The sequence below is a fragment of the Sminthopsis crassicaudata genome, chromosome 2 (assembly GCF_048593235.1).
Source record: "Sminthopsis crassicaudata isolate SCR6 chromosome 2, ASM4859323v1, whole genome shotgun sequence".
In the NCBI taxonomy this organism is placed as follows: Eukaryota; Metazoa; Chordata; class Mammalia; order Dasyuromorphia; family Dasyuridae; genus Sminthopsis; species Sminthopsis crassicaudata.
The window spans coordinates 253,829,481-253,973,659 of NC_133618.1; the positions used below are offsets into that span (position 1 = coordinate 253,829,481).

The window sequence follows — 144,179 nt, forward strand, 5'->3', positions numbered from 1 at the left end:
GAATTAATTATTTACAGCAAAGTTATTAATTTTGTTTTTGTTTCATAAATCCCTTGGACAGTCTGGTGAAGCCTACGGGCCTCATTTCAAAATGAGGGTTTGATCCCTATATTCATAATCAAAAGAAATACCAAATTCCAGGTCAAAAGTTAATGAAAATGCAGGTATATTTTCCTATTTATGTTCACAGACTCATTGAAATCTTTCCATGGAATTCCTTGGTAGGTTTTTGATGTAAACTTTGATGTAAAAATCCAAGAATTTGCCTTTTCCCTAATCTTGGCCTTATTTCTTCATTTATCAGTCTGAGTTTTCTTGTATCAGGTTTACTTAAGAGAGATTCATCTACAGGGTTGTACTTATAAAAAGTATTCATAATAGTATTGATTTGGATTCCTTTCTGTCTGTCATGTGTGCTTGAATGGAAGAATTCCAAGAAAAAGAACCCTTTGCTCAAAGTCAACAAATATTCCATTTTCCCTTCCTTTTGTGACACTACCACCATCTGAACCCAACTACCTTATCCACTTTCTCCTATGCCATAAATGCTTCCACAGTATTTTCTCCTCCTACCACTAGATAAGTCAGTCCCTCCCAAGATAAATATTAGCTAATCTGATCAGCTAAAATGCTAATGGAAGAGTGCTTCAACCAAGGCAATATCTGAAGATAATTCTCTTGCCCTCCTCTTCTAATGATGGGACCATGTCAGGTCATTTGGAAGGGATATACGGTAAGGATGATTTTTGTGCCCTTTAACTTGCCAGGAAATGGGGCTGCTGAGAAATCTTGGAGTACGTTCCATTCATATTCTTAGCAAGTTCCTGTTAGAAAAAATAGGACGGCTATCCCTGGAATCAGTGTGGATAAATTTTCATATTAAGTATTTGAGGACTGACTTCCAGAGGTAGGAAGGACTCTGGATATTTTCCCTTCTTCCTAATGATTTCAATCTCATTGTCTATCCCAAGAAAGACAAGACACAGGGAAATTGCAGATGCTTTATTTCATTCTCTTTAAGAATAGTTATCACTTAGGGGCAGCTAGATGGCTCAGTGGATAGAGCACCAGCCCTGAAGTCAGGAGGACCTGAGTTCAAATCTGGTCTCAGACACTTAACACTTCCTAGCTGTGTGACCCTAGGCAAGTCACTTAACCCCAATTGCCTCAGGGGAAAAAAAGTTATCACTTGCTTCCTATACTAGGAAGATTTGGATTAAAGTCCTCTGGACTTTATCAGGTTCACCTAAAAGTCATGATCTCTCTTAACACTTTCCCACCCAGTTCCTATCTATATTTTTTTTCCTCAGTCATATATTCCTTTCCCCCCATAACTCTAGGATCACTGGAAATAAAAGGGAATAAGAATTATAAAAACAGTTATCAGAAATTTAATGATAAACATTCCAGAATCCTCCAAAACCGTCCAGTAATTCTTCCACTGTTGTCACTGTTTTTGTTACTATTGTCATTTTTTAGTTGTGTCCATGACATCATTTAGGTTTTTCTTTAGCAAGGATACTGGGGTGGTTTGTCATTTTCTTCTCCAGCTCATTTTTCAGATGAAGAAACCGAGGCAAACAGGTTAATTATTTGCTCAGGGTCACACAGCTATTAAGTGTCTGAGGCCAGATTTGAGCTCAGAAAGATGTTCTATCTATTATATAACCTAGCTTCCCCTTCCACAGCACCATCCCATCATTCTCTCCTAGATCATCTGTGGTGTCCCAATTACAAAATCCTATGTTTTATGGTTTTTTTTTTTTGTTTTTTTTTTTTTAACAATTATTATCTTTGGCCTTTCACCTTTTAAACACTTTTGTCTTTTATGCTATACTTTCTTTGTCTCTGTTTCACTTTCATTTCTCTGTCTATCCTACCACATTCTGCCTTGTATCTTATTTGCATCCTTTACCTTTTATTAAATTATAGGTTCTTTGGGGCAGCTAGGTGGCGCAGTGGATAGAGCACCAGCCCTGAATTCAGGAGGACCAGAGTTCAAATCTGGTCTCAGACACTTAACACTTTCTAGCTGTGTGACCCTGGGCAAGTCACTTAACCCCAGTCTCAGGGGGGAAGAAAAAAATAAAAAAATTATAGGTTCCTTGAAGGCAAGAATTGTATAGTGCAGTTTTTATTCTTTTTATCTTTAGCACTCATTGAAAATAGGTCCTTGAATTTACTATGTGCTTAATAGATGTTTATTTGGTTATAACTTTAATCTATTCTGATCTCAATCTCCTTCCTGTCTCTCAAATTATTATTGCTATAAAAAAGTCATAGAAGCACATAATCTCAGTTGGAAGGGGCCTTAGAGATTATCTGGTATAACCCATAATTGATCAAGAATCCTTTCTTAGGTATCCCCATAAGGGGCAAAGCATCCAGCCTCTATGTGAAGACCTCCAGTGATGGAGAACTTGCTACCTCCCAAGATAGCCCATTCTAATTATTAATGAACTTTATATTGAGCTAAAATCTATTTGTCTGTAAATTAGGTCCCATTGTTCATAGTTCTGCTCTCTGGAACCAAACAAAGTAATTCTACTCCCTGCTTCTTATTACAAGTCTTTAAATACTGAAGCTAGCTTTGATTCCACACACACACACACACACACACACACACACACACACACACACACACACCCCTGACAACTTTTTCCTTCTTCAGAATAAGACTAATTTGTCAGTTTCTCCAGGATAAAAACTGTTTTTTGCCTTTCTTAGTGTTTCTTAGGTACATAGTAAATGTTTATCAGATAAATATAAAATACTACAAGATTCTTTGACCTTTCTCATGTGGCATAGTTTCCAGTTTTCCAGGATTTTTTGTGTGGATTTCATCTTTCATCTTTGGGTGGTATTTTCATCATACTCAGAACCGAGTACAGGATTTAAGATGTAGTCTGGCTAGGGCAGAGGACAATAGGGATATATCTTGTTATATACTAAACTTTTATTAATGAAGCTTATTGCTATTATACAGTTTTTTTATTGTGTCTGACTCTTTCTGACCACAGTTTGGGTTTTCTTGCCAAAGATGATGGAATAGTTTGTCATTTCTTTCTCTAATTTATTTTACAGATGAGAAAACTGAGACAGACAGGTTTAAGTGACTTTCCCAGAATCACACAAAAGTGTCTAGGGCTGGATTTGAACATGGGAAGATGAGTCTTCCTGATGCCAGATCCAGCCCTCTATATACTCTCACTTGGTTGCCCTATTAATGAAGCTTAGAGATCATTTTTATTTTGTGACTAATTATCAGATATGTTGTAGGGATGATTCTTGTTCTGGTATGGGTCAGATCTTTCCAAATCTGACATTTTATGAGGTCAGAGAATAGACATAGGAAAAATGTAAATTTACATAGTGGGCAGGTTAGGATTAACCTAATCTTAAACCCTCAGATGATAGGGATTTTCATAAACTTCTTGCTATTTTCATGGCAGTTTTTTTGTAACCCAGTAGTTAGAATGACAAAACTGACTTATATAGAACCAAGACCAAGGTCTCTATCCACCTCTCAAGAGACCAGTTTAGATTTTTTTCCCATGAAATGTGTCAAGAACATTTTGGCTGACCTATTCAGAAAATGGGTAGACTTTACTGAGTAACCAAGAAAAGTTATACCAATAGTGTTGACGTTACTCAAATGGTACTTTGAAGAACAGTGCCAGAGGGTATGTCATTGATAAGTAGCTGAAATTTATTCTAGATGAAGTGTGAAGTCTCTGCTTCAGATCTTTCCTTTATTGGATTAGCTTCTGTTATCTAATATATGCCAGATCCTCAATAGTTTCTATAAAGGTGAAGCAATATTTAATTTATTATTCATAGAGGACAGAACATTGTCCATCCTTTAGGATCTATAATTTGGGAAAGCCAATTTTTAAACAAACCTTTATTAAGAGCCTATTGTAGATGTAGCAGGTGTAGCAGGTAAAAGGTAGAACTTGGAGTAAACCTGGACTCAAATCTCTTCTTTGTAAACCTGAGGCAGGTCATTTAATGTCTGTGTGCTTCAGGCAAAATCCTAGAATTCATCATAACATGGGTCACAATCTGTTTCCTTACGGTGAGGAAATTACAGATTATATTTGCATCTATGAAGAACTATGCACAGCAATGTTGGAGAAGATTAAAAAAGTAGATAACATGCCTTCTGCCTTTTTGGAGGCTGGGTCCTTTCAAGACGTAAAAGAAACAGATATAAGCTCTAGCCCAAGGTGATGGAGGAAAAGGGGTGTCTTAATTTGATAGTTTAGATATAGCATCTACCTCACCTTTCAAGACCTCCTATACCCAACAAGTACCAGATTTAAACAAGAAATAGGTGAAACCGCTAACATTTTTTTTTTCAGATTTAGGTTAGGTTTACACAATACTTCCCTTTCATCAGACAGATCAGACACTTATATGCTAAGGGATAAATCCTTGATTTATTGGACCTGGGACACCTGACTCACTTCAGCAGCTTCTTATCAGAAGCTACACATATTAAAATTTAGTCTATGCCACTGAAGAGCCCTAAGTCAGGCTGAAGTTTTTCTACTCTCCTTCACTTCACAGTTAGCCCCATACCACACCCCAAAAGACCAGTAGAGAGTTTATTTACTGGCAGAATGACTTAGATAAAGACATACAACCAAATCATCTGGTCACCATTCTTCAATGGGGTCTTCAATGTACATTGAGTTTCAGTGTCATGGGTTGAACGCCATAATATTTCTGTTCTATTTAAGGGTCATGTCTTTGCCCACAACTTGCAACAATATCTATTCATATACTGGGATATTGATGATGACCATCATGCTGAAGATGATCTTTAATAAGATTTTTTTCCATTAAAATAGTCTTGCAAATAAAGATAAAAGCATCCACACTCCATATACTTTTGACTAGCCAAGGAGGTAAGATTACTTTGGGGGGATAAATAGAATCAGTACAAACCAAAATCTTCTCCTCCAGACAAATAGGCTAGTCATTGACTATATCCAAGACTGCTTCAAAATGGATACAGAAAATGGGGATAACTTGGGAGATGATGTGATCTCTGAAGATTCCCAGAGCTCTCAGTAATGAGTCATGCGCAGATATGTGATGAATAATTCATAGAGCTTCCATCTCACTCTCTCCCTCCAGGTAGATGAAAATTCCACATGTATTCTAAATGTTTTCTCATTCTATTAGATCATTCCAGCCAGCCAGGGTGGGAGGAAGAGTCCCACGGTTCCCAGCAAGCAGACAATGACAAACATCCACAGAAAGATCCTGTCTATGACCATGGCCACGTACTTCCAGTCTTCTTTCACCTAGAAATGGGACAGAACATTGAGTTACTAACCATGCCCTCCAACATCAGAAGCATTTCCTGTATAATTCTGCTTGTGCAGAGAGAAGTTATTTTAGGACTCAATGAGAGATGAAAGGGATATATAGGAAGCCGTAGATATTCTTGACTTGTGTTAACTCCAGATAACCACAAACCCATTATTGTAGGAGAATGTTCAGGCTGAGAGCCAGGGTAGCTTCTGCCTAGCCTGCACATATCACAAAATCCTGGGAACATGCCCAGTACTTGAACAAGTGGGGAATGGAGAACAAGTGGGGTAGACCTTGATTTGAAAGCCTTTGTACATAACCTTGGTCTAGAGTCTCTAAGGGTTTTTTGTTTGTTTGCTTGTTAAACCATCATTACCTACAAGAGGAATCTTTTTTCTCTAATGGGATCCCTAACCTGTTTGGAATGAACTCTCTAGCATTTAAAGCATTTCAGATCCAGGGGAAGTAAACAGAAGATCCATGGCTGCTCAAGGTCATCTTGAGACAAATAATTTCACACTAACTGTGTGTATCCTTAAATAAAGCCTATGCAAGCAAGTCAATCGTGAATATGTTCAGTTTGTCAACTTACAGGAAGTCCCACAAAGACACATGTATATGTATATACATATACATGCACACACATATACACACATTCCTTGAGCTCCACTGCTATGCAATGTACTGATCAATTGCTTAGTTAAACCTTATGTGGCCTTGACTAATGAAGCATCTGGAACATATATCATCAACTTCCATCCTTGACTTTCTGTTCAGTAGCAAAAGAGTCTCTCTGAAAAAGTTTGGCAAAATTTTCCACAAAGAAGAAAAAAGCCTAACAGATCATCTCACTTAATCCTTTCATTTTACAGGTGAGTAAATCTAGTTATAGAGAAGAGCTACTCATGTAATGGCTGAAAAATCACAGTATCCGGCGGGGGCCCCTTAGTTTTCTCATCTATAAAATAAGTGATTGAAAAAGATGATCTTTAATGTCTCTTCTAGCTTTAAATCTGACTCCCAGTTCAAGCACTTTCCACTGCACCATAAGGGCTCCCATTCTTTAATTTAAATTCACTGAGATAAGAATAGGTCTAGAGATTTCTGATTAACAGAGATGTGTATATAAACCTTAAAGGAATGAGAGTATGGGGAAATGTGGTGGGTTCACATTTCTCGGCCAATTTTCTCTCTTCTGTTTGCATCTTTCCCTGACTGAGGAAGCATCTGGAAAGGAAGGAGAGAATGTGAATTTATTAAATGCCTTCTGTGAATCAGGCTTTATGCTAAGTGTTTTATAAATATTATTTCATTTTGATCCTTACAACAAGGGGTAAGGTACCATTATGATCTACATTTTATAGTTGAGGAAACTGAGGCAGATAGTATTGAAGTGACTTGCTCAAAGTCACACAGCCAGGGTCTGAGGCTGTTTTTGAATTCAGGTCTTCCTGACTCAAGGCCCAGTGCTTTATCCACAGTATCACCAAACTGCCTCCAAATCTGGGTTTTAAGTGGCCACAGTTACTTTTTGAGCTATATGAGACAAACTGAAAGCATTTTTGGAGAGGGGTAAAGATAATAATGAACCACTGCTCTGAAGTGATACTGCTTTGAATCTTAATGTGTCAAAAGTTTTTCCTTGGTCTTCATCTTACCATTTAAAGTCCCATATCTCTTTGTCCCTAGGCATAGGAGAGAATAAGCTATTGCTCTGATAAGACCCAGACAGATTTGCCTGACATTCCAACTCCAAAACTGTTGTGTTGGGATTTGGCTATAACAGGTATTGATCCACTGGATAACAATAGATGGGGAGAAGAAGGGTTAGTAAACTTCACATGATCTTATTTATAGAAAGGTAACAGGATCTTGTTAGTCTGTATGTAGATGAATGAACGTTTGCATGAATGGGCTACATGTTAGCTGATACTCTTACATAGATTCTGAGGGTATATGTATCTATGTTTATTTTGTATTTGAGAGAGAAACCAAAAAAAATCATAGGGCTATTCAAAGCTATCAGGCCTATTAGCTCTGAGTTGACATAGAGAAAACAAGTCCCTGTCAGCTGAAGAAACTGAATGTCTCATAAATAAGTACCTTCTTGAGATTTATTGTTTTGCCATCTCTTCTTGGTAACTTTCCTCTTCCATTGTTAGTTTTTCTCTTTCAGAGTGCTTACATCTCAATTGGCTTTAGACGGTCATGAGTGATTCTCCAAATTAAAGCAGGGCCTATTTCAGGGGAGGCAGCTAATCTATAAATGAACAAGTTTTCACCTATCTCTACCTGTGTGTTTACAAATCCAGAGATTATATAGGAGATAGAGGTTTTAGCTACTTTCAAAATAGCCTATTCTAATGTTTAATCTCTGCTCCTATAAAAGTATTTAAAATTTAAAAAGCCCTTTAAAATTGATGGGAAAAAGAGGGAAAAGTAAAACCAAATTTTAATTTGGGGGCTTTGTAAGTATACTGATGTATGAGAGAGCCCTTCAATAGACTTTTCTGCTCCACTTTTTTATGTAATTGCTGGAATCCCAATAGTATTGAGCCAAATCGAAACAAATGTGTTTATTTAATCAGGGCCAGAGAAGCAACAAGGTAATTTATTAGTAAAGATGCTGTTTATTATCTTTCTATTCCCAGGGAAGGCCAAAAAAGCCTGGTTCCCCAGGGTATTATTTTTCCAATTTTCTTCTAATTGCCTTTTCCTTTTGTCCTCCCAACACCCTGTTTCTCTCTTGAAGATGAAACATAGGAGCCGACCAAAGTGTTCCCGCAACTCATTCCTGAATGTTGATCTGTGTGAAGTCTGCTGTACTCCCCAGGGACTTGTAACTGATCACAGATGAAAAGCGGGTCACCTCAGCCCTGTGAAAGGGATCCAGAGATAAAGGGCTGTTTGAATGGCAGTGACATAGAGAGCTAAAGGAGGGAAAAAATGAGGGTTTTATGGGTGTTTTTTGTTTGTTTGTTTCCAGTCTCATTCCAGAGCACTTGTTCTGACAGTATTTTCTGTACTGATAAATGCCACATTTATCTCTTGGTTTTCATTAAGATTTTGATTAAACTACTAGAGAAATGTGTTGTCCCCGAAGGGGCACATTTTCTCAGATATGTGTAATGCCAAGAGATAGGAAATCTCTCTTCTGTTTCGAGAACTCACAGGGAAATCTCTCTAATGATTACATAATGGCATCTTTGGGCTTCCACCCTTGACATTTATTGACATGAGACATATTCTGGGGATCCTCAAGGCAAACTTTGTTCCTGAGTCTTCTCTCCTCATTATTCTCTACTTCATTATCCTGTAGTTGGATTGTCTTAGGATTTACTTACTTATTTCCCCACCCTTCACTTAAAGGGTTTGTTTTAGGATCAATTTCCAGCTAATGGTGGATAAAAGCTCCCAGTTTACTTACCATAATTCCCCAGCCTGACATTCAAAATCCTCTTCAGAATGCATTGTCTCCACCATCTTCCCTCAGTTCTTATTCCTTTCCAGTGTACAACCTCTATTCAAATCAAGCTCTCCTCATTATCCTCTGGAAATGTCCTTTTAGTTTCTCTGATCATGCCTTTGGGAATATTGATCTACTCTACTAGAAATGTGCTTCCCATATCCCTCCATCTATTTCAATCCTACCCATCCTTTAGAACCTAGCATATTTCCCCATCTAATTCGTGAAGTCTTTTTTTTGTTGGCTCCAGCCCTCATTGATGTTTCTACTCTGCTGACTCACAAGGCCCTTACAGTCTGAATTAAACAATCAAGCACATCATTATATTATCTACTAGTGTTTCATGTGTGACAAACCCTTTATCAAATTCCAGCCTTTGATCATTCCTACCACCTGTCCTATTCAGGTGATACTGAATGAAACTGCAGGAAGTAAAGAAACCATCTGATAGAGCTGATAGGATCTACTACCTAAGTTATGTAATCTTAATTGGATCCTCACTACAGCAAGGCAATCTTTTTATCTTTCTAACAGTTCTTTATCCTACTTACAGCTATCCCAAACTTTTCATTCTTCTTCAAGCCTCCCAAAGAACCTTCGTCCCATAATCTAAAGTAGAGACCTCAATTCATACTTTAAAAAAGCCATTCCATGATAATTCCTTCTTTCTTCATCTCATATCACACATACACTTGCCAAGATCTCTTCCTTCACTCCCTTCTCATGTGAAAAGGCATGTATCTTTTCCTTAGCAAGTCAGACCTCTTTTACATGCATCCTTAAACCCTTTTCCTTCCCATCTTCTCCAGGAGATTGTCTCCCCACCCCATCATCCTAACTTAATCTTCAGTTTCTCCTTATCTACCAGTTCCTTCCCTAATATCAATAAACACTTTCATTTCTCTCCCCTTACAAAATCTCTACTTGATCCATTCATCTCACTAGTTATCATCCTATATCTCTCCACTCCTTCATAGCAAAACTCTTGGAAAAAACAGTCTATATGTGGTACATTTATTTCTTTTACTCTAAGTTGATTCTAAAGTCTTTGGCTTCTGAGCTTATGATTTGATTGAAACTTCTCTTTCCAAAATCACCAATGATCTCTTAATTGCCAGATTAAGAATCTTTTATCAATTTTCCTCCTTCTAGATCACTTGCCAGCCTTTGACACTGTCATTTTTTTTCCCTCTAAGATAGTTTCTTTTCTTCAGAATTTTGTGACACTGATTTTTAGTTTTCCTCATACTCATCTGAGCACTTCTTCTCTAATCTAACTCTAATTCTTTCTTACCCTTCTTTCCTTATCTAAGTCATACCACCAATTGTGGATGTTATCCTAGATGCTAAGCTGGCTGCTCTTCTGTTTTCACCCCATACTAACTCCTTTGGTGATTTAATCAGCTGCCAAGGGTACAATTTCATATCTTTTCAGAAAATTCCTAGATCTATATATCCAATCCTAACTTTTCTCCTAAGTCTTCCATCACCGAACACTCTCTTGGACATCTTGAACTGGCTGTACACAACTCATCTCAAGTTTAACATATCAAAACCAGAACTTATTATACCCCCACTACAAAGCACTCTACTCTTCTAAACTTCCCTGCTACTATCAAGAGTATCACCTCTTAGGTTTCAAACTCAGGGTTATCTTCAATTCCTCTCTCAAATGTACTCTACATACTCACTATGTTGCCAATTCTTGTTATTTCTATATTCATATACTCTCTTCTCTTTGACACTGCCACTAACCATCATCTCATGTTTAAACTACTGCTGATTCATCTTCCTGACTTTTTCCCACCTCAGTTCATCTCTCACTCAGCTGCCAAAATAATTCTTCCTTGAGTCACCTTATGTCACCTGTCTATTCAGTAGTTCCCTATTATCTCCAGGATTACCTATAAAATTCTCTGTTTGACTTTTAAAGCCTTATATAACTAGTCCCTTCTTACAAATATTTTATTCCCCTCCATGTACTCTCTGTTCCAAAGATATTGGCTAAACTGTTCCTCAAACAAAAGATTCGATCTTCTGAATTTATGAATTTTCCCTAACTAAAATGCTTTCTCCCTTCATCTCTTCCTCCTGACTTCCCTTGCTTCCTTCAAGTCCCACTTCAAATCTCAACTTGTGGAGGCATCCTCTCTCCTGTCTTCCACCCACCTCTCCACTTATACGCTATATATCTTTGAAATACATAATCATTTGCATGTGTTCTCTCTAACTAAAATGCAAGCTCTTTAAGGGCAAAGGTTACATTTTTGCCATTCTATGTATTTCCAGGATATAGCATAGTGCCTGACTACCTAGAGCATAATAGGTGTTTAATAAATATTTGTCATTGATTAACTCCAGCTGCTGCTTAAAATGCCTGCTTTCTTTCCTCCAGTTCTATTCACCACTTCCAGCTGTCAAGGGATAGGGTCTGGATCTTTGATTTCATTGGTATAAAGAATTTCTTAGTGAACAAACTCTTGACACCAATATAGGTCAGTAGCTGCTCTTCAATTTATATAGAGTATTGTGTGTTAGTTTAAGAAGATAAGGGTCAAACAACCAGCATGTGTCAGAGACAGGATTGGAACCTATCTTCCTGACTTCAAGACCATCTATGACACCAGCTGTGTTGACAAATAGAAATGCTCAACCCCAGATAAGGATCCTCATGGGCTGCATGTTCCCTTAGTTTTAAAATGTAACATTTTCTCTGGGGACAGAATGAATGTTCTTGCTGTTTGTCTCCATATGTCAAGTTGGGCAAGACAAAGGATTCATTGAAACTATTAGATTTCCCTATCAGAATTAAGTCTAATGTATTTTCTAGGTCTATAAAGTTTTATAGATGAGAAAAAAATGTAACATTATCTGTTTTATTGTATTGTTTTTATTTTGTCAAATATTTCCGGTTATAGTTTAATTGGATTCAGGATGCATTCAGGAATGTTGGAGGACAGATGCAACCCAAGGATATTCTGTGCTCTTTCTCACAGCTACTTCTATGTAAGTTTAATCAGGAACAGTAGGAATTAAACAATCAGACACCTCATTTTTTCCTGGGCTTTCCCTGGGCTCTTCCATATAGGATTATTGCAAAGATTTTCATAAGAAGACAAGTACCTTGCCTCAATAGGATCATTTCACATACTGTGCTGCAGATTACCCAGGGCCATCTCTATACCTAGTAACATGCTTAGGGCTGGCTCTGTAAATATCCTAACTTAATTTGTTCCATTAGGTCCTTGGAATCCAAGGTTAAAATCCCAGTGGAAGGAACTATTTTTTCCTGGTGTCCCCATCATCTGCCCTACTCTTGAAAATAGCACTGTTGATGGGTCTTGAAATAATCCTCACAGATCAAATTCTATGTTTGTCCTTGACTCCAAGGGCCATAGGAAGTTCTGAATGGAAAGAAGACCAGAATATCAATATTGTTCAGCTTCAGCAGTAATATGAATGTGAGAAAGTTCCTTGACCTCTAAGGACCCCAGTTTCTCCATCTGTAAAGTGGTAATGTAAGTAGTCTTACATTATTTACTTCGCAGAGTGGTTATAACAAAAGTTTTTAGTAAAACTAAAAGTACCTTATAAATATTGTTTTTCTCTTCCCATGCCACCATTATTATCATCCTTCATGGTTTTCAAAATTCACACAGCCCTAGTCATATTTGACTCTTCAGTTATTACAATCAATTAATCAGCATTTATTAAATGCCTACTGTGGGCCAGCCATGGTGTTAAATGCTGGAGATACAAGAGTAGACAAAAGTCAATTCCTGCCCCCAAGGAGTTTACAGACTAATGGGGGAGGCAACTTGCAAACAATTATACACAAAGCTAAGTGGTGCAATGGATAGAGTACTGAGTCTGGGATCAAGAAGACTCATCTTCCTGAATTCAAATCTGGTCTCAGACACTTACTGTGTGATCCTGGGCAAGTCACCTAATTCTGTTTGCCTCAGTTTACACATCTGTAAAATAAACTGGAAAAAGAAATGGCAGACCACTACAGTATCTTTGCCAAGAAAACTCCAAATGGAATTCATGAAGAGTCACAATTGAGCAATAACAAACTATGTACAAGATAAATAGGAAGGAACACTAAATGTCAGTTTCCACTCTCTTTCCTAAGTCAAGCTTCTTTCTATTCTTTGCCCATCATCCATACTGCGCAAGACTTTGATTTTCAGACAGTTAGGCAGTACAATAGATAAAGAACTGAGCCTGAAATTAAGAAAACCCGAGTTCACATTGGATTTCAGATGCTAACTTCAGATACTAAAACTTGAGCAGGCCATTTAATCTTTGTCTGCCTTAGTTACTTCAACTATACAATGGAGTTCAGAATAGTGCCTACCTCCCAATGTTATTGTGAGGATCAAATGAGATAATATTTGCAAAGTATTAAGCATAATATCTGGCACATAGAAGGCCCTTTATAAATGCTAGTTTCTTTCTTTCTTTCTTTCCTTTCTTCCTTTGATCTGGAAAAAAAGTTATCTGTCCTGGAGGTTTTATTTTTTTTTTCCTGAGGCAATTGGGGTTAAGTGACTTGCCCAGAGTCACACAGCCAGGAGGTGTAGCAAGTGTTAAATATCTGAGATCATATTTGAACTCAGGTCCTCCTGACTTTAGGCACCACCTAGCTGCCCCTCAGGAGATTTTTCTTAGGAATTTGTAAACCCAGATTGGATAACTGAGTAACTATTTTTTTTTTTCTTGTGCAATGTTGCATAAGTAACATGTTTCACATCCAAGGTCAGCCCCATTTTTCAATCATTTCCCTGTCCCACTCTGAGTATTGTTCTGAGATTGATATTATCCACAAAATGAAGAGCAGCTACATACAATTGGTTTTCAGTTATATGGGGGTTTATTTTGGCTTTTTTCTGACCTCCAACACAAGTGCATAAGTTCTACCCTGAAGAATCCTACTTTGCAGTGTTCCCCCCATCAAGTAAACTGAAGAAAATCAGGCTTCTTTAAAATTAATTAGGCATACATAGAGAGGGAGTGGGGAAGAAATTAAATCTGCAGCAAATAGACACATAGATCATTCAATATATTTCAAAAGTTTGTGTACATAATTTGGGGACTAGGAACTGTTTTTGACTCATCCTTCCCTGTCATTATAGAAGAAAATAAAAAGCAGACTGTCTATCATATTTATTTAGGAACGTATCCCAGTAGGCCCTATAATTTCTAACAGCTGCTATGGATTGGACTTAATAAATTCTTTTGGAGAGCAGTTAGATGGCACAGTGGATAGAGCACCAGCCCTGAAGTCAGGAGGACTGAGTTCAAATCCAGATCTCAGACATTTAATACTTCCTAGCTGTGTGATCCTGGGCAAGTCACTTAACCTCGATTACCTCAGCAAAAATAAATAAATCCTTTTTGGGTGATTGATTGAATGACTTACCGAAAAATCTGTGTCTTCTGCCTTCAAATGGTCTGCGATATATTGGACTCCCTCTACTGCAAGTTTCAAGGCTGGTGACATGGGCAGGGCATGCTGTTCTTTGGTACTACGTGGTTTGGTTACTGGATCTGAGACAGGTACAGCTTTGACTTTCTTGCATTGACACTTGCATGGGGAGGGCTTCTCCTGGGGCTGGACTTCATCTTTGTTGCTCCTCAAAGAGGCAGGGGAGCTGGCAGACTGTCCATTGTTTGCCTGGGAAGAATCCTCTTGGAGAGAACAATATTGAATGCTCCTTGACCTGCAACGGATACTTCCTTCCTCCACTTTGCTGGAGCTGTACATTTGTTGTACGCTTAGAGATCTGACTTTGGAGAAGCCAGAGGGATGGGTATTATTTGGAGGAAGTTGGGGTGTGGGTGAAGAGCAGGGACTGGGCTTCCCAGGTTCGGGATGCTGCAGCACAGTATACTGACCTGAGGGAGACTTGCAAACAGGTTGAGATTTGACTGGATCCTCCAGATGGACACAGAATGAAGCTGAAGGTGATCGGTCTGGGCTCTGGGGGCTGATGGAAGATGAGGTAATAAAATTGGGCTCCGGCTGTGGCCAGAACCTTGGACCTCCAGCAAGTTTGTGCATGGACTCAACCAGCTTCCTGCAGTTGTCCTTCACCACACCAGGACGTTTCATGAAGAGCAAGCGGGGGATGATATCCAGGAATACCCTTCGGACCCATGCAGGCATGGTGTGTGTGCGAGGTGAGCGATGGTGGACATTGAGCACAAAGACTGTAATGATGATGGACAATGTCACAAAGATCATAGTGAAGAGCAAGTACTCCCCAATCAGGGGAATGACCAGTGATGTGGATGGAATGATCTCAGTGATAAGAAGTAGAAACACTGTCAAGGATAACAGCACGGAAATGCACAATGTGATCTTCTCCCCACAGTCTGAGGGTAGGTAGAAAACCAAGACGGTCAAACAGGAAATAAGAAGGCAGGGGATGATGAGGTTGATGGTGTAAAACAGGGGGAGTCTACGAATGATGAAGGAGTAGGTGATGTCTGGGTAAATTTCGGTACAACACTCATACTTCTTAATGTTATAGTTTCCCACAGCATTGATGATGACCCACTCGCCACTCTCCCAGTAATCCAATTGGTCCACATGGCTGTGCATGCTCACCAAGTCAATTTTTGCTTTGTCATAAGTCCAGGAACCAAACTTCATGGTACAATTTTGCTGGTCAAAAGGGAAAAAGGTGACATCAATGCTGCAGGAGCTCTTATAGATGGCAGGGGGTGTCCATTTGATTCTTCCATCGTAGAAGAGATGAGCTTTGGTCAGGTGGGTAACAGCAAAATCACCATCAGCACTGTAGTAGTAAAGAGGAGAAGCCAATAAGAACATTACATTTATTAGTGTCACTGTGAGCACTAGCACTCTCTGGCCAACCACACTGTAATTTCTTTCTTAGTTGTGGGGTAGAGAGAACACGTGTGGACATGGGTATAAATATAGGTATAATTACCAAATGTAATTTTTATAATAATAATAAAAATAAAAATACCAGCAATACCTGCCTCACAGGATTTTGAGGCTCAAATGTCATAATGTATATAAAGCACTTTTAAAATCTTAAATACTTCATAAATATCAGCTTGCTATTATTATAGAAAAATTATTCTCACCTTGTTCAATGGAGTTCTGGGGAAAGTCAATAACCTGTTATTGTTCTTTCATATTTAATGGTCTGTGGACAGCTGCACAGAATGATAAAATAATTGTTTTTTGTAATTGAATAAAAGAATTATGATATAAGTTCACTTTCTGTAGCCTCGCCAAAAGTATTCATAGTACAACTTCTGTAATAGACAGGATGATGAGAAGACTATGGACTTCATCCTATTCTCAGGTTATTTTGATTTTATATACTGGATCTAATTTGAAAACTACTTAGTCCATTTTAGTTGAAGATCCGGAATTGTTGTTTCTGTTATTGTTTTGTAGTGCTGCATAGCTTTTTGCTTTTCAAAGCACTTTAATTATTTGAGCTTCAGGTTATCTATCCCTATGGAAGAGGTAAGGCAGTCACTATCTTGATTTTATAGATTGGAAGGCTGACTCAAGAGAGGTTAAGTTACCTGCCCCAGACCATATAATCAGCCTGTAGAAAAATTAGGAAGTGGCACCTAGATCTCCTGCCTCCAGTCTTCTTTTTAGTGGAACACTCTATCTTCCCAGGTTACAATTAACTCTCTGAATAGATTATATCTCAGTTACTCTAACAATAATATGATACTGAATGTTATATACATAGATGCAGGATTTAAAAGTTTAAAAAAATCATTCTTCTTATATCAACCCAGCAAGCTTACTACTACACAAGTGTTATAAACGTTATTACAAACGAGGAAGCCGCAACTCCAGAGCTTAAGTAACTTGCTTAAACCCATAAAGCCAGTTACAAAAAGGATTTTTCTCCTAACAGATCTTCTAACACCAAGCTCCTTCTATCCAACATGCCAGACAACCTCTTGTGGATAATTTAATTTTAAAACTGAAGCACCAGGAAGGATAATATTCAATAGCCATTTAACAACCAGCCATGAGTCATAGGGAAGATGTTGTTATTCTGTAATGAGGGAAGCTACATGATGTAGTGTAGTGGAGTCAGATTCCAATAGAATAGGAGCTATTAATTCATCATACATACATAAAGATCTCTATGGGTGGCATATTGACTCCGTTTGAAAACATAATGTTATCTATGTTTGTTTATTTTGTTAAGTATTTCACAATTATATTTTAATCTGTTTCTGGTAGCACTAGAGAGGGTTCCTAGATACCTCTTTTTATACTGTGGTAGATAGAGAGATGGCTTTAAGCCAGGAAGACCTGCTCCATCTCATACACACCGTGATTATGACACAGGGCAAGTCAATTAAGCTCTCTCAGCGTTTTAGGTCAGTGGTTTTTGTTCAGGCATACCCAACTCACTGGGATCCCATGGACCTCTGTCCATAAGGTTTTCTTGGCAAAGATACTGGAGTGGTTTGCCATTTTTCTCTCTGGTGGAGCAATGATCCAGATGAATGGTGTCAAAGTCAAGTAGAAATGAATCATTGTTGACCCATTTTGACTTAGAAGCTACAAATTAACATTGTGTTGTAGTTATAGCCAACATCTTGGCCTATGATACAGCCACAGCCCAAAACTTAGCACCAAAAAGAATCTCAGCTTTAGGCTTGCCATCTCCTCAGCAGGAACTCAGATCCAAGTTCTGAGATTTTAGCTCATTTTGCCAATATACTCTACATTCACTAGACAATAAATATAAAGTAGGAGGTGCTACTACCATTAAATAAGACATATTTCTGCATAATGGAACTAGAGCTTCCAATATTTCCAGATCTACCCTTAGCCTCCCACTCAACCTTAATGAGTATGGTCTGTATGTAAAGCATAGAGAATGAATTAGATACATTCCCCTTCCAGGGGAGTCCCACTGCAGATGAGCACAGAAGTAAAGACCAACTCAAGAAGTAGCCAAATTTTGACAGACAGGTAGCCTAACAATAAATAGATAATTTACAACACACCAGTGAAATTTGGTAATAGTTGTGTGAGAGTTAGTTCAAACTAAGCTGAGAGTTAAATTTTCATTGTGGACATCTTAGAAGTCAGTAAATGCTAAAAATCAAGTCTTTATTTATATGAGTTGATCTATTGTTTTGTTGACTGCTTAGATTTAAGAATAATGGATGAAATACAAATAATGAGATAAAATCAGAAAGCCTATTATTTTTTCAGGGCCCCCCATAAGAGATCGTTGTTAAACATTTACCAGCATACTACTCAATCTAGTTTATTGTTACCACCTCATTTTCTTGCTTGACTGTAAACAAAACAAAACAAAACAAAACAAAAAAACAACAAAAAAACTAGATGAGCTTAATTCTATTCAGTCACCAAATGAAACAAACAAACCAAACTTAAACTAAATTGTTTCTTTGGCAGTCATTTAATAGACTTTAATGAAGGATTGAGGAAAAATGTCTGGGTTTTTTAAAATAGTGTTAAGTGTAGTGCAAATTGATCCAGGACAATATGATTCACTGTAATGTATCTAATGTAGTGTCACCCAATGTAATCTTGTCCTGTGTATAATCTAGTATGGTGTCATCTAATAGAGGATAATTTAATGTATTTTATTCCAGCATAGCTTAATCCACACTGGGGTGATCCAGTGGGCCATAAATCTAATGAGGCAGAATAAGACTTGGTAGAGAAGAGAAACCATTCAAAGTTCTTGTGTCTTATTTATGGCATCATTTATATATTATCTATAGATTTTGTGTCATGTTCAAATACACAGTAGTCTGTTTGAGTCAACTGATTCCTCCTAAGAATTCTTTTTTTAAATGAACAAAAGTATGCAAAATATCTATACAGGGTTACAAAGAAAACAAATTAAATTGAAATAGAGTTCTCAAAATTTTTTTTTTCCAGTTTATGGACTTTAGGTTAAGAGTAGACTGCTGGACAGCACAAATTGAACCCATCAACAATACTATAATTTGATAAAATTATTATGTGACAATAGATTGCCTCGTTTCCACTGACACCTGCTTTATACCTATCTTTTTAAACTCTGTAATTCTCAGAAGGATGAGATACTAGTAATGATGTAATGGAAAGAGGCACAGTTAGTAGCACATGCTGACATAGGGGTTTTCTAGGTAACATCCTGCAGCCCAGATACTCTGAGGCTCTGAGTCACAGAGCCCAATAATGTATCACACAGCATTTTGTGTTATTTTTTTATTTCAGGTATGTTTCATCTTCTTAAGGAAGACTGTGTGATTCTTGTGGGAAGGGACTAGACTGTAAACTTTTTTTGTGTTTTCTTAGAGGATTTAACATAGCACTCAATCAATATTTGTTCATAGTTTAAACCAGCCTCTCTGACGATCCAGTCCATTTGAATCTAGCAAGCTACTGGTCTCTGCCTTAAATATAATAAAATACTTTTTTTTGGCAAACAGACCATATCCCAGTTGTCTGAACTGCCAAAGTGTGAAGTGTCTAACAGCTGGGTTTTTCATGTTGAGATACAGAATGGGCTGGAAGCCTGGAAAGGTTTACATAGGCATATGAAAGACCACAAATTCGGTTAGTCTGGGAAAGACTAACCTTGTCTCTTGGGTCTAGTTTTGTTTCAAGGTCTCTTTTCCTCCTCCCAATCATATAAATGAGAGTAAAAGAGTTTTGGAATAAAGAAATTGAGGGATTTCCAACCCAGAGAACTAGTGAAAGTTTGTGAGGGTAGGGGAAAATCTCTAAAGTTGACTAAAAAACATTTATCTTGTATTTGCCATATGGAAACTGAACAAAGAGTTGCAAAGACTGACCTTATGACAAAGAGGCAGCTCTTGGTGACTAAATGGTACAGTTCAAAGTACCATAGATTTAGAAATTGAATTGTCTTAAAGGTCATCTTAAACTGAATCCCTAGAAACCTAGAGAATTCAAATTACTTTCTTAAGGTCAGACAGTAAAGGGCAGAGTAGAGATTTGAACTCAGAAGCTATCATTCCAAATACTTTCTACTACACAAAGCTAATGAAAAGATAGATGGAAGTCTGAGGAGGCAGTATTTAGCTTGAATAGCTAGAATCACCTTTGCTCTGTCAAAGAAATCATTATCACCTCACACTTAGATTACTGTAACATTCTCTTAATTATCCACTTTGTTTCTTCTCTACCAACTTCACTGCCCCCTACACACTGCTGCCAAATTTTTTTTCCTAAAATTCAGATAGCCATGAGACTCCCTCATTGAACCAACTCTTTTATCAGCTTTCTATTGTCTCTAAGATAAAAGAAATTGTTATACTATAAAATATAAGCTCTTAGCTTTTAAAACCCTATACACCCTGGTTCCAACCTATCCTAGCAGCCTAACTGGATATTGCATTTTATCCTGACCTCTGTTATCATTTTTTCTGTTCCTTACATGTTACTCCATACCCTCCCTCTTTCTTTACACTGGCCATCTCAGGAATGTACTCCTTCCTTACATACCTCATGGAATTCTTCTCTCTCTTTAAGAGACCTTTCCTCATCTGTTCAACTGCTAATGCCTCTCAAATTACCTTGCATTTAAATAGTTTGTATTTAATCAATTGGTATTTAGACCATTGAAGTGACATAATCAATAGATTTCAGATCTAGAATCAGGAATGCATATCTTCCTGAATTCAAATCTGACCTCAAGACACTTGAGTAGCTATGTGACCCTGCACAAGTCACTTTAAAAAAAGAAAGAAACATATTTCCATATTTATTATGCTGCTTTAAAAAGTCAGATTAAAAGGGGAAAAATGAGAGAGGAAAAGACAAAAAAAACAAGCAAATAAACAACAGCATTGAAAAAGGTGAAATACTATGCTATGATCCACATTCAGTCCCCATAGTGCTCTCTCTGGATGTAAATAATTCTCTCCATCTTAAGTTTATTGGAAATACCTGGAAAAGTCACTTAACCCCGTTTACCTTAGTTTTCTTATCTGTAAAATAAGCTGGAGAAGGAAATGGAAAACCAATCTAGATTCTTGCCCAGGATTGCACTATTTGACAGAGTCTGAGCCGAGATTCAAATTCCAATCTCTCTAACTCAAAATTCTTCATTTGATACTGCTGAAAGCTCTACAGAAAATATATTCACAGAGAGCCTTAAGACTGAAAAGTCTTGCAGATGTACTTCATTCTCTACTTTCCCTTTTGTGCCTTTTCAGTAACCCACTCCCTCCCTCCACTCCTAGTTTCTAGTTCTGGATTCACTGATGAAGGAAAAGGGAGACTTGGGGAGATCAAGGAAGAAATACAATCTCTACTCGGTAAGAGTCTGAGGGCTGAGACCATGTCTGATACAGTGGAAAAAGCACTGGTTCTGGAAGCAGGGACCTGGATTTTAGTCTTGCCTTTACTATTTAACCAACTGCATAATCTTGAGGAAATGATTTTTAATTCTCTGACTCATATTTTCCTCTTCTCTAAGACAAGGGGATTTGAAAAGATGACTTCGTGTCCTTTTTCGATCTAAATTTATGACCTTCTAATGAGAAAATGATAACATGCTACAAAAAGGATTTATTATACTCTTCCTTTCTGTTTTCTCTTTCTCTTTACAAGAATGATCACTGGATTGGGAAGGGAAGAACAAAAATGACTAACAAAGAACTAAATAACAAAGTAAAATAGAAGATGGTAAGAGAGTAAGTATGTAAGTATTTCCTCAAAGACTAAAAGCCAAGAAGTTCTGAAGAAATATATCCAGGATTCTGAAAGAATTAGAAGAGGAACTGCTATCATTGATTTCTGAAAAATTTTGGAGGGGGAAAATGGTGCCAAGGAAAAAGATGCCACAGAATTGGAGAGAAGGCAACTATATTCTCTGAAAGAGAAAGGTAGATTTTTTCCAAACTATAAGTTCCCAAACTTAATATTTATTAATGTTAAAATTCTGGAATGAATTATTTAAGGTATGGTTTGTGAACTCTCCTTATGGGAAGTAAAAAAAAGTGATCACTAAGAACCAGGATAGGTTCATCAATATAATTTAGAGAAAATGATTTGCAATCAGAGAATTCATATTAAATTCTAACTCCATTGCTATGTGAAACAATCTCTCTGGGCTTCAGTTTCATCATCTGTAAAATGAGGTAGTTGAACCTCCCCCTCATCCCCAGGTATATTCTATCCCCAAATCTATAATTTTTTTTATCATACCAGATAAATGGCATTTCCTTTCTTGGATGAGGTTATTAAAATGATAAGTCAAAGGAATGCCTGGGACATCATGTATCAGAAGCTAAAAAACTGATTGAGATCTCTTAACTCAAAGTATCACAAGCATTATATGTAGAATGTACTGTGTGGGCAGGGACTATTTACTTTTCTTTGTATCATCAGCATCTAGCATAGTGCCTTACACAGAATAGAGGATGAGTAAATGTTTATTCAGATTGGATAATGAAAGAAAAGCACAAAGGGAGATGGGGAGGCAAAAAGAAATTAAAAGAGAAAACAGAATGATATTATAAGCAAATTAAAAGAACAAAGGATAGTTTACCTCTCAGATGGAGAAGGAAGAAATTTGTGGCCAAAGAAGAACTGGAGTACATTACTGAACACAAAATAGATACTTTTGATTATATTAAGTTAAAAAGTTTTTTTTTTTTTTAAACAAACAAAACCAATGCAGACAAGATTAGAAAGGAAGCAATAAACTGGAAAATTTTTTGCATTCAGGGATTCTGATAAAGTCCTCATTTCTAAAATATATAGAGAATTGACTCAAATTTATAAGAATTCAAGCCATTCTCCAAATAATAAATGATCAAAGGATATGAACAATTTTCAGATAAAGAAATTGAAGCCATTTCTAGTCAAATGAAAAGGTGCTCTAAATCACTATTGATTAGAAAAGTTAAAATTAAGACAACTTTGAGGTACCATTACATATCTCTCATGACAGGAAAAGATAATGACGAATGTTGGAGGGGATGTGGGAAAACTGGGACACTAATGCATTGTTGGTGGAGTTGTGAAAGAATCCCGCCATTTTGGAGAGCAATTTGGAACTATGCCCAAAGGGCTATCAAACTATGTATTCTCTTTGATCCATCAGTGTTTCTACTGGACTTATATCCCAAAGAGATCATAAAGAAGAGAAAGGATCCCACATTTGCAAAAATGTTTGTGGCAGCCCTTTTTGTAGTGGCAAGAAACTGGAAACTGAGTGAATGCTCATCAATTGGAGAATGGCTGAATAAGTTAGGGTATATTAGTGTTATGGAGTATTATTGTTCTATAAGAAACAATCAGTAGGATGATTTCAGAGAGGCCTGGAGAAATTTACATGAACTGATGCTGAGTGAAATGAGCACAACCAGGAGATCATTGTACATGGCAACAAGATGATTATATGAAGATCAAATCTGATGAATGTGTCTCTTTTCAACAATGAGATGATTCAGGCCACTTCCAAAGATCTTGGGATGAAGAGAGCCATCAAAGAGAGCACTTGGGAACTGAGTGTGGATAACAACATAGCATTTTCACTCTTTTTCCCATTTGTTTGTATTGTTTTCTTTCTCATTTCCCTTTTTTGATCGAATTTTTCTTGTGCAACACGATAATTGTATAAATATGCATATATATGTAGTGAGGGGAAGGGAGAGAAAATTCAGAGCACAAGGTTTTGTAAGAGTCAATGTTGAAAAATTATCCATGCATATGTTTTGAAAATAAAAAGCTATAATAAAAAAAGAATTAAAAAAGAGAAAACACAAATATAGAGAATAGGACTCTGAAGTAGATTGTTAAAGGAATAGTTTATAACCATTTAGAGAAGTAACAATCACTATGAAAACAGTCATGCCAGACTAACTTCATTTTTCTTTTTGTACAGGGACTTTTTCCCCTTGCTATTTGATCAAGATAATTCCACAGACATAGTATACCTAGGTTTCTATAAGACATTTGATGAAGTTTCTCATAATGTCTTTGTGAATAAAGTGAAGATATATAAACTATACCCAATTGTACAATTAAGTGATTCTGAATTCTGAATGAGCAAACAAATGAAAAGAATGGTAGTTAATGGATCTATATCACCCAGAAGGGAAATTTCTAGTGCAGAGCTATGAACCTCTGAATTTAGATTTATTCTGTCAAACATTTTGCTAAATTAGATGAAAAAAATAGATGATATAATATTAATTTTAAATTGATGGATAATGCAAACATGGATAGGATAGTGAATATGTTAGATGAAAGAATTGAGATTCAAAAGGTTCTTGAAAGGTTGAATGAAGCTAATAAGATCAAATGTAACATATTTCATTTGGGCTCAAAAACTCTACAAATACAGAATATAGAGTGACATGATAAGAAGCAGTTTTTGAAAAGAACCAAGGTTGTTTACCTTTGAAATAGTTGCATTCTGATACATGAATGTAATATGATGAAATATTATAGTTCAATAAAAAATTACAAAAGATAGTTTCTGAGAAACCTGGGAAGACTTGTATAAAATGATCTAAAGTAAAGAGAATAGTACCAGGATAATAATAATAATAATAATAATAATAATAATAATAAGAAGAAGAAGAAGAAGAAGAACAAGAACAAGAAGAACAAGAAGAAGAAGAAGAAGAAGAAAAAGAAGAAGAAGAAAAAGAAGAAGAAGAAAAAGAAGAAGAAGAAGAAAAAGAAGAAGAAGAAGAAGAAAGAGGAGGAGGAAGAATAGAAGAAGAGAAAAAGAATAACTTTTTTTATCAATCAAACAGCAAGTATTTATTAAATACCTTCTATGTGCTATGTAACAACTGCTAGGAATGCAAAGAGGAAAGAATGCAGTTCCCACATTGAAGAAACTTGCATGAATTGATATCCCTTTCATCAAGTCAACAGACAATATATTAGTTCAAAGTAAAAGATATTTAGTTAACCAACAAAAGCAAAGTAAATGATATAGAAAATCACCCCAAATACAAAGGAATATGCCCTCCCATATGTGGGAGTAGGAACATGTGTGATCAGGTAATATGCATGAGAGAGGATATGTGAGCTGGGGACAAAAATAACTATTACAACTCACTATCCTAGGGCTATATCCTAGATGCCACCTTTTTAAAAGCTTTTTATTTTCAAATATATATACATGGATAATTTTCTACATTCATCCTTACAAAACCTTGTGCTCTTAATTTCCTCCTCCCTTTCCCTCATCCCCTCCCTGAGACAGCAAGCAATATGATATATCAAACATGGGCAATTCTTCTATACATATTTCCACAAATATCATGTTGCACAGAAGAAAAACTTGAAAGACTTTAGAACTCTGATCAATGCATGGACATTTGCTTCACCTGACTAAGTGTTTTTATTACAACGATTTTGTTTTTCCATTTTTTTCCTTTCTCAACAGGAAGGAAATTAAAAGAGAAAAAACTCAAATGCTTGCTAATTGAAAAAAAAAAAAGTAAAGATCTAAGAATTCTAGTGGATTGGAAGCTCAATATTAATTAATGATTACACATATTTATTTGTCACTAGTTAAAAGGACCAATGAAATATTTGACTACATTAACAAAAATATAGTTTCCAAAGCAATATAGGTGATGGTCCTGATATGATGTCCAAGTCTAGACTCTGGAAGGATAGACTTAGAAGGGATACAGAAAAACAAGAAGGTGACTTAGATGTAAGATGACAAAGCCATACCATGTTCAAATTATTTGAAAAAAAAACAGGGCTATTTAGGCTGGAGAACTAAAGGGAAATTTGTTGGTGAGTGTAGGGAGAAACTAAATCATCTTCTTCAAATAGGTGAAGGATTGTCATGTGGAAGGAGATAGTTATATTTATCTTCCCTGGTCCCAAAAAGAAGAATTAGTAGGTGAACTTCATAGGGCAGCAGATTTTAGCTTACCAGAAGGATTCTAATCTCTGAATCTGTAGATTTCATTAAACCAGAAGCCAGAAGAAAAGACTTCAGTGAATGAGTGCATGATTACTCAAGTTAGCAAACTAGAGTTCCTTCCCCTACCTCCAGAAGTCAGTTTAATGCAGAAATTAAAATACTCTCTAGTGACAAATTAAAGAAGTTTCTATTGAGCAACTATTTTATATGGAAAGCATCCAAGTTACACATTGATAAACTATGTGAAAAATGGAAAATGCAGAGACTGTCCATCCAATATATCTGCTTTTTTTTTTTTTTTTTTAGAGAAGTACTCTGGTATTTGTTTAACGTTACAACACCCTTATTTTCAAGTTCTTCTGGAATTGACTAGAGATAGGATATATCATAATGAATTACTGCATTGGAAGTTGAGGCAAGAGTTTTAGTCCCTGCTCTGGCATGCATTTCCCATTTTAACATTAGGAAAAGTCATTTCTTCTTTCTCTTTTTCCTGATCTTTCTTTATAGTAGTATCTTCCTTCTGCAGTTATCCTCAATTTTTTTTGTATAATTGTTTGCATGCTGTATCCCCATTAAACTGTTGAGTTTCCAGAGCTAAGACTGTTTTTTGCCTTTCTTTTTAAATTCAACACTTAGTATGTGTTTCATAAATATTTGATGACTTGAATTGACCTTATCCATCTGTTAAATGAGGAACTAAATGATTTCCAACATCAGTTTCAGCAATGAGTCCATGAAACAAAGATTTTGTCTCAGTTAATAATCTGTGTCAGACCATTATAGAGTCCAATTCTATTGCCCTCGACTCCGAACCAAGCTATAGTTTATTTGTCCCTTGGGCTTTCAGGGAGTTAATAATGTTCATCAACTTACACATACTTATCAGATATAGTGAGAATTAAAATAATAATGCTAATAATAAAAGAATGTAGATCAATATAGTGCTTTGACCTTTGCAAATAACTTTCCTGTATATAAGGAAGGATGTTTCCCTGGGATTTGCTTTTAGCTTTTTTCTTCTGTCTTTCTATACTTCCTTGGTAATCTCACTCCCACTTCTATACAGATGACTTTCAAATCTATATGACTAGTCTTGATCTCACTTCTGAGCTCCAGACTCAACTTCCTATTAGGTACAGCTATAGGAAACCTACACTAGGATATCCTCCAATTCTATCATGATTCCTTCTAAGCCTGCTCTACTTCTACCATCACTGTTTCTATCAATGATGCCATTTCCACCCAATCTTCCAGGATGACCCTGGATTTATCAGTGAGTCATCCCTCTTCATCACCTTCACATCTAATCAGTACTAAATTCTGTCCATTTTATCTCCACATATTTTGTATTCATCACCACCTCTGTATTACCACTGCCATCACTGCTAGCCTTCATTATTAGCCAACTGAACTGTTGCAGTCAGTCATCTTCTAATAGGTCTTCTCACCTCTACTATCTTCCTTATAGTCAAGGGTGTGCTGGAGCCAGCTCAAATAGGCTAGAGAGAGAGAGACAGAGCTATTTGTTAACTTTCCAAAGTAAGCAATTATACTTTATAAATTAGGGCTTGATTTATTATTTTGTTGATTGTCTAGACCAGGGCTTCTTAAACTTTTTCTGCTCACAGTCTTTTTTACCCAAGAAATTTTTACATGACATTGGGTATATAAAATAAGTATACAAATAAAAAATTTACTGATCATAAATCATAATTTCATAACCCCCACATTTAGTTACAAGATCCATATGGAGCTACAACCCACAGTTAAAGAAGTTGGGCTCTAGATTTAAGCACATAATGGGGAGATGTTAATAATGTAGGTTGAAATTGATAATTATGTCAGGTGTGTGTATTGTATGTATGTATGAGCCAGTGATTATATATCATCAGCACACCACTGCTATGTTCATCCTTTGTACCAATGCTATTATACTTTATTCTTTCTTAAATGTAGATATGGGAATATTACTTGCTTCTCTGATAGAAATCTGCAGTACTCTTTATTATTTCCCATGTGAAGTCTAAACTCTTTCAAGCCTCCTTACAAACTAGCATGACTCTCTTTCCAGATTTATTTCATATTAATACCTTTCACACATTCTATACATTAGCCAAAATAGACATCTCTCTTCCCTCTAATTATACACTGAGTTCTCACTTTTCCTTGTCTGTTCAGGCAACTCTCAACTCCTGTAGACTCTTCCTCTCCATCTTTGTTGTTGAAATCATTTTTAAAAGTCCAAATCAAAACAAATCTCTTTCAGGAAACCTTTACTGATTCCCATTCCACTCCTCCCACTTCCCCCTCTCCCACTTTCCACCTCAAACCTCATATAACAGTTTGTTCTGTAGCTTTTAAAGTACTTAACATGTACTATTGTGTATTATAGAAATCTGTGTGAGATGCTTATCATCCTGCTAGACTGTGGGTTTCACAAGGGAGCTTATGCAAACATTGTATCTTCCTCAGCACTTAATTCTATGCTTTACACACAGTAGTTAGTTATTTAAAATTTTTTTTAGTGATTTGCTCTGTTGGCCTAATTATCTCACTTGACTGGCATAAAACTTCTCTGAAGTTGGTAAATCAGTAATTATAATTCCCACTTGACAAATAAGAAAACTAAGACTGATGCCAGTTTAGGTTTACTTTGACTCTGGGCTCCAAAAACAATCCAATACTGTCTAAGAGAAGCAATACTGTCTAAGTTTTCATCAAGAAATGCTGTACTATGATTTCTAGTGCCTTCACCCTTCCTAATTGTCCTAATTCATCTTCCCCCAATATTGATTTCAATTATTCCTATTCTCAGCAATTATACTCCATTATCTGCCATTGTAATTATTCACTAGCTTGATCCTAGATTCTTTTGCTCACCCCATTCCCAACATTCAACAATTTCCTATCTCCTAATCCTCAACCTACCCTCCAAGTTCTTTGCTCTTGTTTCTGGATTGTTGAGCATCATGAGAAAAAAAATCTCAGAATGAAGTTATCATATATTATAAATTAAAGGTATAGTTCATTAGTGAAACCTTTATTGTTATTCTTATTGAAAATCATTTTTCTTCTCTCATCTGACTTCTAAAAATACCACCAACTTCCATTGCAATTGAAAGTTTGAGGCTTTTCAACAGATTTTCCCTCACTTCTCTTCCCCTACTTCTCAAGACTTCTCAAGGGCATAACTTGTTCTCCCCTCCTTCCTTCCAATCTAAGAGCAAAGAGGGATGCCTAAGTTGTCAAAGTTGGAAAGGACCTCATAGATCATTTGTTTAATGGTTCTCAAACTTTTATTCTCAGTATCTTTATACTTTTAAAAATTATTGAGGATCTGTCCAAAGAGTTTTTTTTGTATATTTGGATTACATTTATAGATATTTACCATATTAGAAATAAAACCAATTTTGAATTTGTAGACCCTCTGAAAGGGTTTCAGAAACACCCAGAATTCTCTGATTTTTGAATCACTGATCTATTTTATACACAAAGAGAAATTCTCTCTAAACAAACTGATGAGAAATCATCCTTCAATCTCTTCTTGAAGACAGACAGGGATGATAGGATCAGGGAAAGGATTAGGAATGTACTATTTCTGCAAGCATCCCATTCAACTTTGAGACATCTCTAAGAGTCTTCTTATTTAAAGTCAAAATCTGTTTCCCTGTAGCTTTTGCTGGTTGCTCCCAATTATGGCTTCTAAGACTCAGTAAAATGGAGTTTCTTGTGACAAATCTTCAGATTCTTTGGATGAATTCATTCAATCATGAATGAAAGAAAAAAGGATTTTTGAAGAAGTTATCTTATGTCAGACACTGATATACTGGGATATATCAAATTAAAAACCAGGATAATAATTGCCCTTAAGGAGCTTTCATTTTAAAAAGGAGAATATTGCACATATAGATGAGTGGTAGCCAGGAGAGGTGCTTTGTTCTGGAAAATCATGGAGATTGTGAAGGGAATCATGGGGAAATTGATTGGCTTAACCTTTCCAGGTTGTAGATTTGATGACTATTTCCAGAGGAAAAGGTAGAAAGTAGAAGAAAGAGTTCTGGGATCAATTAAATATGATAAATTCCTCCATCAGAAGAGCAGAGCCCTAATATGGGAGTTGGTCTCTGACCCAGTCAGAGGTGAAAGGCAAAGCAAGATAGAATGGTTAGAGAACAGCCTGTATGCAGGATGGTAATTCCATAGAAACATTAAACAAGAGACTCCAAAGAAATATTAAAGATCATCTCTTTTAATTCCCTCATTTTATAGATGAGGAAATTGAAACCCAGAAAGGGCAACTGAATTATTAAAGGCCATACAGGGAGTGAGCTGAGAGCAGGGGTTCAAATCCAAACCTTCAGATTTCAAATCCAACATTCTTTTACTATATCATGATGTGAACATAACTGTCATGTGTCCCCTGTCCCTCAGCCCACCTTGTACTGTCAGAATAGCACAGGGTTTTCTTTGTACATGATTATCCCTTAATACATGATAGTTGTTATTCTTTTCTCCCTAGAGAAACATTCTCTAAATATTCCCAATTCTTTCAACTAATGCTTGTATGAAATTCTCTATGGTTCCCTCACCACTTTCCTCTGAATTTTCTCCATTATTTCAATGTCGATTTTGAAATGCAGCTTCTGAAACTAAGCACATATTCCAGGCATGATATGACCAGGGCAAAGCACAATATGATTATTACTTGCTCATTTTGGACACCATTTAAGAAGAGCATTCAGGCTATTTACTTCATTTCCCACCCAGCTGCTCTCCAGATTTCATTATCATCAAAAACTCATCATTCTGCAAGAGAAAAACAGTTTTGTAATTCACAGCCCCCCTCAGATCATTTCCCATCTACAGAACTTTCTCATAGCTTCTTATTTCTTTTCATATAATTATCTCTTCTATTAGTCTTTAAGAACCTTCAGGGCTAAGATTGTCTTATCTCCATCACTTAATCTACTAATATTTATAGGGAAGTTATGTGGCTCAGCGGATAAAGCACTGGATCTGAGTCAGGAGGACCGCAATACAAATCTGGTCTCAGACACTTAGTAGCTGGGTGACACTGGACAAGTCACTTGACCCTCTCTGCCTCAGTTTCTTCTCTGTAAAATGAACAGAAGAAGAAAATGGAAAACCCCCTCCAATATCTTTGCCAAGAAAGACCCAAAAAGGGTCATGAAGAGTCAAAGCTGAACAACAACAAAAAATGTTTACTGACTCTGACACTATATCTCTCTTAATGATGTCTTAGAGAGCAATTATTTTGTGTTGCCAATTAAATTCATTGACTACTATTGAGTTTATGATTTATTAGACCTCAGATTTGTTATTAATAAAAATCATTGTCTAGGTGCAACCTTGCCTATCTTGAACAGTTGCTTGTGTGTGTGTGTGTTTTAAATCTAAATCTAAATATAGATTATATGCACATGCCTAATATATTTCATTTTATGATCCATAGAAGATTTTTTGAATCCCATTTGTTACTTAACATGCTAGCTCTCCATTTCAGTTTCATGTCACTTTCATAATTAATAAAAATGCCACCTTCATGTCATTGCTCAAAAATATTGAGCATTATACATTTTTGAATACAAGACTATAGGCAGATACTAGGAACACAATTTAAACTGATGTCAACTTATGATCCTTGCCAAATATATTTACTCTATGTATCTAATTCCATCTTTCCTGCCTTCCCTACAGCCTTAATCTACCAATTAAACCACCTTTTTCATATATTTGGAATCTTATTTCTCCAAGAGCTACTGTCTCTCTGCTTTCAAAATACCTTCCAGTTTTCCCAGCCTGAGTTTGCTAGAATAAATGATTAGGGGCAGCTAGGTGGTGCAGTGGATAGAGCACCAGCCCTGAATTCAGGAGGACCAGAATTCAAATCTGGTCTCAGATACTTAACACTTTCTAGCTGTGTGACCCTGGGCAAGTCACTTAACCCCTTCTCAGCAAAAATAAATAAATAAATGATGTTTAATATAGACCTAGCATTGTGTAAAGTACTACAGATAAAAAGGCATGTAAGCAATTCAGTTTTTGTCTTCAAGGAGCTTCTATTCAAACAACATATAAAAGGGAGCAAGAAATGGCTGCAAGTCCTTTGAACATCTGGTTCTGAGAAAAATATAGCAAGAGTTCTCCTCTCAGGGAGAGTCCAAGGCGATTCTGAGGGTAAGGTCCAATGTTCTTATGGGGATGAGATAGGGATGTTGACTATCTGTCTGCCTGTCTGTCTCTGTCTCTTCTCTTACCCTTCTCTTTCTTTCTCTCTCTTCTCTTTCTCTATGCTGTTTTTCTTTGTTTTAGATAAAATACATAAATTTTTTTTGTTTTAGATAAAATACATAATTTTTTTTTGTTTTAGATAAAATACATAGATTCTCTTCTAAACAAATTTATATGTTGACTTTTTCTGACAATCTAGTACTTGAAGGGGAGGAAATGCTTCTACCTATATCATCTAGGGGGAATCTTGGCTCTGCTACTGTGACTTTGTGGTGTGTGACTTTTAGTAAGACCTTTCTCCTTTATCGACTTCAGTTTTTTTTCATCTATAAAATAAGGGACTATAGATACTCTCAAAGGTGCCTTCCAATTCAGATACCATATCTTATTTCCTATATCTCTTCTTTGAGCTAAGGGGCCCGTTTTACATAAACCTTTCACAGCATATATTTCCAAAGCCAACTTTGTTGTTTTTTAGTATTGCACTCTACCATTGGCTGAACTAAACAACTGCTTTCCCATCTCAAGGTCCTTGAGATACTGGTCCTCTCTGAGTACAAAAGATAAACAACAACCTCTATGATTAGTGGTAAGAGCTAGCCAACTGAGGATCTACCTGGAATTGGACAATTGGGCAATTTAGCTCTCTTCTTTTCTTCTCTCCTTTTTTTTCTTTCTTTTTCTCCTCTTTTCTTTTCCTTTTCTCTTCTTTTCTTTCTTTTTTCCTTTCTACATAGGGCATATCATGCCCTTATCTGTAGGTGCTCTGCCCAAATGAATATAAATTTTCATCACTGAAGCCTCACAAGAAATCTTAAGGTTTATGGGCTAGGACCATGCCTTAAACCCAAATCAATCTGACTTTCATTGATTGGCTAACAATAGGTTCCAGGCCACTTGGTCATTACTTGGGCCCTGATTAACTTATAGTGAGTGTAAATAGCAATAATTGTTTCTGTTTTGATCAGAACTCTTGAGGTCCTCCCCTCCCAGACTGTTTTTTTTTTTGACTAGGTAAAAGAGGCCCTTTTCTGCCTGATTTCTTATGTAGTCTTAAATATTGGGCATTGCCTCAGTCAAACTGAGGCCTGTTAAAGATCTTAATTTTAAAAGGCTAAGGTCTCCTTAGCCTTATCATCCAGAGCCACCTCTAGTATATATGGCCACTGGACCCAGATGGTTCCAGAGGAGAGATTGAGGCAGGTGATTTTGTATACCCCTCTCTCACTTAAATCCAATATAATTGCATCACCTCCTTGATGCCATGGTCTCATCGAGAATGAAGTACAAGCAACAACAGATTCTCTAATCCAGGAATCCTTAACCTTTTTTGTGTCATGGGCCCTTTTGTGAATCTGAATCAACTCTTACTCTGAATAATGCTTTTAAATTCATAAAATGCAAGTATTGAAAAATAAACACATTAAATTACAATAACAATTAAAAACAAGTTCCTAGATTACAGATTAAGAATAACTTCTCTGGTTCACATCAGGAACAAGATGGATCACTAGACATTTTCTCTGATCTTCATAATCTCTCAGGTCTCTGTGAAATAGAAATTATGCACCAAGGATATAACAACTTCAGCTTTCTCTATGGTGTCCTGGACCAGAATACAGAAAATTTCAGAATTCAAAAAATGTTTTTAAAAAATGAAGAACTGATACTTATTCTAAGCCCTTGCAACACTCCTTCCCTACTACCAATGCTGCTAGCAGTGAGGTTGTACTAGTTAGTAGACCCACACACAGGCTTACAGTGAAATCCAAACCTACAACCTAGTCCCCTTGCCTCTGTCCAGTGGCAGGCTCCAGAATGCAAAAGTTTTCTTGAGCAGTAACAGATAACCAGCAATGCCAGGCAGCAACTCTTCTGGAGCAAAAGATTGCAGAGGCCTATAGCATCAGAATGCAAAGTTCTGAATTGCTGGTTCAAGACCAAATAACTGAGGAACAAAAAGAGAAGGATAAGACATCAGGACAGGACACTGTGTGTGTGTGTGTGTGTGTGTGTGTGTGTGTGTGTGTGTGTGTGTGTGAAAGAACCATATAACCAGATAAAAGCAAGAGAGAAAAAAAAGAACAAAAACAAAACTCCAAAGAGAAAGGGTAACAGACAAGCAGAAGAGATCAGGGATCAGAAGAAGAATGCCAATAGGAACAGGACCACCTTTTAAAAAAAAAAGATTAAAGTAACTGAAGGAACATAATGCTATGTTTGCATCAGAAGAGGAGGAAAATAGTCACTTGGAGAAAAATATAGCATTCAAGAAATCATTCATTTTGACCAAATAAAATTTTCACCAGGCAAACAGGAAAGGTTCAACATTAGGAAAACAATCAACATAATTTGTTGTTTAGTCATTTTTCAGTCATGCCTAACTCTTCTAATTTTTTAGCTTTTTATTTTCAAAATATATGCAAAGATAGTTTTCAACATTCACCCTTGCAAAATTTTGTGTTCCAATTTTTTTTTCTTTCTCCCTTTCCCCTACTCCCTCCCTTAGACAGCAAGTAATCCAATATATGTTAAACCTATGCATTCTTTCATTATTATTTTCATAATTATCATGCTGCACAAGAAAAATCAGATCAAAAAGGAAAAAAAATGAGAAAGGAAACAAAAAGCAAACAAATAACAACAAAAAGGTGAAAATACTATGTTGTGATCCACATTCAGTTCCCACAGTCCTCTCTCTGGATAAAGATGGCTTTTTCTCATTGAATCACCTCATTGTTGAAAAGAGCTATGGTTCATCAGAATTATCATCACATAATTTTGTTGCTGCCATGTATAATGTTCTCTTGGTTCTATTAATTTCACTTAGCATCAGTGTCTCCAGGTCTTTCTGAAATTATCCTGCTGATCATTTCCTATAGGACAATAGTATTCTATAACATTCATATACCATAACTTATTCAGCCATTCTCCAACTGATGGGCACCCACTTAGTTTCCAGTTCCTTATATCCCAGAGATCTTGAAGAAGGGAACGGGACCTGTATGTGCAAGAATGTTTGTGGCAGCCCTCTTTGTAGTGGCCAGAAACTGGAAACTGAGTGAATGTCCATCAATTGGAGAATGGTTGAATAAATTGTGACATATGAATGTTATGGAATATTATTGTTCTGTAAGAAATGACCAGCAGGAGGATTTTCAGAAAGTCCTGGAGAGACTTACATGAACTGATGCTGAGTGAAATGAGCAGGATCAAGGAGATCATTATGTACTTCAAAAACAATTCTGTATGATGATCAATTCTGATGGATGTGGCTCTCTTTGACAATGAGATGAATCAAATCAGTTCCATTTGTTCAATAATGAATAGAACCAGCTACACCTAGGGGAAAAACTCTGGGAAATGAGTGTGAACCACTACATAGCATTTCCAATCCCTCTATTTTTGTCTGCCTGCATTTTTTATTTCCTTCACAGGTTAACTGTACATTATTTCAAAGTCCGATTCTTCTTGTGTAGCAAAATAAATGAATGGATATATGTGTATATATATATTGTATTTCACATATACTTTAACATATTTAACATGTATTGGTCTACCTGCCATCTTGGGGAGAGAATGGGGGGAAGAAGGGAAAAAATTGAAACAAAAGGTTTTGCAGTTGTCAATGCTGAAAAAAATACCCATGCATATATCTTGTAAATAAAAAGCTATGTATATAAAAAGAATGCAAGTCCAGTAAAAACACTGTTGGCTCAAAGGGTATATACAGTTTGATAGCCCTTTGGGCATCATTCCATGTTGCTTTCCAAATGGTTGGATTAGTTCACAATTTCCCCAACAATATATTAGTATCCCAGTTTTCCCACATCTCCTCCAACATTTATCATTATTTTTTTCTATCATCTTAGCCAATCTGAGAGGTATTTAGTGGTATCTCAGAATTGTGTTAATTTGCATTTCTTTAATCAATAGTGATTTCAAGCATTTTTTCATATGACTAGACATGGTTTTAATTTCTTCATCTGAAAATTTTCTGTTCATATCCTTTGACCATTTTCAGTTAGAAAATAGCTTGTATTCTTATAAATTTGAGTCAATTCTCTATATATTTTAGAAATAAGGCCTTTATTAGAACCCTTGGATATTAATTTTCCCCCACTTTTCTGTTTCCCTTCTAATCTTGTCTGCACTGGTTTTGTTTGTATAAAAACTTTTTAACTTAATATAATCAAAATTATCTATTTTTAAAATAATGTACTCTAGTTCTTCTGCATAAATTCCTTTTTTCCTCCACATACCTGAGAGGCAGACTATCCCTTGTTCTTTCAATTTGCCTATAGTATCAATCTTTATGTCTAAAGCATGTACCCATTTCAACCTTATCTTGGTATAGAGTGTTAGATATAGGTCAATAGGTTTCTGCCATACTATTTTCCAATTTTCTCAGCAATTTTTGTCAAATAGTGAGTTCTTATTCCAGAAGCTGGGGCCTTTGGGTTTATCAAACATTAGATTACTATAATCATTGATCATTGTGTCTTGTGAATCTAATCTATTCTACTTATCGACGACTCTATTTCTTAGTCAATACCAAGTGGTTTTGATGACCACTGCTTTATAATATAGTTTTATGTCTGGTACAGCTAAACCATCTTCATATGTATTTTTTCCATTAATTCCCTTGAAATTCTTGATCTTTTATTCTTCCAGATGAACTTTGTTATTATTCTTTCTAGGTCTATAATTTCTTATGCCTAACTCTTCTTGACCCCTTTTGGGGTTTTCTTGGCAAAGATACTGTAATGGTTAGCCATTTCTTTCACCAGATCATTTTATAAATAAGGAAACAGTGTTAAGTGACTTGCTCAGGATAATAAAAGTTAGTGAGTGTCTGAGGCCAAGTTTGAGTTAGAAGAAGAATCTTGATTCCAAATCTAGCACTCTAAGACTGAATTTGAACTCAGATCCTCTGGACATCAGTACCAGTACTCTCTCCATAGTATCAGCTAGTAAATTAACATAATTAGTCATATTAAAATTCAAAACATCTAAAAACAACATGATTATGCAGAAAAAGTCTTTGACAAAGTACAACTCTTTATGCTAAAAACCCTATAAAGCATAGATAAATAGGGACCTTTAAAAATATCATAAGCAGTATTTATCTAAAACTCAAAGCAAGCATGTTATGCAATGGGGATAAGCTAGAACATTTTCCAATATATATGAGACTGAAGCAAGGATGTACAGTTTTCCTACTATTATTTGATTTAGTCTGGAAATATTAGCTGCAGCAATAAGAAAAGAAAAATAAGTTCAATAAAAAAGATTGGTAAGGAGGAGATAAACTAACCTGCTTTGTTGATATGATGGTATATCTGGAAAATTCAAGTGAATCAATATAGAAAGTAATTGAGACAATTGAAAGTTTCAGCTAAGTTGCAAGCTGAGAAATAAATCCATAAAGATCAATAGCATCTTTATATGATAATAACAAAACACCAGAAGCAATAATAGAAGAATTGCATTCCAAAAAAAAATCCTACCAAATGCATAAAATATCTGAAGATCAACCTACCAAAGCACACAAAACACTTATACAGATTTAATTACAAAGTGCTCCTTAAACAAAAAAAGAATAATTTAAATAGCTGGATAGTCAATATTCATAGTTAACCTATACCAATATAATAAAAATGACCATAATACCAAAATTGATATAAACTTTTAATGCTATGCCAATCAAATAACCAATGGGATATTTTGTAGAACTTGATAAAATAAAAACAAAATTCATCTGGAAAACAAAATATCTATAATATCAAGGAAAATTATGAAAAGAGATAGGGACAGAGAAAATAATACCTTCTGGCCTTAAATTATAAAGTAGCAGTCATCAAAACAATCTGGTATTTATTTTTAAAATAGAGAGATAGGTCAATACAATGGAATAGACAAGGGGGCATCAGACACAACAGAACTCAGCAATCCAATATTTTATAAGTGGAAAATAAAAATAAAAAAGACACCTTATTTGATTAAAAACCTGCTGGAACAACTGGAAATAAGGCTAGCAGAAATTAGGCTTAGACTTAAAATACCACATTCAACAATACATATTAAGTGGATATAGGATCTTACATTTAAAGATTTAAAAAAATTAGAAGAGAAATAGATCATATACTTGTCACATCTATAGGCAGGAGTTTTATTCACAACCAAATGAGAGATGGAGACAATTACAAAATAGGTAATTAATTACTTGAAATTGAAAAGCTTCTGAACTGACAAAATTAATGTATCTATATAAAGAAATGATGTGGTTTAATATAAAAAGCCTTTGAATCACATTTCTCTGATAAAGGTTGGATACTGAAGATATATAAACTATATATATATATAAACTATATATATATATATATATATATATATATATATATATATATATATATACTATATACACACACATAAACATACATACATATATATGTGTGTATGTTTATATGTGTGTATATAGTACTATATCTATATGTATACATATCTATCTGGGAAAGCTATTATAGTGTATATACACAATTATATAACATAACATTACATATAAATTATGTATAAACATAATTGTGTACATGCACATAATAGCTTTCCCAAATAGATATGTAGTTAAAGGATTTGAACAAAGAATGCTCTAAGGAATAATTCCAAAATATTCACAATCACATGGAAAATGTTCCAAATCACTAAAAATAATAGGAATGTAAATCAAAACAATCTTGGGCTGGCATATTTTCACCATTGGTACCATTACTTTTCCTTGACTTATATTAACTGTTCCTTAAACTCCACATTCTATATCCTATCTCTTCTGCCTCCTTGAATACTAGCTTTCTTTAAGGATATGCTCAGATGTTACCTTCTATGGAAGTCTTTCCTAATTTCCCCCAATTATCAGTGCTTCCTTCCTTTCTCAAATTATGCTTTATTTACTTATATGTATATATTTTGCAAGCCAAGGCAGAATAAAAGCTCTTTAAAGTTGGAGACTGTTTCATTTTCAGCTCCTAGCATACTATACATAGTAGGCACTCAATAAATATTCATCTAATGGAATTGAATTTCATTATATTTCCTTTCCAATACTCTGAGAGTCAGTCAAACTAGATTATTTATATTTTTCACTTTCTCAACTCCATGCTTTTTTTATTTCCTATGTCTGGAATTTCATCCCAGCCTTTCCCAGTCCTTTAAAGCCCAGTTCAAAAGCTACCTTCTCTATGAAAGCTCCTGAAATCTCACCCCAACCCTTTAGCAACAACTTTCATCCTCCCAAGCCTTACCCAGCACTGTTATACCTCTTCTGTGTTCTTGTCATACATTGTTTTGTATTATGCTATTGGTGTTTTGGTTTTATCCTCCTCCTAGAGCATAAGAAGATCACAGTATATTATGGAAAGTTTGATTCCTGTTTATTTAAAGAGACAGAGAAACTGGGAAGAAAAACAATTTATTTTAAAAATCATTTAAAATTCATTTAAAAAAGGAAATTTGCTTGCTTGTTTGTTTCATATTTGAAATGTTATGGGGCAGCTAGATGACATAATGGATAGAGTACAAGCCATGAAGTCAGGAGGACCTGACTGCAAATTTGGCCTCAGCCATTAAATAATACTAGCTGTGTGACTTTGGGAAAGTCACTTAACTCCAATCACCTTGCAATTTTTTTTTTTTAATTAAGAAAGAAATGTTATAGCCATATAGCTTTCAAAACTATGCCCCACCTTCTCTTCCTGGCTCCATTCCCCACATAGCCCATATTCCTATTTACCAGAGTAGTTTCCTCATTCTCCCCTTCATATGCATTGCAAATTTCCACTGCCAGGACTTACTTAGTTTGCCTGCCAGGAACATCTTCCCCGTTTTTTGGTACTGTTACAAGTTCTATCATCTTGGTGAAGCTTTTGCTACAGCTCTAGCTATAATAATCCTTTCCATCTTGAAATTATTGTCACATTTATTGTATCTCTTTACATTGTATCTAATGTTCCAAATAATATATTTTCTTTTCTTGATGGAACATATTACCTTTTATTGTCGTTACATGCCAGCCTATTTAGCTTCCCTGTTAGACTTGTTAAGGACAGAAACCGAGTCTTTGTCATCTTTTGCAGTTAAGTAACACAGTAGGATAGAGAACTGAAAGATTTGATTTCAAATATAGCTTCAGATACTCATTAACTGTATGATTCTGGTCAAGCAAATTGGCTTTTGTGTGTCTCAATTTCCTCAACTATGAAATGGGGATATAATAGAATCTATCTCTCAGGGCTGTTGTGAAGATCAAATGAGACATTTGTAAAGTACTAAACATAGTACCTAGTATATAGAAAGTTCTTAATAAATACTTATTCTTTTGTGTCTTCCTCAGCAATTATTGTCTTGAATGAATTTTCTGTCACTATATGAATATATATATGAATATATATATATAATGATATATACAGTCATTTTTTTAAAACAAAGGGAAAAAGATGCCATGGATGATCAAAAAGTTATTTCTATTTGTCTTTGAAATGACTTTTTTGATTATCCATGACATCTCTCTCCCTTTATTAAAAAAAAAAATAACTGTGAGTTGAATGCTCAGTTTTATGGTTGAAGGCACACAAGCCCACACAAATCACCTGCTATTTTTTTGGAAATTAGTGTCCAGAACCACAAGCTGCCATTTCCCCCTCAAGCCTCAGCTTGCCTCGGTTTGGCTAGATTCCAGTCTTTGTTGCCAATTCCAAAGGATTCATTCTAACTGGCAAGATGCCTGCTGAGCTGCTTGTGTTCTATCTAGGCTGCAGAATGAGAATTTAGAGAATGGTCACTTTGGTGTAGATACCAATCTCTATAAAAAGTAGCTTTACAGAGGAGCCAGGAGGATAGAAGCCCACAGCTAAACACCTCTGGTTCCCCTAGTGACAAGGGAGGTTTGGGAAAAGCCCAGGATTTTCACATACTTCCTTGTTCTCTCAGATCTGTTAGAGACTATTTACAGATTCCCAAAGCTGCTTATCTCTCTAGCTCAGCCAAACCCAGTAAAATCCTAATTCCTCCCCCAGAATATTAATTTACTCTTGATCTCCAACTGAATATTGACAATCACACATATTATCCAAATCCAACTTGCCATCCCTCTGGAATGGATCTGTCCCTGGTAGGAAATGGTAGATTTGGAAAGTCAAAATCTAGGTAATCTAAAATCCAAATCAATTGGAGGTCATTGGTTGCACATAATATATAAGGGGGTGAAAACATCAACAATAATATCTTCCATATCCTTTAATGACCAGAGCTATTCCTTAACACATCCCAATTAAAATAATATTAAAATAACACAACATTCAGCATTAATAAGGTTTCTTCCTCAGATGGCAATATAAAAATACATTAAATCTAGAGATAAACCCAATCAAATAGAATCATTTTTAGGGAAAGCATATTCCCTTAGGATACTTTTCAGAGACCAGGCCTGGAATGTGACTGAACACTATGGGTCTTTTGTGGACAGATGGTTAGAAACAAGAAGGGAAGGAATAAACCCATTTATTTTATTAGATATACTGCGGGAAAACTTCTGCTAGGCCCAGACAGCTGGGTCTGGGTCTTGGAATCTGAGTATTAACATCTGGGTGGTGAATGCATTACATTTGATTTAGCTGGCACTAAGGAGTGACTAATTGGTGCCTTCCATATGGAGAAGAAAAATTGAAAATAACCATTCCAGATTTTCCCTTAAGAACTATTTCCCATTTTCACACATATTAGGAAATGACCACTGAGGGTAAAGGTAAAAAGAAAAGTAGATAGAGAGAAATTGGCTGATGTTTATAAGTCAAACCTCAGTTGCCTGAAGGGAAGCGGAAGGAGGAGAGAAGAGACTTGGAATAGCTAATCTCTTGAGAATTTAGGCAGATTTCAACTGAAAGGGAAGAAAAAAAAAAAGATGTCTAAATTATCAGATTTTTTTCCTCAACTTCTCAGGAGCCCTGAACAAACTGGGCAGAAAGGAGGCAACTTCTTTATTTTCTTGGGACCCTGGTTAGCTAGGAGTTTGCTGAGCTGTGTCTTTCTTTTGCCCCAGAGGAGAGACTTCAAAATCAACCAGAAGGAGGCAAGAAGTGCTGCTAAGGAAAGCAATAGCTCCATCCCGGGAGTTCCTTATCACCTTTACTTATGCATATTTCTGTGTGGTTTTGGGGTTACCTTTTACTTTCCCAACAAAAGACCAACATAATTGGTATGTTGAAATGAAAATGGGACTCACTGCATGGTCAGAATATGATACCCATGCTGATTATTGAAGTGATCACAAATTAAAAAAAAAAAAACTAGAAAGAGCGAATAAAGTAAATAAATAAAGATGTAATACAATTTGCTAGTTAGCCTGAAATGATATCTTCTAATCATTCAGGCAGTCATTCATTAGTGTTTTATTAAGTGCCTGCTGTATGTAAGAGAAAGGTAGGGGCTGGGAATAAGGCAAGAAACTAGTAGCTTCGAGGATCTTCCATTTTGTTCTGGGGACAGGCAATCTTAAATACAGTTAAATCAATGTAGAATACAAACAAAGAAAAATATACATCATAGGTACAGGGCACTAAAAACTGTGAGGATGAGGAAAACCTATTTTAAGATATGGCATTTGAGCAGATCCTATGAGGGAGTTAAGAATTCTAAAATACTTTCACGTTTGAGATTTGCCTTTCACATCCAACTTGTCAGAAGGGGCTTCAGACCAAACTGAAGTCATTTGGATTTGTCTGTGGAGAACTGAAATATCTAAACACGTTCTCCAAATAGGTCTCAATTTACATATATTTTCATATTTGAAGAATTATCTATAAATTAAATTCTATTTTAAATTCATTAGGGAAATCTCCACTTGATTTTGCCTAAAAATGAAACCTTAAATAAAATGAAGTAGTTAATGATAGCAGCTCATTTATCTCTGACATAAATTTGGATTTTCATGTTTGCTTTACACAAGAAAAGATCCATTTCTAATAAACAATAAACTTGACTGGGATAGGATAGACCAGTCACTCTTTATATGAGAGGGACAAAATGTTGCACATAACCAGATTCTGAAGTTGTGTCTTCTGGGAAAGTCCCTGCAAAAGTCTTTTGGATTCAAGATCATTCTAAATAATTTCTTAGAAGCATAGATTTAGAGCTTGAAGGGACTTTGGACTCATCTTGTCATTTTATGAGGCATAAATGGCACAATGGATAGAGTACTGGTACTGGAATTAGAAAGACCACAGTTCAAATATGATCATAGACACTTACTTGTTGTGTGACTCTGGCAAGTCACTTAATCTCTGCCTGCATAAAACTGGCAAAGCACTCTGCAGTATCTGCCAAGAAAACCTCATGGATAGTTGGTCCACAGGGTCACAAAAAAATCAAACACAATTGAATAACAAAGTCGTTTTATGGGTGAAAAAAACAGATCTAGAGAAATTAAGTGATTCAGTTGCGCAGATAGCAAGTGTTTATACTGCAATAGATTGAATACTAGATCTATAGACATGAAGAAACAATATTACCTAGTGGATAGAGAATTAACCTTGAAACTAGGAAGATTTGTATTCAAGTCCTGCCCCTGATATATCTTGACTATTTAACTTATTTATTTGACTTCTCAAAGCTGTAAATAACTCTTACAATTATAAATTGCAGAGAGGGTGTCAATTTATATTTGTTGAGAAAAATTTTTCACTCAAGATTTCCCTATACCAATGGAATCACAAAATTATTCTCTGTTCCCTATAGAATCAAAGAATGGTTTAGTTGAAAAGGATAACAGAGCTCATTCAGGAGAAAACTGAGACCCAAATACTTGCCCAAGATCCCACCTAGAGACACAACAGGGCACCATGCAGCACCCTAGAACAAATATAGAAGCTGCAAAAATACCTTCTCTGGCATTGGGAGGAGGGGTAGAAGAAGTCATTATAGGGAAGAAACTCACTTATTGTAGAGAACAATGTCAGGTCTCCAAATGAGCTCTGAGGGGATACGGATTGAGGTTACATTTTCATAGTCCATTGGGTCCCAGCGAAGCTTGTAGTCTTGCCATTCCTAAAAGCACCCATGTACCCAGAATCAAACACAATAAAAGAAAAAAATTGATTAGAAGTGGAGAAGAAAGGAAGGAGGAAAAGAGAACAATGCATGGAGGAAAAAGGACTCAGCCCTTTTAACACACTCACCTGCTTCACCCACACATTAGTAGTCATCATTTGATTCTTTTCATCCTATTAAAGGCAAGGGGATAGAAGAAAGAAACTCATTATTTTTCTACAGAACAGTGGAGGATCCTTATTAAATCATTTGATTCCCCACATCTTCCTCTACTATAAACTCAGCAACAAAAATGCCAGAAGCCTATTAAGGGATAGATGTAAAGTGAGGCTATCTGATCATACAACAGGCACCTATGGCACCCTCAGCAAGCATTCATTTGGTGGTATCAGGGTCTCAGAGAAGAGAGAGCGAGTGCGGGTGTATTGCCCTGAGGAAATTCTATAAATCCTTTAAATAAGACCTCTGAGAAAGGCTTTAGCAAGCCCACACAGAACTTGGATTTTGCTCTTTTATTTGTTCATCATATTGGAAATCCGATGTTTGGTGAAGAAATCTTTGTATTAAACTTAAATGCCTTTCCCATTGTCAAGCAAGATCTATCCTTCTGGACTTTCCCTCTCAGACCAGTAGAAAAAGGATTTTTTTCAACCTTGCAGAACGAGGGATAGCTTTACTATTCTTGGTTTAGTACCTTAGGAAGTAAAAGTAAAATTGTTCTTATTCTTACTCAGAATTTTTTTAATAATAATAATGATAATAATAATAATAATAATAATCTTTTTATTTTTCAAAATACATGCAAAGATAGTTTTCAACATTCACCCTTACAAAACCTTGTGTTTTAAATTTTTCTCCCTCTCTCCCTACAACTCTTCCTTTCTTAAACAGCAAGTAATCCAATATAGGTTAAAAGTGCACAGTTCTTTTAAACATTCCCACATTTATCATGCTGCACAAGAAAAATAAGATCAAAAGGGCAAAAATGACAAAGAAAAACACAAGTATACAACAACAATAGAAAAAAAAAGGTGAAAATACTATGTTGTGATACACATTCAGTCCCCACAGTCCTCTCTCTGGATGCAGATGGTCCTCTCCATTACATGTCTATTGGAATTGGCCTGAATAATCTCATTGTTGAAAAAAGCCAAGTCCAAAGTTGATCATCACATAATCTTGTTATTGCTGTATACAATGTTTTCTTGGTTCTAATCACTTCACTTAGTATCCGTTCATGAAAGTCTTTTCAGGATTTTCTGAAATCATTCTGCGAATCGGTTCTTATATAACAATAATATTCTACTATGTTCATACTGAGTAACTTATTCAGCCATTCCCCAACCAATGGGCGCCCATCCAGTTTCTGGTTTCTTGCTACTACAAACATTTTTGCACAATTCGGTTCTTTTCCCTTTTTCATGATCTCTTTGGGATGTAGACTAAATAGAGAAACTTCAGCTAGAATTTCTTGACTGATAATTTGTATGTCCAGTTCTGCACTTTTTGCATGATTACTCTGTAACTTCTCACTTCATGCTCTTAAATAACCATCTGTCCTCTCTCCACCCCTGCCCCTTGCCTCTAATTGTTATTTCTTCAAGAAATCCTCATTTTTTATATCAACTTCATTTCTAAATATATTTCTTCCCTGTTATCCTATCTAGCTAGTTATCCCTTATAAGGAAACTTAAAAGGCTAATGCACATTTAATTGAACAAAACTATCCAACACATTCAATTGAGTCTGACACTGTATGCAATTTTCTCTACCCATTGTAGTTCATATATATAAAGAAGAGAGGGAAATATATTTTCTTATTTGACCTTTCCTATCAAGACCAGAACTGAGAGATGGACACACAAAGAATGTCCCTGAGAAGGGGCAAGAAATGAAACTTGGGAATCCAGCAGTGCCCAGGAAAACCTTCTTCATGGCTGAAATCTCTGAGGCTGAGAGCTCTTGCCACTGACCATTCATGGATGTTTTCCATGAAGAAGCAGAAATAGGAATTCTTAGCCCCAGAGATTTCAGCCATGAAAAGGTAGTGGCAGAGTGCTGAAAGAGTTCCCTGAAGGGAAAATCACATACTCAAACCACAGTGATTGAGAAATAGTAGCTGCCAGATGTAATGCGAGGGTGTCAAACGTTCCTGGACAAATCCTCCAGGAGAGAGAAATGGGAATTTCCTGGATAAAACTGAGTTTCTGGACAGTCTCTACAAAGGAAAAGAAATGAGCAAATATGTAGTAGGAGGAGCAACAAGGGCCTAAGCCAGAATGAAGAGGATTAAATATGGACCTAGCCTTCTACTACTACAGTCATTTAGGGCCAACCTTGTGATTCTAATAAATCACTCTAGCTCATGCTTCTATCCTAGGTTCCTAGAAATCTAATCATTTGATTAATCTCTTCTACATAACCTACAGTGAGGATGAATGACTCTAGCAACTGCAAGAACAAATTCCTTTTGGGGAAATCCCCAAATATTAAAGCCTGGTAGAATTCATAGTTACCTAAAGGACATGGCAGAAATGGAGGCTGGAACACCAAAAAATGAGAGGCTATTTGGACATTTATTATCTACAGATAATGTTGACTAAAGGGTAGTGATTAGTTTGGAGAACTATATCAGTCCCTAGAGGGAGGAAGAATTGTCTTGGTGGTTATGGGCTTCTGTGAGTCCTTTGAGTATTTTACATTTTCTATGGACTAAAGAAAATTGATTGACTGTCCTGTATCATGCAAAATTAACTTGAGTGCTTATAAATGACTTGAGAACTCTGTATTTTCACAACTGTAGAATACTATACATATTTTGATGTCTTGAGGGGGAATCTTAGGGATGGGAGACCAATCAAATTATTATGTTTCCAAGGCAAACATGGATAGGAACATGTGCCAGAGTGATTCATTAGAATCACAAGTTTGAACCTAGTTTGTATAAAGTCAAGTCTTTACTTAGCTCAAAGCTGAGAACCTTAACAACTTCCATTGACTAACACTGCCTTCTTTCAGTGCTAAGTGCCATTACATATAATTGTGGTTGTTTGTCCTTTTCTTTTTTTAAAGGGGGCCAATAACATCACAAGGGTGACTTATGAGTGAATTGGATTAAAGAGAGGCAAAACTGAGCAAAGTCAGTCTGATTCTCTCCTCTAGAGTTATTGAAAGCCAATAGCCAAAAGCCAAGATGAGTGGCAAAGACCCAGGATGCAGTGGGTGACCTTGGTCTTCCTAAACTAATGTTTTCCCCAGGCCTCAGTTTATCTAAGTTGGGATGATTGGATTGATGTATTCAATCATCCTCACAATTACATTAGATTAAAAGGAGAGCAGAAAAAGATCTCTGTTTTAGAACAGTGGAAGATCTTATTTTCTCATAACCTAAAGGCCTTCCCCTATCTGAGGAGAAAGGATGAGTCAACATTCCTAGGACCTTATGGTAAAGAAACACTTAAACAACAACAACAACAACAACATACACTTAATTTCTGCTAGTAAAAGAAATCTTTATCCACATCTTCATTGGGAAATTTGGGATATTTGTTGAAAATCTGATTTGCTTTTCCTTTTGTTTCATCTGTAATAAAAATACTCTCCCATTTGAAAGTCATGATTTCTTTTCTCCTTCTTTGTCCTGTTTCCTGTCATTCCTCCAAGTGACTTTTCAACACTTCTAGTTAAATTTTCTGAAATTACTTCGGGAAACAGGAGATAGATAGGAGAGCGATGAAGGACTAGAATGGTGCTGCTCCTCTGGAAGCCACACTTGAGGAATGAACAATAGGGATAAAATATCTATGGAACATTGCTTGGGAGAATGTACAGAGTCCATTTCTTGTATTGCAAGATCCTTTCACATTCCGGACCTTACTCTCCAGCTGCTCATTCCTGGAGATTTCCTTTGCTCTAGTAAAAATGCATTCCCTGGCACAGATGGCAAAAACTAAGATTCATTCTAGTGCTTAAAAACACATTGTAGCATAAACCTGGAATCTATGACATGTACAGAGATATTCACAGACTCAGATACACACATTTATACAGTCACTAAAACTCCTAAACTACATATTCTGACATGCACATATTCACATACACCAAATTAACATTCATATGCTAGATTATGCTAGTTACTTTACACTCATAGTTACATACACATAGAACCATAATTAGTCCATCCCCCTCACTTTATAAATAAGGAAAATGAGGAAAAGAAAGGTTTATTGAACTGCCAATGATCATACAGTAAATCCCTGAGGTGGGATTTAAACTAGATCTTTCCTACTTTAGGCTCAGCATTTCAGCCATTTACTTTTTGGCTTCTCATTCATAATTAAATGCTCACTCACACTCATGTAATGTTCACATGCTAATCCAAACCCAAAATTACATGTTGACACATGCTAAGACATGTACTCATCCATCAACACACATTTTCATTCCCATATGAACCCATGTTCACATATAAGCTGATCCATTTATGCAATATTAGACAAATTCACAAGAGAGATACTGTTTGGAAATAGGTTTTTTTTTTTTTTTTTCCCAGTGTAACATCAAAGGGTGCTTAAATACACTAAATAGCTGTTCATACATAAATAAAATGAAGTCAGACTGGGGCATTGTTAATGCAACTTAATTAAATTATTTACTGTCTGCAGGCTATTTTCTGTCATAACAGCCATAGGTGTGACTGACAGAAAGTGCTGTGGACACAATGTAGTTTCTACTAACTGAAAATCCTGCACCAAATCTGAGGGCTGGTGGGTAGAGCATAGATCCCTGAAGACTATGATGTCAGGGATTCCAGATAGAGGAGAATGCTTATTTTCATAATTTCTCTTCTTCACAAATTATATTCCATTAAAGTGCCTGAAATTGTTCATAATCGACAATGAGCTTTTCTCTCAGTCCTCTTGGTGCCCTTTCTGCCTCTATCTCATCAGAGACCTGAGTTAATCTAACCTCAAAGGTTCTACAAAATAATAAATCATCTAGTAGATTTACAATGAAGAACTTGAAGTCTTGCTTTGTGACTCAATAGAGGTGATATATTAAGTGAATCACAACCTCTCCAGGCTTCAATTTCCATATCATATTGTAAAATGGATATGATAACATTTATGTTCCCTACTTAGTGCTCCATTAAAGTCCTTCTCCAATGCCTCATCACAACACAGAAATGACCTAATGTCCTGAAAGTCCATGACAGTGAAACTTAAACTCTGGAAATTCCTACCAAGATGCATCATTGACATCTGAGGACCAGCCTGACTAAGTTTGGAACTCCTCACTGGAAAGATGGTCACTGAGTGATAAATTTTGTGGGCCATGACAATTCACAGGGATAATTTACTGAAGGAGCTGTGATCTGCTTCAGTGGAGAGAATATTGCATAGCAGAGAAACCACAGATTCTAAAAGTGCTGAAATAAAATGCCATCCTGGAAATGATATAAAAATTAGATGAGAAAGTTCTTTGGAAAGTGCAAAGTGCATCTGCATAAAGTGTTAGTATGTTAGAATCCTTGGATAGAAAGAATGAGGCAGCTGCCTCTTACCAGAAGTCACTTTTTAGTCTAAGATGGAGTATACACATATAAAAATCAGGCTTTATGATTAGGACACCAAGTTCACAGTTCCACTGATGCAGTGAAAAGAGATTAAATTCTGGACTCAAAAGATTTGTGCTCAAATGTTGCCTAAAAATTGTAAGTTATGTTGAGTCTGTACACTCCCTGGGCCCCAGATTTATCACCTATAAAATGAAGAGTTAGATTAGTTGGCCTCTGAACTCCCTTCAAGGTCAGATCTGCAATCTAATGGTCCTTCTTCTAGCTGGACAATACAAGCAGAGGAATATTTTGCAGAAACAATTCATGGAGACTTTGAACTCCATGCTACTCTGATAGTACTGATAGTAGTGGATAGCTAGCTCTCCATTTCTGCCAGTGCAAAGTGACCATATGATATCTCATATTTGCATATCATTTTATACTTTCTATAGCATATTCACATACATTATCCTATTTGACCCTGGCAATAGCCCAGTGGGGAGACAGTCTAATAGTATAAGGAACAGAGAGCTGGCCTGAGATAGGAAGACTCACCTCTGATGTGTATTAACAGTTTGACCCTAAGTAATTTACTTAACCTCTTAATGCCCAAGGTGGCTGCTATCTATACTGGTCAAGTGAGTCTTTGTACCCAGAGTTCTTGACACCAATGAAATCACAAATCTGATTTCCCTCAAACTTCCCCTCCCCTCCCCCACTAAAAATAACCCAGTATTGTAGGCAGGGCAGATAATAATATTTCCACTTGAGGGAAATAATTGGGACTCAGAGAAATGAAATTATTTGACAAAAGATTCATAGGTAAGAGGAGATAATAAAATCAGAAAACAGCTCCCTTACTACAGCTTTCCCTAAGGCTCTTCTAAGGGCAATAGATTTAGCAAGAAGGAAAGGGAGCCTAGCTACACATTTTCCATCAAAGGTCAATTTTGTACCATTTTTCATAACAGGCCAAACCTGACTTGTCCCAGCTGCCAGGGTTGGCCTACTTTGTCAGATGATGACAAACATGGGAAGCCATGACAATAAGGATTGCCACTCTGTGGTGCCTGAATATTAAACAAACAATTTTATCTATTTAAAACAATACTTTTGTCATCATAAATCTGACTTAGAGAATTTTATGAAGATCTCCTTTAGTTTGATCCCTTTATTTTTACAGATGAAAAAACTAAAGAATCTAGATCCCATGTTCTTAGGTGGTCTGAGATGGGAGAAATGGGGAAAGAGAAATGGTGAAAAGGAATTATGGGTCCTCTTCCAATTACAAATTCCAGTGGAGGGGCCAGACAACCAAAGGGGGAAGGAAGAAATAGAGAAGGAGAAGATACAAAGACAAAGACAGGAGAGAGAAGGAAAAGGGAGGAGAAATGGAGGGATAAGGAAAAGAAAGGAAAGGTTAAAAAAAAAAGGAAGGCAGAAGGAAAGTGGTCATAGAACCCCGAGATAAGAATACTGCTAGCAACCAGCCTAGTTTCCCTGCAATCTTCTGTTTTGCAGAATGGTACTGGAAAAGATAAAGACTTCAAGCAAGCCTGTCCAAGCCACTAGAGGCATCTAGCTGGCCTAGAGATTCTGTGCTTGATCCTGCTTCTTTGAACATCCCGTGGGAAGACAGCAGGAAGAGGGTCTAAGTGACCTTGGCCGAATGGAGGGGATTGATGCTAATACTAAGCTGGAATTCATTTTACTGTCCTATGTCTTCCAGTATCATCTTTCTGACTGGGTAGTGAGAAAATGAGAGAGCATATTACATACTTTCTGCTTGCCTATCTGCTCTCTGTGTATGTTTCTCTCTCTTTATGTTTCTGTCTCTGTCTCTCTGGCTATCTTAGTCTCTCTCTCACATAATACACATACATATTCATGTACATGTACACACATTCATATACCAAGTTCAATCCTGCCCTCATTACTCTGTTCATGCAATACCTGTGTGACCTCTGCCCTAGACCTTCTTCATCTGTAAATGCTCAGTAACTGATTCTAAAAGGTGATTAGCGATATCCCCCAACAACCTTTGACTCATTGACTAATATTTAGGTTTGCTCTTCAGCCCCATGATAATCACATGATATGAATAACATCCTTGCAATGGTTTTCTTTTAGAGCACTTTCTAGGTCTTAACCCAGCCTGAGCTGGGCTGAAATGAAAAACTCTAGCCTCTACAATAAGATGATCTTTTTGGAAAAGCCAAATACATCAAAACACTATTATTGATCTTTCCATACTGCTAATAGACAAAATTCTAATAGCAGAGCTGCCCTTAGGGCCAGCATTCTGAATTATTCAGATTCATCACAATGGGAACTAATTTGAAAGCTAGATACAGGTAGACCAGAGAGCCTGGCCCCAATTTATATGATTGTGGACTAGAGAAAGTCAGAATTGGTAGGGGCCTTAAAACGTAGTTGAAAAAAACTTAGAATATAGAATGTCAAAGCTAGCAAAAGAACTTTAGATAAGAGCTAGTCATAAAGATCATAGGTTTTGCCATTGTAAAGGACTTTAGAAATCATCTAGTACAAATTTCTAACTTTATAGATTAAAAAAAAACAAAGTCCAAAGGTTCCTATTCAAAAACATGTTAAGCACTATTCTAAGTGCTGTGAGCTCAGGGTTACAGGTAATAAGGAAAGCCAAAACCAAAAACCAGGTGCCTGACTCCCAGTCCAGTAGTAGAGGTAGCTGTTGGTGGCACACTGCATTTCAGAAATCAGAGATTTCCATGATCTGGAATACAGTCACCATCCACTAAGATTGTCAATGCTAAAAGTGGGCCCACAAAAATGGAGCTGATTAAACCTACCTTGAGAAATGGAAACTTCTCAGTGTCTGTGATCTGATCCATGAAATTTTATCCCTTTGGTGTTCCATAAGGAACACAGCTGCTGCCCATGACAGTAACAACTCTTAGTCATCTCACCATGTCCTACAAATAGTTTTTCTTGTCTTTGGTCCATTCCATTAGCATGGATAATTGAGAACCAACTACAATATTCAGAGAGCTTAGGTTACCATTCAGTCACAATTTGGCACAGGATTTGCTGAGGGTTGTGTGTTCTCAGAGCAATGGCTGAGCAAAATGTAGTCTCTGCAAGCCTTGAAAGAAACAACCTACAACAGGCCAGTTACACATGCTAGTCACAGGCTTGTACTAATTTATCACAAACCTAGACTTCTATTCATACTATCAGAAGGAACTATTCAGGGGAGTCCTTCACTACTAGCACCCCCAATTTCCCCCTCTCAAGAACTCTCCCTTGATGTCTCCTATGACCAGTAGCATGGATTTTTGAGGTGACTGGAGGTTAGTAGCAAGTTTGTGACTGAATTAAAAGAAACAACTTTTAAGTGGCCCAGGAAAACATTGACATTACGGTGTCATAGGTGACATCAGTGTGGCATTTCCCTGACATGTTATTTTAGATTAGCTTTCTCCTGCATTGTGAGGAACACTGTACAGTGGGAACTTCACTATAGTTGGAATTATTCAAAATCTGGATTTGAATCTCACCTATGATACTTAGTAACTCTGTGGTAATGGACCTCCTAATTAAAGGATAGGGACTGGATCAGTGATTTCAGCACCATGGACAGCTTCTAAATGAGCCATTTCTATGATTTAGAATCTTAAGAGTTTCCTAGAACACTGAGGGGGCCAAGATAATATAGTCAGTATATACCATAGGAGGAATTACAAGGCAGCTCTCTATCCTCTCTATCCTCAATGCTGCCTCTCATCTGTGAATTGGGGATATTGATACCTACACCATCTATCTCCCATGGTTGTTGTGATGATCAAATGAGAGGATATGTCTCAAGTGCTTTATAGATATTACTCATTATTGTTCCAAGATTTCTTCTTCTCCTGTCTTAAGGTGGCTAGTGACTAGTTCTAGAATTAAATAACTATGAAACTGAGCAGAACCTCAAATTTAAAATAGCATCTTAATAAATGTTTCCACTCTGTTTTCCTAATACAAAGTTCCAATGAATTGGGCCCCATTTTGAAAAGCTTATCTGTGATGGATGAAATGGCCCTATGATAAAAAGCTGTTAAAGGATTTTTCAGTTTCATGGGCCCAACACTGCCAAATGCTTGCTGTACAAGTCCCAATCTTTCTTTGAAGCAGCAGAACCTACCACATCAATGAGCTGAGCAATGGACAATCCAAACCGGACAATGACCACATCAGAGATGTTGGCCACAGGCCGTGACCACTTGTTGTAGCCAGAGAATAATTTCTTCAGCAGTCTTTCCTCAGCATGGGCTCGAGTCTCCACATGGCCAGATGCTGCAGAGACATATAAAATAAGGCAAATATAAGGTGAGCAGGAATCAAGAGGATTGCCTGTGGAAAATAGCTTCAGGTAAAGACAACTATTCTGCTTTGAGAAGAAGGGGTATGTACCAACTTCCCAGCTGTGTTATCAAAAGCAAGTGATTTTACTGCTATAAAATGGGAATAACTACATCAGTACAACCTATTTTATATGGTTTTTGTTCAGTTTGTAAATTACAAAATACTAAACATATTCTATTATATATTTTTCCTCTGAGTGTGTGTGTGTGTGTGTGTGTGTGTGTGTGTGTGTGTGTGTTCACACGCTCAACTAGACACTTATACGCTTAAATGCCAGAACCTGTGTCTTCTGACCACAGGAGTTGACATGAAGTGGTGGACTTGCTACTGCACAAGCTGATGGAGATAAGTAAAGTGTTTGAAATTAATTGAAGCCCCTGGGCCTCTTTTTAGGGTTAACATTTCTTTTCTACCCCTTGAAAAGAGAAAAAACATACAGAGATTTTCTTTGCTTATATCAGGTTAGTTGGGGAAGACAATGAGAGCTAGAGGGGGAAACTCAGGATCCCTGATATGACAAAAGGTGTAAATTGGGAAAGGAGCTTCCAACTTCATTATCTTCTCTTGTATTTGTATTTTCACGTAACTTACTTTATCTTCACAATATTCTCACTCACCCACCTCACCAGATCACATATAGTTATTCCCATTTCACAGAGACATTAAGTGTCTTGTCCAAGGTCACCAAGGCAATGATGGAGCAATGAATCTCCAAGTCCCTCATGTCCACTTCAGCACTTATCTTCCCCATCATATCACTACTGAGACTACTCAGCACTTTAATAGAGCCCCTCCACCGTGAAGAAAAATGGGAGAGTCTCTACACTCCATTCACATTTCACAGGACATGAAGAAGAAAAGATACTCTTGGCAGTGCTGAATGATCCCTTCTCCTTATAGTTCAAAGCCTGTACAAGACATGGGGGAAAGGAAAGACATTAAAGGCTGGAGAACAGGGATGAAAGGAAGGGATCGACCTGGAGCAAGGAATAAAGTCCACGAGCAAAAGGCATGCCTAAGGAAGCTAGGGATGGGGGTGGAAAGAAGACAGAAAGGAGGGGAACTAAGAGGAACTCCGTGACTGCAAGGGCAAGATGGTGACAGACTACGTGGAAAAGGGAGAGAAGGGTTTGAGTAGTCATTGACAGTCATTCCTTCTTTCTGAGAAGAATGGGGGAGTATTGAGAAGAGGTTATTAGGAATTCAAGGTGGGGCAACAGATTGGGGATCAGGCGTAGGAGGCTTGGGAGGAGCTTATGTTAAATAGCCAACAAAGACAGAGCTAGTATTTAAAAAAACAAAACAAAACAAAAACAAAAACCAAAAAAACATTTTCCTCCTCTCTTCCTCTCCCCCGGTCTCCGTCCGTCTCTCCTCTCCCCTTCCACCCCCCGAGCAACATCTCTTCCGAATAGCTTCTATCCCCCTACTTTAATAAACGTGTTAACCTCTTTCCTTCCCCCTCCCCTAAGTGCAAAACCAAAGGTCCAAAAGCACGTCCTTCTCTCCTCCCCGCCGCCCAAAAAGGTAGAGGAGGGAGAGGGAGGGGCAAGGTTCCCTCTCTGCTTTAACCTAGGTGGGATGGAACCTGAGATCGCAGGAGCGCGGTGGTCCCGCTTTGCTCCCAGAGTGCAGACCCACTGACTATTTCTTGGGGTCAGGAGCCTGTCTTGGGAATGGGTGCACATCTAAGCGCCCCAAAACTTACCGGGCAGCAGAAAAACTCCCAGGAGCATCAGTCTCCTCAGCAGCAGCAGCAGCGTCGACCCTCGGGGCCCCTGGAACCGCATGGCGCACTGAACTGAGGAGTCTCTAGACCTAGGCGTCTCTGGGTTCCCCCGCACCTCCCGTTGTCTGGCTCTCCCCAGCGAATAACTTCATGCCCCTTCGGCGCGATCCTAGGGCGCCCTCCGCGGGGCAGTCTCCGAACACCCAGCCCAACTCCCCTCCGCCCTGCAAAGCTCCGCCAGGAGCCAGCTGCCAGTCCCGCCGGCCAGCCGCCTCTTCCAGGAGCTGGCGGGCTCCCGTCGGGTGGCTGGAGCTCAGGAAGGAGGGAGGGGAGAGAAAGAGGAAGGCGGAGGCTGACAGAGAGAGGGACCAAGGAAGAGGGAATGGCCCGCCAAGACAGGGCGGAGAGAGGTGGCCGGGACTGTGGCTCTGTGTGTTTAATCCGCCTGGACCTGCCCGCCTCCTGCAGGAAAGGAGGGGGGGACTGCGGGGGAGTACGGAGGAGGGGGAGAGAGGCGGCCGCAGGGGAAGCAAGAGTAGGGTAGAGTAGCGGGCCTAGCTTTGCTAGCTGGCCACGGGAGAAAAGTTTCCCTCTCTTCCTCTTGTAGGATTGGGAGTTTCCGAGTATAGCTTGGCTTTTCAGACCCCCAATCCTCAAGACACTAGAGAATTTGGGGAATCCTAGCTAAAAGTGTCGTTCCCTGAAGACACTCCCTACCCGGTTCCTGACGCCACAGTATGATTGGAGAATTGACAATGCTGTTTAAAGGCAGGGGGATGGTCTGGTTGACCTCTGGGAAAAACACTGGAGCCCTCTTAGTTTTCCAAAAAAAAAAAAGGGAAAAAAAAAAAAGGCAGTCAGAGAGGATTCTCCCTAATTATTATATTGGGGGAGGAGAATGCTGTCGGACCTTTGGTTTTCTGCTGAAGGGAAAGAATGGGTTAATTCATTTTTCTAAAGAAGGGAGATTGAAGGCATTTGGCTGGGAAGGAGGAACTGGAACAAGGGTGGGGTTTGGGGATTTATCTGTTATATTTTCAGCAAATATCTCAGGTTTGGTGTGGTCACTGCAAGTAACCTCTGTCATTTCTGATACAGATTTAGCAAATCTTTGACGGTCCAATGGTAGAAATAGTAAAGAGCCTATCTGGGCGGGAGTCCATTCACTGACAACTTCTTAGAAGGAATAGTGAAAGTGGAAACATCCAGCGAACAAAGAAGAGACCCATTCCCCTTGTTTTAAGATAGAAGATTTGCAGGGTTTTTTTTTTTTTTGTTTTTTTTTTTTTTTTTGTTTTGTTTTGTTTTACCCCCACAATCATCCCGTCTACCGCAGGACCTGGTTTGTTGGCCTTTTCGATCAGCATCTCCGCCTAGCTAGGGAGATGGATCTGTGGGAGAAGCCTTTGCTAATGGCCAAGTGAACTCCAGTCCAAAATCTGAGTTCTCTAGTCACCCCCCCTCCAAACTCGAGATCCAAAGGGAGAACACCAAGCCATGGGGTACAAATGCAGTTGTGGGCATCTGATACTACAAGTCCCTTCCTATTTATATTGAGTTCTGAAAATTTGGAGTTCTCCCAACTTCTTCTGCATACCTATGGGTATATCTGTATATAAACAAAGACATATGTATATATATATATATATATATATATATATATATATATATATACACAGATACATATATATACATATACATATCTATACACACACATATATAATATATATACATACATGCATATGCATGCAAATCAAGGTCCTTTTTGAAGACATTATCTTGAGAAAAAGTTGCCTTATAAGATTTTTTTGGGGGGCCTTCTGGAATACTCATTAAAATATATCCATTTTCAATTGTCATATATCCAGAATGTTGAAAGCCAATGAATGAAGGGATAAGGTCACGGATCTAGTATAGAAATTTTGTTGTTGAGTTTTGGTTCTTATTGTTATTATTTGTTTGTTTTTAGGAAATGATGTTTAAAAGTGAATTTACCTGTTACTGTTAAATCTATCAAGCTATAGTGGGAGAAGGAAGAAAAGAAGAAAGAGAGGGAAGAAGGAACAGAGGGAGGGAAAGATTTATTGTGCACTTTGTAAGCACTATACAAATATTATTTCATTTGATCCTCACAACAATCCTGAGAAGTAGGGTTTTATATATGTATACATAGCAGAGTTATTTCAAGAGACTCCAAAAGAGGAAAGGTTAGATGTTGCTTATACAGAAAGCAGGGAGGCAAACAGTTTGTGTTTCTCCTGCACATCTTTTATTGACCTTAAAATAAAATTAGTGTCTCCTGTAGAGGGAGAAGTCTATACCAGAAGGATTCTTCATGGAGCTGGGAGAAAAGAATGATTGGAATAGTGATAAACATTTTATTTCAGTCTTTGATACCTTCTGTCATTGATCTCAGCAAATTTTCCAATACACTGTGTTTTATGAATAATTTGAATCAGACCTAGATAAGTGGTAGGTTTGGGGTGTTTTTTTTTTTAAGTGGTAGTTTTGGATCAAAGTTTCTGGTTTGTTTGATTATCTTTAAGCTCAACTTTTTGCATGCCTGGTGCAAATTAGTCATCTTGAGATCCTATTTCCATTATATCACATCCTTGTCCAAAATATTACTTATAGGATACTGTCCATACTCTTTACCCAAGCATCCAAGGCCTTCCAAAATTTAGTTCCAACTCTGACTCTCATTATTCCATAACAAAATTTTTTACTCCATCTAATCCTTCAAACATGGCATTGTTCATCATCACCTTCAAGTTTTTGCTTACCTTGTTATGCCCACTCTTTACTTCTCCGTGTCCTAACTATCCTTTAGTACCTTTTAAGAGATAGCTGCCAAGTTCTATCTCCTCTGAGAAATATCTTCTGCCTGCCTTATTAAGAGAAACATAGGGTCCAAAATAACCTAGGTTGTGCAGTGGATAGAGTGCCAGGTCTGAAGTCAGAAAGATTTATCTTCAAATCCAGCCTCAGACACTTACTAGCTCTATGACTGTCACTTAACACTATTGCCCCAGTTTCCTCATTTTTAAAATAAATTGGAAAAGGAAATGGCAAACCACTTTAGGATCTTTGCCAAGAAGACCCCAAAGAGTTGTTGTGACTAACAACAAAGGCTATGGCCATGCAGTAAAACCTGCTCTGATCAGACCCCACCAGTAGTTCATTTCTTTTTAGAAAGGCTGTTGGGAAACTAGATAGCTCTCAGATAAGGGCAACGAAGATGAAGAATATCTAAAGACCATACCATATAAGAGTTAGGTGAAAGAACTTGAAATATTTAGTCAGAAGAAGCAAAATCTGAGAGATAAACTTGTCTTCAAGAATTCAAAGGTATGTCATGTGGAAAAGAGATTAGATTTGTTCCTCTTGGCTCTCAAGAATAATGGATGGAAGCTACAGACAGATGAATTTAGGTTCTTTGTAAGGAAAGACGTCTAACAGCAAAAGTCATCTAAAACTTGCATAGGTTGCCTCAGAAAATTTTCAAGATAATTAGATGTTTTGCTGTGGTTTCCCCTTACTGAAAATTTTCAATCAGAGATTGGATAAACTATTTGTCAGAGATATTATAGAGTGGATTTTCAGTTTGATATGAGTTAAACTATAGCTATGAGGTTTCTTTCAAATTTGATCTGATGATTTTATGAATAAATGTATGTATGGCAGAGGGGTCTTCACCCTCTAAACCATAGCCAGCTATTTCCTCTTCCTCTGCCCGGCTTTCTTTCTCTCAGAACTGTGAATCTCATGTGAAATCCTGATGATAGAGTAGCCCTTTTCCATTTCACTATCTTATCTCCATCTCTTTTACTTTTAGCCTTCCCATAACTTGACCTACTCCAGGTCTATTGCCCCACAGAGACACACAGTTCCTTTTGAACACTCTTCCCTACCAAAAAACCCTCTTTCCACTGAGTCGCAGATGACAACAAAGTCAAGGACAAAGATGATGTAAAGGTCCATACATTCACAACACAAAGGAAGAAGGAACCAGGTGTCCTCAGAGATTTGTTCATTAAACCAGTGCTTAGTCACTTCCCTAAGAAAAGAGATAGGAGCATGTTGATGCTAAAGGACATTAAAATCCATTAGAAATCCTGAACTTCAGGAAACCAAAGTTGTGTGAATGTTTGTGCTCTCAAGGACTCAAAAGATGAAGAGACAAGTACTTACTTCACAAATGGTATGTCTCTTGGGTGTGTCTATTATTTTACCATCTTGACTTTGATGGGAATTCCCAAATCAATGTGTTCACAGATCTATTTGTATATTGTTACCAATGCCTTGCACTCAGTAGATGCCTTTTTTTTTTTTTTTTGGAATTGTATCAAAAACTAAAACCCTTTCTGTGGCACTGAAATATGGTTAGGGCCAAACCAATCAAAATTGCTTATTATCTACATTCCTCTGTCTTTAAGTACTTTGATCCTTACCTTTCACTATTCATGACCTGCTAATTCTCAAGACTGGGATATTCTTACAATATCTCTAATGCTGAATATATGCAACTATGTCAGTTGGATCCACCACATTCATGTTATCTAATCTCAACTCTGTTTTCACTGCTGCTGGCAATTCTCTTTACCACCTCCTCTACCATTGACTCTATCATACTCTTTTCATTATCTGTTCTGAACAATATCCTCTCTTCTCATATACCCTATACCTTTCCATGTCCCATTTTGCAGATGATACAACCTCCTATTTTTACTGAAAGTCAAAATCATCATGAATTCTCTATAAAGTACATATAACTCCTGCATTCTCTGAAGTCAACATTCTTCTCATCAAAAGCAAACTCTGCTGCTCGTGGCCTTCATCCAATTCCTTCTTTGATCTCATCTCCTTGATCCCATTGCCTTAGTGATCTTTCTTTTCCTTTCTCTTATATTCATTTTACCCTTTTAAATGGCCTCTCTGCTGCCTACACACATGCCCAGGTCTCTCCACCTTAAAAATACTTTGGTTTGACCTTATCTCCTTTTGTCCTAAATTTCTCTTCCCTTTCACTGCCAAGTTCCTAGGTGGAAAGTGTCTATTTGCTATTCCTATAATTCCTCACAGCCCACTCGGTTTTCAAACCCTTATAATCAGTTTTCTAGCCTTACCACTATTCTGAAATTTCTTTGTCCAAGGCTGCCTTCTCTTAAGTGTTATACCCACTACCTTTTTCTCAGTCTGTATAATTTCTGGTCTCTCTATATTTTGACACTATCAATCACCCTCTCTTCTTGGATATTATTTCCTACTTTGTGATACTACTCTATCCTCAGTTTTGTCCTATGTGTCTGATCAACCTTTTTCAGTTTCCTTTGTCAATTTACTCTCCATCCCTCCTTTCCTCTCTTTAAGTATGATTAAACTTCAAGACTTTGTATATTGGTGGCAGTTGGTCATTGATTGTTGGTTATAATGGCAAAGATAGTGGGTCCTTTTTTCATAAGTGTTGTTCCTCTTAATGATAGCAAGGAGGGTTAGGATGAAAGGAGAACTATTCTCTTGAGTATTATCTTGGGTAAACCTGGGCTATTTCCATCAGGATCTAAGAGGAGGTAGTGGTCTAGTTAGTTTTATGGCTAGGTGGCATGATATATAGAGTACTATGCTTGGTGTCCAAATGACAAGCTATGTGGTGCTGGGTAAATTAAATTTAATGTCTGTTTCTCCATCTGCAAATTGGAAATAATAACAGCACTAAATCTCCAGATCATCTCTTGCATAATCCCCCCTTTTCTCTCCAACTACAGGACCACCATCATGGCATAGGCCCTTATCATCTGAACTATTATAATGCTTCTGAATTTTTCTCCTTGCTTTTTGACTTTAAGTTCTCCAGTCCATTCTTTTTACAAATGCAAAAATAACCATTCCAAAACACTGATCTAACTATGTCACTCCTTTACTTTAAAGAAAAAAAATTTAAGTGTCCCACTTTATAGTGAATAGAATACAGATTCCTCAGCATGTTGTTTAAGAACTTCATCACATTGGTCCAATATTTCTTTCAGTTTTATTTTATTTTCCATTCCCTTATGTGCCAGTCAAAGTAGACAATTAGCTCCTATTTAAATTTGAAATTCCATATCCTTTGTCTTTTTATTTGCCCATATTGTCTTATATTTTTGGAATATATTCCCAATTTGATAATTAATTTATGAAATTATGACATGGGGGCAAGCATATCCAGTTTTTGAATACTCATTGGGAAAAAATTTGGTGGCAACAAAAAATTAGGCAGAAATCACACTGTAATGAGGCTCAGAGGGCATGAGGGAAATGGCATAGAAAATATAAAGCTGGGCTACAGACACAGGGGGTGTGTGGGGATACAGGAATAGAGTGATAAAGGATATAAGAAGGTATGATGAAGAGGATGGGGAGTGGAGAGGCACAGATAATTATTCATTTATCCATGGATTAGGATTCGAAGTAGTCAGCTGGATGGATCCAGGTGGAGATAGAAAAGTGGGATAGGGCAAGATTTTGAGATCTCATTTTTATAGGACTTTTTAGGGATACAGACTAACTTTAATCTGTGCCTCTCTGGAGTAAGTTCATTAACATGTCCAGATCATCTCAAAGTTATCAGCACCTTTTATGTTCTGGAAGTGATCTAAAATTTATATATCATAGGACTAAGAATGTCCTGACAGTAAAGCCTAAATGGCTTCCCCTGATTCAGCATTTATTTCTAATATAGGATTTTGGGTTAATATATGTTATAAATTGTAAATTATGCTTCTTTGATTTTTGGGACAGTTTGTAGCAACTATATTTCTCTTTGCAATCTTACTTCCTGATATAGCTACTTTATATTGGCTACTTTTAAACTTAGTTACTATATTGACTAGAGGGTCAGCTAGATGATAAAAGTGTGTGAAAGTGCCAAGCCAAGTATCAGGAAGATTCAACTTTGCAAGTTGAAATCTGGCCTCAGACACCTATTAGTTTTGTGAACCTTGGCAAGTTGCTTAATTCTGTTTAGTTCAGTTTTCTTATCTGTAAAATGATCGAGAAGAATGGCCAACATTTCAAATATCTTTACCCCAAAAACCCAAGAAGGGTCATGCAAAGTTAGCACAAGTAAATGATAACAACAAAGGGCTTTTTAAAAATTTTTATACCAAAAGAGAATATTTAGTAGGGTCTTTACCTTATGATCTGCGTTTATAACACTATTAAATTGGCCACAATTACTAGAGTGAAGTGAGTTTGAGCACTCGTGTGTGTGTGTGTGTGTGTGTGTGTGTGTGTGTGTGTGTTTGTAGGGGTGGGTGGGGTCAAAATTCCTACACTGAAAAGCAGCAGAAGATAGCAAAAAGAATGCTTGATTTGGAACCAAAGGAGATGACTTCAATTCCCAATTTTCCATTTACTACTTATGTGACATTGATCAAGTTACTTTTATCAGTTTCAACCTTAGTTTCCTTCATCTGTAAAATTCCAAGATCCCTTATCAGTGGGGCTGAATCCAGATGGGCTAGTAGATGCAAGAGCAAATCTCATCTCCATTAAAGACTCCAGTGGCTGGGTCAGAGAGAAAACAAAAACTAGGTAAATGTAAAGCTCACAAAGGAAAGATTAGACTTGAGTGTATGCTAGGGAAATAAAGGAAAAAGAAAGTAGGTGTAATAAAAACAATATTTTTTTAGAGGGTAGAAAAGATTAGGCATTATACTCTTAAATGAAATGGGAAAGGAAAGGGAAAAATAAAAACATAAAAGACTGATGGTGATAATGACATCCAAGCAACTTAGAATTGAGCAGGATTATGGGTTTGAGAAACTGGTGGGAGTATACTGTTATTACATTAGAGTAGGCAAAGCACATTCCAGAGATTAAATACAAATTTAAGAGGGGTAAAATTATCAAATAATTTAATGGAAAAAACCTTGGACCTAACAATTATAACCCTAAATGTAAATGTTCTTAGCTTTTCCTTATCTTGCTGTTGAATATATCTAGGTCTTAGAAAGTAAAATACCTCAGAGCTAGATAAATCCAATAGGAAAAATAAATAAGATAGCTCAACAGATTTTTTTGAGGTAGAGGATAGATTTGACTCACTTGTGGTAATTTCTAAATGGAAATATTAGAAAAAAATTTTTTTAGCACTTTTTAAAAAGTGATCATGAATTAAGACATTTAAAAAAAACATAAAAAGTTTGAAAAGGGGGCAACTAAAGTGGTGCCATGGATAGAAAACCAGCCCTGAATTCAGAAGGGCCTGATTTCAAATCTGGTCTCAGACACTTAGCACTTCCAAGCTATGTGACCCTGGGCAAGTCACTTAACCCCAGCTGCCTTAGCAAAAAAAAAAAAAAAAAAAAGTTTGGAAAGTTAGAAATAACAACTTTTATAGACTGAAATTTAGTAAAAAATGGAAATTAATAAAAGAAATGCACTAAAATATCATAGGATTAAATGGAGGTTAATTAGTGGTATCTTGAATAATGAATGGATCAAGAACAAATTATAGAAACAGTATTTGAGTATATTGAAAAGATATTGCTAAGGATAAGATAACATGCTAAAACATATCAATTACAACTGTAGAAATCCTCAAAGAAACACACATACATAAATACACATTCACACATAGCAAAAGAGTACTGACCATGTAAGTCAAGGGATTAGAAAGTAAATTAACAAGTCAAAAGCAAATTTTTAAAATCTTCAAAGTTAGAGGATGAAGAAACTAGAAAGCAAAAAAAAAAAAAAAAACAAACCCCTGTAAAATCTTTCAAACAAAAATAAGAGCTGTTATTTTTTTAAAAAGACTAACAAAATCAATAAACCATTAGCTGACTTGATGAGGAAAAGAGAGAGAAAAATACAGTTACCAAAATAAGAAAAAAAATCAAGAAATAAATTCATAATAGAAATGAAAAAATAGTTTTTATCAGAACACACAATATTGTGATTATGAAGTTGGATTGAACCTCTAATTTTATTAGTATAGAAATTCCCTCTATCAATTAGATCAGATCCTTTTATGCAACTTAAAGATTTGAAGAGTTTTCTTAGAGACTGAGAAGTCAAATAATTTGCCCAAGGGCCCGGGACAAGGTTTGAACATAGATCTTCTTTGAAGCCAGCTTTTTATCTATGATGCCAGAATACTTCCTATATACAACTAAATGTCAATAAAATGGAAAATTCAAAGAAAATTAATGTTTATCTTTAAAATTAATAAAATCCAATAAAAAACAAGAAAGTAACACAATCTCAGAGAAAAGAATGACCACATCACAAATGAATTTTCCAAGGAACAAAATCCCTGGATGAGATGAATTTCTGAGTGAATCCTAGCAAACGTTTCGTTTTTAATGTCTTTACAGAATTACATAATTACCACTTGAAGACATAACTTTTTATACTTGATAAGATTTTAGAGATCATCTAGTTCAATTTTCTTATTTGACTAATGAGAAAATGGAGGTTCAATAAAGTTAAGTGTACAAGGTAGTTAGGGATAAACTTAGGAATCAAATCCAAGTCCTGTGATTTTTACTTCAATGTTCATTTCACTAAGCTATATTATTTTTCGTATTTTTTGTAGGTTTATTCAACTGTCTCATATTTGTTCTTCCATAGAACTTATCTCTACATATGAAGAAAATGAGATTTGACCAGGGTTCTATAGCTAGAGTCAGAATCAGGACTTGAAACCAGCTTTTCAGACTTTAAGATTAATATTCATTCTACTAGACACAACATTGCCTCTCCTCAGACTCCTCACTCCATCAATTTACAACTAGTTGTAAAGGGCTGAAACTGAGTTGATGAACTGAGGTCAGACAACTGAGCACTTAATACTAATTACTGATTGGATAATACTCTACTAGAATATGCTTGGAAAATGGCTCTTCCCACTATTCTGTGCTGGCCCAATCATTTGGTGTATACAGAGAATTATAGGAGGGACTAGAGGTGGAGTAAGACTAACCAGAGTCACCTTTGGGTGGGAGATGAAGAGGAGAGGTTGCAGAGATCCTGTGCGTCCATTCCCTTTACTTCTACCCCTAAAGACCAAGAATAAAGACCAAGGACTTTTGCTTATCCTGACTTCAGCTGATTCTAAGGTATCCAGGGTGCTAACTTGGTCTTTACAAATAGTCTTTGAGTTCTACTGTCTAAAAGTCCCTGGTATTTTTTTATTTAAGGTAAATAAAGAGAAATTTTAAATTTTAGCTATTGTTTTTGAAGATTTTATTTGTGATAAACAGGTGGTGCAATGGATAGAGCTCCAGCCCTGCAGTCAAGAGAACCTGAGTTCAATCTGGCTTCAACTCTTACCAGCTATATGATCCTGACCAAGTCACTTAATCCTGATAATCATCCTAAATAAATAAATGGTTTTTAAAAAATAAAAAATTTCAAACCAGTTGATGGTCAGAGAGAACACAATCACACAGACACAGACAGACAGACAGACACACAAACACCACTTAATTTCTCATCCTAAATCCCTCACTAATAAGCTTTGTGACCTTAGGATCATAGATCTAGAATTCTGAAACATTTTAAAGGCCATTTAATCAAATCCCCCCACTTTGTAGTTTAAGATCTCAGGTTAATTGATATTAAGTCACATAGCTACTAAGTTGCAGAATTGGGAAATAAACTGAGATCTCATAAATACAAATCCTCTTCCCATTAAATCAAACTGCCTCTCCTAGATGTTGTTGCTGTTATTTCAGTTCTTGTCCAATATTTCATGACCCTTTTGGGAATTTTTTTTGACATTTTACAGATGAGAAAACTGAGGCAAGTAAGCTTAAGTGTCTTGCTCAGGATACCTAAAAAGAGGAGTCAATTTTGCAAGCATGCGCAGTTAATTGTATTGAAATACATTGTATAAACAATACTATATGATGATCAATTCTGATGGATATGTCCCTCTTCAACAATAAGATGAACCAAATCAGTTCCAATAGAGCAGTAATGAATTGAACCAGCTATATCCAGTGAAAAAACTCTGGGAGATGACTATAAACCACTACATAGAATTCCCAGTCCCTCTATTTTTGTCCGCCTGCATTTTTTATTTCCTTTATAGGCTAATTGTACACTATTTCAAAGTCTGCTTCTTTTTGTACAGCAAAATAACTGTTTGGACATGCATACATATATTGTATTTAACTCATACTTTGACATATTTAACATGTATTGGTCACCTTGCCATCTGGGGGAAGGGGTGGGGGGAAAGAAGGGAAAAGTTGGAACAAAAGGTTTTGCAATTGTCAATGCTGAAAAATTACCCATGCATATATCTTATAAATAAAAAGCTATAATAAAAAAGAAAATAAAAAAGCTTCAATAAAAACAAAGAAGAAAAAAAGATTTTAAATAAAGAAATACATTGTATAATCATAAATTTATATGTTTGATTCTTCAGGGTTCAGAGAGATCTGAAGGTAGGAGATTGGATTGGAAGATGCCAAAGGATTCTTTAAAAAGTACAATTTTACCACAGATACTGATGATAAAAAATACTTCAGGAGTCAGTCTTCAGTATTTTCTCTTTCATTTGTCTGAACAACAAAAATAACCTTGCTCCAAGATTTCTCTCATTTTGAGCAAAATTGGAGTGGAGCTGCCTGTGTTATTAACTAATTTTCAGCATGTGAATTCTGCCCCAGACGTATGGGGAAGGTGTGCTCTTTGCCAACAGGCCTATTTCTCTTTTATTTAAAATCCCAGCTTGGTGTTGGTCCAATCTGCATGAGCCCCAGAACTAAAGATTGCTACAGTGCAGACACACCTGACCCAACTATGCTTGGTTTTCTTTTGGATTCTTCCAAGATAAATTTGGTACGATTCATTAATTTATTAAAAACTGGGTTATTTACCAGGCAAATCTCCTCCCTCTCCACCTGTTCCCTGCCTGGAAAGTGCCAGTCATAGGAACATAATATTTATAAGCCTGAATTAGACTATGTATTACTCCATTTTATCCGGTACCCTCCCCAGCAGCTCTCAATAACTGATGCTTCAAAGGAATGCAAAATGCATGCCCACGATTCACCAAAATAATTAAACTAGGCTGTGGGCAGGGAGGAAGACACTTTCATGCTGCTTTAGTAATGCTTGCTCTGTCTGCCAGCAAATATGTTGATGACTCTAGGCTTATAATTTCCATTCATTTTTTCTCCCTCCCATTCTCTCTCTCTCTCCTCTCTCTCTCTCTCCTCTCTCTCTCTCTCTCTCTCTCTCTCTCTCTCTCTCTCTCTCTCTCTCTCTCTCTCTCTCTCTCTCTCTCTCTCTCTCTCTCTCTCTCCTCTTCCTCTCTCTCTCACTTTCATTTTTAACTTCCCTCTCCAATACCCAACACTGAGGACATACTCCCAACAATGATTATTAGTGTAAACAAAGGGTTCTATTAAAGGTATAAAATGAGCAGCAACTAGAGTGGAAAACTCAAGTAAAACTAAAATGGGGTAATTTTTGCAGCAAGGAGGCTCAGGAAGGAGCCTGGGAGCAGAAAGCAGAGAAAGCTGGGTTGGGGACAATGAATCTTTTGCTTAGAGGACAGCTATGAACCAAATAGTCTGGCAATGAAAGAATATGTTTACAAGTAATGTACTCCTTGGAGGAAGGCAAGAGAATGGGAATGAAGGGTGATACAAACAAGTATAAAATGTAATATAAAAAATGGGGTGACCTCTCCTGATTTAATCAATGACCCGAATCAATGAGCTAAAGCAGACAGATCATCAAACTACATGCCCTGCCTCTGGGATTGATCTTGTGGAATTAGTGTAATTGTGTAAAATACAAATCCCTATAGATTACCCTGTTCCTAGCTTTGACTCTGGACCCCTATTTCTCTTCTTTTCTGCCACATAAAACCCATGATCTCCACTGGAGATCCTGTCCATGTTAGATCTGTCTCTATTGTGGCTCTACCTTCCAGACCACAGGTCCAGACTTATGGCACCACAAAGAGTAGATTAATATACCCTGTGCCCTTCCAGCTTTCATCATTCACCTGCCCTTAGGGATGGCTGCATACACACACACACACACACACACACACACACACACACACACACACAATATCTATATGTTAAGCTTTCTTTAAGAGATGGGTCAGACTGGCAGAAGTGTTGAGACTGGGACTAAGATTAAAGGGTAAACTAAAGGAGGATTTCAAATAATCTCTTTTCACCACATTGGTTTTCCTCTGCTCATTTGTTGGATGATGCAAAAGTGAATTTAGTGATTTTCACCTTGTTGGTTTGGGGCAGGTCAATACTATATAGCATTGCTGATATTTGGTCTTGTTGAATGTGAAATACTTGTCATGGATATATTCCATTACATGATGGAGTTATGAAGATGTAGTGCATCTTAAGGATTGCAGTCTATGACAGCTGCATAGAATTCCTGCCTCTAGGGTTAAAAACAAAAATACACCCAATATGTTTCTTGTGCACATCATTCCATGAATAATCCCATTGGGTCAAGTGAATTATGTGAAATTCTTCTCTTCCTGTTTAATGATAGTGTGTCACTACAACTATGTATGATGACAGCCAAAACAACAAAAGAAACTACTATGTCAATAGAATGAACAAGAAGGTTGGTCTTAAAGATTTGAGATAACTCACCTGCTTCCCTTCTTTGCAAATGTGGAGGATTAAGCATAGACTGTCACAGTTAGTTAATGTATTTGTTAGCTTGACCAAGTCATCTTTTTTTCTTTCTAGGTTTTTCTTATGAGGGATGACTAGATAAGAAAAGCAATTCAGAAATATAGGTGATGTAAAAATGAAAAATATAAATAATATTTTAGAAATAAGGAAAAGCTAGTATGTGAGAATAGCAGTCTTTCCACATGAATGGACCAAATGCAGATTGTAGAATTTAACAGTAATGTTACACCAGCCAATCAGGGCACCTCTGCTTTTAGCCAATCAGTGACACTTATCAGAAGTACAGCTTCCTTGGATGAATGAGGGAATTGGAAAGCTAAATCTGGTTCCTGATTAAGATGTAGAGCTTTAGTAACTTCTGTTATGAAGAAACCTGGGTCATTTATAAGGAAAGGAATATTGGTCCCCACCTGCCTGTCAGGCAGGGCAGGGTTCTTAGGGCAGGGCTTCTTAATCTTTTCTATCCTAGAATTTTTTTTTTTTTGCCTAGATATTTTTATGTGACCCCAAGCATATAGGTATATAAAATAGGTGTACAAATCAAACATTTACTGATAATAAAACATAATTTTGCTACATTCAGTTACAAGCATAATTTTCCCACATTAAGTTACAAGACTCCATATTTAATTGTGATTCCCAATTCAAGAGCCTTTGAGATACGTCATATGCACAGAGACATAGCCCTAAATTCTTCAGAAAAAGATTTAGAAAATCTAGGGCAGTTTTATGTCAATGATGTTGATCAAAACTGTTGAGCTTGTATTCTATTTAGTATTGATAATCAATTGAGATATTTTTGTATTCATCATCTTAGGATACTAACATTTCATGTTATTCTTTCAGAACCTGCAAGACAGCTCTCCATCTTGGCTCACCTTCCTCTTTTCCCAAAGAAGATCATTTAGGATCCAAAGCAGAAATACCCACCCTCCCCTCACTCCAGCCCCCAGTAGAAAATAATAACCTCTTTTTAAAAAAACCTCTAAAAACTAGGAAAGTTAAATTTCATTTGATATCACACTACCCAAGAAAAACATGACATAATAGATTTAGAGTTAGAGCTCATCTAATAATCCAACCCTCTCATTTCACAGATCCTCAAAACTGAGGAATAGAGAGGTTAAGGGACCTGCCAGAGGTGTTACAGATAATTAGTGAGAGATGCCAGAATCACTTTCCTTAATGCTGATCCTGTCCTAGGAAAGTTTTGATTTGACAGGAACACTCATAGCCACTCTCAATTAGCAGGTGTTTTTCTTTTTTTTTTCTTTTTTGAAACTGAGTCTCCCTACCCCTTGCCCAGGCTATCAGGACAGCAGCCACTTGTGACCTGCTCCCAATACTGATTGGTAGGGAAGCTTTAACCTGTTTCACATTTCTGACCCAGACCTTTAAATAGCTCAGTAGCCATCTGCTCCCCAGGATTCACCACATTGGTACCAGTTTAGTGCAGAGATCCAATTCACATTAAGCCTATGACAAGTTCAGAAATTCAGATTTAAACAATTCACCCACCACCACTACTACTTTTACTGAAATATATATTCAGCTCCCTTGTCTTCTTTTCCTTCCTCCTCCTTTACTTTATCAACAACCCTGAGTAAAAGCATTGCCAGGGGTCACTCTGAAAGGGTCTCCCCAGCCCTATCAATCAATCAAAATGGATTTTATAATAGATTGCTCTGTGCTAAGTACTATTCTAAGTGCTTGGTACACAAACAAAAAGCAGCCCTTTAATATACTCTTTAGAAGGCCTCTCCCTAAGAAATACCCAAGGGTATTCTACCTGAAGAAAGTTTTTATTCCAGTTACTCCATGTCTTAAGTCAATAAGCCATCCTTCTCTGTCACATTCTCTATCCCCATTCCACCCCCAACTTCCAGTAACTTGGACAGCTGAGATCACTAATTTCCAGCCTTACCAAAAAGGATGTTAGCTTGGAGTCCTTCCTTCAAACTCATCCTTAGTAGGCTCATTTGTGTTGCCACCTAAACTGTTCCTGGTGACTTCCATGGCCCTGCATGTACCATTACTTGCATATGAGGACCCCTTAACATCTCTCTGTATTTACATGTCAGGGGGCTGCCCAATACCCTTATCTGCAGTTTGCACATGAGATTGGGGGATATTGTTCTTCTGCCTGCTGCCCTTTCTGGGCTGAGTCATTGTACCACACCAGGCTTGACTCCAGCAATTAGTCTAGGAGGAATTCTTCCTGATCTGCATGAATGGAGCATAGTATTTGCATCAGGTAATTGCTTTTACTGTCTGTACACATTAAACATGGCTTCCCACACGCTCAACAATCCAGAGTGAAAACAGCTCAAAGACTAGAGGTTTCATTTCTTTGTATTTGGCTATTCTTTAGAGTATATCTCCTTGTGAAATATCAGAAGGTGCCTGAGGTTTAGATCAGTCCATCTGTGCAAGGTTCTTCTAGGTTGACAGGGTATTATAAACTGATTCAGGCCAGCCTGGTGTTTCAGGTTTGGAATAATAATGAAACAAGAAACCCATGGGCCATTTAACAGTTAACAAAATGAGGATTTCTTAGCCATACCACAAAAGGATATCCATCAATGATACAGCATTGATGCAGTTAAGCCCAGCATCCTTGCTTCTGACTTGGCCATGCTAGTGTGTTGGTCATGCCTGATGAAGAAAATCCCGCCTCCTAATGCACTGGCTTTTTTCAGTCACTAAGAAGGCACATGAAACCTCCCCTGCATTCCCAGCCGCAGTTTCTTAAGCCAATTAATCATGAGGATACTTTCAATACCTTCTTAGGAAAACTAGGCTCGCCTAGCTGGCGGATATTGCTTTTACCTCACTAATGTCAAGTTGATCACATCATCCTGCCATGTCAAAAAGACTTCAGGGAGACTACATTTCAATAGTACCAGAAAGAAGTAATTTAATAACAACTGACATTTATATAGTGTTTTAAGATTTGCAAAACACTTTACATGATTGTATTTGATTCACCACAACCCTGTGAAACAAGTGCTATTATTACTCCTCATTTACAGAAAAGGCTGCTGAGGTAGAGAGTGATTAAGTGATTTGCTCGGGGTCACATAGCTCACAAATATTGAAATGAGCTTTAAACCTGGATATTCTTGACTTCAAGAATATCTTAGCTTCAAATGCTCTTGGAAAGAGCCACAGAACTTATGCATCAATTCAATTTAATAAATTTTAAAATTCCTCCCCAAAGCTGTATACTGTTCTTGGGGCAAAGGAAGATCTCCAATTTGGATTAGACATGGCCTCTGTCCTACTGAAGTATATAATGGAATAAGAGCATAGATTTGGAGTTTAAAAGGGCCTTATATATTGACTCTAGTTCATCCTTTTTATTGAGGACATGTGATATCACTACTTCAATAGTTCCTATATTCAAATAACCATAATAAAAAAAACAACTGCACAAGTGAAATACAAATAGTGTTATATTAGGTCTAGGGTCAGGGAGAGAAAGGTCATTACTGACAGGGACATCTGGAGAAGGATTTTTTCTCTTTTTTTAAAAGAGTATATGATGTTTGTTTGAATTGAGCTTTAAAGGGCTTTGCAGACCTTAAAGCCTGTATAAATTTCAGCTGCTTACTTATTGAAAGTATGAGGTGTTTAAAAGCCAGGGGAAATATTGCATTTCAAAAATGAGCAATAGCTTAAGCAAAGGCATTTAGGTGGGAAACCATGGGACTTCTGCAGGGCATGGCTGGATGGAAATCTCTTGCCTTCTAGGCTAGTAATAATTCCATTTCATTATGCTCCCTCCTGGAAATTCACTGAAGATTCTCAGTTGATATATGCCTATTTTGTTTCCACTTTTTTTCTGCCAAAACATACAAAAATGCTGTTGTAAATATTTTGGTTACATGGGATCTTTCTGTCTTTGATCTCCTCAGACACTTAATATCCATATGACTGGTCAAGTCATTTCAGTTTTCTCGGCTGTGAAATGGGGCTAGTATTAGCTCCTACATTTCAAGGTTATTGTAAGGATAAAATGAAATATTATTTGTAAAGCACTCTGCAGACCTTAAAATGCTATGCAAGTTCTAGTTATTCAGGACATAGCCAGTAGTGGGATTTCTGAATTAAAGGGACTAAAAGATTTGATGTTTTATTTCTCCAGCCATCTTTCCCAGCATTCTTCAGGCCTATCTTTTCCTATTCTGGAGTATTTGAATCCTTGGCATTGTCTTCCTTCCTCATCCTTTCATCCTTTCCCAGCTTGTTTATTCTCTTGTTCACTGAGCAGAGATACCAGCATTCAAACAATAAGTGTTGAAAATAGTGTCTTTTGCACATTCAGGTTTATGAAAATATTGCTGGATAAAGTGATATGATTTCTGGAAATGTAAAAACATGGCAAATTAAATTATGATTTCAGTAAACTGATACTACTTCAGGCAGGAAGCTCACCCCTCTCCAGGATAAAATGAAACCCTATTGAATTTTTAAGTATGGTTCAGAAACAAAAAGATAAAGTAGCAAAAACATGTGTTCGAAGTCAAGAGATCTGAATTTGAGTCCCAACTCTGGAACTTATTAACTAGGTTACCCTGGACAAGTCATTTAATATCAATGTGCCATTCATCAAAATGAGAGTAATAATATCTATTTTCTCAAAAGTTAGTCATGAACAAAGTACTTGGTAAGTGATATTTTATATTAAGTATGGATAATTATCATCATCATTAATTTTCTTCACTAAGAAAAGCACTAAATAAGCAAGATAGCAGGTTTGGGAAAGTTAACTAGAGGATGCCCATAGATTTAAATACATTTTCAGCAGCATGCTTTCTCCGCAGTCTCCCGTTTAAGGTATCCCCTGGCCAGCCTGCTGAGTTAGGACAAAGAGAAACATTTCTATTCAAAGATGCCAAAAAGCAGTTTCCTAATCTCTAGGGTTTGAGAGAGAAAGTGTCAACAAATGAATAGCCCTGTCAACCCTAGTCCTGTCCAAAATATAGAATTTTGGACAGGTTTCCTGCTGCATGCAGAGATTTGTTCTCTGGGACAAACACTTTTATTTCCAAACTTTTTTATAGCAAGCATTGTGGAAAAAATGAGAAGGGGGGGAGTTCAGGGGAGGGTGGCTTAAAAAAAAAAAAAAAAAACTTTTTAAGTTGCTTCACTGCTTTCACTAACACCACCTCTTGGCCTCAGGGCATAGACTCCAGGCAGGTTCTATTCTGTTTTATCACAAGACAAAATGGCCCTGCTGAGCTGGAGCAGCAGCCAGATGTAAACACTGCCTGATCCTCCCTATTTCTTTTGCTGACATGGTCCGCAGAAGCTGATGCCATGGGCTCTCTCCTCCTAGGTGCCCACGGAGAGGGAGCTGAGTGAGTGTCAGGGAAGAAAAGTGAGTCCCCAGAGACCTTGGTGAAGAATCACATGCCAACAAGCCAGAAGTACAGAAGAGACCATTGTCCCCAGCGTGCTTTATCTGACTTCTAATGGTTTTTCATGTAAGGCTGGTGGGAATGACAGGATATCCTTCTTGCCAGGAACTCAGGAATGATGGTTCCCAGAACAATGGGTATTTCTCGATTCTCTTTTTATTTTTTTATTTCTTGATTATCTCAAAGGCTTCAACACATAGCTCAGACCCAGTTTGCCCTAGTGTGGGAATCACCATCTCCTGGTAATTATTGGGGCCTGAAGGGGGAAATTCTCTGCTGCTGAGAATCCTCCTTGAAGGACACCTTCCCGGTTTTATTTTAATCCTTTTCTCTATATTCACACACTGAGCCAAGCTCAGACTATGGCTCTTGCTTGTCCCTCAGAGAAGAATATTGTGGATTTAGTGCTTTTCTTTTGGGCAGTGTTAAATCCCACTCCAGGGCAAAGACTTATTTTATAGAATTTTCCCTCCATGCTCTGATCACAATTTCTCTTCTTCTCTCCCAATTATTCTAGTCACAAAAGAAATCCCTTGGAACCCTGGAGTTAGTCTGGAATGAGGAAACACAACAGCAAGTAATCTGAGCCAATGGGTCATCAATAATATTCTGTAGAGCCCCATGCCCTATTCAATAAACTGGCTGTTCTTCAGTTCAATAATTCAATTAAAAAAAGCTGAATATTCATTCAGTGGATCTATCTCTGCGACTCAGATCAGTGTCTTGTGCATTGTAGATGCTTAGAATCCTTTCAATGCTCAGATCAAGCATATATCATCTCCTACACGAAGACTTCCCTGATTTATCTTTATGCTATGGCTTTCCTTTCCCAATTAACTTACACATTTCCTTTTTTATTCCCCCCCCCTCTATATATGTATATTCCTTCTAGCTATATCCATTGGTAATACAATTATCAAAAATTACAAGTATTGTTTCTCTATATGGGGATATAAACAATTAAGCACTGTTGAATCTCTTATATTTCTTTTTTCCTTTTTACCCATTTATGCGTCTCTTGGGTTTTGTTATTGGAGGTCATTTTTTTGGTTTTGTCTTCTCCTTACCAAAGTCTGAAATCCTTTGTTTCATTGAATGATCATATTTTCCCTTGAAATATGTTGCTTAATTTCTCTAGGCATGTGATTCTTTATTGTAGTCCTATCTCCTTACTTTCTGGAATATCATGACCCATCACCTTTAGTCCTTTAATATTGCAGTTTCCAAGTCCTTTGTAATCTTGATTGTGACCCTCCTTCCCCCCAATATCTGAACTGTTTGTTTCCTGCCACTTGTACTATTTTTTTCATTGTTTTCATTTGGCTATAATGCTTCTTGATGTTTTTATTTGGGGATCTCTTTCTTGAGTTGATTGGTGGATTCTTTCAATTCTCATTTTGCCCTCTGGTTCCAGGACCATTTCCATTTTATACAGTTATACTGATAAATATTTTCCTCCCCTTCAGAATAAGAACTATTCAAGGACAAGAACTCTTACATTTTTGTCTTTGTTATTCCCAGTACATAGTATGGTTTCTGGCATATAAGAGGAGCTCAATAAAATTTTGTTACTTGATCATTGAAGAGATGTTTATGAAAATAAAACTACGCTGAATGTACAATCAAAGTACTTAAGTTCACATTTCACTTCTGATGCCATCTATAGATGGGCAAGTTTCTCAAACTTCTTGAGCCTCAGTTTCTTCATCTGTAAGATGAAAAATGTAGAACTAGATAATCTCTGAAGTCCCTTCCAGCTCTAAGTCTTTTAACAGAAGATGCTGACCAGATTGGCTTGACTTGCATGGATAAATGGTTTGAGCCACAAGGAAAATTAGGAAATTTTTGTTATTCGAACTAATGCTAAGAACCAGAAATACAGTGTACACAGTAATAGCAAGATTGCGTGATGATCAACCTGAAAGACTTGATTCTTCTTAGTGATTCAGTGATCCAAGGTAATCCCAATAAACTTTGGATAGAAAATGCCACTGGCATTCAGAGAGAGAGAACTATGGAAAAAATGAATGTAAATCAACATATGCTATGTTTATTTTTTTTTTCTTTTTCTTCTGTTTTTTCCTCTCTCATGGTTTTTCCCTTTTATTGTGATTTTTTTCTCTCCCAATGTGATTCACAAACAAATGGGTAGTTTTAAAAGAAATTAATACACATGTATAATCAGAAAAAAAAACAATAAAGGACATTGGGAATGGACAATTATTTTTTAAAAAAAGAAGATTTTGTTGTTCAAGGGACTTTTTTAAAGGATCTTTCTCCACTGCCCACTTTTCTTCAATTCACACAATAGGAGAAGCTCTATCCTGGAGCTGGGATTTTTTGCTATATTTTACTTGATCTGGAAGCTAAATGTAGAAAAAAGTGAGGAAAACGCAGCCTCCAGGGAGGGATATGGTTTGCAAAGTGAGAGCCATCCAATTCCCTGGCTGTTTTTTGGAGAATGCTACAAGGAAAAATTACTTAAGATTTTGGATCCTTGGTTTTGGTGAGGCTATAGAGAGGGGAAGGACCAAATGCTTTGTTGGCTACCCATGAGCACATTCTCATATTCAAATTCTCTTGCAAACTGATTCATCAAGCAAGACAGAGGGCGGGGGGAAAAAGGAGGAGGAAGGCAAAAGGCAAGTAAGTTAGTTAAGATCTTATTAACTAGCTTATATGTGGTGAGTAAAGAAAACCAGAAAGAAGCCCTTACCACAAGAAAAAAAAATCATGCAAAGGAATCTTACCAAGCTTCTTACATTCTCAGAAGATACCTTGAAAGAACTTCAGAACAGGTCTGTTTCGATTGGGCAGGGGGACAGTCTGCAGAGCCCAGACCATAGCACATGGAGATCACGCAAGGAGTTGGGGTAGGGAGTCAGAGCATTGCAACTTCCATGGAATCTTTTGTGAGCTTCTTAGGCTACTCTGTCCTGGGTGCAGGGTGGTTTGGCAAGTTTGCTATAAAAGACAAATTGTAAACCACTGAGCCCTGGAAGAATGCCAGAGCCATTACCCAGCACTGGAAATCAATCAGTAGAATTGTCCCAGGGCAAATTAAAGCAGCTGTCATTTCTTTGAATTGAACAGACTTCATGCCTTTAAAAAATGAATAAAAAAAAAAAAAAAAAAAAAAAGAACTCTCACCATAAATAGCTTTTATGGAGAGAAGAACAGGCCTCAAATCCTGAAGTTCCTAAAGGCAGCTCCAGATGAAGCCCAAAATGGAGAGATGAACTAGTCCCCATTTCACAAGGCTTTCTTGGAAGATTGCACAAATGATTTTAAAAAAGAGTTAGAAGAAAAATGGGGAAATATAATGAAAGCATTGCAAGAATGAATGGAAAAAGCATATAATGTCCTACAAAAGATATATGAGAAAGACACCAAATTCATGGAAAAACAAAATTTGTGAAATAGAAAAAGAATGCAATGAACAAAAAATTTCAACTAAGGCCAGTTACAAAAGGAGCTAAAAAGAGTAAGTGAAGAAAATAATATGCTAAAATTTAGCATTGAACAAATGGGAGTGAATGACTCAATAAGACTTCAAGAATCAATCAAAAACAAAAAAAATGAAAAAAACAGAAGAAAATATGAAATATCTCCTAGGAAAAACAATTGACCTGGAAAATAGATCTAGGAGAGAAAATCTAAGAATTACTGGACTTCCTGAAAGCCATGATGAAAAAAAAAACAACAACTAGATATTATCTTACAGGAAATCATAAAAGAAAACTGATTTTAGAATCAGAAGATAAAATAGCCATTGAAAGAATTCACCAATCATCATCTCCTGAGACCCCAAAATTAAATACTCAAGGAATATCATGGCTAAATTTCAGAATATTGCACCAAAGAAAAATATTGTAAGCCTCCAGAAAGAAACAATTTAAATACCAAATATATTTAAATTTTATTTAGGATTTTAAATACCTAATAAATTAGGATTACCCAGGACCTAGCAGCTTCCACCTTAAAGGATTGAAGGGCCTGGAATCTGATATTCTAAAAGGCAAAGGAATTTGGATTACAGCCAAAAATAAACTATCCAGCTAAAATGAGCATTATCTTTCAGGGAAGAAGATGGACATTCAATGATATAGGTGAATTTCACCTATTTCTAATGAAAAGATCAGAACTGAACAAAAAATTTGATATCCAAAATGCAGAACTCAAGAGAAGCATAAAAAGGTAAAAAGGAAAGAACTCTTGAGAACTATTCTTCTGTTTTGGATATATTTAGAGAATGTGGGTATAATTTAAGTGGTATACCAAGTAGTATAGCATCCAAATTCCTAGAGGAAAAGCTAAGAGAGATGCAAGAAGAAATACACAGCAAAACTATACTAGTGGGGGATCTCAACCTTGCTCTCTCAGTACTAGATCAATCAAACCACAAAAATAAAAAAGAAGTTAAGGATATAAACAAAAAGTTAGAAAAGTTAGGTATGATAGATCTTTGGAAAAAATTGAATGGAGAATGAAAGGCATTTACTTTTTTCTCAGCAGTTCATGGAGCTTATACAAAAACTGACCATGTATTAGGGCATAAAAACCTCAAAATCAAATGCAGAAAGGCAGAAATAGTAAATGCATTTTTTCAGATCATGATGCAATAAAAATCACATGCAATATAAGGCCAAAAATTAATTGGAAATTAAACAATCTAATTCTAAAGAATATTCATTCTTTATAAATTTATGAATTCTTTATTAAACAGCAAGTCATAGACATAATCAATGATTTCATCCAATAGAATGACAATAATGAGACAATGTATCAAAATTTGTGGGATATAGCCAAAGCAATTATATAAGGGGAAATTTTATATCTTTAGATGCTTACTTGCATAAAACAAAGAAAGAGAAAATCAATGAATTGGGCTTACAACTAAAAAAAGCTAGAAAAAGAACAACTTAAAAACCCTCAATTAAATACCAGATCTGAAATTCTGAAAACAAAAGGGGAGATTAACAAAATTGAAAATAAGAAAACTATTGAATTAATAAAGAAAACTAAGAGATAGTTTTATGGGAAAAAACAAAACAAAACTGATAAACCTTTAGTAAGGAAAGAAGAAAATCAATTGTTAATCTCAAAAATGAAAAGAGAACTTTCTACCAAATGAAGAGGAAAGTAGAGCAATAATTAGGAGCTGTTTTGCCCAACTATATGCCAATAAATTTGATAATCTAAATGAAATGTAGGAATATCTACAAAAATATAGATTGCCTAGGTTAATAGAAGAGGAAATAAATTAAATAGTCTTAGTTTAGAAAAAGAAATAGTACAAGCTATTAATCAACTCCCTAAGAAAAAAATCTCCAGGGCTAGATGGATTTATATGTGAATTCTACTAAACATTCAAAGAACGACTAATTCCAATACTATATAAACTATTTGAAAAAATAAGGAAAAAAAGGATCCCTACCAAATTCCTTTTATGACACAGATAGGGTGCTGATATGTAAACCAGGTAGGGTTACAAACAAAGAAAGAAAATTATAGCCAAATTTCCCTAAGAAATATTGATGCAAAAATCTTAAATAAAATATTAGCAAAGAGACTACAGAAAGTCATCCCCAGGATAATATATTATGACCAAGTAGGATTTATATCAGGAATGCAGGACTGGTTCAATATTAGGAAAACTATTAGCATAATCAATTCTATCAATAACTAAACTAACAAAAATCACATGATTATCTCAATAGATGCAGAAAAAGGATTTGATAAAATCCAACACCATTCTTAGTAAAAACACTAGAGAGTATAGGAATAAATGGACTTTTCCTATGATCAGTAGCATCTATTTAAAACCATCAGCAAGCATTATATGTAATGGAGACAAACTAGAACAAGTCCAAATAAAATCAAGAATGAAAAAAGGCTGTCCACTATCACCATTAGTACTCAATATTGTATTAGAAATGTTAGCTTTGGCAATAAGAGAAGAAAAAGAGATTAAAGGAATTAGAGTAGGTCATGAGGAAACCAAATTATCACTTTCTGCAGATGATATAATGGTATACTTAGAGAAACCTAGAGAATCAACTAAAAAATTACTAGAAACAATTCACAATTTTAGCAAAGTTACAGGATACAAGATAAATCCACATAAATCATTAGCATTTTTATATATTACTAACAAAGTCCACCAGCAAGAAATACAAAAAAATTTCATTCAAAAGATAGTATAAAATATTTGGGAATCTGCTAAGGGAAAGTCAGGAACTACATGAACACAACTCCAGAACACTTTCCACACAAATAAAGTCAGACCTAGTCAGTTGGAAAAATAGCAAGTGCTTGTGGATAGGTCAAGCAAATATAATAAAAATGACAATGCTATCTAAATTAATCTACTTATTTAGTGCCATACCAATCAAACTCCCAAGAAATTATTTTACAGATCTAGAAAAAATAGTAACAAAGTTCATCTAGAAGAACAAAAGGTTAAGAATTTCATGGGAATTAATGAAAAAAATGCTAATGAAGGTAGTCTAGCTGTGTTAGACTTAAAACTATATTATAAAGCAAAGGTCATCAAAACCATTGGTACTGGGTAAGAAATAGAATAGTTAATCAGTGGAATAGGTTAGGATCACAGGACAAAAGAGGCAATAATTATAGTAATCTAGTGTTTGACAAACCCAAAGACCCCAGCTTTTGTGATAAGTACTCACTATTTGATAAAACTACTGGGAAAATTGGAAATTAGTATGGAAAAAATTAGGGCTCGATCCACACCTAACACCACATACCAAGATAAGATCTAAATGGGTTCGTGATTTAAAGATAAAGAGTGATATTATAATCAAATTAGAAGAACATAGGATATTTTACTTCTCAGATCTGTGGAGAAGGAACTCATAATTGAACACTAGTTAGATAATTTTGATTATATCAAGTTAAAAACTTTTTGTACAAACAAAACTAATGCAGACAAGATCAGAAGGAAAGCAATAAATTGGGATATTATTTTTACATTTAAGGGCTTCTTATAAAGGCCTCATTTCTAAAATATATAAAGAATTGACTCAAACTTATAAGAATCCAAGCCATTCTCCATTTGATAAATGGTCAAAAGATATGAACAGACAATTTTCAGATGAAGAAATCATAATTTCTAATCATATGAGAAGATGCTTTAAATCACTATTGGTCAGAAAAATGCAAATTAAGACAATTTTGTGATACCACTACATACCTCTCAGATTGGCTAAGATGACAGGAAAAGACCAGGATGACTGTTGGAGATGATGTGGAAAAACTGGGACACTAATAGATTGTTGGTGGAGTTGTGAATTGATCCAGCCTTTCTGGAGAGTGATTGGAACCACTTTCAAAAAGTCATCAAACTGTGCATACCCTTTGTTCAACAGTGTTTCTACTGGCCTTATTTGCCAAAGAGATCTTAAAAGAAGGAAAGGGACCCACATGTGCAAAAAATGTTTGTGGCAGCCCTTTTTGTAGTGACAAGAAACTGAAAACTGAGAGAATGTTCATCAGTTGGAGAATGGCTGAATAAATTGTGGTATATAAATGTTATGGAATATTATTGTTCTATAAGAAATGATCAGGAGGATGATTTAGAAAGGGCTGGAGAGACTTACTGATGCTAAGTGAAATGAGCAAAACAAGGAGATCATTTGTACACAGCAATATCAATATCATATTGTAATGTGCTGTAGTCTCCAGAAACTGCCAATCGCTTTCTGTCTAGAGGAGAGACTTCTTCCTCTGGAGAGCCACCTCAAGTCTGGCCCAGACACTTAGTAAGAACCTAACATCATATGATGATCAATTCTGATGAACTTGACTCTTTCCAACAATGAGATGGTTGATCCCAGTTCCAATGATCTTGTGATGAAGAGAGCCATCTATACCCAGAGAGAGGACTGTAGGAACTGAATGTGTATCACAACATAACATTCTCACTCTTTTTGTTGTTGTTGTTCACTTGCATTTTGTTTTCTTATTCATTTACTTTCTTTTTTTATCTGATTTCTCTTGTGCAGGAAGAGAATTGTATAAATATGTTTATACATATTGGATTTAACAAATATTTTAATGCTTAGCATATATTGAATTGCTTGCCATCTAGGGGAGGGGATGGGGGGAAGGAAGAGAAAAATCCAAAACACAAGGCTCTGCAAGGGTCAATGTCAAATCATTTGTGCATATGTTTTGAAAATAAGAAGCTTAAAAAAAAAGTAGAGCTAGAGTTTGGACGCTTGTCTTCTGGCTCCACATCATAGAATTTTATCTGAAGATCATCTCAAAGTGATTATCCAAAAATTATTTTAATATCTTCAGTGATGGGGAACTCACTACTTCCTCTAATAGTACATTCCATTTTGGTTTCTTTGCAACTTTAAACTAATGTGGTCCTTTATTATTATTATTATTTTTAATTTTTTTATAATATTATCCCTTGTATTCATTTTTCCAAATTATCCCCTCCCTCCCTCCACTCCCTCCCCCCAATGACAGGTAATCCCATACATTTTACAAGTGTTACAATATAACCTAGATACAATATATGTGTGTAAATACCATTTTCTTGTTGCACATTAAGTATTAGATTCCGAAGGTATAAGTAACCTGGGCAGACAGACATTAGTGCTAACAATTTACATTCACTTCCCAGTGTTCCTTCTCTTGGTGTAGTTATTTCTGTCCATCATTGATCAACTGGAAGTGAGTTGGATCTTCTTTATGTTGAAGATATCCACTTCCATCAGAATACATCTTCATACAACATTGAAGTGTACAGCGATCTTCTGGTTCTGTTCATTTCACTCAGCATCAGTTGATGTAAGTCTCTCCAGGCCTCTCTATATTCCTCCTGCTGGTCTTTTCTTACAGAGCAATAATATTCCATAACCTTCATATACCATAGTTTACCCAACCATTCTCTAATTGATGGGCATCCATTCAACTTCCAGTTTCTAGCTACAACAAAAAGAGCTGCCACAAACATTTTGGCACATACAGGTCCCTTTCTGCTCTTTAGTATTTCTTTGGGATATAATCCCAATAACACCAATGCTGGGTCAAAGGGTATGCACAGTTTGATAACTTTTTGGGCATAATTCCAGATTGCTCTCCAGAATGGTTGGATTCTTTCACAACTCCACCAACAATGTATCAGTGCCCCAGTTTTCCCACATCCCCTCCAACATTCATCAGTATTTGTTCCTGTCATCTTAGCTAATCTGACAGGTGTGTAGTGGTATCTCAGAGTTGTCTTAATTTGTATTTCTCTGATCAATAGTGATTTGGAACACTCTTTCATATGAGTGGAAATAGTTTCAATTTCATCATCTGAGAATTGTCTGTTCATATCCTTTGACCATTTATCAATTGGAGAATGGCTTGATTTCTTATAAATTAGAGTAAATTCTCTATATATTTTGGAAATGAGACCTTTGTCAGAACCTTTACTTTTAAAAATATTTTCCCAATTTGTTACTTCCCTTCTAATCTTGTTTGCATTAGTATTGTTTGTACAGAAACTTTTAAAAAACTAATATGGTTCTTATACCAAGCAGAACAAGGTCTATTCCTCTTTTGTGTTTGTTGTTCACTCATTTTACAGTTGTATCCTGTTCTTCCTGAATCCTTTTGAGGTTTTTTTTTGACAAAGATATGGGAGTGGTTTGCCATTTTCTTACCATCTTGGTAACCCTTCTCTGGATAGGTTCTTGATTGCCATTGATGCTTCTATTGCATAACACTGTCTTCCAGCCTAATCCAATAAATATGTATTAAGCAACTACAATGTGCCAGGTACTGTGCTAAGTACTGGGAATAAAATTAACAAAAAGAAAGTTTTTAATCTTCAAGGAGTTTATAATTTAATTAAAAAGAGAAGACACAAAAGAAGGTAGGATGGAGGTAGAGAGAGATACCAAAAGGTATCTTGTTCCATGGAATTGGGCCCAGGCAGGGAAACAGATTTAAAGCAAAGTTGATAGTTCTTTCTGTACTTCCTAAAGGAAGGCATAGGAAGGAATTTGATATGCCAGTCCTCCGATCAGAGGAAGGATAATGCTGAAGGAGGTTGTGGCAGTCAAGGTTTGAGTTAAAAACCTAGTGAAGAGTTTAGAAGTTAGTTAATTCCCATCCATTAGTGGGAATTAATTTTTCACAACTAACTGAGGTGGAAAACTCAAGAAAAAGGCTATTTTATTTGTCTTCAGAGGATAGAACTAGGCTCAGTGGGTGGAAATTGCAAAAACATAGTAGCATAAGACCATAAAATTACTACCAACATCCTAGAAAAAGCTGTCTATCTCCATTGCTTCCACTTCCTCTGCTCTCACTCCTCAACACTTCACTACCTAGATTCTGACCTGTGTTAAAACTGTTCTTTCCAAAGTTGCCAATGATTTTTTAATAGCCAAATATGGTGCTTTTGTCTCAGTTTCCATCCTTCCTGATTTCTCCTCAATGTTTAATACCACTGATCTCTCTTTTTTCCTGGATTTATTTTCTTCTCTGGGTTTTCAGGACACTGCTCTCTTTTGGTCCTCTGCCTCTCCATAGGTCTACTTCTTAGTTTCTTGTGCTGATTTATCATTGCTATTATTCTCTCAAATTGTGGGTATTCCCCATTCTAAAAACACTTTCTTTTTTTTTTTTCTTTCTCTACTCTATCTCACTTAGTGATTTCAACAGGCAACATGATTCTTATGCAGATGCTTTCCTGGTCTAAATCTTAACCTTAGCCTATCTCACAAGCTTTAGTTGCAATCTCTAATGGTCTATTAAATATTTCAAATAATATATCATAAGCATTTTGAACTCAATATGTGCAAAACTGTACTAGTTACTTCTCTCCCAAACTTCCCTATACCTGAGGATGCATCATCTCCTTCCAGCTATCCATGTCTGCAATTTTAGCATTATCCTTAATTCTACATTCCCCTTTATAACAACACATTGTCAATAAGTTAACAAATCTTGTCATTTTGCATCTTTAACATCTTGCCCATGTGTCCCTTTCTCTATCCTCGAATAGCTGCTATCCTAGATCACCTTTAGCCTATTTCAAATGCCTCCTAAATGATTTCCATGCTTCAAGTTTATATTCTCTCCAGTTCATCTCACACTCAACCGCTCAAGTGATTTTTTAAAAATACAAGTCTGACCATGTCACTCCCTACTCAATAAATTCCAATGGCTCTATATAACCTCCAATAATAAATGTAATCTTCACTATTAGGCATCTATAGTCCTTTTCAACCTGATCTCAATCCACCTTTTCAATCTTTTAATCTTATTACCTTTTATTCACTCTACAATTCAGTCAACATAGACTTTTAGTTTTTCTACACATATGATACTTCATCCCCTATCTTCATAACTTTACAGTCTATTCCCTGTGTCTGGAAGTCATCTCCTCCTCTTTGTTACCTCTTAATGTGCCTTGTTTCCTATAAAATTCTGCACAAATATTTCCTTCTACAGGAAAGCTTTCCTGATCAGTCCCGCATCCCCGCCCCAGCTATTAGTGCCTTCCCTTCCAAAAATTAACCTTTTAGAAATTTTTATATATTTATTTCTGTGCATGTTGTGTCTTCCAATACAATATACACTTCTTGAGGACAGAGACAGTTTTATTTTTGTCTTTGTTTTGTCAATACTTAACACTGTGTTTGGCACAGAGTAGGTGATTAAAAATGCTTGTTAAATGATTGCTTGCCTTGTGGGTTGATTTAGAACTGGGAAGACATTCAGGTCATTTACCTCAATACCTTCAATTTAGAAATAAAGAAATTGGGGCACAAAGAGGTTATTTTCCTCAGGCTACACAAACAAGTGAGTCAGGATTTAAAACCAGATTGTTTGCCTTCAAATCCAATATGCTTTTCATAGGTTTAATATAAAGAATTTCCTGAGATGTCTATGGAATAGGTGGATCACCATTTATCTGGGATGTTATTGGGAAGATATCTATTTAGATGGACCAGATCTCTGAGAACTTTGACATTTTATAATGATTCCATGATGTGGAAAAAATAATATTTGGGGGCCATAAGATTGCCCAAGAAGGTCATCTGGTTGAGGCTCTCCAATAGAAAATTTTGGATATGCTAGGGATTTACTAGAAGGTAAACTGTTGGGAGCATGAAAAAAGAGAGTGTTCTAAAGGCTTTGTATCAACATTATTCAAAATAATTATATTAATAGCATTATCAAGACCTTATATTTATATAGGCTTTAAGGTTTTATGGTATGCATCATATATCCAGAGAATCATCTTTGCCTTCCAGAATTCAACCAGTTTCAGCCTTTTTTTCAGATCTCTGATCTTTCTGCACCCTTTGGATCAGGGAGTCTAGAGGCATTTAGTATAATACAAGTCAAGAAATGAAGGAAATACCAAACTGTTATAGGGTGAAAGTCTGGTTCACAGATATTCGACATTGACTTGGGATAGAATCCAAGGTAAGGTTTCAGTATTTTTTCTCCTTCAGATTATTGTCCACTCTAAGACTTTACTATAGCACAAAGAATCATATAAAATTGGAGGACTCTGATATTAGTAGAGATTTTTAGAACATATAGTCTATCCACTTTCATCCTGTCCCCATTTTGAACTTGAAGAGATTAATGTTTCAGAAAGGTTGACATAAGACTTAACTCTTAAAACAAATTATATGAACCATAGAGAGTAGAATTTTTAGATATTGAAATGTGTAATTATGAAAAAATATATTAAAAAGTGTGGGGGGTTATCCTCTCCTCTAGCACCATCCATATCCCAAAAGCATTGTCTCTCTACTCTGACCTTAGCATGAGAGGAATGAGGGCTGGCAGTTCTGTCTCTTCTTCCTATAAATAACTGATTCCAGAACTCAGAGCTTTAAGGTCTAGTGGCTAAACACTAGCTATAAGAGGTGCTCTATTTTCATTTAGGATTGTGGTGAGTAAATGTCATTATATAGAACTAAATATGAAGTTCCCAGAACAAGGATGATTTTCTTTCCCATCTTGTGATCTAGACTAGACATTAGCCCTGTTTTTGGAGAAGAATATCCCTGAGCTATGGGAGCTCTTTCCAGGAGTCCAAGCCCCAACACTGAGGCAAAAGTTTTAGGTTCCTGCTACTTTCTCCTTTTTCTCAGAGGGAAAGGTCCAGCAGGTACCTAAGATATTTTGTAGGTTCTTTGGTGAACTAGAGTTGCCAGAGTCCCAGAATGTCTAAAATAATTTATAAGCATTTGTTGGATAGTTACTGTTTGCCCAAACTTATGTAAGAAATATAAGAATACCAAATCTTATCTCTGGGAACTCACAAAAAGGGGGAGAGGGAGGAGAAAGGGGGAGAGAGAGACAGACAGAGAGAGAGACAGACAGACAGAGAGAGACACACACACAGAGACAGAGAGACAAAGAGAGAGAAAGTGAGAGAGAGAGAGAGAGACAGAGAGAACATTTCCAGTGAAGAAGGGTAGTGAGAGGGAAAGGGGGAAAGGCCTTAGGAGAGGGAGATGGACATATGGATATATATAGACACACACACACACACACACACACACACACACACACACACTTTACCCTTATCACATTCTACTCATATTGTATAGTTACATCATCACCTTTGTAAGATTTTAAGGTTCTTGAAAGCAGGAATTCTCTTATTTTATTTTTGTACCCCCAATTCTTAGCACATGTCACTCAAGAAATAGACCAAACATATGTTGAATTGATCATGGAAATAATTAACAAACAACAAAACAAGATAGGGTGCAATCAAGGAGAAATACATGGTATAAACAATAAACAATATAAAAACTCAGGAAAGGAGGCAATCCATGAGAAGAGGAACAATGATAGAAAACTTCTTGGAGAAAATGGAGCTGAATCTGACATATTTAGGGTCAAGGAGAGTAATTTGACTGGATTCAAACAAATATGATACAATGGATGGATAATAGATAACAAATGGTCTAGGGGTCAAGAAGGATTAAAGAAGGTCCGAATTCAAATCCCACCCAACAGACACTATCTATGTGACCATGGATATATTACTTAATCTCTCTTTGCCTCAGTTTTTAATTTGCAAAATGAAAGACAGGGGACTTTATGACTCCTACGGTCCCTTTCAATTCAACCTCTAAGGTCCTATGTTGGGGAGGGACAAAACTGCAAGGGGTGAGATGACCAGGCTGCAGAGAAGCTTAAAAAGCAGACATAGGATTAGAGTTTAACATGGTAAGTAATGAGAGGCTGTTGTAGAAATCCAAGCAAGGAGTGCTTACCCAAACTCCCAAAGGCTCTTGCTATGGGTGAGTGCTGATGTACTGCCAAAGGCCCTAGACTGCTCACTCACTCTCAGGGAAGGCCAGGGCTGAGGACCTTGATTAAAAAAACAAATCAGACCAGATGCCAGGAAAACGTTATTTTAATTTCTCAATCATTTTACCAATGCAAGTTGCTCATTTCCATGAAACAATGATCCCTGAGGCATGCTGTCATCTGACAAGAACAGGAAGGAGGTGGGGGTGGGATGGGAGGCGGGTTGCAAAGTGAAGCCTGAGAAGGGAGAGGGCTAAGAGTCCAGACAAAAGAAAAAGAGTCCAGAAAAGACACAGCATCCAGAAATGATGCTGTGAGCATACCCCAGAGCTACAATCTGAGTTAGCATCCAGAAGTGATTAAAAAACTACACCATCAGTGGGCAGAGCCCCAAATTCTAAGCCCTGGTTCTCTGTGGCTGAAAATTACCCCAGAGCTGGTGCCTTTGTAAACCTTCTCCCTAAAGCTAGAAAGCCCACGTGATTGGGCTTGTTTCTGAAGCTGCAGGCTCCAGCTGGATTGGGGGGGGATTTGGTGGGGAGGATGGTGGGGAAAGAAGGAGAATGAATCTTCCAACAGAATTTCAGAGCATTTCCAATGAAGAGGGAGATGGACAACTACAATTGCTACAAGCAATTTCTATAATATGTCTGCACAGCTTGTGATGGTGGAAGCTTGAGTTTGTGTGCCATAGTGTTTGCAGACAGGTCAACCTGCAGTGCTTAGAGAGAGATGTGTTTTTACATCTTGATCAATAATTTGGAGGCTGAGTTAAGGGTGAGTGCTGCTCTGCTGAGTTCCTTTACAGTTATAGTATATCCAAGGGTCCTGAAAATGTCCCTAGCACCAGCTCTCAGCCTCTTTTCAGAAGGCACTTAGATATATAAAGTATGATTTCTACTTCTTATACTTAACCTATCTGTAAATCTTCCTGATATTAATGTGGAGGGGATAAGTTGCACTTCGTTTTATGGAGATTCAGTTTTCCCATCAGATAAAGTATAATGTGTGTAAAGTATGTACACCCTGTGTAAAGTATAAGCTTGCTGGATGCCCTTTTTCTCTGGGCACTCTTACACTACAATATGCACCAAGGTTGGTAGGTTGGGTCATAGGACTGCCATAACTTCTTTCAGGATTCAAAGAGTATATTTTGCAAATACTTCTATAGCTCCAGAATCCCTACTGGTGTGCTTCCCATTCAGTGCAATTAAGATAATTCTGGAACAATGAACTTAAATGTTCTCTCATTCTTGGGGATCATAGGTTCATACATATAAAGCTAGAAGGGAGCCATATATCCAACCTTTCATTTTATAAATGAAGAAAAAATTGTCCTTACTAAGTTCATTGATAGGAGTAGGGTCTTTTAAATGAACTATTCCTGCTGCTAAGTTGAGGATCTTTACAACTAAGCTATATAGTTCCTCTACAAATCTACCTCACAATTGGGTCAGGTAATCATTCTGCTTCTAGCCTTTGCTATTTCACAAGGGACAGAAACCTTTGCCTTGGGATTTTCAGAAATTTTTTTCCAGGTCTACTTTTTTGGATGGGCTCTGAAGTGACATTTGGTTGGTGGCAGTGCAATGAGTTAATTGTCTTTCTTTTACCAACCACATCTTCCAGATAGAATATAGTAGTGAAGAACAGTATCTGACTTTTCTCTCAACTTGCTTTGCTTTAGACTTTCCTTAGTTTCTTGAGCAGAGGCCTTTGATCACAGAGTCACAGAAATACTTATTCACCTTCATTTCTCATGCATTTCAGGTTCCCTAAAGGTTCCAAGGCTCTAGAATCTCCAAATAATTTTATTTACTTAAATTTCTTATAAAAATCAGCCCTTACCTAGTAAAGAAACAAGTCCTCTATATACTTGCCCATGGTGAAGAGAAATAAGAGGGGAATTCCACTTCAACTAAAACCATTGTACCTTTTGCCTTAGGCTCCAAAATGATTTCTAGAACATGTCCCTATTATGACAATTTCATCACTAGTTGAATTTCCAGAATTAGGGATGGGGTAGACATAATAGAAAAGGGAAGGAGAGCACAAGGAGAAGGCAAACATTTCCTAAGGAAAGAGTCTAAATTCTCAGGATCTGGGATGGCTAATTCTCTCTTTTTAAAATCAGATCTAGCATATACTTCCCAAAAATATCATCCAAGAGATCAACGTAGGATATTATTGGAAAAAACAGGCCAGAACTAGGGTCATAATGAAAGAATCTGGGTGACTACAGGCAAGTAGGAATTTCCTTATGAGCCATATCAAATAAACCACATCTTCCAGAGCAATATCTGACTTTTCTTTCAAAATGTCCTTAGCTTTACCCTTTACTTAGTTTCTTGAACAGAGACCCTTTGACCACAGAGTCACAGAAATAATTTGTTCATGTCCTCAAACTTGTTCACCTTCATTTCTCATGCATTCAAGTTTTAGCACTAAGAATTTTTAGCATTTAGCATTAAGAATAACAGAATTTTCTGAGGAATCATAGAAGGAACCTTAAGATATGGGAGTCTTCCCATTAAAGAACAGGTATATCCAAATCCTTCTTAGCAAACTAAAAAGATATAAAACGAAAATGTCCTATTTTTGAATGAGAATTTCTTCACTTTTAGAATCTCTCCTAAAAAAAATTTTCCCTATCTTCCCCAACCCATATATAGAGCAGCAATCCCTCCACTGCCTGGAGAGCAGCATTCTTCTGCATTCAGCACTAATTGAACTTCCCTTCCCCTGTGTCCCATGGAGTAGTCAGTGTGGCACAGGGGAAGATAGTGCTGGATTTGCAATCAGAAGAACCAAGTTCATGTCACACCTCTACTAGAGACTACCTGTATGGCCTTTGGGGAAAAAAAAATCTCTCAGTTTCATCATGATGAAAATGAAGGGGGTTGGATTGAACAACCTCTGAGTCCCCTTCCAGATCTAAATCAACTAATGAGACTATGAATGCAAAAAGGCACAAACCTTGTCTTCAGCATTGGCTCTATCTCATTTTATTCCCATACCATTTCTCTGCCCTGAAGCAGTCAGGGAGAGAGAGAGAGATGGCAAGCTGCCCAATATACCAGGCACCCTTTGTGTGTCAATTAATTGAAAGAATACTGTCTCTAGAATGAAAGGGCCTGTGTTTAAAACCCTCCTCTGAAATTTATTGTCCATGTGACCCTAGATAAGTCAGTTGGCTTCAGTTATGCAAAATGATAGGGGTTAAATTAGATGGCTTCTGAGCTCTCTTCCAATCCTAGATGTGTGATTTTGTGATCCTGTGAAATAATCAGTAAGCTGATTATTTCAGCAATGACTCTTTGGTTCCTGCCACCACCACCTATCATTCAGACCAGAAGAGAAGCACCAATTTGTTGCTATTGCTCTAATCATTTTTCAGTCATATCCTATTTTTATGACTGTTTATGTTTTTTTTTTTTTTTTTTTTTTTTTTTGGCAAAGAACCGGAGTGATTTTCTATGACTTCTCTGGCTCATTTTACAAATGAGGAAACCAAGGCAAATAGGGTTAAATGATTTAGCCCAGTTTACACAGCTAATAAGTGTCTAAGGTCAGATTTGAACTCAGGAAGATGAGTATTCTGACTCCAACCTGGAACTCTATCCACTGAGCCACCTAGCTGGGCTAGATTTTTCTAGTAGGTATGTTTGGGAAGTCAGTGGAGTTTGTCTTGGAATCTATCATTCCCTCTTTAGTCAAGCATCCTGGGTGGGTCATATTTTCTGACTAATAAGAGTGCCTCCCATCCTCCATTCATATTTGGCCTACATACACAGCCTCAAAGTCCTTTGGTGCTTATTGTGTATATGGATTGCATATTTGTCCTATGTCCTTACTATATTGATTATAAACTCATAAACAGAGACTGTATCTTCTCTTTTATCTCCATGGGAGTGCATACATTATACTTGCTCAATAAGCACCAACTTAACGGCATTGAAACTCTAGCCTGTAAAATGTCCCATTCTCTGACTCAGAGATTCAACTGCAAAGCATATTCCTCAAGGGTATCAATATTAGGGGAAAAAAGCCATCACACAACGTTATTTATAAGAGCATTTATTAAAAATATATATCTATAAAATAGGGAATGGCTAAACAAACTCTGCTACATGAATATAGTAGAATGTTACTATGCCATAAGAAATTGTAACCATAAAGAATAAGGGGAAGCATGGGACAATTTATATGAAGTAAAGCAAAATGAAGTGATCAAAATCAGAGTCATATGTACAATGACTACAACAATGTAAAAGTGAAAATAAAAAGATATATAACTGACATTGTATAATTATAGAAACTAAGCTCAGTCCCATAAAACAGATAGGAAAAGGGACTTTCCTCCCTTCTTTTATGGAAGCAGTAGATTATGAATGTGTCAAATTTGCTTAATGTATTGAATAATCTTAAGGAACTGCATTTTCCCTCTTTCTCTTTAATTCTGTGTTATAAGTAGTGGCTCTCTGAATAAGGAGAAGAAATGGACTACTATAAATTAACATATAATCAATAAATCATTTAAAAATAATATTAAGGACCTACTATGTTCTATGTGCTATGCTATGCAAAAGGATCTGAAGAAAGATTAAAGATATTTTCTGCTCACAGTCTAATGGGGGAGACCACATATAAACAACTATGTGCAAATAAGCTATGTACTGGATAATATTTGGGAAAGGGGAAACAACAGAAGCAAAGTAATAGAGTAAAGGAAAAGACTTCCTATAGAAGATAAGATTTTACCTGGGACTTAAAGGAAGCCAGGAAGCCTAGATGAAGAAAGAGAGTGGTCCAGGCAGGGGGAATAGTCAGAGAAAATGCTAAGGATAGGTGGAATTGTGTTTAAGAAGCAGCAAGGAGGTAGATATTGTTGGATCCAAGAGTATGGGCTGGGAAATAAATTATAAGAGTACAAGAAAGGTAGGAGGGGGCAGGTGATGAAGGATTTAGAATGCCATTCAGAGGATCTTATTTTTAATATTCTAGGTTACAGGGAGTCATATGCGTTTATACCTCAGGTATTGACCCATGCTTTAAGAACATTACTTTTTTTTTTTTTTTTTGGCATTTTTTCCCCCCTGAGGCTGGGATTAAGTGACTTGCCCAGGGTCACACAGTTAGGAGGTGTTAAGTGTCTAAGATCAGATTTGAACTCTGGTCCTTCTGAATTCAAGGCTGGTGCTCTATCCACTGTGCCACCTAGCTGCCCTCTAAGAACATTATTTTGATAGCACTGCAGAGAATAGACTGGAGTAGGAAATCTTATGATAGGTAAACTAACAAGTAGGCTATTACAATATTCCAGACTTGAGGTAATGAGGGCCTGTACCAAAGTAATGACAATGGCAGAGAAGAGAAGGGGGTATATTTGGGAGATGCTATAAAGCAAAATTAATAGGCCTTGAAAAGACTGGATATAGGGGATAAGAGGAATTAGAAAGTCAAGAATAACAAGTAGGTAGTCAGCCTGGAGGATTGGGAAAATGGTGGTACCCTTGACAAAAGAAAACTCTAATCTGTACCACATCATTTGGCACATAATCATATTGCCTTAAATGTTGTTTTCCAATTGTTTTCTCAATTAGACTATCAAATCCTTATTGCCTGCCTTTATCTCCTGTCTTCCTATTGCCCTGAGTCTAACACGGGACTGACCAGGCATATGATGATAGTCCCTCAATAAATAGGATCAAAGGATTTATAAAGCAAGAGGATTTTAGAGGGAATCTAGTCTGCCCTTTCATTTCATTTATTTATTCGTATTTTATTAATACTTTCTGTTTATATCAGAGCCACTTCCCAATACTTTCTACCTTATAGCACTCTTCCTCTAACAAAATAATTTCAAGGAAGACACTAAAAATAGAGATCGTTACAGGAGACCAGTCATAGGAGGTGGCTCTTGAGCTGAGGTGGAAAGGAAGAGATTCTAAGAAGCAGAAGTAAGAATGGAGGGCTTTCCAGGAATGGAGCACAGTCTAAACAAAGATTTGGGTGTAGAATATAAGTTATTGTGTACTGAACACTAAGTAGATCAGTTTGACTAAAATATTGAGTGTATGAGGGGAAGTACCTCAAGAACAATTTGGATAGGTTGAAATCATATTATGAAGGACTTTAAAAGACAAACAAACATTTGTATTTTATATTAGTTAATAGTGAGTAACTGAAGCTCCTTGAGTAAGGGAGTAAAATAATCATATTTATGTTTCAATATTACATTGGCAAGTGTGTGGGAAGAAATTGGAAATAGACCAATTAGAAAACATTTATGGTAGTACAGATTAAATGTGCTGAGGACCTGAAAGAGGGGCTGGTCATGAGAACCTAAGGAAGGGAATCTATGAGAGAGGCATTGTAGAGGTAGAATTGATAAGATCAGGTAGCTATTTGGTATATAGCCAGTATATACTAAAGTAGTATAGTAAAGAAAACAGCAGAAGATAAGCCAGGGGTTTAGAACCAGAGTAGCCAGAAAGATGATGGTGCCCTCCATGAAAGATAACTTAGGAAGATAGATAAGTTTGAGGAGAGATAATATGATTCAAAATTATGCAGAGCAATATGGACTTTAGTTCTCTTGGAGCATACAGAAAGATAACTACAACTAAGCAAACCACTGAAGCTGTGATATCTCTACTGTTAGTGAGGTCACTGGTTCAAGTTAGTGGCTCCAGTCTTAAGGCTCCTTTTTCAGATGAGTGTGTTCTGACTCCCTCACCATGCAATGTGAATAATAGGTCACAGTCCATCAAGCATCTCTGGTCACTTCTTTACCATGAACTAAATAACTGAAGCCAAATGACTAGCTTTGTTTCTCCTGCTTTCACAGCAATTCCGGTGAATACATTAACAACTACTGCTTTTAGCATAAAGAATGACCCCTCATTCTCTTGAGGTATGAAAGGAAAATGTCCTTGGTTCTTCAGGCATTAAGCCTTTTGAACAAATTTCTCATTTAATATCAATTATGGACATGCATGTGAAGATTCGATATATTCAGTTCAGTTCAATCAATTCAGCTGTATGGCTGCCTGGATCACAAATACAAGCATAGGTACAAAGCAGGAACCAAGAGCAGCTAACTAGCCATTGGAGAGTCAACGGCTGGATGTATCATTCATTGTTCAATATTCTGAAATCATCTTTTCCCTCCCTGACTCTTCTTTCTTTTCTTCTTATATCTTCCTCTGCTCTTCTTTCTCCTCTCTCTTTCTCCATTTTCTGCTTTTTTCTCTTTTCCCCTAGTCTTATCTTCTGTCCTTTATCTATTCTTCTTTCTGCTCCCATTCTTTTTTTCTTTCTTTTCCTATCTCCCTTAATTACTTCATCTTTTTACCTTCCCCTCCTTCTTTATCTCTTTTCTCCAAATTTCTTCCTTATTTCTCATTTTCCTTCTTCCTTTCCTTTCCTTTCCCTTCCTCCATTTTTCTTTTTCTTTCCAAGTCATCACCTCTGTCACAAAACATTGAAATGTACAAGAAAACTATTTCATAGAAGATTTTAAAAAGCTTCAGTTAATAGGCTCATGGTTTCCTTGAATTTTTCCAAGTATGTCTTTCTTTGCCTTCTAAAGGCAAATAGGAATAAGATATATTTTTTGATTCATTTATCCTTTTGGCATTACCTGAAATTCTTCTTCCTCTCTACTCCAAGCCCTCATAAGCATAGAAAATAGAGAATTTTAACTAGAATTCTGAGACTGAATATTCAAATCTCAATGTATTTCATAGAAACATAGGGAATAGAGAGAAGCATAGAGAACCTTAGAGTTCATCTTATTCATCTGTAATAATGAGCTCAGAGAACTGTTTTTTTCTGTTATTAACACAAGGAGTTTTTTTCCAGTGAAACAATCAATAGGGCAGTGACCCCTTTTCCTCCAAGATGGATGAATTCTCAATAGCAGATACTCTATTCAGAGGAATGAGAATATAGCTTAAACAAAGAAACATTCAAGAAACAACCTGTAAGTAAATGATTATAAAAAGGGGTTTATCAATGGGATTTCCACAGACATGTAGCTCACTTATTTCATAAACATCATCTCATGTTAGCCTTGTTACAGCTCTGTGAGGTAGATCAGATAGGTAGAAGTTTCAAGATCCAGTGGAAAGAGTGCTGTTTTTGGAATGTCTTTGGAATGTTTGAGTTCTGGTTATATAATATCAAGCAAGTCATAAAACTATGGACTTCACTATCCTCTTCTATTTAAAAAGAAGTTAGACTATGATTTCCACAGTTCCAAGCAACTTCCAATCTTAACATCTTATTATTATTTCTGTTTCATGAATGAGAAAATTGGGAATCAGAGAAATTAAATTACTTGTCCAAGATCACATAAATTATAATAATAACAATAACTAATATTTCTAGAGTACTTTAACATACTTGTGTAGTAGTTTGCAGGTCCAGTATTAACCAGGTATTTGAATTACTAATTTTATGCTATCTTCACTCTACTATGGTAAACATTGTAAATTATTGATTTTAGGCTAGAAGGGACATTGGAAACCATTCAATCCAACTCCTTTTTTATTTTTGAAATTATTTAAAAATTTACTTTTTATTCTGAACTTAAACATTAAAAAAGGACCATTTCCAAAGCATGGAAAAGGAAGGAAATAAGCATTTGTATAACATGTATTATGTGCCAGGGACTGTGCTAAGCACTGGACAAATACTATTTGCTCCTCATAACAACCTTGGGAAACAGATACCATTATTATCCCATTTAAAAATTATGGAAACTTTAAAAAAGACACAAAATTTCAATTACATGCCTAGGGTCTCACAGCTAAAAACATCTGAGGGCATATTTGAACTTAGGTCTTCCTGACTCCAGGTCCATTGTTCTATCCACTGCACTACCTAGATGCCATTAAAATATAATTCAGTATGAAAATACAAAGCTCCATCCCACTTGTTTTAAATATATATAGTAAAATTTATACTTTATTTTCAAAACTGTTCTGCTTGTCTTCTTCCTTCTTAACTTCTTATTATTCTCTTCTATGCATTAAAAATGTCACACTAGGTCCCTTTTGAGGACATCCCTTCTACTAAATCTCCTTCCTCTCTTGACTTTCTTCCTCTAAATAACCAAGATTAAAAGGGTAAAACCCTGAGGAAAATAAGCATATTCTTTGCAATTTTGTTGTCCTTGTATAAATTGTTTTTCTACTTCTCTTTATTTCCTACTACCTAGGACTTACTGAAATCATGTCTTTCAACATTTCTTACAGAGTAATAATATTCTATTATATTTACATTCAATAATCTGTTCATTCATTCCTCAATTTTCTAAAGTAATCTAAGGTACCCCCTTAAATGCTTAGACTTTGTTTCTTTTCTTTTCTTCACTTTCCCCTTTTCCCCCCACCACACACACTCAAGTTCATGAAGTTTGCTTTATTTGTTACTTTCCTATCTTGGTAATATCATTCATCTTAACCTTCCACTCAAATCTCTGCCTTTTTCCCTATTGAGAATGATATATTTCTTCACTAAACTACTAATATGTGTGTTAAGCACTCCTTTGTTCATTTCAGATAAGAGTAATAAACTATGACCCAGAGAAATGAATGGATTGTCCCAAGATGACACAGAGAGTGACAAAGCCAAGATTCAAATGCTTGTCCTCTGATCCAAATCTAGACAGCACTATCTTGCATTCTTTCCATTGCACCATATTGCCTCCTGTCTTACAGTTATCATTGAATTAGGAAAAAAGCAAATGTCTCTAATAATCTCTTTTGTTGCTTCACAGATTTAGATATATATTGAGTTCCAGGGAGACTATTCCACTATCAGTTTCTCTCCTTTTTGCTGCAGGAAGACTGAAATTAACCCTACTTTTCATGAAAAGAGACTGAGAAATACAAGATGAGAGAAGGTTTTCTTAGTATAGAAGATTGTTTGAAAATACAATTCTCTTTCCTTGTTGACAAAGACATCTCCACAATTAGCCCATCATGTTTCTAGTTCAAAAGAAGTAAAGTCAGTTTTAAAAGAAGTGGGAGCCAATAAAAGATCATGCCAAGCCCATTCCTCTCAGAGGCTACCTGGGAATGGGCCCAGGAAGCTTTATGAATATTCAGTGTGGCTTTGATGGATTGCCTTTGAGTATTTCTAATTATTTCTAATTAGACTAACAAAGCTTCCTTTGCAGACTTCAATAATTCATCCTTTCTGAGTCTCTCTCTCTCTCTCTCTCTCTCTCTCTCTCTCTCTCTCTCTCTCTCTCTCTCTCTCTCTCTCTCTCCCTTTCTCTCTCTTTGTCTGTCTCTGTTTGTCTGTCTCTTTCTGTCTCTGTTTCTCTCAACCCTCCCCAATTTTCTATTTCTTTTCCTAAACTATTCCTATCTCATTAAAAAAAACTTGATTAAAGAATATCTAAACATCTTCCATTCTTCATAGGCAGGTGTAAAGATTAATTCCTGTTTAAATGCAAGGATATATCTTAGATTACATTGCAGTATGACTGATAATTAGCCTTCTCAGAAGCACATGACACATCTCTGTCTTTCGACCAATTCCAGGGTAGCCCTGGATTTTCTCCCAGTTCTAATGTATAGACAATTACTGTGACACCAGTTTTCAAAGCTTAAATACATTTCCTGGGCATTAATAGCAGAAACCGGTATTCTATCAGTTATGAAATCCATGTTGGAAAAATTCATTTTTCTTCAATCCCCTCTATTGTCAGGATTAATGTTTTTTTTTAATTATTTTCATTACTTCTTATTTCAAAGTAGTCTTTTTTATTTTAAAAAAATCCCAGATTCTCTTGAGAAACACCCCCATCCTCAGATCATCATGCACAGCTCATTAGTTCCAACTAGTCTGGCTGCAATTATGCAACTGTGACTTGAGGAACACTCAGCAGATTTTCCCAATTTAAGACAGGAGATGGGCCTTACAGTTGTGAAAGTCTTTTCTGCATAGAAATTTAGTGACAACTGCAAGCCTGGACAAAAGGAGATGAAGAAGAAGTTTCCACAAGATAGAGGAAGCTGCATTCTTTATTGTGTGAGAGTTGGATCAGAGAGCCTCCATTGTTTTGATGGTGGGCATGGAGGCTTGAATTCTCTTTACTTTTCTTTGCTATCAGTACTAGTAATACAGTAATCAGTAAAACATGAGCTCACTTATTCCAACATTCAATCTGATGAATTTAAGCAGCTTCATTGAGAGTATCTTGGATTGGAGTTGCCTGGTCAGTTTCTCATATGTTAAATGCCCATGATCTCTTGGGTTCCCTTACAGCTTTGATATTCTTTAATCACTTGGTTCTCAGCCACAGAAGATTTGTCTCCATTCTCAAGTCACTGATCTTTGGGTCTAAGAAGTTAAACTGTGTTTGCAAAAACTTAAAGGAACATTTGGACTCTGGGTTGATGTTGTCTGGCATGCAGTTCTATGCATTCCTAGGCATGTCTGGCTTTACTAATGAGTGGATAAAAGTTGATCTAATAATGAGATCCATTTCTAGGCTGAGCAGTGATCCACTGTGACAGGTGAGAATCAGTCTATTTGCAGACCCTGCCTACTGAAATCAGCAGTGAATGTGTGTTTGTGTGTGTGTGTGTGTGTGTGTGTGTGTGTGAGAGAGAGAGAGAGAGAGAGAGAGAGAGAGAGAGAGAGAGAGAGAGAGAGAGAGAGAGAGAGAGAGAGAGAGAGAGAGAGAGAGAAGTCAGAGCAAAAGTTGTAGAGAAATGAACGTAGCAATCCACAAAACTACCATCTTTGTATTTCTCAGTTCATTTTCATTTCAAGATCAAACACAGAATGGCTGACCTAGAAGGAATCTCAGATATCATCATCTGCATTTTAAAAAATGAAAAAATTGAGGCCTTTGGTCATATCTCAAGATAGTTGAAGAAATGAGACTATTAGGAGCCCAAACCTCCTAACTTCCAATACCTCTGTCCAAGGTGCTGCACTAAATTCTTTGGACAGCAGAACTTCTCTGGTAATTCTTTGTTCTGTGACTTAAGTTACATGTCTTAAAGGACACAAGGACCAAGGATATTTCTTTGGTTTCTGCTATAATATGTGTGTGTGTGTGTGTGTGTGTGTTAGGAGAGGTGTAGTCAAAGACTTGATTTAAATGCATAACTTTGATTTAGAGATCTTGCAAAAGGAAAACAATTGACTTTATTTTGCAGAGAAGCAATGATCAGACAAGAAAATAAATCCTGAATCATAGGAAAACAAAAAAGTTTATGGTCTAAGAGGGAGTGATCCACATCATTCTTTTTTATTTTATTTTACTTTGTAAATAATATTTTATATTTCCAATTATATTGTAGAGATAATTTATGACATGCATCTTAATAAGATTTTGAATTTATATTTTTTTAAATCCCCTCCAACAAAGCAAGCAATATGATATAGGTTATACAAGTACAATCATCTAAAGATATTTCCACATTAGTCATGTTATAAAAGAGGAAATAAAACAAAATAGGAAAACCACAAAAGACAAAACAAAAAATGAAAATGCATGTTTCAATCTGCATTCAGACTCCATATTTCTTTCTCTGGATGTGAATAGTATTTTCCATCATGAGTCTTTTGGAATTGTCTTGGATCACTGTATTGCTGAAAAGAGTTAAGTCAATTAAAGCTAAGCATCATAAAAAGTTGTCATTGTGTACAATGTTCTCCTGGTTCTGTTCACTTCACTCAGGATCAGTTCATGTAAGTCTTTTCAGGTTTTCCTGAAATCTGCCTGCTCATCACTTCCTATAGCATAATATTTTACCATTACATTTATACATCATAACTTTTTCAATTGATGATCATTCCTTCAATTTCCAATTCTCTGCCACCATAAAAGAGCTGCTGTAAATATTTTTGCACATATAGGTCTTTTGCCCTTTGTTATGATCTCTTTGGGATACAGCCTTAGTAGCAGTATTGCTGGATCAAAGAGTTTGCACAGTTTGATTACCCTTTGGACATAGTTCCAAATTGCTCTCCAGAATGGTTGGATCAGTTCACAACTCCACCCACAACTCCAATTTTCTCATAGTTTTCTAACATTTATAATTTTTCTTTTATGTAATATTAGCCAATCTGATATGTATGAGATGTTATCTTAGAGCTATTTTAATTTGCATTTCTCTAATCAATAGTGATTTAGAACATTTTATGTGACTCTAGGTAGCTTTAATTTCTTCAAATTTACTCCATTCTAAAGCATTAAGAGCACATGTGACCTTCCAACTAAGTAATTCCATGTGTATGGAAGGTTGGGAGTTGGAAGAGATAGATAGACAGACAGACATAGAAATATAGATAGTGCTTCCAGTGAAGAACTTTCCCTATCAAAACAGCTCGATAGTTTCCCTGAAACTAAGACATTTGTCCAAGGCAGTCAGAAAGAAAGTGATAGTCTATATATGCCAAAGATAGGATTTTTGTCCAGGCCTCCCTTATTACTTAACCAGGTCTCTATAAAATAATCCATGGTGCTGCTGGGTTCAAAAATTGTATATACCAATCTGTATTGGTATAAACTTGCTATACTGAAATAGGATGGGTAGTGAGATAAAGGAGAGAAAGGAGAAATGAAGGAAGCATGGAATATCTTGGAATTACTTATTTAAAGTTACTCAAATATTAGGTAGATGAATAGAGATAGAATTGCTTAAGGATAAATTTAGCCACTAAGCACTTCACTATCTACCATTATCTTGTTTTCTTCAAAGAATATACTGAAAATATACAAGTTCAGAGATAAATGTATGTAGAATACATACATAGAATGTAAATAGAATGCCAGGTCTGAAGTCAGGAAAATCAGAGTTCAAATCTATCCTCAGATACTTAGCTAACTGTGTGATTCTGGATAGGTTACTTAAGTCTGTTTTCCTCAATTAAAAAATGGTGATAATAATAACCCTTATCTACTAGAATTATGAGAATATGAAGAGATGATATTTATAAAGCATTTTCCAAACTTTAAAGCACTATGTAAATGTCACTTACTATTATTATTATTAAAGGAACCTGAGACTCACTAGAAGAAAAGTGATTTGTTCAAAGGCACATATCTGAAAGAAAACCCCTAGTCATTCATGTATATCTAAGTTCCCTACCAAACTCTGTATTTTTAAGTTCAAGAGGATATTGTTTTTCTTTTCCTTTTATCAATCTTGATTTTTAACTTCCTCATTACTGATTTCATTTGGTTAGAAAAAGCTGAAATAGAAAACAATCCTTCTAATATAGCATTTTGGACTTAATGAAAAGTACGTGTGTGTGTGTGTGTGTGTGTGTGTGTGTGTGTGTTGGTTCTCTATTACCTAGCCTGTGAAGTTCAAATTCCTTTATCTGATATTCAGTGTTTTCCACAATTTACTACCCTACATTTCTAGGCTTATCTTATGATACTCTCCTTCCATACAACCCATAATTCAGCCCAATTTTACTCTCTCCTTTTCAATACATGTTCATCTTCCTGCTTCAACTTTTGCCCATACTATGATCTATCTCTAGAATTGCCTTTTCCCCTTTCCTAGTGAAGTTCTTTTTTCTTTTATTTTTTTGCTGAGGCAATTAGGGTTGATTTGCCCAGGGTCACAAAGCTAGGAAGTGTTAAATGTCTGAGACGTGCTTTGAACTCAAGTCCTCTTGACTTCACTACACCAACTAATTGATCCTTGTGAAATTCTTACCCTAACTCAAATGCCACTTTTTTGGGAAAACCTTTCTGGATTCTAAACATTATATAATAACTTTCCCCTTAGACCTCTTGACACACTTCTATACCTCTCTCTAATGTAATTATTTCAATATATGAGTAATAGAGGTGTGCTGGTAAATATTTACTGAGTCATTCTCTAGAAAAAATGTATGCAAGACACACTTTCAAGTTTAATCGACATCATTAACATTTTCTCCATCATTTTCTTAAGTTTAGTCAATCAACAAAACAAAAAATCAAGCTTTGATTTTTAGGATTTGCCAGATCCCTAGTGGTTCTTTGCTCTATGACCTCAGTTACAATACCTAGGGGACACAAGGGTCAAGGACATGTCCTAAGTTTCTTTTGTATGAGGGGAAGGGGAGTGAAGTCAAGGACTTGATTTAAATACTTTTAAAATTTAACAATTAGCTCTTTTGAACTGATTAAAACTGATGCCAGCCCAGCCCTAGATAGCTGTTTTTACTAATTTCCTTTTTTTATTAAAGCTTTTTATTTATGCATATGCATGGGTAATTTTTCCAACATTGACCCTTGCATAACCTTTTGTTGCAAATTTTCCCCTTCTTCCCCCCATCCCCTCCCCCATCTGGCAGGTAGCTCAATACATGTTAAATATGTTGAAATATATGTTAGATCCGATATGTGTATACATATTTATACAGTTATCTGATTTTTGCTGACTTCTCAAGTAAATTGTAAATTATATAAGGATTGAGAGTATAATTTATCTAAGCTTTATATGTTCCCCCAATACCTAGAATAGTGTACTATTCATTCAAATAAATGAATGATTAAAACAAATGATTGAATATTAGTAGTTAGAAAAGATCAGATGAAGAAGAGACAGTGTAATCACAGAATCATAGGTTTAGAAGCAGAAACATCATAGCAGTCTTCTAGGTCAATCTTCTCATTTTACAGGTGAGAAACTGAGGTTAAGAGAGGAAAAATGACTTGTCCAGGTAATAGGATTCAAATCTAAGTCTTCTAATTCCAAAAAAGTGCTCTCAACACTGTACTATTCTCTAAATACCCTGTTTTCTCGCTGCAAAATTTAAACACTTTCAGAAAACTATGAGATGTATGAAATGAGGCAGATTAAGGAAAAGAGAACTGATAGAACAATATAAACAATGTAAATGATAATAACACTAAAAGACAGCCAAACTCTGATGAATTGTATTAAGAAATCCCAGTCCCAGGGACATCACAATCAAAGACCTCTTCCTAATCACAGTGGAGAGGAGGGAGACGATAAATGTGGAATGCCAGCAGATGCAGTTGCTATGTCCATTAGTTTTACTTAGTAAGGTTACAAAATAGGGCTCAATGGAGGAGAGATAATGGGAAATCACTATGGTGTAAAAATAAAAAGTAGTAATAACATTTAGAGGGGATCAGATTTTCATCAAAAACAGTAAGCTGTAGCCCAATTGCCTGCAGACCTTGTCTTCCAAAGCTCCTCTGCACAAGGCTTTTTTTAAAAAAAAATTGACCCACCATAGTCAGGTCTCTGCTTGTTTCCCTGGAGATAATGGGCTATTCCTTTCTTTAATCCCTCCTTTTAAAAATCCTAGGCTGAAAGAAGATTCTATAGGATCAAACTGGCATATTGCAACTGATTTTTAAAAATATCTTTTATGGCTCCTGCTTCCCTGATGCTGTTTCTTCAATCGACTCAAATCTTTTCATTCTAAAATTGAATGATTATCTCATCCAATTTTAAGATTTAATGAAATAAGTAGGTTTAAGTTTAGTAATGAACATGAATCTTAGGGGGAGATTTTTCAGAAAGAATGAAAAATCTTATGTACCATAAATCAGGCACTGGCCACATTTCTCCATCTTGACCCAGCTAAGCACATAGTCCTGGAGCCATTAATGTGCACAGTGATCAGAATTCACCACACAGATAAATGTGTTCTGAGCCATGGATAGCTATGAAAATGACACTAGTAGTGGTAATAGAAAGAAAATTTGGACTGGAAGTATACAGATCTGGTTTCTAGTCAATCCAGTTCAACAAATATCTATCAAATGCCTGATGGATATAATATCCTGTGCTAAATGTGATGCCTACAAAGACAAAAATGAAACACTTTCTGCCCTCACAGTAGTTATTGCCTAGTAACACTATAATATGTACTCAGAGAAGTAAAGACAATATATTTTGAGCATGGGGAGAACACCAAGTGTTGGGAAGATCAGGGAAGGCTTCATGAGAAAGCTGAATTGAGGATAAATATATATTCTAAGCATGGGGAATGATTTCTGCAAGTTAATACATTGCTTGGATTGAAAACTTATCTCTAACACTGACTTTCTTTGTGCCCTTGAGAATCCATCTAACTTCAAGGATCTCAAGCTCCTGATTTTTAAAAGGAGTGGACTACATAGTCTCTAAATTCCCCCTTTAGAGCTGTGATCCTATAATTTTATGATCCTGTGTTGAATTTAAAGAACACATAGTAACCCAGATTTTCTGGAGCATCGAGAACATGAAGAGGAAATAATGAGAGAAGTCTGAAAAGGAAAGATGGAACCATATTGTACAAACACTTCAATACCATGTTAAGGAGTTTGCATTTTATCTCACAGGCAATAGCAAACTATTAAGATATTTTTTTAGCCAAGGTCAGACAGACAAGTGCATTTATTTGGTATTTGTTAAACATTTACTATATGCCAGACATTTAGCACTGGAAATAGAGGAAGAAGAAAAAACAATTCCTGCTCTCAAGGAGTTTAAGGTGTAATGGGAAAGATAGCATGAAACCAACTATACATGAACAAGATATAAATGAAACAAGATATAGACATTTGGGGAAAAATAAATAAAGTGAAGACACTAACATTAAGGGGAGTACTGGAAAAAGGTGGGACTGTAGCTGAGATCTGAAGAAAGCCATGAAAGCCATGAAATAGGCACAAGGAAGGAAAAAATTCCAAGATGGGGAAGTCATTGAAAATTCACAGAAAAGGGATAAGAGTTTTGTGTTCAAGGAACAGGAGAGAGGCCAGTGGCACTAGATAATAGACTACATGAAGGGAGGGGAATGAGGAATAACTTGTAATTCTCCCCCGATGAGATACCTGAGGACCCATGTCAAGGAAACTGTATGCTATGCATCCCTGAAACCAAATAGGATTGGAAAAAGGGTCTTATCAAGCATCCTTTCATCTCCCATTTGTATGTCATTCTCATACTCCTCCCTGATTTTTTCCTTAGTCTTTTTCCCAAAATAAGTAAAGGATAACTAACTTAAAAAGTCACAGACTAATGTTATTTAAAAAAATTAAAAAAAAATAAAAGCAAAAAAAAAAAGTCACAGACTCCAGTTTAAAAAATCCTACTTAAAATGAAACTATTTTCTTTTTCATCATGCTTACTCATGTGAACTGATCCTGATATTGGATACTATCCTAGCCAATGGCTTGAAGTGGAATTGTTCAGACAACACAGACCCAACTGCTCCTGGGCACCATTAGAATTCCTGGTCCCTAGTGTCTTTTGCACAATCTGGTTTCATTGCTTAGTAATTCCCAAGCCTCCAGCACCATTCTGGGAACTATCCTAAACACACTTAGTCAGGTGCCTGCTGCTCTGACAAGTTACCACCTGCCACTTGCATCCCACTCACTGGATTTGTATCAATGAACAAACAAATCTGTCATTTTCTGTAGCGCAAATTAAAAATTTTACCTTTCCAGTCTAATCTAATGATTTTCTCTTCTGTGCTCTATACTACAGCCAATTCTATTTATTTGCTTTTCTTCACACACAATACTCCATCTTTTTCTCTGTGCCTTTCCCTAGTTTGTCCCTCATATTTGGAATGTTCACCTTCCTTACCTAATCTTCTTAGAATCCCTTGTTTTTTTATGATTCAGCTTAAGTACCACCTTCTACATAAAACCTTCCTTGATCTCCCCAGTTGTTAATTACTGCCCTCCCAAAGCTATCTTGTATTTATTTTGTATGTATTCTATATATTTATATATGTGTCTGTATACATCGTATGACAGGATACATATGTATGTATATGAAAAAATATGTTTGTATAGATATAAAGATACATAGAGAATATATATGGATATAAATACAAATATAGATATGGATATATTGATACAATATAGATACAGACACAAACATAGACAAGACATGCATAGATATATATATACCCTTTCCATCATAAGAATTTAAGCTCCTCAAGAGCAAGAATTGTTTCAATTTTATGTTTGTGAGAATCTCCACTACCTAGTATAGTGCCTGGCACAGAGATTTTTGATAAATGTTTGTTGATAGATCTATTTCATATTGTTTTCTTTCTTCATCTGTAAATGGATATATTAAGTTGCTACTAAAGTACCTTTGAGTTGTTTAGCGAAATATTCCAATAAGACATCTCTGACATCAAAGAGGTATACTTTAGCAAAACAAGTAAAGTTGTATCAGTAAATTTCACATTAAAGTTTCAGGTTTAAAAAACAAAGAAAAACTAACCAGTCCAAATTCACAACTTTTGGTAGAAGTAAACTGAGGTGTACATGTCTCGTAGAAGCAATAAAGTTCATAAAAGAAAGGAAAGAAGAGGATCACTTGGCTTGGAGCTAAAAGACCTTATAAGCAATATAATATACTGCCCCTCACAAACACACGGTTTTTTGATCAGAGTTGGGGCCAAGTAACTTAGCTAAGATTATGAAGATAAGTAGTAGACAGGAGATTTGAACTAAGATCCTCTACCTCCATTGTAACACTGGCTATAAGAAGGAGGGAGAGTAAAAAAAAGGATACAGCGAGTAAGATGAGAATAATAATAATAATACAAGGTGTCCCAAAGGTCTTTAATTACTTAAAACTTTTAAGATTTTTGGGATATGCTGTATACTATAATTCTGTTAGGTCTTATCTGATTCTTAAAATAGTCTTGTAAAGTAAGTACTAGAACTATTTTTATTTCTACTTTACAAATGAGAACATCAGGGCTCAGAAACATTGTTGTGTCTATAATCTCCAAACAAGAAACTGAGCTTCAGTAACTTGTAACAGTTCATACAACTAGTGTTGGGCAATATCATAAGGGGAATTTTGATTTGATTTGAGTGTTTCCTGACTCCTTTTTCTATAAGGCAGGGGTGGGGTAGGGAGGAAGGAGACAAAAGTCCAATATGTCTGGATGGTTTGACCTTTGCTTGAATGGACTTGTCCTTTCTCTAAAGTAGTGACAAGTTGGTCAGCTTATCAAAGGCCTTCATACTCAAATTCACATCTAAATCACACTTGCTTCTAAATGAAACACCTCGGCAAAGAGCCATGAGAAAAGGCAGAGACAGAGGGGACACCAGTTAATTAAAGCTTCATCACTTCCCCTTCCCAGAGCTTCATTAGCTAAAATGCTCCCTCTTCTTATGTTTATCTCTTATCCACCTCCTATAGAGGTGTTTGCAAAAGCTGAACTACATTCAGATATAATTATGAGTGTGTAAAATAATTTTTCTCCTCTAAGGCCTTGAAAATATAGTTATGAGGAAAGATTGCATCTGGCAAACAGACTGGTATTTTTTCAAAGTGTCCAGATTTTTAACTTGATGGAGTTCACTGACTTATTTGGAATTCTTATGCCTATGTTGCTAGTTCCTACACACTCCAGGAAGAATATTGGGTGCCAAACCCCCAGTGTATGGGAACATTCTAATTTTTAAGTCCTAAGCAAAGGAATTGGTGTAGCGCCATGCATTGGGGTATCTCATTAAACATTAGTTCTTGGCAATATTCAGGACTTGGCAATAGGCACCATCACCTGTTTCTGTGTTTCCTTCCTGCCTGGAGGTTTTCCAAATGGTAAAACATCTTGCAGTTCCCTGGGGTTTTAAGAGATGAGTGGAAAGTCCAAGTGCCAAACTGTCCTTCTCAACCTCAATGCTGTTCTCTCCTTCCTCTATGATAATATCCCAGGAGCCAAACTAACACCTGAAATCAGACTCAAAAATCTCTAAGCTGGAGTTAACCTTAAAAGCTAATTAGTCCAACCCATTTTTGAACAAGAATCTCCAGCAATTGAGACTATCTTCTCCTGAAGGACTTCCAATGAAGAACTCACTGCCTCCTCAGCAATTCCATCTACTTTAGGAGAGTTCTAATTGTTAGTTAGCTTTTCCTTGCATTAAACTGATATCTGTCTCTTATTTCTGTTTTCTAAGTCAAGTAGAACAAGTCTAGTCCTTCTTCCATATGTAAATTCTTCAAAACTATCATGTTATTTCTAAGTCTCTTCTTTAGACTATGTCTAATGCTCAGTCCTTCAACTCATTTTTACTAGAACATGATCACTGACTTCAGCATCATCATCACACACCTTTAGATGTCTATTCAACTGTCAATGTTCTTACCAAAATGTGGCACTGAGAACTTGGCACAACATTCCAGGCTCCATGTTCAGTATGCTACACTTCTCAATGAAGCTATAAGACAAATTAGCTTTTTTTGGCTGTTATAATGAGTTTATGTTGACATCACAATCCCATTAAAAATCCTATATTCTTTCACATGACCTTTGTCTGGACACGCCTCTATGATTCTATATTTGTAAAACTGTTTTTTTTTTTTAAGTTAAATATAGCACTCTATCTTCTTGACTCAAATAAAACTAGACTAATTTCTCTCCAATCCTGTTTTTCAGAATGATGGGGTGTAATTCATTTGAGCACATAGAACATGCCTCATGAGAGCAGCTAGATGGGTCAGTAAATAAATAGAGCATTGGCCCTGGAATCAGGAAGATCTGAGTTCAAATTCAATCTCAGATACTTACTAACTTATATAATCCTGGACAGGTCATTTAACTTTTGGTTACCCTAATACATTAGAAAGGGAAATGGCAAATCATTCCAGTATCTTTGCCAAGAAAATCTTAATATCAGTGTGCTATGATTCATGAACTCACAAAGAGTTGGGCATGACTAAACAAGGTGCCTTCTTATCACTTTCTCACTTTATTTTGAGTGCTAGCTCCATGTTTACTATTTTGGATCTCTTTTCCCAAACAATCTGATTTTTTTCTCCTTGACTTAGAAAAACAGAAGCAAAATAAGAGTGGAATAGTTCTGTTTTTTCCCCTATTATCTTTTGTCATAATTTAATCCACCTTAGGGTGGCCTTTTCCTTCTGTGAGCATAAAAATCTAGTGATACTTTTTTATTGTTTCTTTTTCTACTGATGGTGATTCTGGACATTTTCCAAATTCAAAACATTTTGCTAACAATTTATCCCTCCCACTAAGCTCTACGTTCTACTATACGGAATCACCAATTGGTCCTAGTCTTATAAGTAACTTATTGGAGGTAGGAAAGGAAGGAGAAAATATGTTAGTATGTTAGTATTTTGATATGTCTATAAATGCTTATTTATAATTATAATAATGGTATGTAGATTCAAGGATTCAGTTCTAAGAAAGGATTTGAAAAAGCTCAAATGGAGCCGATGACTCATAACCCTAAATGAAGAAATTATTATATTTCTAGCTAGCAACTAGAGAAAATTATATTTCTATTGGACTGCAGAGGTATTCATCAGTGTAGTTCATCCAAAAGTAAAGAGTTGAAATTAGGCCTATTTGAAAATTTCTGTTAAAAGCCAGAGAACAAGCTAGTCTGGGAAAAGGAGCCATGGAGTCAGGATGTATGGGAATAGGTCTAACCTGTTGATCTGAGTTTTATGACCTGAACTACATCTAATATAGCTAGAAGAACATCTTGTTTCACCATTAACTGCTGAATTAACTGAGGAAAATAGCTTTGGAGCCCAGATGTGAAAGTCATTTTTACTAATTGTTTGTGGGAGAACAGAGACTTTCCCAAATCATGGTCAATGTGTTAAGACCAATAGATGCCAACATGAATATGTAAGGGGATCTAGAAGAATGAAGATTTTACTTAGACTTCTAAATTCTATATGCCATATTAAGAGTTCAACTAGTAAAGAAAAACAGTAGGCATTTAACCAAGATTAGTTTATAAGAAAAGGAAAGGAAAGGAAAAGAAAAGAAGCTATGTTGCCTAACTGGACAGTTCCAATTGGATCCCCAGTGGAAGGGCTCCTACTCTTACTCACAGAGATTGTGGTTTTTCCTTCCTTCTCAAAGAGGACCGAGACATTAGGAGGTGATGCCTTGACATGCAATTGAAAGATCCCAGGCCAAGCTCAATCTGGTCTTTGTTTGGGCTCTGATGGGCTCAGAGTGAATGTCAATAACTAATGCTTCTGTTTTGTCCAGAAATCCTGAGTGTCTTCCTCCCCCCTCTCTCTTTCTCTTTCTCTTTTTTTCTGGGTTAAAGAGACCATTCTTTGCCTCATTTCTTACCTAGTCTTAATTACTTTTTGGGCATTGTCTCAAACTGAGACCTGTTCTGTAGCTCAAATCATTATACGCTTCAACAACAATATTATATGATGATCAATTCTGATGGATGTGGCTCTCTTCAACAATGAGATGAACCAAATCAGTTCCATATGTTCAATAATGAAGCTACACCCAACGAAAGAACTATGGGAAATGAGTGTGAACCACAACATAGCATTTTCATTCCTTCTGTTTTTGTCCACTTGCATTTTTTATTTCCTCCTCAAGTTATTTTTACCTTATTTCTAAGTCTGATTTTTCTTGTGCAGCAAAATAACTATATGGATATATATATATATGTATATATATATATATACATATATATACATATATTGTGTTTAACATATACTTCAACATATTTAACATGTATTGGTCTACTTGCCATCTAGGAGAGGGGATGGGGATAAGGAGGGGAAAAGTTAGAACAGAAGGTTTTGCAAGGGTCAATGCTGAAAAATTACCCATGCATATATCTTGTAAGTAAAAAGCTATAGTAAAAAAAGACCTTAGCTCAAAAAGGTTAAAGTTTTCCACTGCTTTACATTGCCCTCCCTCATTTGAATCCAATTCACTTGCATTTCATAGTATCTTCTCCCTGATGCCATGGTCCTCTTTGAGAACAAAGTACCAACAATAGCAGTAATCTTTATCCCAATGCACGGAACCCAGTGGAGAATGCATGTATTTAAGAGGTCCACTTCCTAACATTGATGAGAGAAACAGAAAGTTACACAGAGAGAAAACAACATAGAAAGAAAAAAAGAGCATCTCTCTTTTCTATCTCAGTTTCCTTTTTAGTGCCTGACTCTGAATTAAATGGTGAGATTTCTACTTCATTTTCCCTACACATTTTGGTAATCAAGAAGTAGTCCCAGAGTGTCCACAGTGACTTTGTCCTTCCTAAGACATCTCTAAGACTTTTATGCAGGTTATTCCATTTATGGGCTTTTTCTCACTGGAATTCAGGTCAGGGACACTGAACAAAGAAAAGCTGCATAGACTTGTTTTGGCAATAACAGGAGGGGAGATGCTTTGTGTTTAGCCCTGATACATAAAATTGGATGCAAAACAAACAAAACCTAGTGTAGTAGAGTATTGGCAAGCTCAATTTCACAGATGGCCTACTAGGACCCCACAGGACCACATTATGCTGTTCACCAGAATCCTACTTTCCATGAAAATGGGATGCCTTGAACCTCAAAGGAGAAAAATACTAAGTTAGGATTCACTTCAAAATTGGAAAGGCTTTTGGGGCATCCATTTCTGTAAAGCTGTACAGAAGCTATGTATACTCTTTCCTATCAAGATATTTTCCCTCCTCAGTATTCTCCACACCTCATGTTGTTCCTACCCCATTCATCAATCACTTCAAGGCCAGTATTATCACTCTAATGGAGACTAGTAGTTGAGTTGTGAAAGTGTCAAACAGAAGATATTGTCTCAAGTCCTAAGAAGGGCATTGACCTCTATTCTACTCAAAAAATGCTGGCAGGTAATGGAAAGAATCATTCTTATAGTCCTGCCTCCCAAGATTGAATGACTTTCATCTGAAGACTCAGTACTTCCAGTCATGAGGAATATGGGAGAGGCTAGGAGTCAATCTAGTACCATTTTACTTTCTTATGAGTCAGATGGTATATTTGATAGACTTCTGAATGTAAAGCCAAGAATATTTGAGTTCAAATCTTGATTCAGATTATACATTGTGTGACTCTGGGCAAGTCCCTTGATTCATCTATAAAGTGGAAATAATGGCACCTACTCCTAGGATTATTTTCAGGATAAAATGAGATAATATTTGTAAAGTTCTTTGCAAATCTTAAAGTTTAAGTATTTATTTAACTAAAATATTGTTTTGTTGTTGCTGTGATATGAATTTGTCCATGGAACATTTAAATATTTATTCTTTTTGTCATGTCTACTCTATTAGCTATATTTCTTGAAGTTGTTCAAGGTCACTGAATAAGCCAAGTTGATTTTCAAGGCCTAAAATTTTAAGTCACTAAATGGAGAAAAGTACTGATTGAGTAAAGTATTCACAGATTCCTTCCCCCTTCTTTCCTCAAGTTACCCATTCCCAAAATATGTGAACTGACCACTATTCAGCACTGATAGAGCCACATGATTAGTGATAAAGATACAATCCTGGAGAAATGAGTTGAAAACTTTCAACAGATTATCAATTAACCAAAGCTGAAGCCATCGACCATATACCTAAGATTGAAATCAATCACTCGCTAGCTGAACTTCCAACTGAATAAGAGGTTTTAAATGCCATTAGGCTCCTTGCATGTGACAGTGTCTGGTGTTGATTCTATTCCAGTTGAGATTTACAAGGCAGAGCATCTGCTGCTCATATAAAGGCTGACTAAAATGTTGGCGAGGATATGGGAAAACTGGGATACTGATACATTGTTGGTGGAGTTGTGAACTGATACAACCTTTTTGGAGAGCAATTGAATTTATGCCCAACGGGCTATTAAACTGTGCATACCCTGCGTTGTCTCTACTGGGCTATTATCCTAAAGAGATAATGAAGGAGAGAAAGGGATCCCCATGTGCAAAAATGTTTGTGGCAGCCTTTCTTTCTAGTGACAAGAAACTGAAAACTGAGTGAATGCCCATCAATTGGAGAATGGCTGAACAAGATATGGTATATGAATGTTATGGAATATTATTGTTCTATAAGAAATGACCAGCAGGATGATTTCAGAGAGGCCTGGAGAGATCAACATGAACTGATGCTAAGTGAAATGAGCAGAGCCAGGAGATCATTATAAATGCAACAGCAAGATTATATGATGATCAATTCTGATGGACATGGTTCTCAGTGATTCAAACCATTTCCAATAGTCTTGTGATGAAGAAAACCATCTACACCCTGAGAGAGGACAGTGGGAACTGAATGTGGACCACAACATAGTGTTTTCACTCTTGTTTGCTTGCATTTTGTTTTCTTTATCATTTTTCCCCTTTTTGACCTGATTTTTCTGGTGCAGCATGATATTTGTGGAAACATGCATAAAGTAATCGCACATGTTCAACATATATTGGATCACTTGCCTACTGAGGGAGGAAGAGAGGGAAAAATTAGAACACAGGGTTTTGTAGTGGTGAATGTCAAAAATTATGCATGTATATATTTTGAAAATAAGCTATAATTAAAATAAATAAATAAAAAAATTTAAATAGAGAAATACTGATGGAAACAATTTTTTATTAAAGCTTTTTATTTGCAAAATATATGCATGGGTAATTTTTCAACATTGACCCTTGCAAAGCCTTTTGTTCCAAATTATCCCCTCCTTCTTTCCATGGCAGGTAGTCCAATACATGTTATATTCAATATGTTCAATTATATTCAAAATATGTTATATTCAATATATGTATACATATGTATACAGTTATCTTACTGCACAAGAAAAATCGAATCAAAAAGAAAAAAAAACTGGGAAAGAAAACAAAATGCAAGCAAACAAAAACAGAAAGAGTAAGAATGCTATGTTGTGATCCATACTCTGTTCCCACGTTTTCTCTCTGAGTGTAGATGGTTCTCTTCATCACTGAACAGTTGGAATTGGTTTGAATCATCTCATTGTTGAAGACAGCCACATCCATCAGAATTGATCACCATATAGCTTTGTTGTTGCTGTGTGTAATGATCTTCTGGTTCTGTTCATTTCACTTAGCATCATGACATCTAGTTTTCTCCAGGCCTCTCTGAAATCATCTGATCGTTACTTACAGAATAATAATATTCCATTACATTCATATACATCATAAGTTATTCAGCCATTCTCCAACTGATGGGCATCCATTCAATCTCCAGTTTCTTGTCACTATAAAAAAGGGCTGCCACAAACATTTTTGTACATGTGGGTCCCTTTTCCTCTTTGGGATATAAGCCTGTTAAAAACATTCCTGGGTCAAAGGCTGTAAGCAGTTTGATAACTTTTTCAGCACAGCTCCAAATTGCTCTCCAGAATGGTTGGATCCATTCACAACTCCACCAACAATGTATCAGCATCACAATTTTTTGATGGAAAAAAATTAAAGCTGACTGAAATTTTCTGTGTTATATGGCAAGAGGAGGTTATCCCTCAGGAGTTCAAGGATATTTCCATTGTCCATCTCTATAAGAGAAAGAGAAATAGGTTGTCTTATGACAATCATAGTAGGATCTCACTCTTAGTCATTGCTGGAAATAATCTTGCCAGAACTCTCCTTAGTAGGATGATACTTCACCGGGAATGTGGTTTTCTGCGTGAGAACTACTGTGGCTTCAAAAAGGGTCTGACAGTCAATATGGTGTTTGTTGCCCAACTATTTCAGGAGAAAAACCAGGAGCAGACTAGAGATCTATACACAAAGTTCATTGGTTTGACAAAAGCCTTTGATACTGTCAGTATGAGGGAGATCTTGGAAAAAAATTAGTTGCCTGGAGTTTATCAATATTGTACACAAATTCTATGACAATATAGATAATAAATAATGTTCTTGGGCTTTCCCAGTCACCAGTAGAGCAAAGCAGAGCTATGTGCTTGCTTCCATGCTTTTCAGCATGATGTTTTCAGTGATGTTGTCAGATGTCTTCACCAAGGATGAAAACAACATTAAGATAATCTACTAAGTTGATGGTAAATTATTTAATTTGGAAGGACTACAAGTCAATACTAACGTGGAGGTGGTGCTCAGCTTTTATTCACAGATGATTGTGCCTTAGGCTGAGATGCAATAGGGTATAGATCCATTCTCTGATGCTTGTGCTAATTTTGATCTGACAATTAATACCAAGAAAACAGAGATTCTCCATCAGCCAGCACTGTGCCATCCATACAAGGAACCATCAGTTACAGCAAATGGAGAAATTTTGAATGTCATGGATAATTTTATTTACTGCTATAGTATACTTTCCAGAGATGTGTAGATAGATGATGATGAAGGTGATATACACACTGCCAGAACTAATTCAGTGTTTGGGAGGCTCTGAAGGAAAGTGTGAAAAAGAAGAGATATTAGGCTGTCTACCAAACTGAATGTCTACTGAGATGTAGTGCTGACCTCACTGTTATATGCCTGTGAAACATGGACAGTATATCATCATGCCAGGGAACTGAATCACTTCCATTTGAATTGTCTTAGGAAAATTCTTATCATCTGGCAAGATAAATTATGGGATACTGAGGTCTGTTCTCAAGCTTAAATAACAAGTCTTCACACTCTACTGCAAAGAATGAAACTCCAGTGGGCTAGCCATGTTGTTTGAATGCCAAAAGTAAATTTGCCTAAAAGACTATTTTATGGAGAATGCACACAAAGCAAGGACTTACACGAAGTTCAGAAGAAGCAATATAAGGATATTCTCAAGATCTTGATGATGAACTCTGGAATCAATAATGAGACATGGAAGACATTGGCACTGGACCATCCAATATGGCATGCCCACATCAAAGAAGGTTTTGTGCTCTATATACAAAACAGAATTTCAATAGTTCAAAATAAATAGGAGGTGGACAATTTTAGAGGCATTTCTACTCCAAATTTTATATGGACTATTTCTGCCTAACTTGTGGTAGTATAAGCCCTTCTGGGCTTATACTAGTCTAATCAGCCACAGTTGGACACACTGTACCTTGATTTCAACATAGTAATGTCATTTTGGTTTTCTTCAAGTACAAAGGACAACAATTAATCATAATCCCTCCTATATCATAGATAGAAAAATGGGTACATGTCAAAATATTTGTAGAAGTGAAATCTGTTACTATGACTCCTAGGTTGGTCAGGCCAACTATTTTCTTCAATTAGAATTCAAGAAGTGCCAATTTTCTTGGAAGGATTCCCTGCAATCTTACTCTCAAATGCTCCTTTAAGCTTTGTGTAATCTTCACAAGGCTCTTCTTACCCCAAGTTTTCCCCTCAGATTTCCCCATCCCAAAGATTTCCCAGAATTCTACTAATGCCCAAGGGCTTCCCTGGAGGTTTTTCCAGGCTCTCTGAAATGTAAACAAACACAGAAAAGTAAGCACTCACTCACCCACCCACAGGTGCGCGCACACACACACACCTGTGCCCAGTCAAGGTGCAACTACTCCATTGCCCTTGAGAAATGCTTTGAGATTCCTTGCTCTGTGATGCCAGAATTTTGCTTACCTATATACTAGAATATCTCCTGATAGTTGAATCACGGTAACATAAGGAAACAATAAGGTTTTTGAGCTCATTAGAATACATATTAGAAGTCAAGGGCTGTGTTCCTAGTATAGATACATAACACATAACAGAAATATGAGCCAAGAGAATGAATTTTCCCACTTCATTTAATTCTTGTTCTTGTCTGGCTTCATTGGCAAACCCATAAAATAGAACATAGGCTGCATGCTTCTATCTAATTTTTTCTTTATGTTATTTTTTTGATAAGAGTCAAAGGATATTAATCAGTGTTTAGATTGCAGGTTCAAGGAGTTTTCTTTTTATAATTAAAGCTTTTTAATTTTCAAAAGATATTCATGGATAATTTTTTCAACATTGCAAAACCTTATGTTCCAATTTCTCCCTTTCTCCCCACCTACCCACTCCCCTAAATAACAAGTAATCCAATATCTTTTAAACATGGTAAACATATATGTTAAATCCAATATATGTATACATATTTATACAATTATAAATCACACAAGAAAATCATATCAAAAAGGAAAAACGAGAAAGGAAATAAATTTATGCAAGCAACAACAAAAAGAGTGAGAATGCTATATTGTTGTAGATGGCTCTCTTGATCACAAGATCTTTGGAATTGAATCATCTCATGTTGAGAAGTGCCACATCCATCAGAATTGATCATTATATCATCTTAAATGTTGTCATCTTAAATTGATCTCTTGGTTCTGCTCATTGCATTTAGCGTCAGTTCATGTGAGTCTCTCCAGGCCTCTGTGAAATCATCCTGCTGGTCATTTCTTATAGAACAATAATATTCCATAATATCAATATTTCCATAACTTATTCAGCCATTCTCCAATTGATGGGCATCCATTCACTTTCCAGTTTCTTGCCACTACAAAAAGGGCTGTTATAAACATTTTTGCACATGTGGGTCCTTTTCCCTCCTTTAAGATCTCTTTGGGATACAGACTGCTGGGTCAAAGGGTATGCACAGTTTGATAGCCCCCTTTGGCTATAGTTCCAAATTGGTCTACAGAATGGTTGGATCAGTTCACAACTCCACCAATAGTGTATCAGTGTCCCAGTTTTCCCACATCCCCTCCAACATTTGTCATTGTCTTTTCCTGTCATCTTGGCCAATCTAAGAGGTGTGTAGTGGTATCTCAGAATTGTCTTAATTTGCATTTCTCTGATCAATAGTGATTTAGAGCATCTTTTCATATGACTAGAAATGGTTTTAATTTCTTTACCTGAAAATTGTCTGTTTCTAATCCTAGGCCAAATTGTTGTAGGGACAATGGATATGAATCAGCACTAGTCACAGGAAATCAAAACAACTGATAATCAGCCTCAAGGATTCTAGCTGACTTTTGTCTGACTATTCTTAGCTAAGTGTGGTTGCTCAAAGCTCCAGCAACTATGCACTAAAGGAGCTCTCCCTGGTCATGTACATTGTCAGTGTAGGTGCCCTTCCCCATTCATACTGTGGCAAAATGGAATGGCTCATGACGGGGAGAGGAATTTTTTCTTGTTTTTATATTTTCAAAACTATTTTGTTCAGTGTCTTGATTTCAAATAATATGTTCTTGATCTGGCTGATAAAAATAAACACATTGAGGGCAATTCATGAGCAACCTCAAATCTGAGATATTTTTAAATGGATTCTACATGTGATGTTTGTACTGTGGACCAAAGAAATATCCACCAAAATGATGTTCTTGTTCTCCAGCCCTTATAGGCACTACAGGTCCTGAGTATCTCTCTCATCAATAATTTGGGGATTTAACTTACAAATTATCATCTAGCTCCAAAGCCAAGATTTCTCAGAAGTGGTTTATTCGATTCTGAGCAAAGAGAATTTGTCTAAGTATAACTTTGAACTAGTAGAAGGTTTCTTCTTATTGTATTTATTTGAAGTTACATGTGCGATGAAGTCTTAATTCATTTCTTGAGGCAGCTTGATAGAGTGGATAGAATGATGGAGTTGGAAAGACCAACTTTAAATCCTGCCTCAAATACTTAACTACTTGCGTGACTCTGGGCAAGCCAAACTCTCTGGGACTCAGTTGTCTTATCTGTGAAATCAGGATAATAATAGCACTTACTACATAAAGTTGTTCATAGAGAGTGAGGACTTAATGAGAAAATATATGTAAATACATATATTATATGTGTAAATATAATATACATAATATACATAAAGCTATTGCAAGCCTTAAAGTACTATATAAAGTATAGGACTTTTGTGCTATTGCCTGGAAATGGCTAGTGTATATTTTTTAGCCAAAAGTTATATATTTTAATTATTCTAAAGGGAAGTAAGAAAACATACTTTATTAGATGTCAGAAAACTTGGATTCCAGTTCTGGCATTGTCATTGGAAGACTTTGAGGATATTTTTCATCTCCCAGCCTCTGGTTTCTTAAAATGATGATATAGTTTCTCATTGGTGACAACAAAGTTATCCCTATCTACCTCACAAGTTGGTTTCAAGAATATGTAATAGAATGTATGGAGTGATTCATCAAATCATAGATTTAGAACTAGAAAGTATGGTCCAATCTTATTATTTTACAGTCAAGGAAATTGAGGCCCAAACAGAGCAGATGATTTGCCCATGCTTATATAAGTAGTAAATACTGAGACACATCCAAGACCATATAAGTCAAAGGGATGATCATAATCATCATAATCTGAAAGATAGCTCACATTTATGAGTGCTTTAGAATTTTAAAATTCTTGGTTTCCCTGAATTCTTTCAAGATAGCTCAAATTTCACATTCTATAAGTTATCTTTTTATACCCCCCCAGTTCCCTAGCAAGTATCTTCCTAGTGAGATTTCTATGTGTTTATAATGTATATATCTTATACATATCTATGCATTTTACATGTTTTCTTCCCCATTAAATTGTAAAAATTAAAATGTAAAATGTAAAAATTTCAATGCCCCCATTGAAAACAGGGACAGTATTTTTGCCTTTCTTTGTATTCCCCAAGGATGACATAGAGTTAACATTTAATAGATGTGCAGTGATTGATAATTTAATTTGATCCTTAGAACCACTGTGTACTATTATTCCCCATTTTAGAAACAAGGAAACTAGACTCAAACAAATCATTTAATCAAGGTTGTAAGGTAAGTAAAGGTGACAATCGGGACTTTAACTCAGGTCTTCTGACTTTTAGCCTATTGGTCTAGGATGCTTCTTAATGTTGCCTGCCAGTTCTTCTTCCCCTCTCCTGCTCATATTTCTTTGTCACTGTTTTTATTTCTGTCTTCCTCAACAGCCTTGTTAACTGAGTCTATTGGGCAATGTCAGACACACTACTAAATCAGTCTTAATGAAAAGGAGAAAATATGGGGGATTTGAGAATCTTATTAGGGACATTGGGGTGTAAGACACGCCATTTAATATTTTCCTAAGATGGAGGATCTATGAGTTAGAAGCTTATGGATAAAATAACGAACAAAGTGAAGAATTTTATAGCCTGAAATAAAACAAAGCACCATGCAACAGCTAATTACTCAGGACTTCTTTTAATTGTAACTCAAAATGTGATAAATAAAAGGAAGTACATTCTGGGTGCAGTGCCCTTTAAAGAGACCTGTGAAAACAAAGCAGGTGGTGATTTCAGAGGGTTATATGCATGTTTGTGAGAGTATCACTGTCACTGCCAATGCTGAGAGGGCACTGGATAGAATTGGCCTTAATTTCATATGAAAAAAAGAAAGACAAAGAAAACCTAAACTAGCTAATTATTAAGATTTTCTAATCACTTAGAAAGAACTAAGGCTAAATGCCCTCTAGTGCTGGCAGTAGAAGCCAAGAAGGAAAATCCTACCTTTTCTTCCTCTCAAAGCTTGTGGTCAATATGTATGAGACCAAAAAAATGTGGTCTGGAATTCAACAGAATTCTACTAAGGCTGCATTGAGAAGTTGGGGAAGATAGCAGCGAACCAGGAGAAGAGAATTACCCTGGATGTTTTGGGCAATAGGACACTAAAAACCTCAAGACAACAACTGAAAATTATTCTCACCTTGCCAAAGAACCTAATGAACAAGTTAGCAATACTGCAGAGCTGGGATGCCAAGAAAATTGAAAAATATTGATGAAAGAGTTTTTAAAAAAATTTCCTAGTACTCAACCTTGCTGTAGGGCATAAAGAAAAATTATAGTGATGCTGGGGGCAGGGAAGGAAAGAGATTGAGCCTCCATAGTTGAAAATACAAGTGATGGGGGAGGAATTTACATATATGTATATATCTCTCAATTCAATATTTCTGTTTTGCCTTTGTAATGAGGCCTTATGGACGGTCCAAGGTCATCCTCCATGTATCAAGTATTACTGTGAGACTGTAAGGGAGGAAGAATAGAATAGACATCTCTAGTCTCTTCTCCCCAAATCTTTCTCCAAGATAAACTTTAATTCCTTCAAGGAAGGTATGCAGGAAGGTGGGCCACTCAGCTCTCTTTAGACAAAGAAGAAAACTGGAATAGAATTATATGTTTGCTCCCTTAAATATTGTTAGCCTAAGGGATATGATCAAATTAAATCTAACCTCTAGTCATGGTCTGAATTTTTAAGGGGAGTTGGAACCAAAGCTTTATATCTGAAATTTGACTCTTTTCCCCTATAAATATCCATTCTATGGTCTTCGTACATGTCAAATAACAAAGAAACTCATTTATAAAAATCTATGACAAAACAGAAATTAGAGGATATATATACCAAATAATATAGACGGAAGGAGCCCTCCCATTGGGATTAAGGTAACTCAGCTCAACCAAAAGAAAGAGAGTTCTAGATTTCATTCAAGAGGAGAAAGCTATGTATAGTGATATGATGGGAAACTCTCAGTCCTTTTTATGTTTTCCTAAAGTCTTTTTCTTCAACACCATGAAGTAGGATTGACCAGAATACTGATAGTCAGATACTGATGGGGGAAGGCAACACTTAGAAAGAATTGATGTTCAGTGAGAGGTGTTTTATTTTGGTAAGTCAGAGGACGAGTGGAGCCATCATATGCAGATTGCCATGTTTTTTCTAATAGCATTGACAATATTGATGTGATTGTGGTTTCAGAGATAGAAAAGAGAGTAGGGAAAATACTTGTAATAAAGCAAATGATGAGAAGATGACCTACATATCAAATAAAACATAGCTAGAGACTTATCAGTTATACTAACTCATGAGAATCACTTACCAGTCTGGTCAGTGCAGACCCCAGGATGGGAATTCCAGAGTTTAAAGGATTAAGTCCCTGAGGCCCTATGGTCTCTGATCTTTCATGGTTTCTGGTTTTAGAGAGTGTAGTAGCAAAGCAGATAGCAGAACATATAGATATCTTTGGTCAGGATTGAAGGAAAGAAGAAGGAGACTCTAGAGAGTAAGAGTCAATATCCTGGGAATATAAAAAATATATTTCCCAAAGCCTCTTAGATGGAGATTAGAAGCAAAGGGAATGAAAAAAAATCTGACACACCATGAATACCACCATCCCCAGTGTACTAGTGCCCTTCATATCATAGCACAATTATTGTATACTTCTATGCTCTTCTTTATAAAATGGGGGAACATGGCTGAACTTTGTGGAATAAAAGCAGAGACTGGAAAATCATTGTATATTCAGTTATGAATGGTCTTAATGTCTATGAAAGATAAGTGTGGGAAGGCGAGGGTGTGCCTGTGGGCTACCTATCTATCTCATAATTCTTCACTCCATGAGGCTCAAAATGCCCTGATAAATTTCATTTGCTATCAAGAAAGCTCAGTAATGATTCATATAAAGCATGAGCATCCAGTGAAACTCCTCCTTCCAGAACTTTCAGATGTAACTATTGTCATCAAATAAATGGTGCTGAGCTAAACTTCCTTAAGCCACAATCTCTCTCACATAAGCCTGAGTCACTCAGAGAGAGACTTTTTTGCCCAAGATATACATTAACTATTTCTGAGAAGACTGATCATATCAAAGCTCTTTCTACAGCTCACTGATCTCATACCTCTAAGAAATCAAGTCTTAGTTCCCTACTTGTGTCATTTTGCTTAACTTCTTTTTCTTTATCAACAGATGTTGGTCTCTCCCCCCCACTCCCCATACCAGTAGAATATGATTTCTCTGACAAAAACTATTTTTCATTTGGTCTCTGTACCTCCCATGCTTAGCACAGAACCTTGCAAATAATAGGCAGTATTGGTGGGGGGTTATAATGAAGCTTAACCACATGACATGAAGTTCAGAGTCAGGGTACTCTAAAAACCTAAACAGAGTTAAAATAGTTGGGCTCCTGATAAGAATTTGTTGACTGATTGATTAATTGATTTCAGAGCTTCTAAAAGATATCTTCTATAAGACCATACTCCCCTTTGTGTATTTTCACAACTTCTGCCTCCTAGATCCATATTTCTATTACTTCAGAACCTGAGACAATTTTAACTGTAAAACAGGTAGTGGTCACTGGTCTCACCTCATAACATAAATTTTAAGTTAGATCCTCAGAAGTCTTTTCACAGATGAGGAAATTGAAGCACAAAGAGATTGTGGTTTTCCCAAGATTATTTAATTCTGAGGCAGGATTTGGAGACAGAAAGATTCTAAGACCCATGTTCTGTTTACTACACTATGCTGCTTCACTTTGCAAGGTGAATGTGCAAGGTGTTTCTGTTGACTGGAGATGGTATGGATAGTGGACAGAGATTTTGGAAAAAATGGAAAGAATGTCCTGCCATACAGATTTAAGCTCTCTCTCTCTGACCTCTGAGCTAGATTTTTTAAAGCTCCCTTCCTCGAAGACAGCACAGCAGGGCCCGAGTAATTGATGTTAGGGAATTTCATATTTCTGACCTTTGGCAAAGACACAAAAATCCCATTGAGAAAACTCAATTCTCACCTTATAGAGGACTCATTTCATCCTTTTATTCACACTCTGAAGGATACTCACATCTCATACCAGGATAAGAAGATAATAAGATGGCATCTGGAATAGGAGCCAAAACCAGATCATCTACCGAATTTCAGCAGTCAGTAAGTTGAACAAAAACATTTATTAAGTACCTACTATGTGCCAAGAACTATGCTAAGTGCATGGGATACAAAAAAGGCATAGAGAGTTCCTGACCTCAAAGATCTTGAAATGAAGAGATCTCCTTCTTTAAAGGGAGGTTTGGGAGAAGTAATCTCCATTCCCCATTGGAAGGAAGGTCCCCAGGGATAGTGGGCACTGATAAGATATGAGTTCCAGAACTGTATTCTAGCAGGATATAGAGATTTCTGGAGGGAGAAATGGATGGAAAGACACCATGAAGAAAAAAAGTCCAAAGGAGTGCAGCTGGATGGAAAAGGCCTTGAAGGATACCCTATATCATTTTCATAGTCACACTGATATAAATATCCATTTATCATTGGTAAAATAGTGAATAGACCAAATATTCTGAAGGAGCAAAGAGCCAGTGAGTGCATAGCTGTCATGTTAGATAGGATACCTGCTCCTCTAGACACTTATAAATAGGGGAGAAGTCCTGTATACGCTTTATCACCTAGTCACCTTACCTTCTGGAAAAAATGTGAACCACTCTGAACAATGAAGTTCCTACCACTCGAATGTTTGCCCCTTTTTGTCATCTGACTACTTGACTTGCATCAGATCCTCATCATCCTCATCCCTGATGCATCAAGATGTTGAGGGAGTAATGCAGATGATATGGCAACATTGCAGTTGACCAAACTGGATTTTAAAAAGAAGACAACAACTTCTTTGCAAACAAGAAAGCTCCTTCTTTAAGGACAGGGATTGTGGCATTTTTGTTCATCTTTCCATGCCTTGAGATGTCATCAATACATAGAATGTAGTAGAGATAGATAATTGATATCAGAGGCAGAAAAAGCTGAGATCAAGATTTGCTTTTAACATATACTGGCTACATGACCTTGGACAAGAATGCACTTCTGTGCATCCAGGCAATGCTCCCTGAAACTATAAATTACAAAACAGTTCCTGATCCATATTGGAAGAGGAAGTTTTCTTGCTTGCTTGGAATTTCCAACACTAATGAAATCACAAGTAGGGACAAAAAAGAGATTTCTTAACACAGTACCTTATACATAGTAGGAGTTTAACAAATGGCTATTGAGTTAAACAAGGTAAATTGAACAATTATTTGGCTTCATTTAATCATAAGAAATAAAAATAGCATGAGCTCTCTCTGCTGAGACTTAGTGCTTTAGGTAGAGACTGAACAAACAGTTTAGCAAAGGCAGAAATCATTTGTAGCAATTGACTGGAAATATATCTTTGATAGTAAGCTCCTGTCATTGATCCTGCTCTCCTGGATTCAATAACCCAGGCTCCCTTTTAGCCTTTCTATTGTTTGGGTTCATGCCATACCCATAAGCCCTGCTGTAGGTGCTGACAAGGAGAAGGACAGAAAAGCATCATCCTTTATTCTACTTAAGATACACAGCCTGCCATCTTATGCAGTCTTTTAGACAATTGACATCAAACTGCAAAGTGGTTCATTTAATGATATGTCAACATTCATCTGAAGGAAGCAAAAGGGGGGAGATACTGTCAGGCCAACAGTTGGACTACAGATCTTTTCAAATATATTCCAGAGTCTCCTCTCCTCCCCTCTTCACAAGATTATATTAAAAGACTTTCCTACAATATGTATTCAATCTGTCCCTTGCAAACTCTTATACACCATTAGAAAGTGATTGATAAGCACCTATTTAGAAGGTACAGATTTCTGAATTGAGAAGATCTTGTCAAAGTCTCTCAGTTTCTGGGACAGAAATACTGAAGCTTATACATGGGCCAAAATGGGCCCCACATGGCAAGACTCTGATTACGGCATTCCTGTAGATCTGGGAATATCTTACCGGTTGCGAAAGCCTAAAATGAAATGGAGAGAAATTTAAAAATTAATTTGGGGCACCTGGGTGGTGTAGTGTATAGAGCACCAGCCTTAAAGTCAGGAGGATCTGAATTCAAATCTGATCTCAGACACTTAACACTTCCTAGCTGTGTGACCTGAGCAAGTCACTTAACCCCAATTGCTTCAGCAAAAAAAAAAAAAAAAAAAAAAAAAAAAAAAAATTAACCAAGTTCCACCATACATATCTTTTACATTTGTCAGTGTCTCTCTTTTTTGTATGAACCATTTTGGGCTTCATTGACAGGCTGTGAAGTAGCAGTCTCAGTAGAAAGGTTAATGTTTGTTTTCAAATATCTCCCATCCCCTTTAGAGGACAATAAAATGCTCTTCCTGATATCAGTAGGTTCTGAGTTCTCATTTCTGATACTTGTTAGCAAAATAACAATGGATAAGTCCCTTAAAGCTTTAATTTTTCTCATCTAGAAAATGAGAATAAGAATATCTGTAGTACCAACCTACAAGTTTATTATAAGTTTCTAATAATGACTATAAAGAACTTGGTAAAGAACTTGGAATTGTTGATATCAACATTATAATCATAAAGGAAATTGAGATTTTTGAAAAGATATTGATTCCTAGATAATTTGGAGTTCAAGTCATACCCAACAGTAATGGCAGAAACCTGGGTAGGGAAAGATAGCTTCCATTATTTAAACACAATAGAATTCACTTACCTTCCTGTCTTCTATTTTCTGAAATAATTAGGGGTCCTATTTCCTGGAAGGAAGATTGAGTTTAAAGAGAGGGACTTATTCTCCAATTGATAAAGGATATGAACAGACAATTTTCAAGATGAAGAAAATGAAACTATTTCTAGTTATATGAAAAGGTGCTCCAAATCACTATTGATCACAGAAATGCAAACTAAGACAATTCTGAGATACCAATACACACTTGTCAGATTGGCTAAGATGACAGGAAAAGATAATGAAGAATGTTGGTGGGGATGTGGGTGAAGTGAGGCATTGATACATTGTTGGTGGAATTGTGAATGGATCCAACCATTCTGGAGAACAATTTGGAACTATGCTCAAAATGTTATCAAACTGTGCATACCCTTTGATCCAGCAGTGTTTCTACTGGGCTTATATCCCAAAGAGATCTTAAAGGAAGGAAAGAGACCCACATGTGCAAAAAATGTTTGTAGCAGCTCTTTTTGTAGTGGCAAGAAACTGGAAACTGAGTGGATGCCCATCAGTTGAAAAATAGTTGAATAAATTAAGATATATGAATGTTATGGAATATTATTGTTCTGTAAGAAATGATCAACAAGATGATGTCAGAGAAGCCTGGAGAGACTTACATGAATTGATGCTAAGTGAAATTGAGCAGAACCAGGAGATCATTATACACACCAACAACAAAATTATACCATAATCAATTCTGATGGATGTGGATCTTTTCAACAATGAAATGATTTAAACTAGTTCCATTTGTTCAGTGATGAAGAGTCATCTACACCTAAAAAGAGGATTGTGGAAACTGAATGTGGTTCACAACATAGCATTTTCACTCTTTTTGTTGTTGCCTACTTACATTTTCTTCTTTTCCTTTTTATTTTTACTGGTTTGATTTGATTTTTTGTGATATGTATGCATATATTGCATTTAACATATATTTCTACCATGTTTAACATATATTGGACTACTTGCCATCTAGGGAAAGGCATGGGAGAAAGGAGGGAAAATTGGAGACAAGGTTTTGTGAGGGCCAATGCATAGATTTTGAAAAATAAAAAGCTTTAATAAAAAGAAAAAAATAAAGAGAGGGGCTTTAGTCTATTAGGTTCACGGAGGTAGTACTACCATTTGTGTTTCTAGTGAAAGTGAAAGGTTTATTGGAAAGCTGGTGGAGAACTCTGGGGTACTGAGGCACTCTAACCCTTTGGCTTGGGAGAGCAAGATTGTTAAACTTTCAACATGAGCATTTACACTTTAGAAACCAGCAATTGTCATAAAGGGCTTGACTTGTCATTTTTTCAATTGTCTAGACTTAAGAAAATGGTAATAATGCAGTTTATACTTGAAAACCTGGTGGTTAAATATTTATCAGAATATTCCTGTATTGATCTATATGCAGTGCTTGAATGCAACAGGAATGCAGAAGCTCAGGGAATGAAGTCATTACCAGGCTGGAGGCCTTTTGATTAGAAACTAATAACTAGAATTTATGTAACACTTCATAGTTTTTTCAACAAGTATTTACTAAGCATCTGCTAGTGGTCAATGTCATGGGCTTAACACTTTACACATATCTCACAATGACTCTGGAAAGTAAATGCTGCTATCCCAATTTTATAGGTGAGGAAACTGAGGCAAACTGTACCTAAGACACTTGTCCAGGGCAACATAACTACTAAATGTCTGAGGATAGATTTGAGAATTCAAGTCTGTCTGATTTGAAGTCCAGAGCTCTATTTACTGAGCCACATAGTTACAAAGTGCTTTACTCATTTGAGTCTCACAATATTCCCAAATACCTTTCTAATCACAAGTACTACACTCACCAGAATTCTGGGCTTTGTCCAGAGTCCAGACTCTGTCAGTGTGAGTTAGAGAGGCAGTGCCCAATGGTGAGGATAGGAGTGCAAAGCAGAAAAAAGTAGTGGTGTGCTAAAACCAGACTGTCATATTATTTTCTTGGTCCACTTTTGTGATTTCATCAATGTTGGGAGTTCCTGTTGTGCAAATTACTTCTGATGATATAGATCAGCAATTTACTTGTAACTTACAGTCTTAGAAAGCTGCCTAGGACACCAAGAAATGCTTGGCCCATGGACACCAGAACAGGTGGATCCAGTACTTCTTGATTCCAAAGACAATCTGTGATCCACGAAACCTCTGCTTTTGGAGGGGGCTCTCACACACTCGACACTCAACTCTTACCCCATTCTCTCCCCACATTCTAACACTCACCCTTACTCAGACAAAAATTTGGACTGCCCCTTCCTCCTTCCATACCCAATTTTATCTAGCTGTTTTGTTTTGGCTTTCCCCCCACTTCTAGGTGGTTCTTGAGATGAGTTTTAATCAGATTTTGCATGCAAAGAGGAGGGAAATGATATATATGGTCTATGTACATATTTATATACATAAAATCTTCAAGGGGAGAGAGGTCATATTATCAAATGGTTGCAATGGTGGTCCTGAGCACCAGAGGCTCTAGAAAAACATTCTCTCCATCAATCATCAATAACCTCAGCCAAAGAAAGAATACAAGGAATATACTGGGTAAATATCCTTTTACTCCACCTCACAGAGCTGATCAAAGCTAATGGTTTCAATGACTTTGAAATTATCTTTTCTGGTTTAAGGACTCTGAGAGAAACTTCACTTTCCATCTGGCCCTTTACACCAGCCTTAATTATTTTATTTTAATAATAATTCAGGGCAGAGGAAAAAAAAAACAATATTTGTTGAAGGTCAAAGTGACTGCCAGCACACTTTCAATGGGAAGGTGGAATAATAAACACTCAATTAAGACTAATGGACTTTCTCTTGATCTTTATTTTCTCTTCTTTTAAAAAAATTAATCCCCATTGAGGTAAAAGAACAGAGTTTCCCAAGATAGGACCAGGCAGATACCACTGTGCTAATAGTCATAGCTAAAAGGATTAAAAACTTAGCCCCCCCATCCCAATGCTTCATGAATTCTGCAGGTGATACTGACCACTGGACCAAAGAAGGGTTCAAAGAGAATGGAGAGCAGGAAGGGAGGGACAGGAAAACTCCCACGAAGGTGCGACTGTTGCTGAGGACAGACACAGGCAAGAGAAAGTAGGTCACCTTTCAAGAGAGAATTTATTTTTAATGTCCTATTGATGTTCTTTTCTTTTTTTCTATATCACTATCACTTCATAATGATTCACTACCTCTCCTGCTATCCTACTTGGTGATAAACAAATAACAGTCAACTAAAACAAATCAATATATTGAACAGAAAAATGTGTGTCTCATCTAAACCCATAGTATACCACCTCTACTTAGAGGTGGCAATAATGTTTCAAAATTAGTTCTCCAAAGTCATATCTTAAATTACTTCAATGTTATTTTCTTTTACATTTTGATTTTCATGTAAAATTTTCTCCTCATCCTTCTCTCTTCATTAGGTCATACAAGTATTCCCAAATTTTTCTTAGCTCATTTCAAGGGTAGCAGTTTTCAGGAACAAAAGACTACAGCTGCAATAGCCTTTCAGTATTACATCCTAAAATTAGTGTTTTCTCCAAATTTGGGAGAACCTAATGGGGAATAAGACCTATTTATAACTGATTAGAGATAATAAACAATGACTTCCTTGTTTAGATTAATTCCAATCAAGGTTGAGATTTTAGTTCTCGAGGAAATACTTAATGGGCAAAAATGAATAAATCTAGAAGTGTACCTTGCAATTCCCATGGGGATCTATAGTCAGAATGCTTCCACTGGGTAAGCTGACCACTCTTCCCTTAAAGAAATACCTTATGTCACTCTATCTTACCATATCAAACATGCTGGGAGCACTAAGATTTAAACAGAGATCTCAGGGAATGTATACAGTTCTACAAAAGCTTCAAGAAATGGATAGAATGCCACCAGAAATGATGCCATAGGACTAACACATTCTAGTTGATAGAAGCTAAAAGCGTATTGAAGCATATTTTAAAATCTTTCATTATTTTTTATTTTGTTTTGGTTTTTGGTCTACATTTTCTTTTGTATCATGGCTAATATGGAAATATCTTGTATGGCTGCATACCTATATTCAAATGGCTTATATTATCAAGGAGAGAGGAGCAAAAAGATGGAGATAATTTGGAATCTATTTTTTAATAAAAACTAAATATAAAAATTTTTGTTCATAAGTAATTGAGAAAAATAAAATAAAAAATTGATATGAATGCTTTCAGAAAAATCTGGGAAAACTTGCAAGAGCTGATGCAAAATAAAATTAGCAAAAGTAAGAGAACATTGTACATAGTAACAACAATATTGTAAGATGATAATTTTCATAGATGATCATCTATGAATGACTTAGTTATCCTCAGCAATACAAAGATCCAAAATAATTCCAAAGATCTTATGATGAAAAATGCTACTCACCTTGAGAGAAAGAACTGATAGAGTCTGAATGCCGATTGAAACATAGTTTAAAACTTTTTTTATTTTTCTTGGGGGTTTATCTGCATTTTTTTGCAACATGGGTAATATGGAGATTATTTTGTATGACAATATTAAATGGCTTGCCTTCTCAGGGAAGGGGAAAGGGAGGAAAGAGGAAGAAAATTTGGAATTAAAATTTTTGAAAAATGAATTTTTCATTTTTGACATTTGTTATTTTATTTTCCCCTAATTTACATGGAAAGATAATTTTAACTCTAATTTTTTAAAATTGTGAGTTCCAAATTTTCTGTCCCTCCCATCTTCCTCTTCCTGAGACAGTAAGAAATATGATACAGGTTATACATGCTCATTCATGCAAAACATATTACCATATTAATTGTGTTGTGAAAGACACAGATCCCAAAGGAAAAAAATACAGAAAGTGAAAAAAAATTTTTTCTGCACTTTATTTTGATCTGCAATCAGACTTCATTATTTCTGTCTCTGGAGTTGGATGGCATTTTTCATCATGAGTCTTTTCAAAAATTTTTGGGCATTGCTGAAAATAACTCAATCATTCACAGTTGATCATCATATAGTATTGTGGTACTATGTATAATATTCTCCTGGTTCTGCTCACTTCACTTTGCCATCAGTTCATATAAGTCTTTCTATGTTTTTCTGAAATCTGCTTGCTCATCATTTCTTATAGCACAGTAACATTCCATTACAATTATATACCACAACTTGTTGAGCCATTCCCCAATTAATGAGTATTCCCCCACTTTCTAATTCATTGCTACTATTAAAAATTGCAATAAATGTTTTGGTGCAAATGAGCCCTTTCCTCCCCATTTTAAAATATATTTTCTCCACTTGTTTAGATCTGACTTCACTTGTGTGAAATTATTTTATAATTGTGATATATAGTTCTTAGGTTTGCTTTGGCAGATAGATTCTCAAGTATTTTCTATTGTCTATGATTATTTTAAAAAGAATTTTGCCTTCTATCTCTTGCTGCTGAACTTTGTTGACAATATCTAAAAATGTTCATGATTTATGTGGATTTTATATTGTATACTTTACTAAAGTTATTAAATATTTCATCTAGTTTTTTAGTTAATTCTGTCTTACATAATATCATCTGCAAAAGTGATAGTTTTATTTTCTCATTGTCTATTAATTTTTTTTCAATTTCTTTTTTTTTTCTTAGTGCTATAGTTAACATTTCTAGTACTGGGGCAGCTAAGTAGCACAGTGTATAAAACACCAACCCTGAAATCAGGAAAACCTGAGTTCAAATCTGGCCTCAGACACTTAATACTTCCCAGCTGTGTGACCCTGGCAAATCACTTAACACTAATGGCCTAATAATAATAATAATAATAAACATTTCTAGTACAATATATAATAATAGTGATAATAATTAGTGTCCTTATTTCACTCCTGATCTTATTGGGAAAGAATTTTGCTTTTTCTTGTCACAAATAATGTTTGCTGATAGTTTTATAGAGAAATTACTTTTCATTTTACATTATATGCTTATCATTTAAGGAAAGTCCCATTTATCCCTATGCTCTCTATTATTTTTAACAGGAATGAGTGTTGTATTTTGTCAAAAGCATTTTCTGTACCAATTGATTTAATGATATTATTTCTGTTGGTTTTTTATTGATGTAGTCATTTATGCTTAATTTCCCTAATATTGAATATTCCCACTTGATCATAGTATTTGATACTTGGGATATCTTCCTGTAATCCCCTTACTGGAATTTTATTTTTAAAATGTACTTTAATATTAATTAAATTGTTCTATAATTTTCTTTCTCTGTTTTGGCTCTTCCTGGTTCAATTTTTTAAATGAATATTAAAATTTTTGTTTACATGTAATTGAGAAAAAACAAAATTTAAAAATTAAATTAAAATTTTTTATTAAAAATGTGAGCTACTTATGAGTAGAAAGTATTTCATTTTTCTATTTCCTTAGCACCTAGCAAATCATATGCTAACAAAAAATGATTATTGATTGATATAAAAGCTGACAACTAGTATTTGAAGGGTTGTCACTTGGAAAAGGAATTAATAGTTTCTCTTCTTGGCTTCAGAGGGAAGAATGGATCTTCAAATTAAGAACATTGGATAGGTACAAAGAAACAAATTTAGGTTTTATGCAAGGAAAAGTGGAGTTTGTGTGTGTGTGTGTGTGTGTGTGTGTGTGTGTGTGTGTGTGTGTGTGTTTTTGGTTTATTTTACAATTAGAACCATCTACCACTACACACCTCTCAGATTGGCTAAGACAATAGGAAATGATAATGAGGAATGTTAGAGGGTTGTGGGAAAACTGGGACACTGATACATTGTTGGTGGAATTGTGAATGGATCCAACCCTTCTGGAGAGCAATTTGGAACTATGCACAAAAAGTTATCAAACTTTGCATACCCTTTGATCCAGCAGTGTTACTACTGGGCTTCCGGGCTTATATCCCAAAGAGATATTAAAGAAGGGAAAGGGACCCACATGTGCAAAAATGCTTGTGGCAGCCCTTTTTGTAGTGCCTAGAAATTGGAAATTGAATGGATGCTCATCAATTGGAGAATGGCTGAATAAATTGTGGTATATGAATGTTATGGAAAATTATTGTTTTGTAAGAAATGACCAGCAGGTTGATTTTAGAGAGGCCTGGAGAGATTTACATGAACTGATGCTAAATGAAATGAGCAGAACCAGGAAATCATTATATACTTCAACAACAATACTATATGATGACCAATTCTGATGGATGTGGCTTTCTTCAACAATGAGATGATCCAAACCAGTTCCAATTGTTCAGTAATGAAGAGAATCAGCTACAACCAGAGAGAAAACTATGGGAAATGAGTTTGGACCACAACATAGCATTTCCACTCTTTCTGTTATTGTTTGCTTGCATTTTTGTTTTCCTTCTCAGTTTTTTTTTACCTTCTTTCTAGATCTTATCTTTCTTGTGCAGCAAGATAACTATAAATATGTATACATACATTATATTTAACATATATTTTAACATATTTAACATGTATTGAACTACCTGCCATCTAGGGGAGGAGAGGGGGGAAAGAAGGGAAAAGTTAGAACAGAAGGTTTTGCAAGGGTCAATGCTGAAAAATTACCCATGCATATGTTTTGTAAATAAAAAAAAGTTATAATAAAAAGAAAACAATTATAACTATCTAAAAGTGAAATGGAATTTTTCAGGAAATGCACATTCCCTTTATGGACTTTTTTGAACAAAGGCTGGATAATGTTTTATTTTGAAGAAGATATTCTTTTGTTTCATGTATGAATTGAATGAGATCCCTTTCTATTTTTTATTTTAAAAATGAGGTCTTTATTAGATATTCTTGCTATAAAGATTAACAGCTTCCTGCTTTCCTTCTAATCTTAGTTGCCTTGGTTTTCCTCATACAAAAGCTTTTTATTTTAATGTAATCAAAGTTATCTATCTTACTTTTTATAATGCTCTCTAACACTTGTTTGGTCATGAATTCATTCTTTCTCATAGATCTGACAAGTAGACTATTCTTTATTCTTCTAATTTGCTTTTGATGTCACCCTTTATGTCAAAATCATATGTGCATTTTATCCTTTTCTTGGTATATGGTGTGAGATGTTGGTATATATAGTTCCCAAATATTGGCAGATAGGTTCCCAAATATTTTATACTGTCAACAATTATTTTAAATGCAATTTCTCTTTGTATCTCTTGCTGGTAGATTTTATTAGTGATGTATAAAAATGCTAATGATTTATGTGGATTTATTTTGTATCCTACAACTTTGCTAAGTTGTGGATTATTTCTAATAGATTTTTAGTTGATTCTCTTGGGTTCACTAAGTATACCACCATATCATCTGCAAAGAGTGATAATTTGGTTTCCTCATTACCTAATCTAATTCCTTCAATCCCCTTTTCTCTTATTACCAAATCCAGCATTTATAATACAATATTGAATAGTAATGGTGATAGTGAGGCAACCTTGTTGCATCCTTGATCTTATTGGGAATGGTGCCAATTTATCCCATTACATATGATGCTTGCTGATGGTTTTAAATAGATGCTACTGACTATTTTAAGGAAAAGCACATTTATTCCTATGCTCTCTAGTGTTTTTAATAGTAATGGGTGTTGGATTTTATCAAATGCTTTTTTTGTAACTATTAAGATAATTATATGGTTATTGTTAAGTTGGTTATTGATATAGTCAATTATGCTAGTAATTTTTCTAATATTTAACCAGTCCTGCATTCCTGGTATAAACCCTATTTGGTTGTGGTATATTATTCTGGGGATGACTTTCTGTAATCTCCTTGATAATATTTTATTTAAAATTTTTACATCAATATTCAGTAGGGATATTGGTCTATAATTTTCTTTCTCTGTTTTCATCTATCTGGTTAGGTATCAGTACCATGTCTGTGTCATAAAAGGAATTTGGTAGAAACCCTTCTTTCCTATTTTTTCAAATAGTTTATATAGCATTGGAGTTAATTGTTCTTTAAATGGTTGGTAGAATTCACATGTAAATCCATCTGGTCCAGGGGATTTTTTGCTAGGGAGTTAATTAATAGCTTGTTCTATTTCTTTTTCTAAAATGGAATTATTTAAGTAATTTATTTCCTCTTATGTTAATCTGAGCAATCTATATTTTTGTAGGTATTCCTCTATTTCACTTAGGTTATCAAAAAGTTGAGCAAAGTAACTCCTAATTATTGCTCTAATTTCCTTTTCATTGGTGGAAAGTTCTCCCTTTTCATTTTTGAGACTAATAATTTGATTTTCTTCTTTCCTTTCTCCAATCAAATTAACCAAAGGTTTATCTATTTTGTTGGTTTTTTCATTAAAAACAACTCTTAGTTTTATTTATTAATTCAATAATTTTTTTTATTTTCAATTTTATTAATCTCTGAGGTCCCTTTCAATTGTGTGATTCTTTATCTACTAGCACAGGGCAAAAGACTGAATCCTAGAGAGACTAATACAAATAATATTACTCTCTTATGTTTCATGTCAGGATTATATTATGTCAATTTATGCTGTATTTTTATATCTATGTAAATCTATGCAATCTATGTGAACATTTACATAAGGTTTTCATATAGCTTATAGAAACTGAAAAATTTTGGGCTATGGGGAGAATATATCAGAGACTGTAAGATTTTCTACTCTTAGTACAATGCTAGACTAGTAGATAAATTAGTGATTAATCTCTACTCTAATAAACTGATGAAATTGAGTTTTTAAACTTGAGAAGCTAAAACTGACTCTGGACCACCAAGGTGCAAATAATTCATGAAGCTCAACCTTTAATAGTCACCAGATTTCTGCTTAACTACCTTCTGTATGAGAGGTTACTCTATTAATGTGTTTGATTCTCATCCTTCAATGACAAAAACCAATGGATATTTTTTTTCTAATTTCTAAATGGAAAAATAGTTATAGAAGTTCTAGAGAAATTCTAGGCTATTTGGATGAGGGCAGTAGTTCTAAAAATGCTTGTTTCCTCTGAGTCCAATCCAGTCCCATACTCTTGAAGGTAGGAGGAAGGAATCTGTGTACTTGTAATAACTCCACAAAACTGGCCCTCAAAAGACTCAGGGTCCCAAAAGATTAATCTGAACAGAGAGATAAGGAGTCTTTTGAGACTCTGAACATATGAGAAATGACAACAGTGGTGGGAAAGATATTGCACAGATGCTGGGGGAAGTGAGGGTGAAGACATTAGATGGGAAAACCATGAGTCAGTCTGATTTTGGAATGTAGATGCATTGAAAGTAGCATGGGGAAAGATATTCTGTATCCTAAGATAATTCTTATTTGAAGCTCGAGATTATACCACAATAGGTATTATCAGAAGATTTTTGATGGAGGCAACATGGTTTGGAACTACATTTTAAGATTTAATACATTTTGCCATGACAGAAATGGTTTCTGCTGAGAACTCCAGAAGAAACATTGGAAGGATATGACCATGTTCAGAATCAGCACTATCTTCTGAAACCTGCAGAGGACTGGAAAAGATTGACAGCCTATACTGCAAAGGGGACTAAAAGTGCCAGAGGATGAGTGAGTGGCAATTTTATTAGGGGACATGATATAGTTAGAATCTGGTGGAATCCTACATAACTGTGAGAGAATAAAATTATTCAGGTCTCTGAGGGAGAAATTTAGTTATAGTGAAGAGAGATGACATTTCCTGTGAGATTTTGATAGAGCTTCTATTTATTGTAGATGTTCGGTTGTTTTTTCAGTCACATCCAACTCTCAATCACCCCATTTAGGGTTTTTGGCAAATTTATTGGAATGGTTCTCCATTTCTCAAGCTCATTTTAAGATGAGGAACTGAGGAAAAGAGGGTTATATCACTTGCCCAGGTAACACACAGCTAAGTGTCTGAGGCCAGATTTGAACTCAGAAACATAGGTCTTCCTAATTGAAGACCCAGCACTCTATCCAATTTGCCACACAGATATATTCATTCTTTGAACCTTGTAAATCTTGTATTTATGAGGAAAATTCACAGAATTTCCTAGTAGGGAAAACCTTCTTAAAGCATCTCTAATTTGGTCTGTATCTGAAGAAGAATCCTCTTTAACATACCAAATATGTTGGTCATAAACATTAGCTAGTGTCAGCTAGTGAAATCCCTAGGCTATTGGATGAGGATTATAAAAAAGACAGACAGAAAGACAGTGACAGAAACAGACAGAGACAGGTAATAAATCTACCTAAAGCATGATTCTAGTATTACGGAAAAATCTCTGATATAAGAGATACATTAGTTTATAGTACCTTCAATGAAAGAAACAATATCCATTATCTCTGATCACCTCTCATACTCTCTTTATGTGAAGTGATAATAACTGTCAAATTAACTTTCATTAATTAAGTAGCAACCATTTATCAGAAGATTGATTCCTGTGGCTCCTAATTCTACTTTCCCACAAGGAATAGCTATAAATCTAACTATTTTCATTTTGAAAGTAGACAAAGGGAATTTACCACTTCTTTTCAATGAGGGGTAAGAACTAAGCACATTTCATTAAAAAAAAAAAAAAAAACTTCTTGTAGCTAAGATCATTAACCAAAGACCTGTTAACTGCTAAAGATTGATTCTCAAGGGAAATCCCTACTTTAGTATCCAAGGTCAGAGCCTTGTCTTCCCAAGATCAGATACTCCATTTTATTAGTTCACACAAAGGGGAATCAGATTTTCAACTACCTAGATACACTAACTAAACTCATTAGAGAGAGACTTACGAACCAGGATGTCAGTTTATTAATTTACTATGAAAATTATATTTGTCAGAAGAAATAAGATGTACCTTCACATAGGGCATGGCCCCCTGAAGGGCAAATCCATTCAGAAGACGAAATTACAAATCAAGGTCCATGAGCATAAAACCAAAAAAAGTACATTAGCTGTTATTATCTGAATATTCAAGTAAATAAAACTTATAGTTCTTCTATCCACTACTCTGGGGGAACTTCCCCTTGGACAATGCAAGACACAGAACAACAAGGTATTTTAGCTCTGTGACCACATGCCAGTTCATCAAGTTTATTATTATTATTACTATTCTGAACCTCAGTTGCGTTATCTATAATAATACTTGTATTACTTACCTCACAGAGTTGTTATGAGGAAAGTACATTTTACATCTTGAAGTACTTTTTTCCCCTTTGACATTTGGATCTGTCACTTTGGCATTTGGAATTTGTCACTTTGTAGAACCTTACTTATCTGTAGCTTGTACTCTTAAAGTGTTTTCTTGGAACACTAAGAAGTTAAGTGACTTGTCCACATCATAGAGCAGGGTTTTAATTTAAATTTTCCTGATTCCTAGTTCAGCTCTCCGTACATTGTTCTATGTTCCCTCACTAGTTATTATTACTTTATTCTTTCATAATCAACTGTTCTTCTTAAATATTCTTTTTTAGTCACTAAGAACATTTGTCATTGTAATGGGAACTCACATAATTAATTAAATCTCAGCTTATCTATCTTTATATTTTTAATGATATTTGGGGGGCATTCTAGTTTTATCAAGCAAATTTACAAATCACTACATGGTGAATCAGTAGCCAAATTTGTAGTTCATTGTTTAGTTCAGAATATTGATTGAAAAGACCTCCACAGACATCTAATCATATCCATTTTGCTTTTATTCTTTGTGGTTTCAATTTCAAAGGATGATATTTCTTGTCTTTTCCCTAATTCCTGGGTAAGTCTCTTATTTAGATTTGGTAGAGACACTATTTTCATTCTTGTTTTTCTAATCCCTGAAATGGATCCAACTTCTTAGATCTACTCTCACTCTAAGGAGCAGGGCCCAATCACCAATTATGAGTCTAAAACCCTATATTCCCTTGTCTTACCCATACCATTTCCCTGTCATGTGCAAAGCCAAGAAGACTGGCAATTCTTCCATCTTCTGCTAACATGTATAGCTAAATAATTCCCATTAACTTTTGCTTTCCTTAGCCCTATGTTTACACCTAGCTCCCTAGTTCTCACTTCACATTCTCTTATTCTAATTCTCCTCAATCCTTTCCCTCCCATGTTCTACTCCAATTCTGTTATTCCATAATGAACATCTGTATTTCTTTTCATATTCCTTCCTTCAATTCATATTCATTCCTTCTATTTGTACCTGACTTCCCCCATGTGACTTTGCATACCTGACCATACTCTTCAGTACTCTCTTATACTATCCCTTCCCCCCAGTCATACTGGTCCTAGAGAAGAAATCAGAATATTCCTTGCTTCATAATTCTACTTCCATATCCTCCCCTTGCCTCCATCATCAGCAACCTTTCCTCCTTTGAAGTTCATTCTATTAACCTTTTTTTTAAACCTAATATAAATTATGGTGATTGTTATGTATTGGTAATCTACTCATTTTCCCTCCTTTCTTAAAAAACTCAGCTTTTGGATTATAGTCTTTCCTCTCCAACTCCCACTCTTATATCAGAGAACTTCAACAATCATGTAAATATTCTCTCCAATATTTTAACCTTCCAATTCATCAGTTTTTCATCTACTCTTCCATTCTAGCCTAGCCATTGAAAGAATGGTTATAACCTATATTTTATCATCACCCACAAGTGTTCCATTTCCATGATTAAAAAAAACCAACAACTTGGATATTTCTTTGTCGGACCATTTCCTCCTATCATTCCATTTTCCCCTATGCTTCATCCACCCTGAACCTATTCATAATTCTGGTTATCTTCAATTCCTCCACTTCTAAATACTTTCTCAGTTCTCATCCTTCTTACCTGTATTTGATATTGTTGATCACATGTTTTTCCTATATTTTCTCTATTGATCTGACTACGCTTTTTCACATTCCATTACTGACTCGCCATCCATACAAAATCTCATACAAAATTCCCTAACTGTGGCTATTTCTCTATCTCTGTGTCTGTGTCTGTCTGTCTGTCTGTCTCTCTCTCTTTCTGTCTCTCTCTCATCTTCATCATCTCCCAAAGATTAGATTGTCATCTCACAAATCTATGTAACTAATCCCAGATATTACTGAAATTTAATTTCTCATTACCAACTGCCTATTGGACACTGCAAATTAAGTACCAAAGCCACAGCTAAAACTCAACATGTCCAATATAGATTTTATTATTTTTCCCAAAAATGAATCCCTTGACCAAGATTTCCTAGTTTTGTCAAGAGTACCACCATTCTTCCTTTCTTCTAGGTTTGTAAACTTAGCTTTACTCTCCATGACTCACTCTGCCTTATACACCTATTCAATAATTTGTCAAATCTAGCTTATACTTCAATGACATCTCTTACTTCTCAAAAAAAGACCTATTACAGTTAAGGGAAAGAAAGGAGAGGGATGAGCATTGTTTGAAACTTAATCTCATGAGATTTGTCTCAAAGAGAGAATATCAGACATATTTAGTTTGATATAGAAACTTGTCTCACCGTATAGGGAAGTAGGAGGGGAAAGGAGAAAAGAAAGGGGTTGGGCGATAATAGAAGGGACATCACATTTCTTTTCTCTTCTCTCTACTTAACATAGCAACCGCCTTAGTTTAAAAACTTCATTACCATTATCATGGACTATTGCAGTGGCCTTCTAAATAATACTCTTGCCTCAAGCCTTTCCAAGTGAATTTCTTTCAATGCAGAATTGATCATGTAACTTCCCTATACAGTGGTTCCCTTTTAACTTCTAAGATGAGATAAAACTCCTCTGCTTGACTTTTAATGCCCTTCAATACCCAACCTATCATTTCAATCTCATTATGCTTTATCTTTTTTTTCCTATATTTTGTGTTCCAGTGACTTTTTCTTTGTTCCTGATACATGACACTTCATCTTTCATCTTTACATCTTGAATAAGCTCTCTCCCATGCCTAGAATGCAATTACCTCTCAATTCAGCCTCAAAAAATTCCTTACTTCCTTCAAGATGTGCCTCCAGAATCACTTTCTACAGGAAATCTCTCCTGATTCCTTTAACTTTTGATCTCTCTAACCTCCCTAACTACCCTGTATTTAACTAACTTATATTTATTCTGTATACACATATGTATGTATAAGTTGTCTCAATAGAATGTAGTCACTTCAGGAGCAGTGATTGTTTCATTTTGTGTATTTGTGTCCTGAGTGCCTAGAACAGTGTCTGACACATAGAAAACAATTAATGAATGATTGTTGATTGATTGGTAATTGCACATCATTCCTAAAGGAGAAGTGTATGAGCATTCACATGATCTTGCATTATCTAGAGGTCATTTTAATTTACAGAAACCTCAATTTGCATCAAGGCTCTTTTCTGGAGCAACCCTCCTTTAATTCACCCCTTAGAAATAGTAATGCTTCTTTGTGGGATAGACCAGAAAGAGAAAATAAGTGTTTATTATAATTTGAATATTTCTAGGATAAGATCTAAGAAATTGGGTTGTATCCACAAAGGGATGGAAGAACAAAAAGTTACCATGACAGAGAGAGAAAGATGGAGAGAAGAGGAGCACAGAAATAGAGAGAGGGAAACCATGGGCAGGAAAGAGGCTAAACAGACTAACAGAAACAGAGACAGACAGGGAGAGAAACAGAGACAGAGAGGGGGGGAGAGGAAGAGAAGGAAGGAGAAACAGAGAGAGGGAAGGAAGAGGGGAGGGATGAAAAGAGGGAGAGAAAGGGACACAGGGAGACAGAGAAACAAACAGACATACAGGAGCAGAGATAGAGACAGAGATAAACAAAAATATAAAGAAAGAGAGACAGGTAGAGACAGACAGAAAGAGACATAGAGAGGGAGGAATGGAGAGATAGAGAGAAAGAGAGAGAGACAAAGAGACAGAGAGAGGGAGGAAAAGGGAAAGGGACAGAGATGGGTGATTGGGCAAGAAGAGAAAAGGAGGAAAGAAGGGGGAGGGAAAGAGGTGGGCAGGGAGGACAAAAAGAAAGGGCTGAAGAAGAGGAATAAGGAACAAATGAAAAGAACAAGAGGGAGGGAGGAAGGGGGGGGAAAGGAAGAAAATACTAGGAAGAGAAGAGGCAAAAAAAAAAAAAAAACAAACTCACAAATAGTATATGATATAATTCCAAATCCAGAGGACACAATGACTTCCATTTTAGAGCATAAGAAGACCTAACAAAACTGATTTAAAAAAAAAAAGGCAGTAACAA

At 36.2% G+C, this 144,179-nt stretch overlaps 1 protein-coding gene across 1 annotated transcript; it reads right to left on the reverse strand.

Moving 5' to 3' along the window:
* Positions 1–987: 987 nt before the first annotated feature.
* CHRNA4 (cholinergic receptor nicotinic alpha 4 subunit) lies at positions 988–56,175 on the reverse strand. The gene is made up of 6 exons (XM_074288833.1): positions 55,722–56,175; positions 53,793–53,944; positions 44,196–44,240; positions 43,955–44,064; positions 14,217–15,597; positions 988–5,315 (listed from the first exon to the last, which is right to left on the reverse strand). Exons 1-6 carry the CDS (start codon positions 55,801–55,803, stop codon positions 5,190–5,192), a joined length of 1,896 nt encoding a protein of 631 aa, XP_074144934.1. The 5' UTR covers positions 55,804–56,175; the 3' UTR covers positions 988–5,189.
* Between the last annotated feature and the right edge of the window lie 88,004 nt (positions 56,176–144,179).

Excerpts from the sequence above, each read along its gene's own strand:
- CHRNA4 (XM_074288833.1), bottom strand. The coding sequence starts at position 55,803 with ATGCGGTTCCAGGGGCCCCGAGGGTCGACGCTGCTGCTGCTGCTGAGG. Across the intron at positions 44,065-44,195 it reads CTAATGTGTGGGTGAAGCAG|GAATGGCAAGACTACAAGCT; the intron begins GTGAGTGTGTTA and ends GGGTGCTTTTAG. Across the intron at positions 5,316-14,216 it reads CAGAAGACACAGATTTTTCG|GTGAAAGAAGACTGGAAGTA; the intron begins GTAAGTCATTCA and ends TCCCATTTCTAG.